The 106149-nt window shown below is 46.8% G+C and overlaps 2 protein-coding genes across 2 annotated transcripts; both read right to left on the bottom strand.

Annotated features, from left to right (window-relative positions):
* Positions 1–29891: 29891 nt before the first annotated feature.
* On the bottom strand, positions 29892–105116 carry LOC142259057 (uncharacterized). Its single transcript, XM_075331584.1, is given in 6 exon segments — positions 29892–29915; positions 32958–33937; positions 92350–94146; positions 97629–97716; positions 104803–104900; positions 104984–105116. Coding segments are annotated over 6 exon segments (3120 nt in total).
* LOC142259044 (gastrula zinc finger protein XlCGF66.1-like) lies at positions 60383–68064 on the bottom strand. Its single transcript, XM_075331574.1, has 4 exons — positions 67987–68064; positions 67678–67857; positions 67473–67596; positions 60383–60447 (listed from the first exon to the last, which is right to left on the bottom strand). The coding sequence occupies exons 1-4, from the start codon at positions 68062–68064 to the stop codon at positions 60383–60385; spliced, it is 447 nt and encodes a 148-aa protein (XP_075187689.1).
* Positions 105117–106149: the final 1033 nt, after the last annotated feature.

Genomic DNA, 106149 nt, shown 5'->3' with positions numbered 1-106149 from the left:
ATAATACCCTGCACCTACCTCCACCTGCAGAGCCGCACACTAGATATATAATACCCTGCACCTACCTCCACCTGCAGAGCCGCACACCAGATATATAATACCCTGCACCTACCTCCTCCTGCAGAGCCGCACACTAGATATATAATACCCTGCACCTACCTCCACCTGCAGAGCCGCACACTAGATATATAATACCCTGCACCTACCTCCACCTGCAGAGCCGCACACTAGATATATAATACCCTGCACCTACCTCCACCTGCAGAGCCGCACACTAGATATATAATACCCTGCACCTACCTCCACCTGCAGAGCCGCACACTAGATATATAATACCCTGCACCTACCTCCACCTGCAGAGCCGCACACTAGATATATAATACCCTGCACCTACCTCCACCTGCAGAGCCGCACACTAGATATATAATACCCTGCACCTACCTCCACCTGCAGAGCAGCACACTAGATATATAATACCCTGCACCTACCTCCTCCTGCAGAGCCGCACACTAGATATATAATACCCTGCACCTACCTCCACCTGCAGAGCCGCACACTAGATATATAATACCCTGCACCTACCTCCACCTGCAGAGCCGCACACTAGATATATAATACCCTGCACCTACCTCCACCTGCAGAGCCGCACACTAGATATATAATACCCTGCACCTACCTCCACCTGCAGAGCCGCACACTAGATATATAATACCCTGCACCTACCTCCACCTGCAGAGCCGCACACTAGATATATAATACCCTGCACCTACCTCCACCTGCAGAGCCGCACACTAGATATATAATACCCTGCACCCAGGGCTGTATTTTGCCTTCGTGCTGCCCTAGGCACTTTAAGTGGTCGCGCCCCTTAGTGACAACGTAAAACTGAGTTTTCGCACACGACATCTGTTTAAGGCAGATCTACTCTGTAGCACACTTTAAAAAGTATCAATAAGAAACGAACCCCCCCCCCAATGGGAATCACCACAGGCACATCAAAACATAGCATGAGTATAAAATATTCCCACCACACCATCCCCACTTATATACTGTGACTGTGACACTGCCCCTAATAAACACCACACTGCCCTCCCTTATAAACTACTGTATATGCACCACACCTTCCTCGATTATGAAATATGATCTGTACATTGTGAGGAGGGAGCAGCATGATGTGAGGACAATGTCCCATGCATGCTGCCCCCTCCTCACAATGTCCCATGCATGCTGCCCCCTCCTCACAATGTCCCATGCATGCTGCCCCCTCCTCACAATGTCCCATGCATGCTGCCCCCTCCTCACAATGTCCCATGCATGCTGCTCCCTCGTCACAATGTCCCATGCATGCTGCTCCCTCCTCACAATGTCCCATGCTTGCTGCCCCCTCCCCACAATGTCCCATGCATGCTGCCCCCTCCTCACAATGTCCCATGAATGCTGCCCCCTCCTCACAATGTCCCTTGCATGCTGCCCCCTCCTCACAATGTCCCATGCATGCTGCCCCCTCCTCACAATGTCCCATGCATGCTGCTCCCTCCTCACAATGTCCCTTGCATGCTGCCCCCTCCTCACAATGTCCCTTGCATGCTGCCCCCTCCTCACAATGTCTTATGCATGCTGCCCCCTCCTCACAATGTCCCATGCATGCTGCCCCCTCCTCACAATGTCCCATGCATGCTGCCCCCTCCTCACAATGTCCCATGCATGCTGCTCTCTCCTCACAATGTCCCATGCATGCTGCCCCCTCTTCACAATGTCCCATGCATGCTGCTCCCTCCTCACAATGTCCCATGCATGCTGCCCCTCCTCACAATGTCCCATGCATGCTGCTCCCTCCTCACAATGTCCCATGAATGCTGCTCCCTCCTCACAATGTCTCATGCATGCTGCCCCCTCCTCACAATGTCTCATGTATGCTGCTCCCGCCTCACAATGTCCCATGCATGCTGCTCCCTCCTCACAATGTCCCATGCATGCTGCTCCCTCCTCACAATGTCCCATGAATGCTGCTCCCTCCTCACAATGTCTCATGCTTGATGCTCCCTCCTCACAATGTCCCATGCATGCTGCTCCTTCCTCACAATGTCCCATGCATGCTGCTCCCTCCTCACAATGTCTCATGCATGCTGCCCCCTCCTCAGTGTCCCATGCATGCTGCCCCCTTCTCACAATGTCTCATGCATGCTGCCCCCTCCTTAGTGTCCCATGCATGCTGCCCCCTTCTCACAATGTCCCATGCATGCTGTCCCTCTCCATGAGCTCCTAATGCTGCCTTCCTCTTTTCCATAATGAGACCTTCATGTTGCCCCACTCATGCTAAGACCACCACACTAACGCTTATGCTGAGACCCCCCCCACACACACTACCCCACTCTTGATATTGACTCCCCTACATTGCTCCACTCCATACTGATCCCACACATGCTGCCCCTTCTTCACAATGAGCTCCCAATGCTGCCCCCTCTTATTCTGAGTCCTTACACTCCCCCCACCCAATCGATTTTGTCATTGCACTATCCCTCATCCCTTGTCCTCTGTCTCTAGCATTAGCCCCTCTCTCCCACTCCCCCAGCATCAGCCTCTCTCCCCCAGCATCAGCCTCTATCTTCCCTCAGCATCAGCCTCTCTTCCCCAGTCTCAGCCTTTGCCTCCCCCCCAGCCTCAGCCTGCCCCAGTCTCCGCCTCAGCCTCCCTCCAGTCTCAGCCTCAGCCTCCCTCAAGTCTCTGCCTCTGCCTCCCTCCAGCCTCCCCCCAGTCTCTGCCTCCCTCCAGCCTCCCCCCAGTCTCAGCCTCAGCCTCCCTTCAGTCTCAGCCTCAGCCTCCCTCCAGCCTCCCCCCAGTCTCAGCCTCAGTCTCCCTCCAGCCTCCCCCCAGTCTCAGCCTCCCTCCAGTCTCAGCCTCTGCCTCCCTCCAGCCTCCCCCCAGTCTCTGCCTCTGCCTCCCTCCAGCCTGCCCCCAGTCTCTGACTCTGCCTCCCTCCAGCCTCCCCCCAGTCTCTGCCTCTGCCTCCCTCCAGCCTCCCCCCCAGTCTCTGCCTCTGCCTCCCTCCAGCCTCCCCCCAGTCTCTGCCTCTGCCTCCCTCCAGCTTCCCCCCAGTCTCAGCCTCTGCCTCTCTCCAGCCTCCCCCCAGTCTCAGCCTCTGCCTCCCTCCAGCCTCCCCCCAGTCTCTGCCTCTGCCTCCCTCCAGCCTCCCCACAGTCTCAGCCTCTGCCTCTCTCCAGTCTCAGCCTCTGCCTCCCTCCAGCCTCCCCCCAGTCTCAGCCTCTGCCTCTCTCCAGTCTCAGCCTCTGCCTCCCTCCAGCCTCCCCACAGTCTCAGCCTCTGCCTCTCTCCAGTCTCAGCCTCTGCCTCCCTCCAGCCTCCCCCCAGTCTCAGCCTCTGCCTCCCTCCAGTCTCAGCCTCTGCCTCCCTCCAGTCTCTGCCTCTGCCTCCCTCCAGCCTCCCCCCAGTCTCTGCCTCTGCCTCCCTCCAGCCTCCCCCCAGTCTCAGCCTCTGCCTCCCTCCAGCCTCCCCCCAGTCTCTGCCTCTGCCTCCCTCCAGTCTCTTCCTCTGCCTCCCTCCAGCCTCCCCCCAGTCTCTGCCTCTGCCTCCCTCCAGCCTCCCCCAGTCTCTGCCTCTGCCTCCCTCCAGCCTCCCCCCAGTCTCAGCCTCTGCCTCTCTCCAGCCTCCCCCCAGTCTCAGCCTCTGCCTCCCTCCAGCCTCCCCCCAGTCTCTGCCTCTGCCTCCCTCCAGCCTCCCCCCAGTCTCTGCCTCTGCCTCCCTCCAGCCTCCCCCAGTCTCAGCCTCTGCCTCCCTCCAGCCTCCCCACAGTCTCAGCCTCTGCCTCCCTCCAGTCTCAGCCTCTGCCTCCCTCCAAACTCCCCCCAGTCTCAGCCTCTGCCTCCCTCCAGCCTCCCCCCAGTCTCTGCCTCTGCCTCCCTCCAGCCTCCCCCCAGTCTCTGCCTCTGCCTCTCTCCAGCCTCCCCCCAGTCTCAGCCTCTGCCTCCCTCCAGCCTCCCCCCAGTCTCTGCCTCTGCCTCCCTCCAGCCTCCCCCCAGTCTCTGCCTCTGCCTCCCTCCAGCCTCCCCCCAGTCTCTGCCTCTGCCTCCCTCCAGCCTCCCCCCAGTCTCTGCCTCTGCCTCCCTCCAGCCTCCCCCAGTCTCAGCCTCTGCCTCTCTCCAGCCTCCCCCCAGTCTCAGCCTCTGCCTCCCTTCAGCCTCTTCCCAGTCTCTGCCTCCCTCCAGCCTCCCCCCAGTCTCTGCCTCTGCCTCCCTCCAGCCTCCCCCAGTCTCAGCCTCTGCCTCCCTCCAGCCTCCCCACAGTCTCAGCCTCTGCCTCCCTCCAGTCTCAGCCTCTGCCTCCCAACAACCTCCCCCCAGTCTCAGCCTCTGCCTCTCTCCAGTCTCAGCATCTGCCTCCCTCCAGCCTCCCCCCAGTCTCAGCCTCTGCCTCTCTCCAGTCTCAGCCTCTGCCTCCCTCCAGTCTCAGCCTCTGCCTCCCTCCAGTCTCTGCCTCCCTCCAGCCTCCCCCCAGTCTCTGCCTCCCTCCAGCCTCCCCCCAGTCTCAGCCTCAGCCTCCCTCCAGTCTCAGCCTCCCTCCAGCCTCCCCCCAGTCTCAGCCTCAGTCTCCCTCCAGCCTCCCCCCAGTCTCAGCCTCCCTCCAGTCTCAGCCTCTGCCTCCCTCCAGCCTCCCCCCAGTCTCTGCCTCTGCCTCCCTCCAGCCTGCCCCCAGTCTCTGACTCTGCCTCCCCCCAGTCTCTGCCTCTGCCTCCCTCCAGCCTTCCCCCAGTCTCAGCCTCTGCCTCTCTCCAGCCTCCCCCAGTCTCAGCCTCTGCCTCCCTCCAGCCTCCCCCCAGTCTCTGCCTCTGCCTCCCTCCAGCCCCCCCCCCAGTCTCTGCCTCTGCCTCCCTCCAGCCTCCCCCAGTCTCAGCCTCTGCCTCCCTCCAGTCTCAGCCTCTGCCTCCCTCCAGCCTCCCCCCAGTCTCAGCCTCTGCCTCTCTCCAGTCTCAGCCTCTGCCTCCCTCCAGCCTCCCCCCAGTCTCAGCCACTGCCTCCCTCCAGTCTCAGCCTCTGCCTCCCTCCAGCCTCCCCCCAGTCTCAGCCTCTGCCTCCCTCCAGTATCTGCCTTTGCCGCATCCCCCCCCCGCATGCGCAGATCTCTGGTCTGCATTAGAGACACTCCCACGCTCCTTATGAATCCACTTACCTGCTCCAGTGCCCGCCGCCATCTTCCTGGCTCACGTGAGTATCCTCTTCTGACACCGGCTTCCATCACGGCGTCCTCCGCGGCGTCCTGCTGTGAGCTCTGCATGTGACGTCCACACAGCAGTGGACGCAGCACAGAGGAAGGAGCTGATTGGCGCGCGCCTGTGACCCCGGAAGTGCAGGCGCCGGCAGTTCCGGGGTCAATCAGCTCCCTGTGCTCGGCGGCCACAAAAAAAAAAAAATGTAAAAAAAAAAAAAAAAAAAAAAAAAAAAAAAAAAAAAATTTTATTTTTTTTTTTTTTTTTTTTTTGCTGCCAGAAGGTGCCGCCCCTCACAATCTGCCGCCCTAGGCACCGGACCACGGGTGCCTAATGGTAAATACGGCCCTGCCTGCACCTACCTCCACCTGCAGAGCCGCACACAGATATATAATACCCTGCACCTACCTCCACCTGCAGAGCCGCACACTAGATATATAATACCCTGCACCTACCTCCACCTGCAGAGCCGCACACTAGATATATAATACCCTGCACCTACCTCCACCTGCAGAGCCGCACACTAGATATATAATACCCTGCACCTACCTCCACCTGCAGAGCCGCACACTAGATATATAATAACCTGCACCTACCTCCACCTGCAGAGCCGCACACTAGATATATAATACCCTGCACCTACCTCCACCTGCAGAGCCGCACACTAGATATATAATACCCTGAACCTACCTCCACCTGCAGAGCCGCACACTAGATATATAATACCCTGCACCTACCTCCTCCTGCAGAGCCGCACACTAGATATATAATACCCTGCACCTACCTCCACCTGCAGAGCCGCACACTAGATATATAATACCCTGCACCTACCTCCACCTGCAGAGCCGCACACTAGATATATAATACCCTGCACCTACCTCCACCTGCAGAGCCGCACACTAGATATATAATACCCTGCACCTACCTCCTCCTGCAGAGCCGCACACTAGATATATAATACCCTGCACCTACCTCCTCCTGCAGAGCCGCACACTAGATATATAATACCCTGCACCTACCTCCACCTGCAGAGCCGCACACTAGATATATAATACCCTGCACACACCTCCACCTGCAGAGCCGCACACTAGATATATAATACCCTGCACCTACCTCCACCTGCAGAGCCGCACACTAGATATATAATACCCTGCACCTACCTCCACCTGCAGAGCCGCACACTAGATATATAATACCCTGCACCTACCTCCTCCTGCAGAGCCGCACACTAGATATATAATACCCTGCACCTACCTCCACCTGCAGAGCCGCACACTAGATATATAATACCCTGCACACACCTCCACCTGCAGAGCCGCACACTAGATATATAATACCCTGCACCTACCTCCACCTGCAGAGCCGCACACTAGATATATAATAACCTGCACCTGCCTCCACCTGCAGAGCCGCACACTAGATATATAATACCCTGCACCTGCCTCCACCTGCAGAGCCGCACACTAGATATATAATACCCTGCACCTACCTCCACCTGCAGAGCCGCACACTAGATATATAATACCCTGCACCTACCTCCACCTGCAGAGCCGCACACTAGATATATAATACCCTGCACCTACCTCCACCTGCAGAGCCGCACACTAGATATATAATACCCTGCACCTACCTCCACCTGCAGAGCCGCACACTAGATATATAATAACCTGCACCTACCTCCACCTGCAGAGCCGCACACTAGATATATAATACCCTGCACCTACCTCCACCTGCAGAGCCGCACACTAGATATATAATACCCTGCACCTACCTCCACCTGCAGAGCCGCACACTAGATATATAATACCCTGCACCTACCTCCACCTGCAGAGCCGCACACTAGATATATAATAACCTGCACCTACCTCCACCTGCAGAGCCGCACACTAGATATATAATAACCTGCACCTACCTCCACCTGCAGAGCCGCACACTAGATATATAATACCCTGCACCTACCTCCACCTGCAGAGCCGCACACTAGATATATAATACCCTGCACCTACCTCCACCTGCAGAGCCGCACACTAGATATATAATACCCTGCACCTACCTCCACCTGCAGAGCCGCACACTAGATATATAATACCCTGCACCTACCTCCACCTGCAGAGCCGCACACTAGATATATAATACCCTGCACCTACCTCCACCTGCAGAGCCGCACACTAGATATATAATACCCTGCACCTACCTCCACCTGCAGAGCCGCACACTAGATATATAATACCCTGCACCTACCTCCACCTGCAGAGCCGCACACTAGATATATAATAACCTGCACCTACCTCCACCTGCAGAGCCGCACTCTAGATATATAATACCCTGCACCTACCTCCACCTGCAGAGCCGCACACTAGATATATAATACCCTGCACCTACCTCCACCTGCAGAGCCGCACACTAGATATATAATACCCTGCACCTACCTCCACCTGCAGAGCCGCACACTAGATATATAATACCCTGCACCTACCTCCACCTGCAGAGCCGCACACTAGATATATAATACCCTGCACCTACCTCCACCTGCAGAGCCGCACACAGATATATAATACCCTGCACCTACTTCCACCTGCAGAGCCGCACACTAGATATATAATACCCTGCACCTACCTCCACCTGCAGAGCCGCACACTAGATATATAATACCCTGCACCTACCTCCTCCTGCAGAGCCGCACACTAGATATATAATACCCTGCACCTACCTCCTCCTGCAGAGCCGCACACTAGATATATAATACCCTGCACCTACCTCCTCCTGCAGAGCCGCACACTAGATATATAATACCCTGCACCTACCTCCACCTGCAGAGCCGCACACTAGATATATAATAACCTGCACCTACCTCCACCTGCAGAGCCGCACACTAAATATATAATACCCTGCACCTACCTCCACCTGCAGAGCCGCACACTAGATATATAATACCCTGCACCTACCTCCACCTGCAGAGCCGCACACTAGATATATAATACCCTGCACCTACCTCCACCTGCAGAGCCGCACACTAGATATATAATACCCTGCACCTACCTCCACCTGCAGAGCCGCACACTAGATATATAATACCCTGCACCTACCTCCACCTGCAGAGCCGCACACTAGATATATAATACCCTGCACCTACCTCCACCTGCAGAGCCGCACACTAGATATATAATACCCTGCACCTACCTCCACCTGCAGAGCCGCACACTAGATATATAATACCCTGCACCTGCAGAGCCGCACACTAGATATATAATACCCTGCACCTACCTCCACCTGCAGAGCCGCACACTAGATATATAATACCCTGCACCTACCTCCACCTGCAGAGCCGCACACTAGATATATAATACCCTGCACCTACCTCCACCTGCAGAGCCGCACACTAGATATATAATACCCTGCACCTACCTCCACCTGCAGAGCCGCACACTAGATATATAATACCCTGCACCTACCTCCTCCTGCAGAGCCCCACACTAGATATATAATACCCTGCACCTACCTCCACCTGCAGAGCCGCACACTAGATATATAATACCCTGCACCTACCTCCACCTGCAGAGCCGCACACTAGATATATAATACCCTGCACCTACCTCCACCTGCAGAGCCGCACACTAGATATATAATACCCTGCACCTACCTCCACCTGCAGAGCCGCACACTAGATATATAATACCCTGCACCTACCTCCACCTGCAGAGCCGCACACTAGATATATAATACCCTGCACCTACCTCCACCTGCAGAGCCGCACACTAGATATATAATACCCTGCACCTACCTCCACCTGCAGAGCCGCACACTAGATATATAATACCCTGCACCTACCTCCACCTGCAGAGCCGCACACTAGATATATAATACCCTGCACCTACCTCCTCCTGCAGAGCCGCACACTAGATATATAATAACCTGCACCTACCTCCACCTGCAGAGCCGCACACTAGATATATAATACCCTGCACCTACCTCCTCCTGCAGAGCCGCACACTAGATATATAATACCATGCACCTACCTCCACCTGCAGAGCCGCACACTAGATATATAATACCCTGCACCTACCTCCACCTGCAGAGCCGCACACTAGATATATAATAACCTGCACCTACCTCCACCTGCAGAGCCGCACACTAGATATATAATACCCTGCACCTACCTCCACCTGCAGAGCCGCACACTAGATATATGGCTGCTCTGTGCTTACAGGACCTGTGATGATGTCACATGGAGGGGAGGAGTCAGGGGTCACATGGTCAGCTCCTCAGTGTATGCAGGGCTCTGCTGTGCTGGGTGTCATGGTGCTGGATGAGGGGAAGTTTATGTCAGGGGCTTATAAAGTGCGGCACAGAAATCCACAAACAGACACGTAGCAGAGGTCTGAGAAGATCGGGGACAAGTAGCTGAGATACTGGAGACCACAGACAGTCACTCCTTTGTGATGTTTCGCCGCCTTTACTGTAGTGACTTCAGTTGTTGCTTGTTTGTATTTCTTTCTACCTTAAGTTTTGTATTAAGCATGTGCAATGCAGCTCAAGGGGGTTCACATCTGGTGAGTGACTCGGCCATTGCAGAATATTCTCTTTATGGTACTCTTATGTAACACCCCTTTAGGCCTAAGCCACACGGCGAGAAAAGCGGTGCGAGTGGAGTGCGATAAAACATCGCATTCCACTTGGACCAATTTTAGCCTGTGTGTCAGCGCACATGAGCGATTATTTTCTCAGCCCTAATCGGTCCGAGAAAACAATCGCAGCATGCTGCGATTGTAATGCGAGGCTCTATTCTCTCGCACCCATTCAGGTGTACCACAAGTGCAGAGCAAGATTCGCAATAGCCGGCTACAGAGGAGGAGAGGGGGAGAGAAATCCCTCCCTCCCCTCTGCAGCTCCTGCCCGCTCCTCCTAAGCGCTTGGCAGACCCCGCAGCTGAGGTCTGCTCACACGGTCGGACCTAAGTCGCAGGACACACGCATGACACTCGGCTTTGCTGTGCTGCCAGCGCGAGCCGAGTGTCATGAGAGAGGATCGCAGTAGATCCCCGTGTGGCCCCAGCCTTAATCTGCTGCTGCGACAGGGTGCTCGGTAGTTCTCATTTTGATATGACGCAGTGCCTCCACCCGAATCTTGCTAGGAGCTCTAGGGAAATGCAGAAAGGTCTTTGTCTTCTGCTAGGGGTCGACTCGGGAAACCCCTACCCACGCTCCGTACACACTAACAATAACTGATGTTAGAAATCTTAACAGGTTTATTTGCAGGACGATGAAAACTGGCAATTGCAGGGGAAAAGCAAATAAAAGTGAACAACAGGTAATGTTATACAGTATTCTACAAAAACTAAGGAAGGGCTCTTTGCAATAGACCTGAAGGTTAGGGGTAATGCTTCCTCTTTAACCTACACCACACACTCTGCTGACTAATTACTAGAGATGAGCGAACCGGTCGCGGTTCGGCTCGAGCTAGGTTCGCCGAACGGAGGTCCCGTTCGAGTTCGGTTCGTCGAACGTTCGACGAACCGAACTCGAACCAATAGGCTATAATGGGAGGCAATCACAAACACAAAAATGCATTATAAATGTACACATACAGTTAATAAACATTGCCATAACACTTACCGGTCCCCGCGATCCCTCCTGCACTCTGTCTCCTGCCGCTATTGCATCCGATGATCGCTGAATCCTCCCGGTGACCAGCACTGCCAGCAGTGATGCAGGACCTATCGTGACGTCAAAATAGCCATGTGACCAGTCACGTGGCTATTATCTCATTGGCTACAGACTGGTCACATGACTATGACGCGTCATGTAGGACCTGCGAGTGCATCTCTCCGGTTCACGGTGCACATTTGTGTATCGCCGTGTACCAGCGACATGCTGTAGCACACGGTCGACTCCCCGTTCCGTTAGGGACCGGCTGACACAGCCGGTCATTAACGGAGATCACCATTGCCATAGCAACGCAGTTAGCGGTGACATCACCGCTAACCGCGGCTCCGGGCATCACATGATCGGAGCCCTGTTGCTATGGTAACGCGTCTGTCACCGCCAGCAGCCACCAGCACTGATCTCTCACTCCGTGAAGGCTGCAAGCTGCTTTCCGTGCAGCCATCACGGAGTGATTTCTGCACGGGAAGCAGCGTCTTCCCCCATTCAGCAGTGATGGAGCAGAGCTGCATTTGTTGAACGAGAAAGACAGAATACCATGGATCGTGGAGGGCTGACAGGGGGTAATAAAGATGGAGTCTCTAATGTGTCTGTGTATTTATTTCTATTAAAGTATTTTTTCTCTGTGTGGTGTCTTTCTTTTAACCCTTTATTGGAGATTCTTAATGGCTGGGTCAAACGTGCCTGACATTAAGAATCTCTGGCTTAATACTAGCTAGTAAAACAAAGCCAGTATTAACTCTTGATTACCCAACAAGCCACCCGGCTTCAGGGCTGTTGGAAGAGTTGGATACAGCGCCAGATGATGGCGCTTCTATGAAAGCGCCATTTTCTGGGGCGGCTGCGGACTGCAATTCGCAGCAGAGGCGCCCAGAAACCTCGGGCTAACCTGTGCTGCGGATTCCAATCCCCAGCTGCCTAGTTGTACCCGGCTGGACACAAAAATGGAGCGAAGCTCACGTCGTTTTTTTTGGTGGGCAAAAAACTTCTGCATACAGTCCTGGATGGAGTATGCTGAGCCTTGTAGTTCTGCAGCTGCTGTCTGCTCTTCTCCATACAGACAGACAGCAGCTGCAGAACTACAAGGCTCAGCATACTCCATCCAGGACTGTATGCAGAAGTTTTTTGCCCCCTGAAAAAATGATGTGGGCTTCGCCATATTTTTGTATGCTAGCCAGGTACAGCAGGCAGGTACGGCTGCCCCCAACCCCCAGTTGCCTATTTGTACCCGGCTGGGAACCAAAAATAAAGGGAAGCCCTTTTTTTATTATTTCATGAATTTCATGAAATATTTAGAAAACAAATGACGTAGGCTTCGCCCCATTTTTGTGTCCAGCCAGGTACAACTAGGCAGCTGGGGATTGGAATCCGCAGCACAGGTTGGCCTGAGCTTTCTGGGCCCCACTGCTGCGAATTGCAGTCTGCAGCCGCCTCAGAAAATGGCACTTTCATAGAAGCGCCATCTTCTGGCGCTGTATCCAACTCTTCCAGCACCTGCCTGCTATACCTGGCTAGCATACAAAAATATGGCGAAGCTCATGTCCTTTTTTTGTAGTTTTTTGGCAAAAAAAATAAAAAATGCTTCCCTGGATTTTCCATTGCCAGTGAAGGTAACACCAAGCAGTGGGGGTTAGCAGCCAGTAGCTGCTTGGATTACCCTTAGCTAGCAATACAAAAAATGCAGCCGGAGCCCATATATATTTTAATTATTTATTTAAATAACTAAAAACAAAATGGGCTTCCCTGTATTTTGATTGCTGGACATCACAGTGCTGTAAAAATAAATCTTTAAAAAAAATGACGTAGCGCTCCGCGGTATTTTTGATTCTCAGCGCAGATAAAGCAGACAGCTATGGGTTGCCACCCCCATCTGCCTGCCGTTACCTTGGTTGGCAATCAAAATACAGGGAAGCCCATTAATTTTTTCTATTTAAAAAATAGTTAAAAAAAAAATGACGTTGGGTCCCCCCATTTTTGATAGCCAGCTAGGGTAAAGCAGACGGCTGTAGCCTGAAAACCACAGCTGGCAGCTTTACCGTGGTTGGGGATCCAATGTGGAGGTCCCCCCAGGCTCTTTTTTTATAATTATTTTATAAATATTAATAATTACACAAAAAAAGTAGGGTCCCCCCCAAATTGGATCACCAGCCAAGGTAAAGCGGACAGCTGTGGTCTGGTATTCTCAGGGTGGGAAGGTCCATAGTTATTGGGCCTTCACAGCCTAAAAATAGCAGGCCGCAGCCACCCCAGACGTGGTGCATCCACTAGATGCGCCAATCCTGGCGCTTCACCCCAGCTCATCCCGTGCCCTGGTGCAGTGGCAAACGGGGTAATAAATCGGGTTGATACTAGCTGTAAGGTCACCTGACATCAAGCCCAGCAATTTGTGATATCATGGCGTTTATTAGATACCCAACATCATAAACTGTCAGTACTAACAAAAAAAAAATCGACAAAAGAAATTTATTTGAAAAACCAGTCCCCAAAACATTCCCTCTTTCACCAATTTATTGTAAGAAAAAAAATAAAAGGGGTCCCACGATGACTCTGGACCGTCTAGAATATGAGGGGGAGACACTCAGGGAACGTATCCCCCATTTTCTAGGAGTGCTGTCACGCTCCCCGGCTCCGCTGCCACGCTCCCCGGCTCCCCTGCCACACTCCCCGGCTCCCCTGCCACGCTCCCCGGCTCCTTTGCCAGGCGTCCCCTGCTCCACGGCCTCCATGCTCCCTCACCTGCGTCCTCCAGGCAACCCGGTCCCCGGTCCCGGCGCCCATCTGCAATGCTGAGCGCTCCTGCCTCCTGTGCACCGCTCCCTGCTCTGGCTTCTGGCACCCGGGTCTCGCGCATGCGCATTAGGGTGCGCGCGCGGTCATTGACCCTCTCTTAAAGGGCTAGCGTCCTCCAACAGGATATTGAAGATTCAGGTGCAGGGTATATAGGGGGTTCCTTTCCAAGTGGGCGGGGCCTGTTCTTCGTGTTTGCTAAGCTAGGAGTCAGGTCTCCCTGTGCCATTATCTCGTACTTACCTATCTCTCTTGTAGAGCCGCTCCTGTCTCGCCAACCGGTCCTGACGGTTCCAGAACCCCGAACGGACTGTCCGCCATCTTCTCAGTTCCTACCGTCTCCGATCCCTGGATCCGTGTGGTGACCGACCTCCCCGTTCCGCTGGTTTCGGACCCTGCCTGACATCATCTCGGCCTCCGAACCTGCGCTCCGTCACCCGGACTACCTTCAGAGACTCCGTGGTCCCAGGGACTTCTACACCCACTCCTCTGAACGGACTGTCCTGCTACCCGTAGTGCTTCGGCTACCGGGCACCTTGCCCTCGGTGGGGTGCTCAGTCCAGTGGATCCACCTCCTGGGCCTACCCGTCATCCTGGTCCTAACAAGTGCAGACCCTTCATGTGAGGAGTGTGGGTGCAATGAATCTGCACTCACTCTTCCCGGGTCCACAGCAGCAGAGTCCATGTCGTAATAGTTGCTACCAAAGCTGCAATGCCCTGCTCATGAGGTAAGGGCATGCCTAATCAGGAGAACTATTTTACATTTCCAAATATTGGTATTTGCTGATATTATTGCTATTCCACCTACTATATATTGGGGATAGGATCTTGGAATACCCCTTTAAGTCCAGTTATCCAGCTGAATGAATACTTAACAACAGAGCTCGCTATTTAGATGTGTTTTCTTGTGGCGTATAACGGACTCTCATGTTTGGTAGTCATTCAGCAGGGCAACTATAAAAGCAAATCCCTCCATTTGGAAATGTAGTATAGCTCTCCTGATCAATTATGTTCCTTACCTCATGAGCAGGGCATTGCAGTAATAATAATAATAATTTATTCATTTATATAGCGTTATTAATTCCATAGCACTGTATGTCTTTGGAGTGTGGGAGGAAACCGGAGTACCCGGAGGAAACCCACGCAAACACGGGGAGAACATACAAACTTCTTGCAGATGGTGTCCTTGGTGAGAATTGAACCCAGGACCTCAGTGCTGCAAGACTGCAGTGCTAACCACTGAGCCACCGTGCCGCCCATTTAGCTTACAGATGCATAACTACCACTCACTGTGTCTGAACACAGGAAGCTGAGCTGACAGCCGCTCTGTGCATGCGGAAGCGTCTATTGTGAAGGAGAGGGCCGCGGGGGATCAACACTGCACAGGTACCGTGGGACACCGGGGAACACCGGTGGGGTTATAGGGGGTGACCTGGCAGGGCCTGGGGAGGAGTTTTCTGTCGCATGTGTCATGGCACATGCGACAGAAATCAGAGGAGTAGGGTGAATGCGGCCGGCGCGCTGCTGTGCGCGCGGCCATCTTGGATTTCTGGGAGGGCATCAGGGGGGGCACTTTGGCGACACCGGGGGACCGGTGGGGTCCGGGGAGGAGATTTATCATGTTTGTTCATGCCAGATGGGAGATAAATAATTTTTTACCGGCGCTGTCATTTACTGTAACGTGATCATCGGTGTACGGTGTATACCTGTGATCACGTGAGCGGGGACCGGAAAAAACGTCCTGAATCATGATCTCCAGGGTCTCAGCTAGCCCTGAAACCCCGGAGATTCTCTGATGCTGGGGGGCGCTATTCACTTATTTCTGCCTGCTGTTTATAAACGGTGGATCAGAATAAGGCTACATTAACACGACCGATCCATTTTTGCAGTCTGCAAAAAACAGTCCGTTTTTTTTCACGGGTGCATCCGTGTGGCATCCGTTTCCGTTCCGTAGACCGTCCGTATGTCATCTGTTTGTCATCCGTGTGCCTTCCGTTTTTTTTGTGTACTGCAAAAAAAACTGAAGGAGGGTAAATGCATAAATTTACCCAGGATCCATAGCTTCATCCTACATGAGGCGGTCACATGTTCACTCCAGTGCCATTTTCTACTGCTTTTCACAGCGTAGAGCGCTCTGGTGATTTTCTTGTGCTTGTGCACTTCAGATCAGTCTTTTCTGTCATTATAATGGCAGAAAGACACATAATGTCCCACTCTCCTGCATTTTGTAATTTTGCACCCTTTGGTGCCTTTCATGTGGCACTAAGGGGTGCTTAGCTTTGTATTTAGCCAAAAAAATGAAAAAAAAAAAAAATGACGTAGGGTTCCCCCTAGTTTTGTAGCCAGCTAGGGTAAAGCAGACGGCTGCAGCCTGCAGACCACAGCTGGCAACCTCACCTTGGCTGGTAATCCAAAACTGAGGGCACCCCACGCTGTTATTTTAAATTAAATAAATAATAAAAAAAAATAACACGTAGGGGTCCCCCCAAAATTGGATCACCAGCCAAGGTAAAGCAGACAGCTGGGGTCTGATATTCTCAGACTAGGGAGGTCCATGGTTATTGGACTTTCCCAGCCTAAAAATAGCAGGCCGCAGCCGCCCCAGAAGTGGCGCATCCATTAGATGCGCCAATCCTGGTGCTTCGCCCCAGCTCATCCCGCGCCCTGGTGCGGTGGCAAACGGGGTAATATATGGGGTTAATACCAGATGTGTAATGTCACCTGGCATCAAGCTCTGGGGTTGGTGAGGTCAGGCGTCTATCAGATACCCGACATCACCAACCCAGTCAGTAATAAAAAAAAATAGACGACAAACACATTTTTATTTGAAAAACACTCCCCAAAACATTCGCTCTTTAACCAATTTATTAGAAAGAAAAACAAATCCAGGTCTGGTGTAATCCAAGGGGTTGCCATGACGATCCACACTGTCCCAGTCAATGAAGAGCAGAATGTTCCCCATTGGCTGGGAGAGCAATGCAGTGACCTGAGCTAACATCAATGGGTCAGCCCAGGTCACTGGAGGGCATGACAAGTGCTGCTGTCAGCGAGGTACATTACCTGCGCTGATCTCCAGCACACTGACAGCACCTGTCACTGAGTTCAATGACCGCCGCCTTCACAGTCAAGTATCGCGAGAGGCCCGTGACGTCACCGCTAGTCAGTCTCAGGTCGGAAGCGAGAGGTGATGTGACAAGCGGCGGCCATGGAGGACAGTGACAGCGCTGAGGTCAGGATGGCGGGACTTCATCACCGCAGGTAAGCCGAGCGGGACCATGTGTGCAGAGTGTGTGTGCAGAGTGTGTGTGTGTGTGTGTACGTGTGTACATGCCGCGGGCAGGAGGGGGCGGAGCGAGCTGAGCGGGGAAGTGTGGGCTTCCTGCACGTAACTAGGATAAACATCGGGTTACTAACCAAAGCGCTTTGGTTGGATACCCGATGTTTATCTTGGTTACCAGCTTGTGGCAGGCTACCAGCGATGGCTCCTGCACACTGTAGCTATAAAAAGCCCTGCTAAAACTATCGAATTTTAGCAAAAAAGCTCGAGTTCTAGTTCGATCTAGAACAGCCCCAAAATCACTCGAACCGCGAACTGGAGAACCGCGAACCGCGCTCAACTCTACTAATTACTATCTACCAACTAACACCTGCAGCCTCACAAATGACACAGTCCCAAATTGGAGCCCCAGTTGCAGCGGTTGTTGGCGCGCTTGCTGTACGTTGGTGCACTTAAAGTAATGAAGGCAGTATTTCCCCAGGGCTGGTCCTATGCAAACTCCCAGTTAGTGCAATCAAAAGTCCTCATTAGCAAGGCCTTGTAATTTGCTCCAGCACAGTTCTCAAACACAACAGTGCATCTTTAACCATGATGGAGACAGAATTGGAGGAGTTGGAAAAAATCTATTAAAAATAACTGCTCAGTTGAGCGGATTACCAGGATGGAAACGGAGATTGAGCAAGGCCTTTCTTTCTAAGTTAGAAAAGGAAATTAGTAGCCTAAAATTAAAGAAATATAATAGGGACCTGTCAGATTACACCAATACGACGGTCTACAGGTGGCATTCTAGATCACGTCTGGGCTATCGAGCCAAGACTTTGTCTTATGGCCAATCAGCTTCTATGTCTTTATTGGTTTCTCTTGGCGGTTCGTCCTCCGGGATGTCAACTGGAGTATGTGAGTCTGAACAAAGCGTGGGGGCCCGTGTTAAGTCTATCCGGAATAAGCAAACATCAGCTAAATCGAATGACAAACACAGCAAAAACAAACTACAGGTGATTAACCTTTCCACGCACCCTCTCTGATGCCCAGTTGGACATGCTGTCCAGGGGCCTAACATTTTCACAAACTAATCATTTCGACTTTTTTTCAGCATTAAAGGTGTACATTTATTCGCACGCAAGATAGTTTTGAAAAAACTTCATCATAAACGAGACAATAGTGGTTTGGATAGCCCGGCCGAGAGGGAGGCGTTACAGACCCTTGAGGATCTTCTGCTTGAACAGTCCAGTGTCTCTACAGGTGTGTTCCCAAAATCGCTACTGCCCAGATCTACTAGATTTCCCCCCTTGTCCCTTTGTCCTGCCGTTGAGGTCTTCACTAGATTAATGGTGGATAAGTTTAAACAAATCACGGTTAAGAGACAAGGTGATAACCTAACTCATAAACAAAGATCTGCTCTTTCTGAACTGAGCAATTATAATGACATTGTTATTAAACCAGCTGACAGGGGGGCAATATAGTGATCTGGGCAGTGGAGAATTACGAGAAAGAAGCTTTACAGCAGTTTCGTGATAAGGACACCAACATGAGGCTGCCATCTAACCCCTTGTAAAATATATACGTTATTCCCAAATAACAATCTTTAATAAGATATAAAAATCACACCAGTAGTGTATAATACAAGAAATTTGTCAGGTCACATATATACATAGTACAATATCATTTGAAGGATAGGCATAGATATTCAACAGGGATAAGGTTCACATATAAGGGATGAAGTCGGAGCTCAGGACTTAACTTTGAAACCATATTTCGGTTTATTCAGGCAGCGCCACATAGTAAGGGAATGTAGGAGGTTTGCTGTCCATGAAAGTCCAGGTAAGTATATGCTGATGCTCTCCAAGTGTCCCCTTATTTTTTAATAATAGCAGGAGTGAGCCATCAAATTCATGGTAGAATTACAACAGTCTCCACCTCGACGCGTTTCCCCACATAATAAACATGTGGTTCATCAGGAGGCCAAAGAGGTATGATAGTAGATATGCAGATCCATGGCGCCAGTCAAACAGGATCCATAGCCAGACAGACAATGCTGGAAAGATAATGCTGCCATAGTCCAGAGAGGCGTCATGCCATCTAACCCCTTGCAGCATTTTTATATTGACCTTCTGGGAATCCTGGAGGCGGCGTGTGAGAGCGGCATTATTGATAAAAAATGATGGAGGGGCTCTCCACTAAATATCCAAAGGTGCCTACATTCTACCTATTACCTAAGATCCATAAAGATGCCCTTAATCCCCCGGGGCATCCTATTATGTCCAGCATAGACAGCTTGTGTGATCCAATTTTTAAAATTATTGATTCTCATCTAAAATCTCTAGTAGAAACCTTGCTCTCTTATGTCCGTGACACGACGGACATCCTCAGGAGGATTGACGGCATCTTTATGGATCAGGATATGTTGATTGTAACAGCTGATGTGAAGAGCCTTTACACATGCATATCACATTCTGATGGTCTGAAGGCAGTCCGCCTTTTTCTTGATATGGGCGGTTGTGATGGCAAATTGAACCTCTTCATCCTTGAGCTGCTCCACTTTGCACTTACGCACAATTTTTTTATTTTTAAAGATCTATTTTATCTGCAGCAGCATGGCACTGCCATGGGGGCGGCCTGTGCCCCTTCATATGCCAACCTCTTCCTTGGCATGTGGGAGAGGTTCGTTTTTGGCGATGGGGGCATCAGTGCCAGCTCCCATGTGCAGTGCTGGCTCAGATATATTGATGATGTATTATTTTTTTGGCAGGGCACGGTGGAGCAGCTTGATGCATTTATGGGTCAATTGAATGCTAATAATCTTAATATAAAACTGACATATAAAAATAGCAGCAGGTGCATTGACTTTTTGGACATCAACATCGAGGTGGATCCTTTGTCATTCTTACAAACTAGTATGTATCGGAAATCCACCTCAGTCAATGCCCTGCTGCATGCATCCTCAGCCCATACCTTTGCCACCATACGCGCCATCCCGACTGGCCAATTCTTAAGGATTAGGCGGATCTGCTCCTCTGACCAGTCATTTGAAAAACAGGCCGCAGAACTCAAACGCCGTTTCCAGGATCGTGGATACAGCAATCGCTGCATTAAGAAGGGGTATTTACGTGCCAAAAGAACTCCACGCACACAATTCCTTCAATATAATTGTAAACAACAACAACCCTCCTATTTGCTTTATAGGAACCTTTAACAACCAATGGCAGATGATGCGGGGCATGCTTGATAGACACTGGCCTGTTCTACGCACAGATCCAATTTTGGCAGACATACTCCCTTCAGGTTCCCTTATGACAGCTCGCCGTGCTAAGAATCTCCATGACATCCTGGTAAGGAGTCATTATATTCCTCCGCTTTCCAATCCGGCCCGACACAGGGATGTTTTCCCTGTGGGCGGTGTGTCGCATGTCCTAATATCCTCCGCGACACAACTTTCTCATCATCGGACGACACACGGACAATAAATATACAACATCATATCACATGTGCTACCACGCACGTGATTTACTATGCTACCTGTCCATATTCTCTGGTATATGTTGGTCTCACATCACGCGAATTGCGGGTGCGTACCAGAGAGCATGTACGGGATATCCGTGCTGCCTCCGATGTGATCGATGTCACTCTCCTGAAGACACTTCCTCGACATTTCAGGAGATTTCATGGATGTGATCAATCCGGCCTTAAGGTACGGGGTATCGATGTTGTTCATGGAGGCTCCAGGGGTGGTGACCTCAAGAAACGTTTAGCCCAAGTCGAGGCTCGTTGGATCACCATCCTTGGGACTTTAACACCTGGAGGCCTGAACGAAAACATCAGTTTTGTGTCTTTTTATAGGGTTTATCTAAGCTTTTCCAAGCATAATGTTCTTCTTATATCACTTGGTCGTTTTTAACATACCATAATTGTTTTAATTTTGTTTTTATTACTCTACCGCTTATCAATTAATTCGTCTGTGGCGAATGTATTTCCCAGTGGTCTTCTTTTATGTATACTTATTCCTCTCTTGTTTATTTCTTTTTATTAGAACCGTCTTTGATGCAATACTAAATTCGTTTTCTGATCTTTGGACGTATCATATAAGATCCTGTTTTCCTATCACCCTACAGGTTTGTGCCGGCATCACTGATATCTTCTGAATGGACGTTCCTGCTATTCTACGATCTTAATACCACACATTGATATACTCCTGACATATGTGTGTATTTGTTGTCATATTATTATTGTGTTTGGTACAACAAACGATTATCTTGGAAGCATATATATATATATTGATCTATTTTTCTATTGGCCTTTTACTATATTTATATTTGAAGTATTTATACTCTATGACCAATGGTATACTTTTAACGTGACATATGATCTAATGATCAGCATGTTCTTTCTAAGCCTTCTTTCTATCCTTAATATATATCTCATTCCCCCTACTTTACAAGTTTAGTCTGCTGAAGCAGCATTAATGTTTACTATGTTTGGTATTTTTGTACCTCTATGTTTATACAAATGTTCTTAGTCTGCTGGCAGTTCGTCGCAGGGGCTATTGTTTTGCCCCGCTCGTAATGTGCACCTGGGGCGGTGCATTTGTGTCTTACAATGTGTTTTGCTGATAATAGGATGTATTAATTTACATCACTTACTACACACCCCTTTTCATGCCCGTCTCAATCGGAGATAGGCCCGTAAGTTGCTGTGTTGATGCGTCTCCGGCGCTATAGTCACCTGCTCTGTGATTGCTTGGGGGCGGGATTTCTGGAACTACGTCAACTATGTGTGGTTTCACGCCCTGACATGCTTGATGTTGGGTTGGCTCACTTGGTTGCCGGGGTTACGCGTCCTCGGCACGTGTGCCTTCCTGACTCAGCCTGAGGGCTGGATACTCCAGCAGTGTGGGACACTTCCAGACCATTGCCGCTAAATTATTCCCGTTTTATATAACTGTCCCCTTACCTTAGCGGTGCACTGTGCTACTAGTATTATTATGCCTTGCTGTGATTGCGGTTAGCAAGGTGTGTGCTTTTTTTATAATCTGTGTCCTATAAGTGATCACTAAGTGACTTATGATCTTATGTACCTGCCCCGGTGAGGACGTGAATCGGATGTGATAGATTTATGTTTTGTTATGATATGTTGGCAGAAGAACATGCTGATCTATTCTAACTAATATATGTCTCTATAAACTTGTCCTCAATCTGGGATTGGCTGGGTGGTCACTGTGGAGACGTACCTCTTACGTTTTACGTGTCTGCTTTGTGACTGGCTGGAGGCGTGACTCCTGGAAGTATATCCACCATGTGTTGTGTTACGCCCTGTTATGTCTAATGCTGGGTTGGCTCGCGTGATTGCCGGGGTTACGCGTCTTCGGCACCACGTGTTCTTTCCTGACTTGGCTGGAGGGTGGGACATCTGGTAATGTGAGATACTCCCCGGTTCACCTTACACTAGATGTTTCACATCTCTTGAACATTTGTTTTTCATTATCAGTAGCGTACCATGCTACCAGTGCTGCCACGTCAGATTGCGATTACTATTAACAATCTTTGTGATCTTCTTATAATCCGCCTTTTTCAGTGATCATCATGTGACCAGTCTTAGGTTTCCGCCCAGTATCTAGGTGATGCCCTATCACCTGCTTGATGGGCGTTATTGTTCTCTCCATCACATATCCCTCGGCTGAGGGATTGTTACACCTGACGGCAATGATAATTAACAGAGGCTATTTATACCTACTGGGTTTATACTGCCATTAGGGTCTTCCTCCTTGAGAAAGCAACAATACCTGTGTGAAACACGCGTCGGTGGTGATCCTAACTCTTCTGGGTATGTGTACATAGGTGTTACTATGCCTCAGGGTCCCCTGTTTTATTACCTGAACCACAGTTTTTCTAGGTAATTATTTTAACCTGTATTTGTATACATACTTACCACGATTCCTGGATGGCTATGTGCACACGCACTTTACTATTTTAATGTCATGATCTCATCCAGGTTTACCCTGTTATCACGTGGTATACTTCAGGTTAATCTAGGTTAACATCTACACTAGTACTCTGTACTTGGGCCCCTGATTTGTTCCATGCATCCTTGTATTTAATTGGTGTCTATTGATACTGGGGCTAAACTCTCCTTGCATGATTATTATCCTCCCATGATTCTGATTCTCGAACTCGAGGGTCAGAATCCTCTAACCAAATCTTATGCATGAGTGAATGGGTTATGTTTTATACATACCTGGTGACATTGTGGTTTCCCCTGTTACTGTCACCTCATTGTAGGACCTTCTATTCCCAACCTCATAGTTGTTAGTAATTCTATTAAATCATGCAATGGAGTCTGGTCCATGTCATTAAGTGTCTTGCTTACATTATATTTAGTCCCGTCATTTAGACTTTCCCACCTCTTCCACGGTTACTTCAGACAGACAGGAAACTTTTACATTAACCAATTGAATATAAACCTTGTACACCCCTTGTGATGTTTTGATTTTCTGTAATAATTTTAAGTGTGATTTTGTGCTGTCTTGCGTGTTATCTCCATTAATAAAATTCTTGTATTTGCATATATACTCGTATTTCTCTTTTGTTCACACTTCTCAAACTGTAGAACTACAAGTCACAGCAATGTCCTACTCACTTCTGTCTGCAGCAGGTTTGTTTTCTCAGACCATTCCACACTGGAGCTTCTGGATTCAATGGCTTGCAGAGAGTAGTGGGTACAGCAGGCAAAACAAAATCCTTCTTCGGCATGGTAAACCTGGAGGACAGCAGCTCCTACTAATAGTGCAACCTGTAGCTTCAGAACTCAGTCTCTCATCACACAGAGTGGCAGCTTCACCCCTGCAAGATGGCTCAACTTCCTTCCACTCCCTCCCCCCCCCCCCCCCCCCGTCCTGTTTCCTCCTCCCCCAGATTTGCATGGCACCTTGGGAGTTGTAGTATTCTGCAGTTCAACCAAAGAAGCAACATCTGTAGAGGTGAATGTGGGTGGAATTCTATAGATCGCTCCCAAAGCAGGTGCCACACTTAGATACTGAAATGTCTACTTTCTTGAGAATGTTTTTTCACTTGGGTGGATGTTGTGTAGGACTTTTCCTTCACTAAGGAAAGGATTCTGTGATCACCCATCACTATTGTCTTCCTTGGACATCCAGACCTGATTGAGTTCCCATGCTCTCGAGTGCGTTCATTTGTTATACAAAATTTTTGATTTGGCCACCCCTAACATTACTACTAGCTCTCATTTTTTATCCTAATGATGTTCTCCTCCTTTAACCGCATGTTGTGGGTTTACAACAACAGCTTCCAAATGCAAATGTCACATCTGGAATCAGCTCCAGACCTTTTATCTGCTTAATTTATAATGGATTCATGAGGGAATATCATACGCAGCCCATTAAAGAGCTTTTAAGATAATTGTCCAGTTACTTTTGGTCTCTTTTTAAAGAGACCGCTACATGTTTATGGGCTGTAATTCCTAAGCCCTGGCTCCAATTAGTATGTTAATACCCTCAAATTAAAGCTGAGAATCAGCACTTAAAAACGCATATCGATTACATAACTGTATATTGAAAATGTTTTGGTAAACAGGTAAAATGACAAAGGAGCTGTGCTGTCACGCCCCCGTCCCACCCAAACTTTGCCAATTTTAAAGTGAAAATGCCAAAAGCCGCCAAAATTTGGCACCACTTTGAATTGATCCAAATTTTTGAGACTTTTCAGAGTTTTTGTGACAATTTTTTGGCATAAAAGCTTTGATAAATTGGGATCAGAGCATCTTAACAACTTCCACATATCTAGGCTGCAGTGTGATTCAATTCTCCCCTCATTATTTTAGTGTGAAATGTCTACAGCTCTGCTCAACTCCAGAGGTTCTGAGGCAAAATCATCACATCTAGACAATAGAGAAAGACAGGCATGAAGAATATATATTTACAAGCATTTATTGACAAAACAAGCTTTGAAATGCAATTATATACAATGTGATATACTTAAGAGTTCCTATCTCCAATCTGGGGCTGCGCTTTTTAGTAAATAAAGCAGTGGGCAACCTGAGATTAGTGAATTATCTAAATATAATCCAGTATCAAAACCTTTCACAAATGTTCCTAAAGGCTCTCAAAATACCCAACTTACTTGCAAAGTGGAACCTGAATTTCCATTTTGTGGGATCTCAGTGTGCAGAGCGGGATCCCACAAATCTCTGCAGCTGCTCTAAGCACGATACATTGCTCTCTCACCTAATCCAGCGCGGTCATATACTTGTTTAAAGGAAAGGTGTCGCAGTTTTTTATTTTTGTATTAATAATAGTGATTATGAAAACAAGTATTTTTAATACAAAATTAAAATCACTGCTTATTTAGTTTTTATTTAATTCTAATTTTACTAAAGGCACTGGGCGCTGCCATCTTGGATTTGGTGTTTGTAAGGACAGATACTCACCTCCTTTATGGCAGCCCTCTGTGCATAGACTCGGATAGTCAGGCTCCGACCCCATTTAGTAACATTAGAGAAGGCATCTGCTGTGAAATGCACGCGCCCCCTGGGCTATCCAGATCACAGCAGAGGGAGTAGATCAGCACCATCATTGTGGCGCACACAGCGTATGATGTTTGCTCCACTTTACCCCTGTCAACCACCGGGATGTATGAGTACGGGGCGCCGGGCCGCTCCCCTCCCCCCGCTGTTACAGATTCCAATGACACCCCCTCCCCCCGCTCTACCCAGCCCCGCTCTCCTCCCCCTCCGCCGCTGCCGGCAAGCATGCAGCAGAGCTGTGTGTGTTTGTGTGCGTGTAGAGCATGTGAGTACCTACGCCCCTCCCCCCACCACCGCAGATGCTACTGTCTCCAATGTTCCAATGATACCCCCCACTCTCCTTGCTCCTCCCCCGCAGCTGCTGCTACCGTCTTCATTGACACCCCTCGCTACCCCCCCATGCCTTGTATCTAATCCTCTCTTGTGTGATACTGCCTGCTGTGCATCTAATCCTCTCCTGTGTGATACTGTCTGCTGAGCTGTGTATCTAATCCTATCCTGTGTGGTACCGTCTGCTGAGCTGTGTATCTAATCCTATCCTGTGTGATACAGTCTGGTAAGCTGGGTATCTAATCCTATTCTGTGGGATACTGTCTGCTGAGCCGTGTATCTAATCCTCTCCTATGTGATACTGTCTGCTGAGCTGTGTATCTAATCATATCCTGTGTGATACTGTCTGCTGAGCTGTGTATCTAATCCTCTCCCGTGTGATACTGTCTGGTGAGCCGTGTATCTAACCCTGTCCTGTGTGGTACCATCTGCTGAGCTATGTATCTAATCTTGTCCTGTGTGATACTGTCTGGTAAGCTGGGTATCTAATCCTGTCCTGTGTGATACTATCTGCTGAGCCGTGTATCTAATCCTATCCTGTGTGGACCAGTCTGCTGAGCTGTGTATCTAATCCTATTCTGTGTGATACTGTTTGCTGAGCCGTGTATCTAATCTTGTCCTGTGTGGTACCGTCTGCTGAGCTGTGTATCTAATCATATCCTGTGTGATACTGCCTGCTGAGCAGTGTATCTAATCCTCTCCTGTGTAATACTGTCTCCTGAGCTGTGTATCTAATCCTATCCTGTGTGATACATGTTCGGTGAGACGTGTATCTAATCCTGTCCTGTGTGGAACTGTCTGCTGTGCTGTGTATCTAATCTTATCCTGTGTGATACTGTCTCCTGAGCTGTGTATCTAATCCTTTCCTGTGTGATACTGTCTCCTGAGCTGAGTATCTAACCCTATCCTGTGTGATACTGCCTCCTGAGCTGAGTATGTAATCCGCTCCTGTGTGATACTGTCTGCTGAGCTGTGTATCTAATCTTATCCTGTGTGATACTGTCTGCTGAGGTGTGTATCTAATCCTATCCTGTGTGATACGTGTTCGGTGAGACGTGTATCTAATCCTGTCCTGTGTGGAACTGTCTGCTGAGCTGTGTATTTAATCCTATCCTGTGTGATACTGTCTGCTGAGCTGTGTATCTAATCCTCTCCTGTGTGATACTGCCTCCTGAGCTGAGTATCTAATCCACTCCTGTGTGATACTGTCTGCTGAGCTGTGTATCTAATCCTCTCCAGTGTGATACTGTCTGGTGAGCTGTGAATCTAACCCTGTCCTGTGTGGTACCATCTGCTGAGCTATGTATCTAATCCTGTCCTGTGTGATACTGTCTGGTGAGCTGGGTATCTAATCCTATCCTGTGTGATACTGTCTGCTGAGCCGTGTATCTAATCCTATCCTGTGTGGACCAGTCTGCTGAGCTGTGTATCTAATCCTCTCCTATGTGATACTGTCTGCTGAGCCGTGTATCTAATCTTGTCCTGTGTGGTACAGTCTGCTGAGCTGTGTATCTAATCATATCCTGTGTGTTACTGCCTGCTGAGCCGTGTATCTAATCCTCTCCTGTGTAATACTGTCTCCTGAGCTGTGCATCTAATCCTATCCTGTGTAATACGTGTTCGGTGAGCCGTGTATCTAATCCTGTCCTGTGTGGTACCGTCTGCTGAGCTGTGTATTTAATCCTATCCTGTGTGATACTGTCTGCTGAGCTGTGTATCTAATCCTTTCCTGTGTGATACTGCCTCCTGAGCTGAGTAGCTAATCCTATCCTATGTAATACTGTATGCTGAGCTGTGTATCTAATCCTCTCCTGTGTGATACGTGTTTGGTACGTCGTGTATCTGATCCTCGCCTGTGTAATACTGTCTGCTGAGCTGTGTATCTAATCCTATCCTGTGTGATACAGTCTGCTGAGCTGTGTATCTAACCCTATCCTGTGTGATACTATCTGCTGAGCTGTGTATCTAATCCTATCCTGTGTGATACTGTCTGCTGAGTGTGTATCTAATCCTATCCTGTGTGGTACTGTCTGTTAAGCTCTGTATCTAATCCAATCCTGTGTGATACTGCCTCCTGAGCTGAGTATGTAATCCGCTCCTGTGTGATACTGTCTGCTGAGCTGTGTATCTAATCTTATCCTGTGTGATACGTGTTCGGTGAGACGTGTATCTAATCCTGTCCTGTGTGGAACTGTTTGCTGAGCTGTGTATTTAATCCTATCCTGTGTGATACTGTCTGCTGAGCTGTGTATCTAATCCTCTCCTGTGTGATACTGCCTCCTGAGCTGAGTATCTAATCCGCTCCTGTGTGATACTGTCTGCTGAGCTGTGTATCTAATCCTCTCTAGTGTGATACTGTCTGGTGAGCTGTGAATCTAACCCTGCCCTGTGTGGTACCATCTGCTGAGCTATGTATCTAATCCTGTCCTGTGTGATACTGTCTGCTGAGCTGTGTATCTAATCCTATCCTGTGTGATACAGTCTGCTGAGCTGTGTATCTAACCCTATCCTGTGTGATACTGTCTGCTGAGCTGTGTATCTAATCCTATCCTGTGTGATACTGTCTGCTAAACTGTGAATCTAATCCTCTCCTGTGTGATACTGCCTCCTGAGCTGAGTATCTAATCCTCTCCCGTATAATACTGTCTGCTGAGTTGTGTATCTAATCCTATCCTGTGTGATACGTGTTCGGTGAGACGTGTATCTAATCCTGTCCTGTGTGGAACTGTCTGCTGTGCTGTGTATCTAATCTTATCCTGTGTGATACTGTCTGCTGAGGTGTGTATCTAATCCTCTCCTGTGTGATACTGCCTCCTGAGCTGAGTATCTAATCCTCTCCTGTGTAATACTGTCTGCTGTGCTGTGTATCTAATCCTGTCCTGCGTGGAACTGTCTGCTGAGCTGTGTATCTAATCCTATCCTGTGTGATACGTGTTCGGTGAGCCGTGTATCTAATCCTGTCCTGTGTGGAACTGTCTGATGAGCTGTGTATTTAATCCTCCCTTGTGTAATAATGTCTGCTGAGGTGTGTATCTAATCCTCTCCTGTGTGATACAGCCTCCTGAGCTGAGTATCTAATCCTATCCTGTGTGATACTGCCTCCTGAGCTGAGTATCTAATCCATTCCTGTGTTATACTGTCTGCTGAGCTGTGTATCTAATCCTCTCCTGTGTAATCCTATCCTGTGTGATACGTGTTCAGTGAGACGTGTATCTAATCCTGTCCTGTTTGGAACTGTCTGCTGAGCTGTGTATCTAATCCTCTCCTGTGTGATACTGCCTCCTGAGCTGAGTATCTAATCCGCTCCTGTGTGATACTGTCTGCTGAGCTGTGTATCTAATCCTCTCCTGTGTAATACTGTCTGATGAGCTGTGTATCTAATCCTATCCTGTGTGATACTCCTGCTGTCCTTGGTGACACTTTAGACATTTCTGGTCACCAACAAAATGGCTCCGCACTGTGATCTAAACTTCATTCTGTGTTATCCTTTGGAAACCCTCAGATTGGGAGGGGAGGTGACATCACACACAGGAGAGCAGACTCCGCCCACTTTACTGCAGCTGTAATCCAGGCTATTTCTACAGTTTCAGATTTCAGCAGCTGCTTCCTCTAGTGTTTAAGAGTGGAAAATATCAAACTTTTTATTTTTTTATTTTGCTCAATTAAAAACAAATAATATTTGAGCAAAACATTAATACTTAAAAATGTAAAGTTATTATTATTTTTTTTTTTTTTGGACGACACCTTCCCGTTAAGATTTTACTGAACTGCTTAAGAAGGATGCCGCAGAGCTGGGGTCGTAGAGCTCACTCTTACACGATCAGTTATCGCTGAGGGTTGTGGGATCTCACAACCTGGAAGTTTCTTTGGGAGGACATTAGGGACACTTCCAAAAGTTTTGGTACTGGATTATATTTAGAAAATTCACTAATCTGCGGCTCTCCACTGCTTTAGTAAATAATAAAGGCAGCCACAGATTTGTGATAAGCACTATTTAAGGGGAAATTCATCTATCTTACTGCGCAAGAACTATTGTGTAAAAGTCACACATTTTGTGCATCACACACCTTAACTGTTCAAACATTTAGTGAGTTTTGACATTTTTTCTCTGAAATGTAAAAGAAGTTTAGTGAAAGAGGGTGGTGCCTGAAACGGTCAGACAGATTCACAATGATTTGTGCACTTTTAGGTTATACGATTTTGATTGTATTGTAATTTTTTACTCTTACTATTTGTTAACCAATTACCATATTTTTCGGACTTTAAGATACACCCTCCCCCCCAAATAAATTGTGTAGAAAAGGGTGGGGGTCTTAGGGAAAGGGGGGGTGCGTCATAGTCCTGATGTGACGGTGACTGGAGGGGCGGCGGTGGAGGAGTGGGTCACAGGAGGCAGAAACCAGGGCTAACAGTGTACCCGCTAATAACAAAAGTGAATATTCACTGCTCCCCTCACTAATAATCCAGTCTACCTCAACGCACTGAAGCCAGCATCGAGAGATGAGCGGGATTATGAGCATGGGGAGTAGTGAATATTCATTCATTAATAGCAGGCACACATGATCACCCGGTCACCAGCTAACTGCTGCAGCTCGGTGATCACGTGTTTTTTTATTAGAGAATGAATATTCACTGCTCCACACGCCCATAATCCTAGGTGTGGGGACCAGTGAATATTCCGGCAGCCGACGTCCGCGTGTACCTGTAGGTGCATGGCAGTGACGTCATGCGATGTGCCGCTTATACACTGAAGTCACTTGCCAGCATCAAAGACAACACCGCACACTGGGGGAGCAGAGGGATGGTGAGTATAATCAGTTGTTTTTTTATGTCTGCAGTGTGATGAGAAACATATATGGGACGCCCTGGACAACCAGGGGTCACAGGTTAGTAGACACCACACACACACCCCCCCCCACACTAGGAAGTTAACATCTGTCAATCAAGACCTGATTGACTCCCTCAGAGTTAGACAGGCACACCGGGTGGGCGGAGTCAGGCGGAAAGACACGCCCACCGAGAAGTCTGCTGGCCTGAGGCAGGGAAGCAGCTCAGTCCAGTCATGGACAGTAGTTTGAGTAGTGCAGTGTGAAGTTCAGAGTTGGACAGTAAGGGGTAGAGTACAGTTGTGGACAGTGAGGAGTACAGTTGGCACAGTTGAGTGGAGAGCAGAGTGTGACACACAGCGCTGCAAGGGGCCTGGGTCGGAGCCTAGGACCCTCACACAGTCAGGCAGGCAGACGGCAGGGGCCGCCTGCAGGAGACCGGGAACACGACTGGTGGAACCGTAGGGACCGGAACCGAATTGGAGCCCGCCGGACCCGAACACGGGAGCCAGCAGTCTACCGGAGCACCAGGAAGAGTACTCAGACCCTGACTAGGCCGTAGGCCACCATATGGTCCTTTCCCAACCAAAGACCCGATTGAAGGCAACAGCCCAACCCGACTGGATAGCAGCCACCGCCAGAGGCCATAAATCCAAGGGCCAGCGCCTGCGGGCAAAGGAGCTCCCACGACATATTCGCCGGGGAGAGGACTACCCATGCTTAGGCACCGTGGTCCACTTACGTTAGGTGCAGGAGAAAGGGGACCCTGTCACACCGTCCAGTGCTGCAGCCGGCTGTGGGCCGCCCGTTCTACATCTTGTTTGGTTTACCAGAGACCCTAAGTGACTAAATCATGAGTACCGCAACACCGCATCACACCACAGCACTGTGCCCCGCACCATATCTCCACGCAACCGGGCCCCGGGACACACCGCCCCTACCCACGGAGGGGTTAACACCAAAGCTGCGCCCCGACACCGCTCCCGGAAGCTCGCCACCTTCACCGCAGCAGTGGTGCCCAGCATCACCACAACCCGTGAGTAGCGTCACGAAAACCACCCCAACACCAACATACCAAGATGGGAGCCATATATACCAGGATGGGGATCATGTATACTATTATGGGACAAAGATGGGGAACATATATGCCCGGATGAGGGACATATACACCAGGAAGAGAGAAACATTACTGGAAGGGGACAAAATGGGGGACATCAGTACAGAATCGGGGGGGGGATATTACCCCTATAAGGCTGCTTTCACATATCCGGTTTTTCCTGTGCGGCACAATCCGGCGCTTTGCAGAAAAAACGCAACCGTTTTTTTTTTGCCGCCGGTTGCGTTTTTTCCGCATAGACTTACATTAGCGTCGTATTGTGCCGCATGGCCTTGCGTTCCGTCCAGTTTTTGACGGATGCGGCATATTTAGCCGATGCGGTGGCTGGATGGAACGTTGCCTGGCACGTTTTTTTGTCCAGCAAAAAAAACCGCATCGCGCCGCATCCGGCCGATGCGTCGCGATTTCCAATGCATGCCTATGGACGCCAGATAAAGCGTCCTGCGGCAAAAATCGCATCCGTTTTTTTTGCACTGCGCATGCTCAGTAGCCAGCCGCAACCGGCAAAAATCGGACGGGCCGCATGTAAAAACTTATGCAAAGGATGCGTTTTTTTCGCTGCATCCATTGCATAGGTTTTAGAGCCGGATTGGCCGGCTCTGCTAAAACCGGATGTGTGAAAGCAGCCTTACCATGTCAGCAGCAGGTTCCCCCTCACAACAGTGCGTCATGACTACATATTTTGTTTCAATTTTTTTTTCTTCCTCCTCTAAAACATAGGTGCGTCTTATGGTCATAATAATACAGCAAGTTTAAAAAGAAAATGGTGTTTTCCCTGACCAATTCTTACTTGAGCAATTGATTTTAGGATAAAACCCTTTGACTCACGGTATAACATGAATCCTTCTCCCATGTGACTCATCTGACAACCGGACCTGATTAATGATAAAAACATTTACCAAATTCTGAATGCAAGAATGTCTCCTTTACTGTGTGGGTTTTCTCATGGTCAACAAGAATTGTTTTACCAATTAAACATTTCAAATGTTCACAACATGAAAAAGGTTCCTTCCCTGTGCAGCTTCTTCAGATGTTTAACGAGCTCTGATTTCGTAAAATAACATTTTCCACACTCTGAACATAAAAATGGCTTCTCCTCTGTATGATATCTTTGATGACTAACAAGATTTGATTTCCGAGTAAAACAATTCCCACATTCTGAACATGAAAATGGCTTTTCCCCTGTATGATATCTTTGATGACTAACAAGATCTGATTTCTGTATAAAACATTTCTCACACTCTGAACATGAAAATGGCTTATCCCCTGTGTGAGATCTTTGATGCCTAACAAGAACTGTTTTCTGAATAAAACATTTCCCACATTCCAAGCATGAAAATGGCCTCTCCCCTGTGTGAGATCTTTGATGCAAAACAAGATTTGATTTCCGAATAAAACATTTCCCACATTCCAAGCATGAAAATGGCTTCTCCCCTGTATGAGATCTTTGATGGCTAACAAGAGCTGTTTCCTGAATAAAACATTTCCCACATTCCAAGCATGAAAATGGCCTCTCCCCTGTGTGAGATCTTTGATGCGAAACAAGTTGTGATTTCCGAATAAAACATTTCCCACATTCCAAGCATGAAAATGGCTTCTCCCCTGTGTGAGATCTTTGATGCCTAACAAGTAGTGATTTCCGAATAAAACATTTCCCACATTCCAAGCATGAAAATGGCTTCTCCCCTGTATGAGATCTTTGATGCGAAACAAGAGCAGTTTTTTGAATAAAACATTTCCCACATTCCAAGCATGAAAATGGCTTCTCCCCTGTATGAGATCTTTGATGCCTAACAAGAGCTATTTTCTGAATAAAACATTTCCCACATTCCAAGCATGAAAATGGCTTGTCCCCTGTATGAGATCTTTGATGCAAAACAAGAGCAGTTTTCTGAATAAAACATTTCCCACATTCCAAGCATGAAAACGGCTTGTCCCCTGTATGAGATCTTTGATGCAAAACAAGAGCAGTTTTCTGAATAAAACATTTCCCACATTCCAAGCATGAAAATGGCTTCTCCCCTGTATGAGATCTTTGATGCCTAACAAGACCTGTGTTCTGAATAAAACATTTCCCACACTCTGAACATGAAAATGGCTTCTCTCCTGTGTGAATTTTCTGATGTCTAACAAAGCTTGATTTCTGAATAAAACATTTCCCACACTCTGAACATGAAAATGGCTTCTCTCCTGTGGAAGCCGTTTCATGTTCCACATCCCTTCTGTAACTTTTATTTTGCTTACAATTCTGTTGGACTTGCTCGTCATATGTATCACGTGTGATATTTTCATCATGTGTTATAAATTCTGAAGATATTAGATTTCCATCTGAACTCCCAATACAGTCATCTGCTAAAAATAAAAAACACAATGTTATTATTTTTTTAATATTATCTTGAAAGTATATTTATTTTTTTAAACCATAAACATCAGAAATTAAATTGGGAAAAAATGTATTCTGAATCTGTTGTCCAATTTCGACATCTAAAGGCCGCTTTACACACAACGATATTGCTAGCGATCTCGTTAGCGATGTGACACGCCCAGATCGCTGCTACGATTTGCCGAGATCGCTCATAGGTCGTTTTGTAGCGGTCACACGTACCCATCTCACAAACGACGCAACATCGTTCAGCAATATATTGTTTGACCAAGGAGGTCGTGTGGACACTGTCACACAGCATTCCTCCCAACGATTCCGGCAACGACAGAAGCGTATAATTGTCCATAGCATACACCCTGGCGTGTGATTGGCAGGAGTATGATGGAAACACAGATTAAAACAGACAGGAAACACAGATTAAGACAGACGAGACAAATAGCAAACTCACAGAAATAAATAGGCAGCAACAAAAAGACAACAAGGGTTAACACCACAACAGTTCACAGTAATAATGCACAACAACCACCCATAAGTCTGGATCACAACACCTCACCAGACCAGTATAGGTAACCTATAGCTGGAATTAATGGAATAGCCCAGCCAGCTTATACAGGAGAGGAGAGAATGATACTGGCTTCCCGTAGCATTTGGTCAAATACACTAACTAGCAACCCAGCAGAGGTTAACTCTTGCTAGCCTGCCTAAATCTGTGGTTTGATGCCTGACACCGCCTTGACAGTTGAATAACCTGCAAAATCTGTGACATTGATCCACAACAAAAAAATTTTTAAAGGGACAGTATCGCGTTTTTTTATTTTTGTATTAAAAATAGTGATTCTGAAATCAAGTATTTCTAATACAAAACGAAAATCGTAGCTTATTTACTTTTTCTGTTATTCTAATTTTACTGTATGCACTGGGGGCCATGTTGGATTTGCTGTGTGTGTAACGACAGTTACACACTCCTTTATGGCAGCCCCTGTGCATAGAGAATAGTGGTCGCTATCCGACCCTATGTTTAACGTTACAGTGGGCGTATGCTGTGACCTGGACGCGCCCCCTGGGCTGTCCAGATCACAGCAGAGGGAGGAGTTCAGCGCCATCATCGTGGAGCTCACAGCGTATGCTGTTTGCTCCACTTCACCCCTGTCAACCGCCGGGATGTGTGAGTACAGGCCGCCTCCCCTCCCCTGCCCCCGTTACCGATGACACCGCCTCCCTCCGCTCTCCCCAGCCCCCGCTACTGCTACCGCTAGTGCCGCCCCTCGCCGTTCCCGTCTCCGCTGACACCCCATCCCTTCGCTCTCCTCAGCCCCGGCTAGTGCCGCCCCTCCCCCTCGCTGTTACCGTCTCCGCTGACACCCCATCCCTCCGCTCTCCCCAGCCACCGCTCTGCTCGCCGCTGCTGTGTATGTGTGTGCCCGTGCCCCACTGCATGCGAGTACCGCCGCTGATGCTGTCTGCACGGCTGTGTATTATCCTCTCCTGTTTGATACTATCTGCTGAGCCGTGTATCTAATCCTCTCTTGGGTGATACACAGCTCAGCAGACAGCATCACCCAGGACAGGATTAGATACACGGCCGTGTACACAGCATCACCCAGGACAGGATTAGATGCACAGCTCAGCAGACAGCATCACCCAGGACAGGATTAGATACACAGCTCAGCAGACAGTATCACCCAGGACAGGATTAGATACACAGCTCATCAGACAGTATCTAATCCTGTCCTGGGTGATGCTGTCTGATGAGCTGTGTATCTAATCCTAGCCTGTGTGATACTGTCTGCTGAGCCATGTATCTAATCCTAGCCTGTGTGATACTGTCTTCTGAGTTGTGTATCTAATCCTATCCTGGGTGATACTGTCTGCTGAGCTGTGTATCTAATCCTAGCCTGGGTGATACCGTCTGCTGAGCTGTGTATCTAATCCTAGCCTGGGTTATACTGTCTGCTGAGCTGTGTATCTAATCCTAGCCTGGGTTATACTGTCTGCTGAGCTGTGTATCTAATCCTAGCCTGGGTGATACCGTCTGCTGAGCTGTGTATCTAATCCTAGCCTGGGTGATACCGTCTGCTGAGCTGTGTATCTAATCCTAGCCTGTGTGATACCGTCTGCTGAGCTGTGTATCTAATCCTATCCTGGGTGATACTGTCTGCTGAGCTGTGTATCTAATCCTAGCCTGGGTGATACTGTCTGTTGAGCTGTGTATCTAATCCTAGCCTGGGTGATACTGTCTGCTGAGCTGTGTATCTAATCCTAGCCTGGGTGATACTGTCTGCTGAGTTGTGTGTCTAATCCTCTCCTATGTGATACTGTCTGCAGAGCCGTGTATCTAATCCTGTCCTGTGTGATACTCCTGCTGTCCTTGGTGACACTTTAGACATTTCTGGTCACCAACAAAATGGCTCTGCACTGTGTCCCTACATGTCATTCTCTGTTATCCTTTGTAAACACTCAGATTGGGAGGGGGAGGCGTGCCACCACACACAGGAGAGCAGACTCCGCCCACTTTACTACAAGCTGTAACATGAGCTTTTTCCTACAGTGGGATTTCTGTAGGATTTCAGAAGCTGCTCCCCCTAGTGTTTAACAGTGGAAACAGTGGAAAATATTAAACTTTTTAATTTTTTTTTACATTTTGCTCAATTAAAAAAAGAAAATAATATTTAAACAAAACATTAAAATAATATTACTTTACATTTTTTCAGGTATTTAATTTTTTTTTTTCTGACGATACATTCCCTTTAAAGAGATTTTTTTTCCAAGACGAAAATAAAATAAAGACAAATGGTGAAAATTTAACGGGGCTGTCCAGGACTGTAACATTGATGGCCTATTCTTAGGCTTTGTAACGAAAGCATGTAGCAGGGTCTTGCTGTCTGTGCAGATAGACATTTGGGCTCCAATTCATCAAGACCGGCTATGTACACTGAAAATGACATTAGGGACTGGAGTACGATTTCTGGCATAGGGAGCGCCGCAAATTTTACGAATTAGAGAACCGGTGGCATCACACCCTTGTTCTGGCCAAGCTCTGCCCCTTTTGACATTTGACACACACACACACACACACACACACACACACACACACCAGCCTGTCTCCTCTTCTGCTTGAAACTCCTGCAATTGAGACATTTGGTCACATGACGTGATGTCAATAAGGTCCTTAAACAGTCCTATAATTGGCATATAAACACTAAGGCCACTAGGAAAATGGGAGCCCTCTGAAATTGCCCAGTTTACTCTCCCTTTCCCCTAATGCCAGTCCTGCATGCCAGCCTGTGTCCTGTTCAGTTCATTTAGACTCCTGCAATTAAAAGACCTTTGGTTACATCATGCCACATGACTTTGAAGTCATTGTGACGCCCTGACAAAATCAGGTTGTCACAGAGGACTGCATCCATCTTCCAGGTGCAGGACTCCCTCCTCCTTGGCCTTCCAACACAAAACCCCACACACAGGTATCCAACACCAGCCATCAAACCCTAGTCACCCCCCCAAGACAATGGGGAGACACCAGTGGGTGGGGCCAGGCAGATGGTGACGCCCACCTAGGGGTTCTGAGGTGTCAGGGGAGGGAAACACACAGAACAGTGCTTGACAGTTGAAGTGAGAGGATTGTGAAGTGGTGCTCAGGGGTTGGAGCCCCGGACTACTTAACCTGACTAGGTTAGGTGGCAGACGGCAGAGTTGGGCCACAGGCGATGGAGATCCGGTCGAGGGAGACCTTAAGTGGACCGGGGCAGGGTTGTAGCCCGCCGGTGCCGACAGCGGGAATCCGGTCCGGAGGCTGTGCACAGTCGGAGTCCCTGGACCCTGGAGCGAGGACAGCTTCAAGCACCTTTCTAATTAACAAGCAGGGGACAAGATTCCAAGTCTTGTCCCACCGACAGCCCAGATAGAGCGAGACGGAAGCCCAACAAGGGGGATAGGGCGTCTGCAAGTTCCTATTAAGATCCCATGGGTCAGTTCTCGCGGGCCACAGCTCCCACAGAAAAGACACCGGGAGTGGACTTCCCCGTTTCATGCGGACTAGTCAACACACAAGACACAAACCAAAAGTGCAGGAGGAAGGGCCCCTGTTCTGTCAACCGGTGTGCAGGACCCAAGCACACCCCTCCGGAGGCTACCGGTTATCGTCAGTTGGTTTACTATCTGGACTCTATGTGACTTTATTCAAACAGTGAGTACACTGGTATCATCCGGTCCAACCCCGCAGACTGTGCCCCATTACTCCATCCCACCAACACCTGGGCCCCGGGACAACACCTCCCCTACCCGTGGAGGGGATAATATCCTGCTGCCCCGCTCCATCAGCACCGAGCACCCCCATACCAAGGCAGCGGCGGTGTCACCAACAATCACTGCAACCCACGGGTGGCGTCACTGACAAACCTCCCCTGTATAATAACTACCCCCTTTTGATTTGCGGGTGACGGACGGCTGCGACCGGGTCCGGCTGCCACTAGAGCCACATCAACCGCCCGGATCCAAGCGTCTCGAGCGCCCCCCTCCTGCTGAAGGTCAATTCCCCGCCCGCAACATCATCAAAGGTCCTTAAGCAATCAACCTTAGATTACAACTGATGGGGTCCCTAAGAGACTGGGGGTTCTAAGAAATAGCACAGTTTGACTCCTCTTGACGCTGGCCCTGACTGTAACTAGGTCATATTTTCAGGGAAACAGGGTATTCATGAACCATCTGCAGGTCTTTGAGTTGCCTTCATAACAACATAGAGAAGACACTAGAAACAAACAGCAGAAGAAGCAGAAGCAAAGAAAATACAGCTGAAAAAACCCAGAGCAGAAAGTCTATAAATGTAAACACAAAATTAGTGCAAAAAGTACATGAGTAGATATCTCTTACTGGATAGAGCTGGAGGAGACACATCCTGAGGAACATCGAGATCTTCTTGTTTACAGTCCTGTGGGAGAAGAGGATGGGGACATCTCTCTGGTGTTGTCCTCTTACTGGATAGAACTGGAGGAGACACATACAGGGACTGAATTCATTCCTTACATACAGATAATTATAGGCCGTGTGTATTTAGTCCTGTCTATTACCTGGTGATGTGAGGGGCTGGGGAGCCTCCATCATGACGTCCTTGTACAGATCTTTGTGTCCTTCTAAATACTCCCACTCCTCCATGGAGAAATAGACGGTGACGTCCTGACACCTTATAGGAACCTGACACATACAATGATACCGTCACCCCCGATCCCTTCATAGCGTTACTGTATAATGTCCCAGCATTCCCAGCAGTGTCACCTCTCCAGTCAGCAGCTCCATCATCTTGTAGGTGAGTTCTAGGATCTTCTGGGCATTGATGTCCTCATGTATCGGGGGGTGAGGTGGAGGCCCCGTGATTGGGCTCAGGGGTCTTCCCCATCCCTCAGACACAGGGGCCTGACAGCGCTCACTAGAGGTCTTCTTCACTACTGTGTAATCCTGGTTATGGAGAGACACAGTAATAAATCTCACTACAGACATTTCCAGAGTCCTCACCTCTCCAGTTCTGTCCATCTGTTATTCCCATAGATAAGAATGATGTAATGTGACGTCATCAGAATCTCTCACCTCTCCAGTAAGCCGGAAGAGGATCTCTAGGGTGAGGTGTAATATCCTCTCCGCCATCTTGTCCCTGTCCATATCCATCCTTCACGGGGCAATCAGGAGAATTCTCTTCTATAGAAGATCTCCACTGAGAGGATCCGATATTGTAGGGACCTGAATGGGGAGAAGATGACGATGTGACATCAGAAAGAATCCTGTATAGTAACATAATTACTGGAGACTTTATATCCGATCACTGGCCGCTGAAATAACGCTAACATGTATGACATGAAGGAGAAGACAAGTCCTGGTCTGGTCCTGAGCACTAATTATAGAGAAGCAGCCAAGAGGCCTATGGTCAGAGGAAAAGCAGGAGAGATCCAGAGCTCAGGGGGAGAATCTGTCCACAGGACAACTATAAGTCATAAACTTTACAAATTTGGTCTTTTATAGAATAATGGATATTTTTAAAAGCAAAAGAATAAGAATTGAAAATTTCTTCACAGACGCCTTCATCCAATTTACCTGAGATAGAGCTGTTTTATAAAGTAGCAGGGGCAAAAATGTGACCTGTAGATGTGTTTACCAGCTTTGCACATCCCCCAAGAGACTGGCAGCAGTACTTGCAGTGAAAGGTTTGTCCTGCAAAGTATTCCCTCAGGGGGCTGAATACTAATGCACATCACAATGTTCAGAGTTATATTTCTTAAAATGTTTAAAAATCGGTGTATAATTTCCTTTATACTTAACAAATATTTGCTACTTTGTGTTGTTATCACATAAAACCCCAATAAAATCCACTTGTTTGTGGCTGTAATGTAAAAAAAACATGGAAAAGTTCACCGGGTGTGAATAGTTTTTCAAGGAAAGGTATGTTTACCTTCAACCTAAAAAATGATGACATTTTGCCAGAAATATTTTGGTGCAAACTTGCCGCCATTTAGGAAGACAAGACTTTTTAGACTAAAAAGTCACAAGCAAAGGTCATAGGAAAAAAATACAAAGCGTTTCTATTGTGCGCAAAATTCATGATCCACTTGCAACATTCTGAAGAATTTGGAAAAAAACCAAAACATAAAATGATACGAGAAGACAAAAAAAGCAGCATAGAAAAAAAACAAACAAAAAAAAAACGAAACAATTGATGAGTTGGATGTAAGTTTTGTGGTGCGGAGCCCGTTATACCGGCAGACGGGATGTGACCGGAGGCAGAAATATTCAGGGAAGGGAAAGATTTTACACTTTGTAGATAAATCCTCTCTTCCCGGGATGTAACGGCCTCTAATGCCGGGATCACACGGCCGGATAAAGAATCATCACAGCTTCATCCAGAAAACTAGGACAAGTCTTTTCTAAAGGGGGCTTTACACGCTGCGACATCGCTAATGCGGAGTCGTTGGGGTCACGGAATTCGTGGCGCACATCCGGCCGCATTAGCGATGCCGTTGCATGTGACACCGATAAGCGATTTTGCATCGTTGCAAAAACGTGCAAAATCGCTAATCGGCGACATGGGGGTCCATTCTTAAAAATCGTTACTGCAGCAGTAACGAAGTTGTTCCTGCGGCAGCACACATCGCTGCGTGTGACACCGCAGGAACGAGAAAGCTCCCCTTACCTGCCTCCCGGCTGCTATGCGGAAGGAAGGAGGTGGGTGGGATGTTACGTCCCGCTCATCTCCGCCCCTCCGCTGCTATTGGGCAGCGGTTCAGTGACGCTTCAGTGATGTCGCTGTGACGCCGCACGGACCGCCCCCTTAGAAAGGAGGCGGTTCGCCGGTCACAGCGACGTCGCCGGACAGGTAAGTATGTGTGACGGCTCTGGGCGATGTTGTGCGGCACGGGCAGCGATTTGCTCGTGTCGCGCAACAGATGGGGGCGGGTACCCACACTAGCGATATCGGGACCGATATCACAGTGTGTAAAGTAGCCTTTATTTGTCATCCATATACAATCCGGTATTTACAGCTGCTACTAATAATTTACAAGACCATTTACAGCTTCCTCCATTACAGAACTGCAATGTATCCGTAACACAATGTCTTCTGTATGGTGGAGCTGGTGGGAATCTGATGGTTTGTGCAGACACAGACCTGAATGGACGAGTCTCATCCGATTTACGGAAGGCACTAGAGGATGCTGGGATTATTCTCACACGCAGATTCAGTCAGTGAGAAAGAAAATCCCCATCTGCACTGCCACATCCAATAACAATGGTCTGAGGGCGAGACGTTGTGTTATTTTATGGACAACACTGAAAATACAGTAGTGTGAACGAGAACTAAAAGGAACCAAAGCTCTTATCTCTCCTAATCCTGCCATCTCCACCGCTCTCATCAAGGTCGGATTGCGGTGTCTGGGGCCCAACAGGGGAATTGACTCTAGGGGCTCACCCTACAGCTAAATATAAACACCCATTAGTGTTATCCCTGTTATAGTGGAGCACGGACTGTATACATGTGATGCCCTGGCAAAACCAGGAGTCACAGATTAGGCCCCCGCATAACACCATCCCTCACAGGGTTACAACAAAGTCAATTAAACTCCTAGTCACCCCCCCTTAGGGCCAGACAGACACACCAGTGGGCGGGACCAGGCGGTTAGGGAACGCCCACCTAGGGGTCTAGACAGCTCGGGGCGGGAAAAACAGTTAGTTTTAAGCCGGGACACAGAAGGTGTCAGTCAGTGAGGAGTCAAGTGAGCAGTTTAAGTTGACAGGTGCCAGGGTTGGAGCCCTGGTACATTGGCTAGGTGGCAGACGGTCTCCGTCCGCAGGAGACGTGAAGACGGCAGCCGGAGATACGAGGTGGACCGGAGAAGGGTTGGAGCCCGCCGGTGTAGACACCAGAGAGACCCGACCCCGAAACCGTGCACAGAGGGGGTACTCGTACCCTGAAGCCAGGACCGGAACTGATGGCATAAATAATTAACCGATTGAGGGCAGGATTACAGGTACTGTCCCAGCCAAAGTCCCAAAATCAGACCACCACCCACAAAAAGGGAAAGGGCCACCGGAAGGGCCATAGAATCCCACGGGTCAGCATCAGCGGGCACGGCTCCTCAGGTACACAGCCAACCGGGAGCGAACTCCCGTGTTCCAGACAGGGAAGTCCAAATCTACGGAAACACAGTGCAGAGGCGAAAGACGGCGACCACCAGCCCGGGTGGGGGACCAGAGTATAACCGGCCGCGGCAGCCGGCCACCGGCACCCTTGGTTTACTAAAATACTCATGTGTTTCAGTGACTGTGAGTAACAAACTGTCCCCTGATACGTTCGGGCGCGCAGCCCCCTGTCATCGCCATACCCTGCACAGAGAAACTGGGCCCCGGGGCAACCATCCCTACCCACGGAGGGGTTAACATCCAGCTGCCACTACATCTCCCCCAGGTGCCCCACAACAGCAGCAGTGGTGTCCCACTTCACCACACACCGTGGGTGGCGTCACGAACCGAGTACGGCCAAGCCTGTACAACTACGTCCCTCTTTTATTTGGCGTGTCCGCGTGACCCCTGGGTCCGGAGGATCCCTCGAGCCACGTAGCGGGTCCGGATCTGAGCAGCCAGGCTGCTACAGGCGTGGAGGCGGCACATACACAGGCGGATCCTGCACATCTATATTGTGCACCATAACTGGGATGTACAATTACAGTAGTTTGCAGTCATGGGGTCTTTGGTCAAAATAAGTTATCACTGATCTACAGGTTCGGTTGGTGATAACTTATTGATCGGTGGAACCAGACCAGTAGAAACCGCACCGATCGGAAGATTGGGGAACTTTTTGCAGCAGCAGGTGGGGTGTGTGACCGCAGCTCCATTCATCCTCTGTGGAGCAGCCAGATAATAACAAGCCCAGCGCTCGCAGCCACTGAGGGAATGAACGGATCAGGGGTCGAGTCGGACACGAGCTCCAGTGTAATGGGGGATAAAAGTTGCACGATCGGAGCAGGTCCCAGCAATCAGACCCCACTGATGAATAAGTTATCACTTATCCTTAGGCCACGTTCAGTGTTTGGTCAGTATCTTACATCAGTATTTGTAGCCAAAAACAGCAGTGGGTAATAAATACAGAAGTGGTGCCCGTATTTCTATTACACTTTTCCTCTGATTTTACCGCTCCTGGTTTTGGCTTAAAAAACTGGGGTAAAAAACGCACTGAATACTCAGTGTGTGCACGTAGCCTTAGTAAAGGTGATTACTTGCTTTCACTGGAGTACCTCTACATATGTGCTGCAGTGTAATAGTCACAGGACAGGGAGGGGGTTAAATGTTTAAGTATTTAATTTCTATTGGAAATAATCTCCCCCTTATAGAGAGAAAAAGTGACCTCCATACACAACACAACCAATAATTCCACATACAAGGGAGAAATTCCGCCACACTGTGACCAGACCGTATATTACCACCAAACAGTGACCAAATACAGCCACATACAAGGGAGAAATACCACCACACTGTGACCAGACCGCAAAGTGACTGACTAATACCACATACAAGGGAGAAATACCGCGACACTATGACCAGATAACATACTACCAACACATAGTGATCAAAAGCAACCACATACCAGAGAGTACCGTATTTTTCGGACTATAAGACGCACCTGACCATAAGACGCACCCTGGTTTTAGAGGAGGAAAATAAGAAAATAAAATTTTAACCAAAAAATATGGTCATGACACACTGTTATGGGGCGAGGATCTGCTGCTGACACTGTTATGGGGGTAATGTCCCCAAATTCTCTACTAAGGTACCCCATTCTGATAAGGATCCTCCTGCCTTGTATATGATCCTGCTCATATACCCCCCATCCTGCTAATAATATACCCCCCATCCATCCTGCTCATGATATACCCTCATCCATCCTGCTCATGATATGCCCCCATCCATCCTGCTCATGAAATGCCCCCATCCATCCTGCTCATGATATGCCCCCATCCATCCTGCTCATGATATGCCCCCATCCATCCTGCTCATGATATACCCCCATCCATCCTGCTCATGATATGCCCCCATCCATCCTGCTCATGATATGCCCCCATCCATCCTGCTCATGAAATGCCCCCATCCATCCTGCTCAAGATATGCCCCCATCCATCCTGCTCATGAAATGCCCCCATCCATCCTGCTCATGAAATGCCCCCATCCATCCTGCTCAAGATATGCCCCCATCCATCCTGCTCATGATATGCCCCCATCCATCTTGCTCATGATATACCCCCATCCATCCTGCTCATGAAATGCCCCCATCCATCCTGCTCAAGATATGCCCCCATCCATACTGCTCATGATATACCCCCATCCATCCTGCTCATGAAATGCCCCCATCCATCCTGCTCATGAAATGCCCCCATCCATCCTGCTCATGAAATGCCCCCATCCATCCTGCTCATGAAATGCCCCCATCCATCCTGCTCATGAAATGCCCCCATCCATCCTGCTCATGATATGCCCCCATCCATCCTGCTCATGATATGCCCCCATCCATCCTGCTCATGATATACCCCCATCCATCCTGCTCATGATATGCCCCCATCCATCCTGCTCATGAAATGCCCCCATCCATCCTGCTCATGAAATACCCCCATCCATCCTGCTCATGAAATGCCCCCATCCATCCTGCTCAAGATATGCCCCCATCCATCCTGCTCATGAAATGCCCCCATCCATCATGCTCATGAAATGCCCCCATCCATCCTGCTCATGATATACCCCCATCCATCCTGCTCATGATATGCCCCCATCCATTCTGCTCATGAAATGCCCCCATCCATCCTGCTCATGATATGCCCCCATCCATCCTGCTCATGAAATGCCCCCATCCATCCTGCTCATGAAATGCCCCCATCCATCATGCTCATGAAATGCCCCCATCTATCCTGCTCATGATATACCCCCATCCATCCTGCTCATGATATGCCCCCATCCATTCTGCTCATGAAATGCCCCCATCCATCCTGCTCATGATATGCCCCCATCCATCCTGCTCATGAAATGCCCCCATCCATCCTGCTCATGAAATGCCCCCATCCATCCTGCTCATGAAATGCCCCCATCCATCCTGCTCATGATATGCCCCCATCCATCATGCTCATGAAATGCCCCCATCCATCCTGCTCAAGATATGCCCCCATCCATCCTGCTCATGAAATGCCCCCATCCATCCTGCTCATGAAATGCCCCCATCCATCCTGCTTATGATATGCCCCCATCCATCCTGCTCATGAAATGCCCCCATCCATCCTGCTCATGAAATGCCCCCATCCATCCTGCTCATGAAATGCCCCCATCCATCCTGCTCATGATATACCCCCATCCATCCTGCTCATGAAATGCCCCCATCCATCCTGCTCATGAAATGCCCCCATCCATCCTGCTCATGAAATGCCCCCATCCATCCTGCTCATGATATGCCCCCATCCATCCTGCTCATGATATGCCCCCATCCATCCTGCTCATGATATACCCCCATCCATCCTGCTCATGAAATGCCCCCATCCATCCTGCTCATGAAATGCCCCCATCCATCCTGCTCATGATATGCCCCCATCCATCCTGCTCATGAAATGCCCCCATCCATCCTGCTCATGAAATGCCCCCATCCATCCTGCTCATGAAATGCCCCCATCCCGGTGGAAGTTTGTGGATGATACTCCAAGACGATCCACTACATACAGTCGATATCCTTCCTCATCCAGCTCAGACGGTGATCGTTATTCCAACCGCCAGACTCGTTTTTTAGGTCAAAGACAAGAACAGCGAGGAAGACGCGCCGCAGTAAGAGGAAACCTAGGAACCACGACACCTTATCAGATCCAGACACGATCGCAGGTACAACAAACCTAGTTTATAATATATCCACTTATAATTTGTCTGCGATTGAGTCACAGGTTCTCCAAAAAGGTTTATCCTTTTGCCCCACACCTACTTTCAATTCTTTTCAGCTTGATCAGGAATTGAGAAGGTTCTTTAGAACAATTAGATTAAAGGCACATTTTGGTGTGGATAATACAACATTGTCTCAATCCACGACTGTACCACATGAGGGTATGTTTCAATTGAGACAGTTGAACCTGAGGAATCCTAGTTCCTTTAATCCTCCTAGAAGTCACCATCCAATTGAAACATATATTTCATTGGTAACAAAGGATATCGACACAACCATTAGATCAATTGAGGAAGGCAAACTTAAGATCAAACACAACATCTCGGCAGAGGAAAGCAGGGCTATTCAGGATCTTAAAAAGAATTCACGTATCATTATTAAACCGGCGGATAAAGGAGGGGCCATTGTGGTGATGGATAGGACATATTACATTCAAGAAATACTGCGCCAATTGGCAGATAAGGACACGTATCAACCTATCCCCAGGGATCCCACACCCCATATAGAATCTCTCATCAGACGCTTAGTCGATGGATATTTACACAATGGAACAATTGATGAGAAATTATCAGAATAGCTCATCAAAAAACATCCCATTACGCCAGTTATATACATTCTTCCTAAGATTCACAAGAACCTACAGCAGCCACCAGGCCGTCCAATTGTGGCCTCGACAGACTCTGTCCTTTCCCCCCTAGCTATTACTGTCGAAAAAATTCTAACTCCTATGCTTTCCAATATCAAATCCTTTTTGAAAGATACTTCAGACTTTCTGTCTCATCTCAATCACTTAGAGCGTATTCCATCAGGCAGCCTTCTTGTCACATTTGACGTAAATAGTCTATATACTAGCATTAAACATCAGGACGGTCTTTCAGCGGTAGACTGGTTCCTGGGAGAATTTGGTTCTCTATCAATGAATCAGAAACTTTTCTGCAGGGAACTTCTTCAATTGGTCCTGGAAAATAACTTTTTCCTATTCCAGGATCAATTTTTCCTACAGACAAAAGGCACAGCTATGGGATCGAACCTAGCACCTCCCTACGCAAATATTTACATGGCGCACTTCGAAGAAACGTCCATCTACAGTCATCCCTTATGGACCAATCACGCCATAGTTTGGTACAGATACATAGACGATATTTTTACGATCTGGAATGGTAGTATGAGCTCATTGAACCAATTCTTTCATGAAATCAATTCTTGTAGAGCGGGCCTTAACTTTACGGTTCATTCGGATTTGTGTCGGATTAATTTCCTTGATACCCTGGTTATCCTCATGGACGATGGATCCATAAAAACAGACCTTTACGTAAAACCTACAGATAGGAATAATCTTCTCCACTTTTCTAGCTGTCATCCGAAACACACGAAATACGGTTTACCCATTTCTCAGCATAAAAGGGTAGAAAGAATAGTCTCCGATCCGGATACACTTAATATCAGATCCAATGAGATGACTAGAAAATTTCTAAACAGGGGCTATCCTGAGGATGTTGCCAGATCCAATAACAGTCGTCGGGTAAATATTACACAGGGTTCGGTCAGGATACCATGTGTCAACACATATCATCCGTTCTCACCTTTGGTCAGAAGTATCATTTTTAGACATTGGCCACTCTTACATAAGGCGTATCCCATGATAAAGGAGTTCTCCGAACCACCTCTCTTTTTTAATAAGAGATCACGGAATCTTAAAGATAATTTGGTTAGAGCTGATGTAGGCTCACAAAAAGGAGTTCTTCGCCAGACATTTCTGGGCACGCCAAAGAAGGGTAATTTTCCCTGTTTTCATTGCATTCAATGCAACAATTTGACCAAAGGTGACACATTTACCCATCCATTGTCAGGACGGGTGTTCCCTATTAGAGGTTTTTTTACGTGTGAATCATCTTTCGTCGTGTATCTAATAAAATGTCCCTGTGGTCTCGGATATGTTGGGGAAACTACCCAACATATCCGAGACAGAATCAGTAAACACAAATCTACGATAAGATGTAAACAGACCCTTCTCCCGGTACCCCATCATTTTATCACATTAGGACACACTGTTGCCCAACTGAAATATCAGATAATAGAGCATGTGCCCCCTATGCGCAGGGGAGGTGACAGGATACGCATCCTCAAAGAAAAAGAGGCGTATTGGATTCATACATTAAAAACTCTAGAGCCTAGTGGTCTTAACAGGGAGTATGAGGTCGCTATTTAGATTTCTGGTCGGATCTGATTTTGTTTTTGTAGCATTTTTTGATCATATACTGTAAGCTTGTGTTTCCTTTGAAACATACTGATTGAGCATCTTTTTATGACCTGCATCATCCTTAATCTCCTTTTCTCACACATATGCCACAATTTGGTTTATTGCATTGATTCATTATAGGTCACTTTGATGCTCATAGTCTATATTATATATATTTTATGTATATCCATTATGTCCTCCTGTGTGTTTAATTGCATGATTTTCAGCATACCTGCTTATTTTCCCTGTAGGCACCTTTGTGAATATCTACATGCAATTTTTTCTATATTAATCCCCTTTTTATCCTAACCTTTTTACTTAAAAGTCTTTTTCTCTTTTCCAGGCTCCACTTGTCACCTGAATAATAATCTGTATCAGGCACCATGACTGGCAATGTCACCGTACACACTCCTTGCCAGCATCACCACAGGACACTATTGACTGCTAACCTATCGTCATCACTGAGTCACTGGCAATCACTTCTTCGCTTCTGGTCCGTCTGCCGTGTACCGCGCATGCGCTGCACAATGGTGTGCATTACGCATGCGCGGCGTGCGTCTCACCGAGCAGTGCGTTCCATAATCCGGAAACAGGAAATGTGCACTCTTCACTCCTCCACCTTTCTCTATGCATCCGGTCGGTCTGCCTTTGTTTTTTGTCAGAAAACAAACAATTTCGTTCAATAAAGACAGAACATAAAAAAATTTTTTTAGTCACAGAACACTAGGAGGTACGGGGACCAGGAGGGAACCCAGAAGCTCCCAAGGCACCAATTAAATATCTACCTTGCAGTACTGTATATTGGAGAAGAGGACAAAAAAAGGTCCAGGAAGGATTAAATTGGCTCTTTATCTATCTGAATAGAAGAAACTACCCAACATATCCGAGACAGAATCAGTAAACACAAATCTACGATAAGATGTAAACAGACCCTTCTCCCGGTACCCCATCATTTTATCACATTAGGACACACTGTTGCCCAACTGAAATATCAGATAATAGAGCATGTGCCCCCTATGCGCAGGGGAGGTGACAGGATACGCATCCTCAAAGAAAAAGAGGCGTATTGGATTCATACATTAAAAACTCTAGAGCCTAGTGGTCTTAACAGGGAGTATGAGGTCGCTATTTAGATTTCTGGTCGGATCTGATTTTGTTTTTGTAGCATTTTTTGATCATATACTGTAAGCTTGTGTTTCCTTTGAAACATACTGATTGAGCATCTTTTTATGACCTGCATCATCCTTAATCTCCTTTTCTCACACATATGCCACAATTTGGTTTATTGCATTGATTCATTATAGGTCACTTTGATGCTCATAGTCTATATTATATATATTTTATGTATATCCATTATGTCCTCCTGTGTGTTTAATTGCATGATTTTCAGCATACCTGCTTATTTTCCCTGTAGGCACCTTTGTGAATATCTACATGCAATTTTTTCTATATTAATCCCCTTTTTATCCTAACCTTTTTACTTAAAAGTCTTTTTCTCTTTTCCAGGCTCCACTTGTCACCTGAATAATAATCTGTATCAGGCACCATGACTGGCAATGTCACCGTACACACTCCTTGCCAGCATCACCACAGGACACTATTGACTGCTAACCTATCGTCATCACTGAGTCACTGGCAATCACTTCTTCGCTTCTGGTCCGTCTGCCGTGTACCGCGCATGCGCTGCACAATGGTGTGCATTACGCATGCGCGGCGTGCGTCTCACCGAGCAGTGCGTTCCATAATCCGGAAACAGGAAATGTGCACTCTTCACTCCTCCACCTTTCTCTATGCATCCGGTCGGTCTGCCGCGCACCGCGCATGCGCCTGACGATGGCGCTCTCTGCGCATGCGCGGTTTGCGTCTCATCGCCCGGATCGCTGCGTTCCACTCCCAGGAAATGGGAAGTGGACGCTCCCCTCCGCCACGGCATAAATAAGTCCGGCACATGTAGGCCTGCACTCCCCACCCATAGATGAGACACCCTGAATCACCACTGAAGGTATGTAAAGGATTTAGTCTGCTGTTTATTACTCCAGGACTCATGACTCTTGTATATTGGCTGTTTGGTCACATGGACCCCTATCGGTCCTGAGAACTGGTATCAGCTTTGTCTGATTGTATAATCAGTTGTTTGGTCTTGGGCTTGGTAAATGCCAGTGCGATATTTCTTTGTTTGAATCACTTAATTGTGTTACTCCTAGGTGGAACATGTAGTGGCACCCTTGCATTGCTCTAATCATATTTTCTGCAGCCAGAGCACCTTGCATCTCATTTTGTTCTAATCAAAGTAAGTCAATGTGCCATCCGACTAATGTTGCACCTGTTTGTTTGTTATCCCTGTAACATGTATTATCTAATCTATTCCGACAGACTCTTGAAGAGCCTGGGGAGTGGCTCAGTATGCATATTTAGCGCCTTCACTTATTTCCCCTTGTTGGATATCTCATCCCACATCCTGATATAAGGTATTGAATAGTGGATGTTAGTATTGGTATCCCTGATTTCCGAAAATTTTGGCCCTGGTAAAGCTGGTGTTATACTTACTCCCTGAGCTATGCGTTTATTTTTTCCTAGGTGGAATAGGTAAATTGCAATTTTGTACTATTCAGTAGAGTCTCTACAGGCATAGCGTCCTCACTTCACCTTGATCCAATCGAAGTAAGTTAATATGTCACTTCACTGTAGCTGCACTTTTTTGAAGTGTTCTTTGTAACATGTGTGGCGCCCTAGGACCTGGTCGCCACAGCAGCATTGCCCTCCCAAAGGGTTAATGCTGAGCCTGGAGGTAATTGGGAGATCCATTGGCCAGCAGGTTTAACACCCAACACAGTTCTCCCTCCGGCCAGCAGGGGGAGCTCTGAACCTGGAATTCCAGGGAGCCTTCCTCTACCTGACCAGAGGGAGGAAGTGCAGCCAGTCTGTAGGGAGTAGTGGAAGTGAACAGACGCAGAGTGAGCTGTCCTGTGAATCTGGGGCCTAGAGCTGGAGCAGCTTGGCCCAGAGAAGCAGGAATAGCTGAGAGGCAGCAGAGAGACTCAGACATCGGAGTCTGTGGTTGCCAGGGTATAAAATCCGCCCCTGGTAGCCGAGTCCGAAGGGCAGGAGAGCTGCAAGCCCCTGGCCCAGAAACATCCAAGGTACAGCTGCAGCATCAGGGCCCGGTGTGGACTCCAGCGGAGAAGCACCAGAGAGAGGGTCTGCGCAGCCACCTACAGAAAGAAGGGACGTGCCATCGGTCCCAGCAGCAAAGAGGGCCATTGCTGGATTCAGAGAAGCAGGGTCCTATCATCACAAAGCAAAGTACAGGAGTAGGCCTCATACTCAGCTGGCCAGAAAGATCATCCCAAGTACTTCCAGGCCGACCGGATCCCCATCACCACCTGTAACGGTCTCCCAGGACTGGACTGTTCCCAGAGTAAAAGAGGAGAAGGTAAAGAGACTGTTGTTTGTGCCTGGTTCTTTCCTCGCCTGTCGGCCCTGCACCGTGTTAGCCACACAACACCATAGACTTTCACGGGCACCAACTGTATCCCGGGGCATCGCTCCACCTGTGGGGAGCAGTAACATCATAGCTGCCATAACATCACCCCGGAGTTCTCCCATAGCAGCGGCGGCTTAATAGCCGCATACCACAGGTGGCGTCACGAACATTAACTTCAACTCATCAGCCACATATTCAACTGACACCCACCAGGGCCACGGAGCCGGGCCCAGCCACCACTGACTACCACCGGACTAGTCCGGCCCGGCACCGGGTGTCCCCTAGCCCTGGGGTGGGCGAGTCAACTTTTGGCGTCACGAACAGGATTTCGTGCCCGGTTCCACCGGGTACTGTGCGCCTGAATAATTGCGCTTTAAAGACTGTATTACTGCGTGTTTCACTGTTTGAAAACTGCCGCCGCCATTATCCTCACTGAGCGCAGGAAGAAGGGGGGCGTGCCTGACAAAGAGCGCGAAGGGAGCGCGCCATCAGAGCAGAGCGCTGTTAACCCCGCGCGACCCGGAAGGAAATTTGAAAAGTGAACGGAGCCTGGTAAGGTTCACTAAGGGGGAGGAAGATGTCCGACGCAGAGGGAGGGCAGGTGGCTGCCATAGCCCGAGACGCCGCAGCGCCCGCCGAAGCGATCCCTGTCGCCGTCGCCCCATCCCCCGCTGTAGCGCCGGTAATGCCGATCACCATGCCGTACATACCGGGCGCAGAATGGCTGCCGCAGTATTCCGGGGAGTCCCATACCTTGAGCGACTTCAGAGAAAGCCTGCACAGCTTATTCCGGGTGTATCCACTGACTGAGAGCCAGAAGGTGGGCATATTAATGGGACAGCTAGCCGGCGCAGCCCAGCGTGAAGTGAAGTCCTGGCCTGATACAGATAAAGGGACAGTAACCCAGATACTGGCCAAGCTAAAGAGTACTTTTGACACCCGCACCGCAGCAGAGATAAAGATGAGATTCTTTGGGTGCAAGCAGCGGCCCACAGACAGCATAAGGGACTATGCCTTAAACCTGCAGGAGGCCCTGAAAGCGGTTAAACAAGTGGACCCAGAGAGTGTACGTGAAGAACACAAACTCCTAACTGAGCAGTTCATAGAGGGGCTCCTGTCAGATGCCCACAGGACCCAGCTGCGTATCATGGTCCTGCAGAACCCTGCTCTGGACTTTGCAAAGTTTAAGGACCAGGCCATCCGGGTACTGAGAGAATCTACACCGAATGACCCAGTGCCCCTCCGGCCTCTTGCTATCACGTACCCCGGGGTGGTGCCTGCAACACGAGCCACTGCAGGGGCTGAGGCGCAGTCCCTGGATAAGGATCCCACTGCAGAGCTCAGACAGCAGTTCCAGGAGCTGACCAAGACTGTAGCTGCCCTTGCCAAGATCGTGCAGTCCCTACAAGTGACCCCATCGCCTGCAAAAATCGAGTTGGCCTCCAGCCCAGATGACGTCCCATGGATGCGACAGAGGAGGGTTCCGCCGACCCGAGGCAGAGACACAGACCGGTATGATTCAACGGGACAACCGATCTGCCGCCGCTGCAGCCAGGCGGGCCACATTGCACGATACTGTCCTTTAAATGGGCCGAGCCTGGGGCCAGGAGCCGACCCCCAGGTGTAAGGAAGCCCGGCTCAACCCCCAGCCGCAGCAAGTATGTGGGAGGACGACCGGTCCTTCCTATTGTGCTGGATGGGATCCCTTTGAATGCCCTCCTGGATACTGGGTCCCAGGTAACGACCATCCCCTATAAACTGTACAAAAGATATTGGGCTGATTCAGACATTGACCATGGCCCAGATGATGATTTAACAATTGTGGCCAGTAATGGTCAGCCCTTACCTCAAATTGGGTATAAAGAAGTAACCATTAAAGTGGGGCGGGTGGAATTGCCATGTCAGGGGATGATAATTGTAGATATTGATCGCAAAGAATCTGACCCGCTGGTAACCATTGGTACAAATGTGATAGAAAATTGTATTGCCGAAGTGATAATTTTGTTGCAGCAGGCGTCTGAAACTGCCAGCTCCGGGCAGCAGCGTGCCCTACAGAGGGAGATCAGAGCCCTGATGAGGAGGCAGCAGGTGGAGCTGGCCGGAGGAGAAATTGGCAGTGTGAGGGTAAGTGACCCCCTACCCATTGCAATACCCCCAAGAAGTGAAATGTTGATATGGTGTCGGGCAGCAATAGGCCTCAAGGGTCAGGATTACCATGCCTTGGTAGAACCGGTGTATTCAGACAGTAGGCCTGGAGTCCTGATAGCCAGAGGGGTAGCAGACGTCCGCAAGGGGAGAGTGCCCATCCGTGTCCTGAATTGTGGGGAGGAGGAAGCCAAATTGCCCCGGTACGCCACTGTAGCAAAACTGTACACTGTCAGCAACAACACCATCAAAGCAGTGGAACCCTTGATCCCGTCCGACCAGGCGGAAGACAAGGGCTCCAAGGGGCAGCTGGAAGACTGGTGCCAAAACTTACATGTGGGCACCGACTCCACCCCCTCACACCAAAAGAATGGGGTTTACCGGGTGGTACAGGAGTACGAGCGGGTCTTCAGCAAACACCCCCTAGATTTTGGGCAGGTGAAAGGGGTTAAACATCAAATCCCCACGGGTGATCATCCTCCCGTTAAAGAGAGATACCGCCCTGTACCCCCCGCACAGTATCAGCGTGCCAAAGAAATGTTACGGGAAATGAAGGAGGCTGGGGTTATCAGAGATAGTTGTAGCCCCTGGGCAGCTCCACTAGTGCTCGTAAAGAAAAAGGATGGTACAATGAGAATGTGTGTAGATTACAGGCAAATTAACCGCATTACACATAAAGATGCTTATCCCCTACCCAGAATAGAGGAGTCACTAACAGCCTTAAAGTCAGCTAACTATTTCTCCACCTTGGATCTCACCAGTGGGTATTGGCAGGTTCCCGTGGCAGAGGCGGACAAGGAGAAGACTGCATTCACGACGCCGATGGGCCTCTGCGAGTTCAACTGCATGCCATTCGGGCTCTGCAACGCCCCAGGGACATTCCAACGGTTGATGGAGTGCTGCTTGGGCCACCACAACTTCGAAACCGTGCTGTTGTACCTGGATGACGTCATAGTCTACTCCAAGACTTATGAAGACCACCTGAAGCACTTAGCAGAAGTGTTCGAGTCTTTGTCAAAATATGGCCTGAAGATCAAGCCGTCCAAATGTCACCTCTTGAAGCCAAAGGTACAGTACCTGGGTCATGTGGTCAGCGCAGAAGGTGTGGCACCTGATCCGGAGAAAGTCACCGTAATCAAGGACTGGCCAAGACCCACCACGGTAAAGGAGGTGCGGCAGTTCCTTGGGCTGGTGGGCTACTACCGAAGGTTCATTGATGGTTTCACCAAGATAGCAGCGCCCCTTCAAGATCTCCTGGTGGGCCAGCCAAAGCAGGCTAAGAAGCAGAGCCCTCCATTTGAATGGAACAGCCAACTAGAAACCTCCTTTGTCCAGCTGAAAGGGGCTCTCACGGGAGAAGAAATTCTGGCCTACCCTGACTACAGCCAGCCGTTTGTACTGTATACAGACGCCAGCAACGTGGGCCTGGGAGCCGTTTTGTCCCAGGTGCAGGGAGGCAGGGAGAAGGTGATAGTGTACGCCAGTAGGAAGCTTCGGCCCACAGAAAGGAATCCAGAAAATTACAGTTCCTTCAAGCTGGAGTTCCTCGCTATTGTTTGGGCAGTGACTGAACGCTTCAAACACTATCTGGCGTCGGCCAAGTTCACCATCTTCACGGACAACAATCCGTTGACACACCTGGCAACAGCCAAGTTAGGGGCGTTGGAACAGCGATGGATGGCCCGGCTGTCTAACTTTGACTTTACCATCAAGTACCGGGCTGGCAAGAAGAATAACAATGCTGATGCGCTGTCCAGAATGCCTCACTTATCCGAATCTGGAGAAGACCTGGATGAACTCGAAGAGATAGAGTTACCGGCTTTCCATCATCAGGGCGTTTCCCAGTGTGAGCATGCTGTGGGAGTGAAGCGCTCGAGCCAACACGAGGTCCCGGTTAACCCATTACTCCACCATAATTGGGAAGAGACACAGAACGGTGACCCGGCGATGCGATTGGTCAAAGAAAAGCTAGCACAAGCTGAGACTCATCTTGGTCCAGATGCTCCAGAAGAAGCCCAGCAGTTGTGGAAAGAGAGGGGACGACTGTTCACCTACCAAGGCAAGCTCTGCAAGAGACACGTCAACTGGCGAACAAATGAACTTGTCTGGCAGATCGTGGTTCCGCAGAGGGATGCTCCAATGGTCCTAGCAGCTTATCATGATAACGCAGGCCACTTTGGGTGGAAGAAGTTGGAGGCCCTACTCCGTGATCGGTTCTATTGGGTGCACATGAGAAAGGTGATCGAGAAGTGGTGCCGAGACTGTGGCCCGTGTAACCTGAGGCGGAAGGATGATGCCAGCCAAAGGTCTCCCTTACAGCCAATTGTTACGAAGCAGCCCCTGGAGTTGGTGGCCCTGGACCACGTGAAGTTAACACCAAGCCGGTCAGGCTATGTGTACGCCCTCACAATTGTGGACCATTACTCTCGTTTCCTGGTAGTAGTGCCTGTGAAGGACCAGACAGCCAGAACAGCAGCTAAAGCGTTCCAGGCATCCTTTTGCCGGCCTCACGGTTATCCGGAAAGGGTACTGACCGATCAAGGCCCTGCGTTCGAGGCGGAGGTGTTCCAAGAGTTTTGTAACATGTACGGTTGTAAGAAAATCAGAACAACACCGTACCACCCCCAAACCAATGGACTGTGCGAGAAAATGAACCATGTGGTTATTGATATGCTGAAGACTCTACCTCTGGAAGAAAGGAACCAATGGCCAGAGAAGCTGCCAGATCTGGTCGACCTGTACAACCATATCCCAGTAAATTCGACCAACTGCAGCCCCGCTTACCTGATGCGAGCCAGACCTGGCAGGTTGCCTGTAGACTTTGAGATGGGGACTGTGTCGCCTGAGGCGGTTCAAGAAATAGAGGATTGGGATACAGAACGGCAGCAGCAGTACCGTAAGGTCCAGGAATGCGTAGAGAGGAGCCTGTCTCAAGCCAGAACAAGACAAGAGCAGCAGTACAATCAAACGGCCCCAGCAACTCCCTTAGCACCTGGAGAACAAGTCCTCAAGAAGAAGCGGAGGACGCATAAATTGGATGATCAGTGGGAGAACGAGCCCTACACCATTATCCCCTCCAACTTTGACAACAGTAAGGTGTGCCTCATAAGCAAGGACGAAGGCAAGACTTGTCAAGCAATATCCAGAGACCGCCTGAAGACGTGCCCTGAGCGGTGCAAAGTTCAAAGGGAAGTGGAGGAAGTTCGAGAAGAAGGGGAAGAGATGATACAAACGATCCTCGGCAAATTCCCCAAGACTTGGACCCGCATAAATGGTGCCGTAGTGGTACCGGTCCTGACGTTCCCACAGTTGGTCGAGCCAGAAACAGAACAGGTTCCGGATCCACCCAAAGAACCGTCCGCCCCGACACGCGGTGACACGCCAGCAGTGGAACAGGAGGATCAACCCCCTGTCAGTGGTGAACCTGTCATACCCTTGGCGACTCCTAGACCACATAGGCAATCATCATGCATACCTATTGGGGTTAGGCCTACCGGTAGTGCTGAGATAGGAGACACACTAAGTAGTCAGGGACAAACACCAGAGCTACGCAGGTCTCAACGCAGCACTCGGGGACAACCCCCTCTAAGGTATAGGGAATCAACTATATAAAGAAAGAGTATTTATTAGAATGTAAATAGTTATGTGAAAAGTCTGTAATGTCGTGTACAAAATGTTTTTTTTTGTGATTGCGAAAATGGACAATTGGGCCACTGGACTATGGGTGGCCAACACCTAAATTGTTTATAGTTAGCACCAGTGTGCTCAACACCCCTGAAGAAAAACCCGTCCGGCGTGCATAGAGTGGGGTCATCAATGCTCTGACGCACGCCCAGAGCCTACGTTGGGGGTTTGATCGCGGCGGGTCCCCCATGGAGCAGTGTAATGGACACCCGGCAGGGAGCCACACTGGACTCTTATAGTACTGTCTGAAGTTGTAACGTTAAAAATAATGTGCCTCCCATATTGGGATGAAATGTATGACATGTTATGTTTTGTTTCCACAGTCCGGGAGTACTGAATTTAACTAAGGGGGAGTGTGGCGCCCTAGGACCTGGTCGCCACAGCAGCATTGCCCTCCCAAAGGGTTAATGCTGAGCCTGGAGGTAATTGGGAGATCCATTGGCCAGCAGGTTTAACACCCAACACAGTTCTCCCTCCGGCCAGCAGGGGGAGCTCTGAACCTGGAATTCCAGGGAGCCTTCCTCTACCTGACCAGAGGGAGGAAGTGCAGCCAGTCTGTAGGGAGTAGTGGAAGTGAACAGACGCAGAGTGAGCTGTCCTGTGAATCTGGGGCCTAGAGCTGGAGCAGCTTGGCCCAGAGAAGCAGGAATAGCTGAGAGGCAGCAGAGAGACTCAGACATCGGAGTCTGTGGTTGCCAGGGTATAAAATCCGCCCCTGGTAGCCGAGTCCGAAGGGCAGGAGAGCTGCAAGCCCCTGGCCCAGAAACATCCAAGGTACAGCTGCAGCATCAGGGCCCGGTGTGGACTCCAGCGGAGAAGCACCAGAGAGAGGGTCTGCGCAGCCACCTACAGAAAGAAGGGACGTGCCATCGGTCCCAGCAGCAAAGAGGGCCATTGCTGGATTCAGAGAAGCAGGGTCCTATCATCACAAAGCAAAGTACAGGAGTAGGCCTCATACTCAGCTGGCCAGAAAGATCATCCCAAGTACTTCCAGGCCGACCGGATCCCCATCACCACCTGTAACGGTCTCCCAGGACTGGACTGTTCCCAGAGTAAAAGAGGAGAAGGTAAAGAGACTGTTGTTTGTGCCTGGTTCTTTCCTCGCCTGTCGGCCCTGCACCGTGTTAGCCACACAACACCATAGACTTTCACGGGCACCAACTGTATCCCGGGGCATCGCTCCACCTGTGGGGAGCAGTAACATCATAGCTGCCATAACATCACCCCGGAGTTCTCCCATAGCAGCGGCGGCTTAATAGCCGCATACCACAGGTGGCGTCACGAACATTAACTTCAACTCATCAGCCACATATTCAACTGACACCCACCAGGGCCACGGAGCCGGGCCCAGCCACCACTGACTACCACCGGACTAGTCCGGCCCGGCACCGGGTGTCCCCTAGCCCTGGGGTGGGCGAGTCACATGGATCATCTATTTATCCCATAGACCTCTACATGAGCCTGGATAGTGTTTCAGCAAGCACTTATAACGCTCTCATATACTTTCCTTTTGCCAAAATCTACATCCTCTAAGCTTCAAAGCTTGATATAAGGTAATGGAAAGATTATATGCGAGAGCTTTGAATTATTATATCCACATTTAGTGATATTAATGATGTGATTATGAGAATAGCTTTCTTCTATTCAGATAGATAAAGAGCCAATTTAATCCTTCCTGGACCTTTTTTTGTCCTCTTCTCCAATATACAGTACTGCAAGGTAGATATTTAATTGGTGCCTTGGGAGCTTCTGGGTTCCCTCCTGGTCCCCGTACCTCCTAGTGTTCTGTGACTAAAAAAATTTTTTTATGTTCTGTCTTTATTGAACGAAATTGTTTGTTTTCTGACATTATTTTGTGTCTCTCAGGTATACCACCTCATATGCTGTTGGTACTTTGATGCAACTTCCGTTGCCTAGCAAATAATCTCAATTAATGACTGTATTTTAGGTGGGTGATATAATGATATTGTTCTTTGTCATTCTATGGAGTATGTCTCTTCTGATTTGTTTTTCAATTTTTCTATTTTTTCTTCTTTTGAAAATGTATTGATGTATTGAGATTTATAACACTAGGTCATTTAATTCTCTTAATATGATATTTAACTTGTGGTTTCTGATCATGACAAACTTGAATATCTTGTCTAAGATACACGGATTTCGTGTTAAATATTTTTTCACTGAATGGATTATGTATGGAAGTGTAATCATGTGAACACAATGCTATTGTACAACGTGTAAACTAATATTTTTCTTTTCTGTTATGATTTATTTACCAGAATGTCCTTGATAAAAACCTGAGTTAAGGTTGAAACGTCGGACTTTTCTAACACAAGTCAAATAAAAAATTTTTATATCACAAAAATCAAGATTTTCTTCTTATTCTTGGAGTGTGCCGGGGTTTTTGCATTTACTCGACTATTTTTTTTCTCCGTGCACCCACCTGATAAAGTGAGCCAGGTTTATCTTACCTGTACCCATCCTGGTAAATGGCCTGTATCCTGTGGCACAGGAAAAAAAAAAATAAACGTTTATACTTAGGCCTTGTGCCCACAGGGCGTTTTTACAGCGTTTTTTCTAGCGTTTTTCATTGCTTTTTTTAATCAATAAAAGCAAGGAAAAAGCATCCCAGCAAAGTCTATGAGAATCAGGACTTGCTGTGCCCACGTTGCTTCTTTTTCAGTTGCTTTTTTTCTTGCTGAAAAAAGAAGCAACATGTCAATTGTTTTAGCGTTTTTTCCTGCTTTTTTCCCCAATTGACTTCAATGGAGTCAGGGAAAAAAGCAAGAAAAAACGCATGTGTAATGCCCACGTTGCTTTATATTTTATGCGTTTGGGCGTTTTTAGGGAGAAAAGAAAGCTATGGCTATGTAGATTCCTTCATAGAAGAAAGCCACATAGCCAGCGTCCAGCAGCTGTTATCTTATCTCCCATTGTTTAGCGCGACACCTCTGCAGGGACCCCCGCTGACGTCACAAGGTAAAGAGTTCATCACAGCGGGGGATCTCTAGGAAATCCCACAGTAATCCCCCTGTATGAATTGTATTCACCTTGTGACATCCCGGAACTTATACAGCGAGGTGTCGAGGTAAACAATGCATGGACCGCCGCTGATGTCACAATGTAAAGAGTTCATCCCAGCGGGGATCTCCAAGAATGTGGGCGGCATTGCTCGGTAATCCCCCTGCATGAATTGTATTCACATTGTGACATCCCGAACTTCTCTGCAGTGACGTGTGGCATTAAACAATGCAGGGACCCCCGCTGACGTCACAAGGTGAATAGTTAATCCCAGCGGGGGATCTCCCTTGTAACCAAGATAAACATCGGGTAACCAAGGTGGTTACCCGATATTTACCTTAGTTACCAGCCTCTGCAGCTCTCACGCTGCCTGTGCTGCCGGCTCCGGCTCTCTGCACATGTAGCTGCATTACACATCGGGTTAATTAACCCGATGTGTACAGCAGCTAGGAGAGCAAGGAGCCAGCGCTCAGTGTGCGCGGCTCCTGCTCCCTGCACACACAGCTAAGCGGTGTGCGCTGGTAACTAATGTAAACATCGGGTAACCATACCCGATGTTTACCTTAGTTACCAGTCTCCGCAGCTTCCAGACGGCGGCTCCGTGCAAGCGCAGCGTCGCTTGCACGTCGCTGCTGGCTGGAGGCTGTTCACTGGTCGCTGGTGAGATCTGCCTGTTTGACAGCTCACCAGCGACCATGTAGCGATGCAGCAGCGATCCTGACCAGGTCAGATCGCTGGTCGGATCGCTGCTGCATCGCTAAGTGTGAAGGTACCCTTACTCACCTCTCTGCAGTCTCCTGGGTCACGTCCGATGGGCTCCAGGACCTCCCGGTAAGCAGCTGATTGTTTACGTCCAGCGGTGAACAGCTTGCCAGCTTTTTAACAAGCATATGATGAATCAGCTGATCTTCCCTGGACGTAAACGATCGGATGATGCTATCAGGTGATAGCATCAGCTGGTTACCAGCGGGTCCTGGAGCCCATGGGACTTTTAGACAATCAGCTGATGTGTAATCTGTTTCAGGTCCTTGAACCTGTGTCAGGTTCAAAGACCTGAATCCAATATCATCTGATCAGAAGGCAAACCGATCAGATGATGTGTCATCATCTGATCAGTTTGCCTTTCAATCAGATGATATTGGATTCGGATTGGACATCAAGGGACCCTCGACCCAGGACTACAGCGGAGGGGGGTTCTTTAGTTCAATAAAGATGGAGTCACTAATTGTGTTGTGTTTTATTTCTAATAAAAAATATTTTTCTCTGTGTTGTGTTTTTTTTATCTTTACTAGAAATTCATGGTGGCTATGTCTAATATTGGCGTGACACCATGAATTTCAGGCTTAGGGCCAGCTGATAATACAAAGCTGTCCCTAACCCCATTATTACCCAGTGAGCCACCCGATACCAGGGCCGCTGGAAGAGTTGGATACAGCACCAGAAGATGGCGCTTCCTCTGAATGCGCCATTTTCTGGGGCAGCTGCGGACTGCAATTCACAGTGGGGGGGCCCAGAAAGCTTGGGCCACCCTGTACTGCGGATTCCAGTCCCCAGCTACCTAGTTGTACCTGGCTGGACACATAAATTGGGCGAAGCCCATGTCGTTTTTTTTTTTAAATTATTTTATGAAATTCATGAAATAATTAAAAAAAGGGCTTCCCTATATTTTTGGTTCCCAGCTGGGTACAAATAGGCAGCTGGGGGTTGGAGGCCACCCGTACCTGCCTGCTGTACCTGGCTGGTATACAAAAATATGGCGAAGCCCATGTCGATTTTTTTTTAATTCATTAAAAAAAAAACAAAAAAACAAACACAACCCAAAAGGGTTAGGAGTAAAAAAAAATGCTTAGGCTCTCGCTGTATTTTCTATTGCTAGGGTAACTTAAACAGCTACTGGCTGCTAACCCCTCCTGCTTGGTGTTACCTTCACTGGCAATGAAAAATCCAGTTAAGCCCTTTTTTCTTGAGTTTTTTTGCCACAAAATTAAAAAAAAAATTCCATGGGCTTAGCCCAATTTTTGTGTCCAGCCAGGTACAACCAGACAGCTGGGGACTGGAAACCGCAACGCTGAGTGGCCCAAGCTTTCTGGGCCACCCGCTGTGTATTGCAGTCCGCAGCTGCCCCAGAAAATGGTGCTTTCATAGAAGCGCCATCTTTTGGCGCTGTATCCAACTCTTCCAGTGGACATGGTGCCAGGTGGCATGCTGGGTAATAAGGGGTTAATACCAGCTTTGTTTTACCAGCTGGTATTAAGCCCGAGATTCTTAATGTGAAGCCAAGTTTGACCCGGATATTAAGAATCTCCAATAAAGGGTTAAAAAAAGACACCACACAAAAAATACTTTATTAAAAATAAATACACAGACACACTTAGGGACTCCATTTTTTTACTCCCTCTCACCCCTCCTCAATCCTGGTCTTCTGTCACCGATCTAGCTCTGCTATATCAGAAAGCACGGGGGAGGAAGAACGCTTCAAATCCCCGTGCTGTCTAATCACTCAATGAGTTAGCAGAGACTGCAGGTTGGTAAGCGGTGACATCACCGCTACCACTGTTGCCATAGTAACCTAATGAGCAGGTTGCTATAGCAACGGTGATCTCCGAGCACCTGATTCCTGGCACCGCTATTCACCTGCATGAGTCGGTAAATAGCGGTGCTGGTAAACGATCTAATAGATCATCATTTTCCTGTCACTTTTATTTCAAAATGGAGATTGAAAAAAATGGGCTGAACAAGGAAATGACATCAGAACACCTTTTTTTCACATCCAACTTTAATGAGCTGAAACAAGCATTCAATAGTAACAAAAAAAGCATGAAAAGAAGCAGGAAAAAAAGCAGGAAAAAAAGCATGAAAGCATGAAAAAAAGCAGGAAAAAAAGCATGAAAAGAAGCATGAAAAGAAGCATGAAAAAAAGCAAGAAAAAAAGCATGAAAAGAAGCAAGAAAATAAGCATGAAAGCATGAAAAGAAGCATGAAAAAAAGCATGAAAGCATGAAAAGAAGCACAGAAAAAAGCAGCTTTTTTTGTGCTGAAAAAAAAGCACCGTGGGCACAAGGCCTTACCCTTCCTCACTCCCTGAAGCACCGATCTCTGTCTCAGCTGCAGCGCCGCTGTGTGGAGCCGTCACCGGTGTCTGCAGCATCGCGTCTTCCTGTCTGTGCCGGCGGTAAGCTGATCGATTCTGGTGCATACTAGCGGCGCGCACAGCGATGACGTCATCGCGGTGCGCGCCGCTAGTGTCCAGATCAGCTGACCGCCGGCACAGACAGGAAGACGCGATGCTGCAGGGGGGCGGCTCCACACACGGTGACAGGTGAGTACACTGATTCACTGCACCCCGCGCTGATAATGATGCACGGGGGGCAGTGAATACAGCCGCACATGATCACTCCAGGCTGTAGTTGCCAGGGGTGATCACGGCCGGCTGCTAATTATGCACGCACCCCCCCCGCCTATCACCCCGCCCACCTGTCAGCGCCGGTTTCGCTGAGAGATGATGGGCGGGAGGATGGGCGTGCATATGTAATGAGCGGGCCCACGTGGTCACGGCAGGCTGTTACAGCCTTCTCGTGCCGCCGATGACCCGCTGCACCGCGGCACCCTCATTCCCCGCAGCCTTATAGTCAGACCATAAGACGCACCCCCCACTTTCCCCCAACATTTGGGGGGAAAAAAGTGTGTCTTATGGTCCGAAAAATACGGTAATACTACTACACCATAATTAGACTACATAGTAACCGAATATTACCACATACAATGGAGAAATACTGCAACACTTTAACCACACCACATATTGACCAAATAATACCGCACATGAGACAAATATCAGTACAACATGACCACAGAACATATTACTACCACACAAGGACATATAATACTACAATAATGATCAGGAATAAAAACTACAACACTAATAACACTAATATTATCATCAGTGCCATAAGGCACAGGAATTCTGTATATAGTGTAAAGGTAATACAGTGCTCACCAGTGACATTATACACAGGAGCTCTGTAAATAGTGTTAAGTATAGTGTGTGTGTGTGTGTGTGTGTGTGTGTGTGTATTCATGTAATACAATGACTTACCAGTGACGTCACTAGCTGACTTTATTCATCTTCACATTTTCTCTTCATCCGGCGCTGACCGCCATCACTTCTTCCTGCCATGACGCGACTCTGCAGAAAATAACAGTCACCTATAGCTGATCACTCCCAGAGCACATTCCTCACTATTTCCCTAATTTCTACACTACATCAGACTCTTGTTCCCCCATGGAAGACAATATCCTCAAAATTAACCTATATTTCACCAGTAATAATGTCCCCTTATTTGCCCCTACAGTAATTATGCCCCACGTGCCACCATAAACAAATAATGTACGTCCCTCATCCTGGCCCCTTTTATTTAATGTCTGGGGAAACAAGTGGAATCAGAAGGGGATGTTAATTGCTTCCTGCACAAGATATCCCCCCACACTGCTCCTCTCCAAAATAGCCCCACAAAGAGCCCCTTTCCAAAATGTCCCCCAAAAATTTGCCCTTTCTATAATATCTCCCCCATACTAAATCCCTGTATAAATCCCCCCCTCTTCATTATACTACGCTGCCTTCCTCAATCCTTGATGCCTCATAATGTCCCCCATTGCTCTATAATGTCCCAATTTCTTTCATAATGTCCCCCACTGACCTATAATGCCTCAATTTGCTTCATAATGTCCTCCATTACCCTATAGTGTCCCCCACTGCCCTATAATGTCCCAAACTGCCTTATAATGTCCCACACTGCCCTATGATGTCCCACACTGCCTTATAATGTCCCCCACTGCCCTATAATGTCCCCCACTGCCCTATAATGTCCCCCACTGCCCTATAATGTCCCCCACTGCCCTATAATGTCCCCCACTGCCCTATAATGTCCCCCACTGCCCTATAATGTCCCCCACTGCCCTATAATGTCCCACACTGCCCTATAATGTCCCACACTGCCCTATAATGTCCCACACAGCCCTATAATGTCCCACACTGCCCTATAATGTCCCACACTGCCCTATAATGTCCCACACTGCCCTATAATGTCCCACACTGCCCTATAATGTCCCACACTGCCCTATAATGTCCCACACAGCCCTATAATGTCCCACACTGCCTTATAATGTCCACCACTGCCCTATTATGTCCCCCACTGCCCTATTATGTCCCACACTGCCCTATAATGTCCCACACTGCCCTATAATGTCCCACACTGCCCTATTATGTCCCCCACTGCCCTATAATGTCCCACACTGCCCTATAATGTCCCCCACTGCGCTATTATGTCCCCCACTGCCCTATTATGTCCCCCACTGCCCTATTATGTCCCCCACTGCCCTATTATGTCCCCCACTGCCCTATTATATCCCCCACTGCCCTATTATGTCCCCCACTGACCCATAATATGATCCATAAAGTCCGCCACCGCTTCTTTATGCCCCTTGTAAAATAACACCGCCCCTCCCCCACCCGGAGCCCCTCATGTAAAATTATTGTACATCTTTGGCTCCTCTGGAGCGCTTACCTGTGCCTGCGCGTCCTCCTCTTCATCCCTGCAGCTACGGCCCCGATGAGGATGATGTCAGTGCAGGACTGAGGCGTGCTCCTCTGCCTCAGTCCTGTCACATCCTCCTCCTTTGGTGATGACGTCCCGTTGCGGTGCGGGCTGTGCCTGAAAGACGCGCATACATTTGAATACCGGCGCGGTCTCCTCATCGGTGCAGGCCTGTGGACTCCCGCAGTCCACCGCTAGGACCTTTGGTGAGTCACATGACACATGTGATGTCACTAAAAGTCCTTCAACTGCAGAAACTTTAGTGATCGTACAGAACTTGTACGATCACTGAAGTTAATGATTGAAAGGCTGGGGGCCCCTTAGAGCGTGGGGGCCCTGGATGAGCTGCTGAGTCTGCCCACCAATAAACGCCGGCTCTGAGACACAGGCGGCCCTGTACAGCGATTCCCCACTACCCTGGTGGGCCAGACCAACCCTGGCTCTCATTACACAAGTATAAACCATATAATACTGGCGGATAAAACAAGACTGAGCACAAGACCTTCACAGCCGTCTACACATCATAGGGGGATTTCATGGCTCCTTCTCTCCATCTACCTGATGATCCTGAGGAACATCGGGGTCTTCTTGGTTACAGTCCTGTGGAAGAAGAGGACGGGGACATCTCTCTGGTGTTGGGCTCTTACTGGATAGACCTGGAGGAGACACATACAGGGACTGAATTCATTCCTTACATACAGATAATTATAGGCCGTGTGTATTTAGTCCTGTCTATTACCTGGTGATGTGAGGGGCTGGGGATCCTCCATCATGACGTCCTTGTACAGATCTTTGTGTCCTTCTAAATACTCCCACTCCTCCATGGAGAAATAGACGGTGACGTCCTGACACCTTATAGGAACCTGACACATACAATGATACCGTCACCCCCGATCCCTTCATAGCGTTACTGTATAATGTCCCAGCATTCCCAGCAGTGTCACCTCTCCAGTCAGCAGCTCAATCATCTTGTAGGTGAGTTCTAGGATCTTCTGGTCATTGATGTCCTCATGTATCGGGGGGTGAGGTGGAGGCCCCGTGATTGGGCTCAGGGGTCTTCCCCATCCCTCAGACACAGGGGCCTGACAGCGCTCACTAGATGTCTTCTTCACTACTGTGTAATCCTGGTTATGGAGAGACACAGAAATAAATCTCACTCCAGACATTTCCAGAGTCCTCACCTCTCCAGTTCTGTCCATCTGTTATTCCCATAGATAAGAATGATGTAATGTGACGTCATCAGAATCTCTCACCTCTCCAGTAAGCCGGAAGAGGATCTCTAGGGTGAGGTGTAATATCCTCTCCGCCATCTTGTCCCTGTCCATATCCATCCTTCACGGGGCAATCAGGAGAATTCTCTTCTATAGAAGATCTCCACTGAGAGGAACCGATATTGTAGGGACCTGAATGGGGAGAAGATGACGATGTAACATCATAGAGAATCCGCTGTAATAATACAATTACTGGCGATAATAAGGGGAAACATATAATGAGAACATTCTGGGGGAACATTATACTGTAGGGGGCAGAAAGGGGCCGAGGACCGGGGACAGAAATGAGCCAAGGACTGAAGGCAGAAAGGGGCCGAGGACTGAGGGCGGAAAGGGGCCGAGGACTGAGGGTGGGAAGGGGCCGAGGACTGAGGGCAGACGGGTTTCCTCACTTCCAGCCTCTCATAGTTGGGGCGTCTGTATCTATCAGAGGAAAAAGAATAAAAACCTCACGATTCATAGAAATCAGCGAGAGAAAAACTCCAAGAAAGTCTCAGAGCTGAAGGGGTTAATGCCGCCTGCCCCAGTAATGGGGAATCTCCACACACCTCCTCCTGCAGAGCTGCACACTGGATATATGGCTGCTCTGTGCTTACAGGACCTGTGATGATGTCACATGGAGGGGAGGAGTCAGGGGTCACATGATCAGCTCCTCAGTATACTCCTATATTGGCGTGCACACACTGGATGAGGCGCGGTGTCAGTGGACGGTTATAGTAAACCACTGTTGCGTATGTATGTGACCCCTGTTGCGTATGTTTGTGACCCCTTCAAATTCATTTCAATCTTTGCTAAATTGAATTATTTATTGATAAGTTCAGGTGAGGAGACGATTTGTTGAGCGACTTTAGAAGAAAAACATTTGGACCTGATCGGTCTTGATCACAATTCGCTGAAAATGTGTGTATGACATATATGGAGCAGAGCCGCATGTGTACGATGTGTATTGAACAGTGCTATGTGTAGTAGTGGAGCTGTGTATGTAGCGGAACCGGGGGTGCACAATGTATATGTAGCGGAGACATGTGTACACAGTGTATGTAGCGGATACCCTCTTTTACCACTTTATTAATCCCCAAAACACCTGTGCAAGTCCAACATAATCCACACGAGGTTACACAACGATTCAAGCTCTGCTACATGTAGTCACAGCACGTGATCATGGCACATGACCACCCGCTGTGAGGTTCAGGCAGAAACTGAGCAGCGATCAGTGGTGACGTCACTCAGGTTAGCCGTGGCCACAGCTGGAGGTTCCCACTGTCCCCCACTTGTGACAGCAGGTAACTTGACCTCAGGTGACTTCAGACTTCACCGCTCATCACGCAACTCACTCAGTCTCTGCCTAAACATCACAGTGTACGTAGGAAATACTGTGGATAGAAGCGCAGGACAGGGTCTTACCTTGGCTTATCTGTTACCTTACCTGGTAATTTCATTAACCTATAAGGGTTGTGCCAGTCACAACTCCTAAATGCACATAAAGGATGGTGGCAGCGAAAGCGAATTCAGACGTAACGGGGGAAAGATCGGGTGTATGCCGCGCTATCACCAGAAAATCAGATGTTGATTATTTCATCTTCTTATGCTGTTATTCAGGTCGACATGTTTCAGAGAACTCAGTCTTTTTCATCAGGACATCAAGGAAAAATCAACAGTCTACTACAGAGGAAAGAACCTAGATATATATATATATATATATATATATATATACACATACAGATACGTCAGAGGATCGGCCGCTGTATGTCAAATACTGGCGGGACAATTGTTAAAAATAGGATTTGACGTATATTATGCTTAGCCAGTATATAATGATTGAAGAGAAATATAGGTGCAAACCATATGTGGGTTTATTCAATAAAGGTTAAAAAATCATTACAGGAAAATCATGCTTGGCTTTAGTTAGAATTGAGTTAAGAGAGAAAAAGATAGAGAAAGAGTCCATTATCTTACATAGCTGTGATGTTATGCAGGCAGTCTTCCATCTGGTTGAGAATGGTCCGCATTCCAAACTCTATGAAATGTGGTCAAGCTAAAATACATTTCACCACACCCTCCTTTCCTCACTTGTGTCTTTACATGGCTTTAAACATGTCTTCAAAAACCTAATATAACTCATTCTCAGTTTTAGCCCATGCATTAAGTCATTGTCACGTGGTCCTAAATCTGCACACGTAGTGTCCTGCGCAGAACAGGTTTTCCAAAACCAGCTAGTTGACCTTTGACCTAAAGAATGTATAGAAGGCTTTGAGGCTAGTTGACCTTTGACCTAAAGTAATGCTTAGAAGGGCTTCAATGCTAATTCCAGTCCATCGCTAAGAAACCACATAGAAAAATAGCACTGAGTTGTCAGCCAGGTTTGATTTAATCATGTCAGATGCTAGCTAGAAGTTCTCCAACCTCACAAACACACTTCATACAAGCTAAGGCCTGTGATTACTATACATACATTATAAGAATGTATGTAGAGATATTATGGAATAAATAACTATCATAATAACTCATTATTTTACAACAATCGACTTATCAAATAACGGCAACAAGATTTAAAACATAATGTATTAAAAGACAACTTAAAAGTCCTGGACGTGTAACAAATATTGAAACAATATAGAAATTACAAAACAAAAAGCAAAAAGGAAAAAGAGAAAAAGAATAATACAAAAATATTTCTTGGAAATATAACAGAATGCAGAGAGTCTAGAACTGTGGGATTTACTGGGGATTGTAGTAATACACTGGCTGGAGGCGCTATCCACAGCCCTATATAGGGGATCATGGTAAACAATGCGAAGATAAGAAAGGTTATGGTATTTATTGTGTTAAAAAATGGGAGAGGTTGTCTTGAAAAACTAAATTGATGATGATATTACAGAAATAGAAAAAAAAAAAGAAAAATAATTAAAAACTTTGAATCTCACAATCGTGTATTATTTATCAAAGGGGAAAAGGCGAAAACTGAACAAAAATAAAAAATTGCGTGTGTATAGTGACGGGTTGTGCAAAAATTGATATGCAGTGCGAATGTTCAGAGACCACGAGCAGGAAAGCCCTTATGGGTAAGAAGTGTCGAGAGGTTTCAAATAGTAGTGCAGACATAATATACAGTGTGTGTGCAGAGACTGCGTGCGGCAATCGTACATATGAGGTTAATGTACTAGAAGGAGTTCATATAAGCAACAAAAGCAATATGGGTGAACATTTAAAAAATTTCTTTTTGTATAAGGGCCCGAAACAGATCCAGTTAGAAGCCTGCGGGTTTTCATGTTGTGAAATACAGATGATGCCGCTCAGGAAGCAATGAAGAAAAATCCATGGAGGAATGTAATTAATGAACATTTCTTCAGTTTTAAAAACAAAAAGGGATATTGAAATAATGAATTTTAATTGAATTAAATAATATTAGTTATTGGTGGGGAGTGTTGATGTGCACCATATATTTGTATTCCTTAGTATAGTGATTCTAGCTGTGAAGGTTCAGAAAGCGAGTGCCAGAGCAAAGCAAAGCAGGAGTGCGCATGCGTGAGTGGTAACAGGAGTTCAGGTCCGTGGGAAAGAACCACACCGTGCATGCGTGGGGGTTAAAATAGTCCAGACTGTGGTAATTACCTCACTGCGTCTGTGCAGATTACGGAAAGTTCACAAGCTTCAAACGAGAAGCCCTCCCGCATGACTAGTACGAAGGACAGTGCCGGAATAACCACACACAGGACCCCATAATCACGCACCCCATCCCTCAATTAGAAACATGAACCATTAACATCAATCATATACAATTTATAGTTATATAAATGTATAAATATAAACATTATTAAAATGAAACATATTTAAAAGTCGGGACCTGAATTAAGATAATATAAAATTAATATAATATAAATAAATAATATAAAACCAAGAAATCTATTAAATTGAATAAAAATATATTGATAAAATAATATTAATAACACGGATCTGTCACCTCATTTAAACCAAAGTGTTTAATTTGTATATCCAGAATGTTTCTTTAGTACTTAAAACCTCCACTCTATTAGGGATATTAGGAGGGTTCTGTTCGACAGGGTCACCCTTGTTGAGGAGAGCCATAAGATGAAATACTTAATTAACCTCTTGACAAGGGATTGTAGGAAATATGTCGATTTGCCTTACATAATTCAGGTTTCAGATCATATACATGACACAGATATAAAGGTGGCTGTCATTGCCTGTTTCTCCACACCTTGCCTGGAATGCAAGGAATGTCCAGGTGTAAGAAGATACCATATAAGAGAAGACCAACCCAAAGATCAGATGACATTACAGACCAAACCATCCAGCATGGATCCACCAGATGACGTCCCTCCCATCACCATCACCATGGATCCATCCAATGATGTCATAGACCCGCCTACAATGACGCCTACCAATCAGCTCATGGACTAACACATTGTTCGACCCACTGACCAATGAACACATCCGGACATGCCCCTTTGCAAGGTTATATCAGAGCAAGCTCAGTTGTAATAAAGCAGAGCATGGGCTGACTTCTGTTGAGGAAAGATGAATATCCGACTGTGTCTGATCTCATTTTTCAAGCATGCACTCGATCCACACCAATTAGACCAGGCAGTAGGCAACTAGTGATCTCTGGTTAAGAGTTCACCTTAACATTATTGGTGCCCAATGTGGAGCCAATAGACGGAGACACCTGAAATCCTGATGAACCGGCAACTGGAATGGCATGACGTGCTGGACACCCCAGGAAATTGATCACTTCCGAACGAGAGTACGGTAGGTCTGCTGATTTTTCATAATCTGTAGTCTTCCCGTGGTCTCGGTGGGGTGTGTGGCACTGATTGCCTGACTGTGTCCGGTTTGTTGGGGTATCTGTTGACGGGCAGACGGGTCTCACGGCTATTGGCCATATTAATCTCGGAAGAACCGTCACATATTCAGTTGCCTGCTGCCTGTTGTGTATTTGTGAAGAGGGGAAATTAAGAGAGCATGTGGGTTTGTGAGTTCTGTTAGTTGTCGCCTGTGATATGGTTTGTGGTTCTAGTGGAGACTTAAGTAGTTAATACGGTTTGGTACAAGACCTAGAGATATAGCGCAGGTTTTAATTGGTCAGGTTAGGCACGTGTTTTTCACGGGCTCTCAAATTTGTTGATATGGTAAAGGATTTTGTCTGTGGTATAGTATACGGTTGTCGCCTGTGGTACAGTTTATGGCTCTGTAAGGAAATACGTGGGACTGCTGGTACGTGGTAATCTTGGGGCCTAGCGCAGTTTAGCGTGAAATGGCTGGTACGGATACCATTGGGGCATAGCGTTTAAGTTGCGCATTGTGGCTGGTACGTGGTAGTCTTGGGGCCTAACGCTGGACGTGAAATGGCTGGTACGGATACCATTGGGGCTTAGCGCAAGCTTGGGTGATATAATTGGTATGAGGTGTCTTGGGGTCTAGAAAAAGCGCAGGACGTGAATCGGCTGGTACGGGCACCTTGTAGCCAGGGGTGACACCATTTGTGTCTTTATGAATTACGGACCATGTAGAAACTGGGCAGGGACACCGTGACGAGGCGCCTGCTGCAGACTTAACAAAACTTTACTTAGTGTTCAAGTTGTGTGTCAGTTGTGAGTCATCTACTCCTGTGTTTGTTTGTTGGTTTTGTTGGTGTTGTTTATCTTGAGAGAAAGATGGAGAAATTGATGAAGTTGTGTGTAGTTGTGGTCGGGAAAAATCCGGATGAGTGGACTGTGTTGAGATGTGGGGGACTCTAGGCTGCAATCCTGTGATAAACCATGTGCTAGTCATGGAGGCAGACATTTTAGGTAAGAATTTAAAATGGTGGACGAAGCACATGGCTACAGCATGATTGAGACAAAGAAAACAAAGTGAGTCAGGGGTTTGTGTGAAGAAGACCATGTGCTCTGTAAATGTTTGAGCAATGGATTGGATGGAGTACTATATACTTAGACCGAAAAATAAGTGTTTTTATCTATAATTAGACTTAGATCTAGGACATATGTGTGTGTGTATAAATATATATATATGTATAAGTATAGACTATAGAAAATGGGGAGACAGAGTTTGAGCAGATGTGAGGTCAGTTTTCCCTTTTCTCTGCCACATGTTCCTACAGATTTTAAAATGGTGGATGAAGCACATGGCTGAATGGAGTAGTACATACTTAGACAGAAAAATTAGTGTTTTTAACTGTAGTTGGACCAGGACTGTGGATATGTAAATCTGTGTGTATATGTATAGAGTATGGAATATAGGCAGGAAGGATAATTGGTTAAACTTGTAAGTTTAGCAGAAGTAAAATCAGTTTCTCCCTTCCCCCTCTCATGTGGTTCAACCGCCCTTACACAAAGAAGCCATGTGTTATTCTGGCAGTGGCCATTTTGTTAGTAAATCTGTATGGAGCCCTCCAGTGAAGTTGACAAAACTGCTCTCACTGAATAACCTATGAAGTGTTAGTAAATGTTTATAGTACTAAAAGATGGAATATTGAATGATTGGGTAGTTGTGGAAGACACTTAATATAGATCCAGTGTGCAGGTTGGATTGAGTCAGGACAGTCACAAGGAGCAATATCTTATTAATTAGTAAGCAATAAAATAAAAAAAAAACAAAAAAAAAAAACAAAACCTTTAAATAACGTACCTTTGCAGTAGAGGTCATGATAAAGAAGAAAATAATAAATATTTCCGTTATGGATCTGATAGATTTATCCTGAGAGTTGCATGTTTTAAAAAATAAAAATAAACAAATAAATCAACAGAAGAAGGGAAATTTGACTAGTCTCCTGCAGCTGAAGAAGCCTCTTTCCATCTGGTTTTGGGGGGAGGAGCAATCTTAAAAACTTGTGGAACAGGGTTTTTTGTCTCCCCTTGGAACCTATTGTGGGCCTGCTGTGAAAGGAGAGAGCATCCCAAACATGGTCATGTTTCTTTTAAAAAAAAAAAAAAAAAGAGGGCTTTCTGCATTTAATTCATTGTAAAGTGTATCAGAAAACATTATTGAAACTAGTTTTTTATTTTACTAATTTTATCCCAAAGAAATAAAAGTTAACTGTGGACATGTTTAGATTCATTGATAGCTTTTCAAGCATAGAAGTCTGTTAGATGATTTTTCTATGGCAAATCAACATTTTGTTTTCCCACATGGCCAGTTTATTTGTTCTAGATTCTTTTATCCCTTCAAGTTATAGGACAGTATCAAAGAGATGCTGATAATGTCCTCAATGATTCAAAAATGAACGCCCCTACATCCAATATCCAAAGGTGTGCTACGTTATTATAGTTAATAATAATATAATAATAATTTATTAATATATTTATTAATAATTACAATAATTTGTTTTAAGGAATGTGGATGATTTATGGCATTCTGTGTTTTATATTTAATGTATTGAATAATCTGCTTTCTTTTTATAGAAAGAATGATTGCAGTGCAGATTTCTGTGGTTCAAGCAAAGGTTATAAAAGCCATTGAAAGGGTTTTCCATTATTAAGTTACAGATAAAAACAATATTTCTGCTGTTCCTGATTAGGTACAATCTACACAATGTGACTTGTATGCCTAAATGTAGAGCTCCGGGCCACACACTTTTTGAATCTAATTATGTTTTGGATAATAGATTCAAAAAGGGGGGGAAGATGATGTGGAAAGTCACACGTATTATTTAAGGTTTTAATTTGTTCATCGATTGGGTTTTTCTATTAAGTTGTCTTTATATTTTTATCTGTAAGGAGGATTCAGCAGACAGACATATATCTCATGATTGCTCTGATGTAACAAGAATTGTCAGGTTTTGAACATGTCTCAGATGAGCCCATTGCTAATGCAGATTTTGAGTTTTTCCGTAGATGGATCCAGATACCAAGATGCTGGTTGATTCTGCACTGGATATGCTGAGGTTACGCAACATGAGGTATTAAAAATCAAACCACTCCTCTCTCATCGGAATAGGAGAATGAGATGAAGATTTGCGATCACTGTGGTTTGTAGAGCGGAAAGGGGTAAGATAGTCAAAATGTGGATATAGGCAGCAGCCGGAGGAGATGCTTGCACAGGTGCACAACAAAGAAGCAGTGAATGGGCCTAGAGTTGAGAGTCCAATGCAGACCAGTACCTCGGTGGCTCCTGTCACGTCGTCCATGACATTGGTCACTCCTTGTGTTCTTAAATCCTTACAGGAACAAGCGATTCAGCAAGGAACGGAGTGTGAGACTCAGGGAGCCAGTGACTGAGGAAGGTCTGTGGATAAAGGGCGGTAAGCTTTCTCTGTCGTGAGCGTTCTACTCAATAATGGCCCAGGTAACCCATGTGACAAAGGTGTTGGGATGGACAAGATATGGGCGGCACCACTGCTTCAGTACTCAGGTGGCCAGACTCATCCAGTCTTGTAAGACGTGTGCCTATTAAGGTAGAAAAACTGTAAAGACCTCGTAGAAACACCCCCCTCATCTGCTCTACTGCTCCGGTGATTGCAGATTAGTCATATACATCTACCATGAGTAGGTTTATATGAGTTTTGTGCGTGTTGAGTGAATTTCTTTTCAGGCCTGCTCTGAAACATATCCAGTGTGGAAAACGTTACTGCTGAAAAACTCATGGTGCTGGTGGTATGTAAAGATGGAGTTCCTAAAAAGCGGTAAAAGAACATATTCTATAGCAGAGGTCACTATAGAAATCAGTACCTGATGAACCCATCTGCCATTGTGAAGGGAGAAACGCGTTGGGCTTCTTTCAAGCTAAATGTCTGACAAATATGCGTTTATTTTATTAGCCTGAGTGAGAATTGTACAGTGGAGAGTCTGTGATTGGACGAAATCTCCTCATGACTTTACCTGGCCTTATTATTATATTTATACAGTGGGTACATGTTATACATGTGAGATATTTAATTTATTTTAGGGTTTGGTCCTTCAATTTTGCTGTATCATATTGATTTAAGCTACCAAACAGCTATGTAAAATACAGAGTGTGAATATTTAATCTTTGGGAATGAATTGGATATATATAATTGCATATTGACGCCTCTTTATCCCCTGTATCTCACGGTTTCTATATTCCCTCACTGACATTAGCAGCACGTATTAGCTTAGCAGTGTAGGGATAGGGAGGGTGAGCCGTTGGTGAGTGGGGGCGCCAATTCGCCTTATAGGGTGCCGACCTCCGCTGCGAGGTAAGGAGAGTTTAGGGCTATTGGCCCAATCCCTGCCCCCTCCTTTATTGGAATATTTAATTGTGTCTATAGTCACATGGGTGTATGTTGTTTAAAATTTTAATGATTATAACATAAAAATGTAACGATCCCCAAGATAATGGTGGACGCTGGCAAATCATGTAACAAATTTTCCTTTTTCTTAATAATTAGATCTTTATATAAGATATTTTTGGTTTAGCACCTACAATGTGATTATATTTCTTAGATACTTTAGATACAGTGTGATATCTTGACCAGTGATGTACGAGCTTTATACAACTGCCTATATAGTGTGTTAAACATGTGTATCCTCCAATTCCAGATCCTAAATCAGTGTCAGGAGCACGTGGTCTCCAGCCAGGAGACTGGGTGATCCTAAAAAGACAAGTCAGAATGAGCCATGAGTCAGAATCAGGTGGACCAATCCAGCTTATCACAACCACAGCAACTTCCATGAAGCTTGAGGGAAAACCCATCTGGAGACAGCAGCCGCTGTAAAGAGTCCATCGTACCAGCAGAATGGGGGTCACAACACACATAGTGCTGGACTATCTCACATAGAACCTTATGGAGAATTTCTAGATTGGGGATGATACATGGGAAATAACCATAACCAAGGGAACAATGGGTACAGGAACATTATACAAATAAGGGCTCATGGTGGAAAAAACATTATCTGACCTGAACCAGCTCATTAGTTTAAGGATGTAAGTGACTTTTTAAGGGTAACATACACTTGCAGGTAACTGGTATTGTCTTATTTGTTGGTATTTGAAGCCGTAAAAGTGCTACTCTGTGTTACTGAAGGTAATCGGATCCATGCATAAGGGAAATCTTGTTAAAGGCCTCCTGGTGGTAGATTAGCGACCCAAGACAAGAAGAGATCCATTAGTGTTGTGATACAATTAGGTGTATTAAGGTAGAAAAGTCTCGAAGACGCGGACAGCACTTGGATATTGACTGAGAATCAGTCTTTCAGAAACAGTAATGCTAAAAGCTGCAGCATAACAGTAAGAAGCTTATTCTTACAATTGCCTTACTCTTTCTAATCGATTAATCTCAAATTCTGAGTAAGCGCTTCGGCATTAAATAGTCTGTTCTAGTTACCTATACCTCTGTGAACTGTGTGTGCGGGATGTGATCAACTCTCTGATCAGCAGTCTGTACCAGCGGGGGCAAAGGCTTAGCATTGCTTGTATAGTGGATAGCAAAACGAAAAAAAGGTTGCAGTTAAAGCATTAGAGCTGATGTGTTAGAGGACCACGGTAGGGTCAGAAGGTTAATAAAGTATTTAGGGGGGACTGTTGAGGAGAGCTATAAGATGAAATACTTAATTAACCTCTTGACAAGGCATTGTGGGAAATATGTCGATTTGCCTTACATAATTCAGGTTTCAGATCATATACATGACACAGATATAAAGGTGGCTGTCATTGCCTGTTTCTCCACACCTTGCCTGGAATGCAAGGAATGTCCAGGTGTAAGAAGATACCATATAAGAGAAGACCAACCCAAAGATCAGAAGACATCACAGACCAAACCATCAGCATGGATCCACTAAATGACGTCCCTCCCATCATTATGGTTTCATCTACTGGAGTCAGACCCGCCCATCAACAGCAACACGGATCTTCCCATTGGCTAGCTCATAGACTGTCCCACTAAATGGGCATATCTGAACTTGTGTACGCCCCTAGCCTATATCAAGAGGACGCATGCTCTTCTCTGTCTGTTTTGGTGCCATCTTTACTGTAACCAAGAAGAGACTTCATATCCGACTGTGTCTAGTGTGAATTCTTTTATGCATGCACTTGGTATATACCAATTCGGCCAGCCAGTAGGCAACTAGTGATCTCTGGTTAAGAGTTCATCTTAACATTATCCTATGCAGACTGCACTATTATACTGATAAAGAAGCCATACTGTGAAATGCATGGACCCACGGGACTGTCACATATGAAGGGTTTGAAGTTAAGCTTTTTCCTGATGTTTCTTCTAGAAACCTCTAAATGAGATGCCAACTTATGCCCTTACTGCAAAAAATCAAGGAAAAAGGTGCGTCATACAGATGGGGATACCAATTTCACCTTATAATGGGGTCCAATACCTGCTGAAACTCCCGGAGGAGGTGGAGGGTCTTTTCCAGTTCCTTGAAACCCCTGCAGTAGCAATTCCTAACTGGCTACATCTGGACAGATCCAATGGATTACCCCAAAGACAAAGAGGAAATAGGCGCAGATTTGCAAGACCCCAGAGGAGCTTCAAGGATTCCAGGCCAATGGGAGAATTCTCCCGGGAGGAGCCAGACTGATGACGCGAGATCGGAGGTGGTTCCTTATTCAGAGGTGGGAGGTGCGGGTCGAGGAGGAAGATCTGGCAGTCCCTGTAGGATTATTGGACTTGAGAAGGACACTATTATGATGGGTCACTGATGTGGGTTATATCTGTGTCTTTCTCCTCACTGACGGGGGGGGTCTGTTTCCCCTCTTCCCCCCCCCTTTTTTTTCCCTCTCTCTCTCTTCTCCTCTTCTTCCTTTCTGGGGAGTCACAGGATCATTTAATACTGTGTTACTGTGTTGATAGTTTGACATACAAGTTTAAGAATTGTGCCTCTCACCGTTCGGTCTAAGATCGGGGGGTGAGATGTGAGTTTTTAGCCTAGTAGGATAATGTCATTAATGCCTATAGCTTGCTCAGCTGTCACCCTTGGTTTTCCGCGCACCCCAAGGGTGGTTCTCCTGATTGAAGGTCACCAGGTCTCCAAATTTCGTGAGACTGTAAAGTTTTATAGTGTATTATTTACTGGTCGTTCTTTTAGGCCAGCTGGTTTGTTTACTTTCCCTTCTTGTCGAATACTTTCTGTATCAAGAACTCGTTGATGCAATTGGGTCGTCCAAAACAGGAAAGGCACCTGGGCCAGATGGTTTCCCCCTTGTATATTATAAAAAACTTAAAGAAATATTATCCCCGCACCTACTGTCAGCATTCAACTCCAAGACGTCAGGAACCCCGAACTCTAATGCAGACTCGTTGAGAGCGCACATTATGGTCATACCTAAATCAGGGAAAGATCCAACACAATGTGCGAGCTACCGCCCAATCTCCTTGTTAAATGTGGACACAAAGCTATTTGCTAAAATTCTAGCAAATAGGCTGGCACCTCTACTTTCACGAATAATTCATCCAGACCAGACGGGCTTTATGGTGGGTCGTGAGGCACGGGATAATACAGTTAAGGCCATTAATTTAATACATAAAGCCAAAACTGGGGGCATACCATCCATGCTGCTGTCAACAGACGCCGAGAAGGCATTCGATAGAGTGGGATGGACTTTCATGGAAGCCACGCTCGGGTGTCTGGGGTTGGGACACGAAATGATGGGTCGGATTATGTCTCTGTACTCGGTACCCTCGGCTAGGGTCTGAGTGAATGGGATCCTGTCGGACCCATTTAAAATATCTAATGGCACCCGTCAAGGGTGCCCGCTATCACCCTTAATCTTCATCCTGACGCTTGAGCCCTTCCTCAGACACGTACGAGCCAACCCAGATATTGCAGGTATAGGAGTGCTTCAAGACACGCATAAAGTAGCGGCATATGCTGATGACCTCCTGTTTTTTGTGTCAGCCCCCAAAATCTCTCTTCCCAACTTAATGAAGGAATTTCAGAGATATTCCAGTTTATCTAATTTTAAGATAAATTTTTCAAAATCGGAGGCTTTGAACATCAACCTCCCATCCAAAGAAGTAGAAGACCTGAAAACCACGTTTAGCTTCCGATGGGCAACCCAGCCCCTAAGCTATTTGGGGATACGGCTGACCGGGGACCTGAGTCTCCTTTACGCTCAGAATTTCCCATCGTTGTTAGCCTCTATTAGGAAAGATTGCGACAGATGGGGGAAATCACTGTTCTCCTGGTTTGGTAGATGCCAGATATACAAAATGAATGTCCTACCCAGAATCCTGTATTTGTTACAGGCGCTCCCAGTTAAAATACCTTCGGGATTTTTCAAATCCCTAGAATCAATTCAGTCCTCGTTCATCTGGGCAGGTAAATCGGCACGTATAAAAAGAGCCATCTTGCACAGGACCAAAGGTGGGGGGGGGATTGGGCTGCCAGACTTGAGAAGATATCATTTGGCGGGACATCTTACTAGAAAGATTTATTGGTGCCGGAACAGGTCTCAGAAGAAGTGGATACAAATTGAGCAGTCCTTCTCCCCAATACCCCTTAATAAATTGCCGTAGGTGCTCTCGGAGGTCCCTGCAGGATTGAAAACACATCCAACCATCGGCCCAACCGTGACATATTGCAACATCGGGAGAGTACAGTCAGAAATGATTCCCAGGAACTCCAGCCTAATGCATATCTTGAGCCATCCTGCCTTTGAACCTGGTAGGGTGGATCCGATCTTCCGGATGTGGATTAGAGGCGGGGTGGATCGAGTGGAGGAGTTTGGAGACTGGGGATCCTGGCTTTCGGCAGCTAGTTTGGCAGTTAGACAAGATCCTACCCTGCTTGGCCAGTGGAGATGCCTACAATTGGCGCACTTTTTCAGTAGTCTTCCCAGCAGGTCCTACTTTCAGTGACCTAAGACACAGTTTGAACAATTATGTATGGGATCAGGCATAATACGTCACTCACTGTTGGCGGTATATTCGCTTTTATTTCACCTTCAGATCAACAACTACCCCCCTTCGCTACACAGTGGGAAAGGGATTTGGGAATTCAGTTGACACCAGCACATTGGGAAAGGATCTTCAGATTGGCCCACACGTCTTCCATTAGTTCCAGGTTCCAGGAGGCTAGCTACAAACTTTTATCTAGATGGTACAGAGTTCCCTCCAAGCTACATATCATGTTTCAGTCAATAGACCCTATATGTTGGAGGTGTGGTAAGGCAGAGGGCAACATTCTACATGTGTTCTGGGGGTGTGAAATGATCCAGCCCTTCTGGAAGGGAGTGTCTGACACTATCTGACGGGTTACTGACAAGGATGAGGAATTGGGGCCGGCGGAGGCCCTGTTGCATCACTGCGGGATTCCCGAAAAAAGATATAAGAATTCCCTGAGGAAATTCCTCATTACGGCAGCGAGAGTATGCATACCAGAAAAATGGAGGAGTACGTCATCTCCCACATTAGTTCAATGGATCAACAAGGTCACTGACCTCATGCTCATGGAGGATTTAACCTCATCATTGCACGATTCATATGAGAAATTCTGGGCTACGTGGCGGGAATGGCTGGATTTCCAGCATTCCGAGGACTATGATGTTCTAGTGGGGGGCGCAATGGGCGCTGAGGGAACCGCAGAAGGCAACACATAGCCGCACCCTCTACCTCCCTCCCCACCCCATACCTTCCCCCCCACCCCCTTCACCTCCCCCACTCCCCCCCAACCCACCCTTTTTCCCTGGTATTCATTCCTCTCTATTCTTTCTAACTAGCTTGCTCCTTCTTCCTCTGCTCTCTTTCCCTTCCTCTTACTAAGCACTCTTGCTGATTACTTATGGTTATTTGTTTAATATTTACTTATTTATGAAACAGTTCAGTGGAACCCAAAGTCTTGGACGCCTAAGTGAGGGTATTTGCGGGAATACTGCCTGATAATATATGAATATGTAAATTTTGCTTTATACCCAATCCGAGGCATATGGAATGTATTTGCAAAAAGGCCGATATGGTCCTAACAAATGTACTTAGTTATGATGCTGGTTCCCTTTAAAAAATTTTAAAAATTTGGAAAATAAAGAATTTAAAAAAAAAAAAATAAAAGAGGAGACTTTGTGCAGCAGGCCTTCATGATAAAATCGCTGCTAGGAATCCACTGCTAAGGACAGGCAACAAGCAGAAGAGACTTGTTTGGGCTAAAGAACACAAGGAATGGACATTAGACCAGTGGAAATCTGTGCTTTGGTCTGATGAGTCCAAATTTGAGATCTTTGGATCCAACCACCGTGTCTTTGTAGAAAAGGTGAACGGATGGACTCTACATGCCTGATTCCCACCTTGCAGCATGGAGGAGGAGGTGTGATGGTGTGGGGTTGCTTTGCTGCTGACACTGTTGGGGATTTATTCAAAATTGAAAGCATACTGAACCAGCATAGCTGCCACAGCATCTTGCAGCGGCGTGCTATTCCATCCGGTTTGCGTTTAGCTGGACCATAATTTAGTTTTCAACAGGACAATGACCCCAAACACACCTCCAGGCTGTGCAAGGGCTATTTGACTAAGAAGGAGAGTGATGGGGTGCTACGCCAGATGACCTGGTCTCCACAGCCACCAGACCTGAACCCAATCGAGATAGTTTGGGGTAAGCTGGACCGCAGAATGAAGGCAAAAGGGCCAACAAGTGCTAAGCATCTCTGGGAACTCCTTCAAGACTGTTGGAAAACCATTTCCGGTGACTACCTCTTGAAGCCCATCAAGAGAATACCAAGAGTGTGCAAAGTAGTAATGAAAGCAAAAGGTGGCTACTTTGAAGAACATAGAATATAAGACAGATTTTCTGTTGTTTCACACTTTTTTAAGTATTTCATTCCACATGTTTTAATTCACAGTTTTGATGCCTTCAATGTGAATCTACAATTTTTAAAGTCATGAAAATAAAAAAAACTCTTTGAATGAGGAGGTGTGTCCAAACTTTTGGTCTGTACTGTATATATAATTAAATATTGTCAATGCAAACACAGACCACCTCCCCGAGAAGGGGATGCCACCTTGCTTCCCCGCTCTATCAGCCCTGGGCGCCCCATCACCAGGAAGCGGCGGTGCCACCATCCCTCACTGCAACCCACAGGTGGCGTCACAGACACAACAACTCCCCTGTAAATACCCCCTTCCGGGTCCGGTCACCACTCGAGCTGTAGCAGAAACCCAGATCCGAACAGGCCCCCGAGAGAGAGAAGCGGCAGCGGCCCCCGCCCTCAACACTTGTCTGATCTATAAGTCATTGTATAAAGAGCTATAGAGGCAGTGCTATTCTTCTGTATAACATATGTGATGTTGCTGTAGCCCTAATATTTCTGTACATGACGTCTCTGTATAGATAATCATGGATTATTTTAGACACTCAATCACAGCAGATGTTCCCACAAAGAAGGAATGGATCGTAGATGGAAATAGTAATGTGTAATCTGAACATGTTTATTATTGTAGTATAGAGAAGTTACAGACATTGTTCAGACATGGAGATTGTGCGCTGAAAGTAACTGTAATGAATGGCAGATCGCTGAGATTGGGAGTTAGGAAGAAGAGGGAGGAGGAATGTTGGGTATTTTTGGGGGGACGGTGCAATACTCTTGTCAATATAATGAATATATAAATATCTAACAATGGGAAAAGTTAGCTGCACATGGAATATTGCTTTTTATTTGATTTTTAGAAAACAGACGTCTATTATTAACTGTATATATTATAATTCTAATATAACGTCTAACTTGCTTTCCTTTCTTCTTTACTTACTTGCCTTTACTGTCACGGTCTCTTTTTTGTTTTCTTGTTCAATTTTTTCAAATTTATATTTTCTCCACCTGTAAATTATTTTTACAATATATATTTTATTTCAATTTTTCACATAACAACAATCAATACAAATCACAATCGGCGTAACACTACGATAATATTAACAACCACCACTAAGCAAAATAAAGAAAAAGAAGAAAAAAAAAAAGGAGGATGGGGAAGAACACCAATCCGGTCTATTCTATATGTAGGAATCAATAACAAAAACATATATAGAGATCAAAGCCCCATAGGATAAATAGCACATGAAGGAAATACCCCAATTTTTCTGAATTTGTTTTCTCCTCTCTATATTATGGACAAGGGCAAATTCATAATGAGTATTAATTTTCCTGACAAGCTCCTCAACCGAGGGAACTGAAGAGAGTTTCCACTTTATAGCCTGACATCGTCTGGCCGAGGTAAGTATATCAGCAATAACAGGTTTCACATTTTCAGGGAAGTTATCGAGTCCTATATTCAGGATTGCCAGTGCATCATCCATAATTACACGAACACCAGTTACAGATGAAATTAGATCAAACACCTGCTCCCAAAATATCATAGCTTTAGGACAGGACCACCATTCATTCCCCAACGTGCCTTTCTGAAGACAACCTTTCCAACAGAAAGGGGAATAATCCGGCATCATGTGAGCCAATTTGCCTGGAAACAGATACCACCTTGTATAAATGTATTTCATTTGTTCTAGGTGAGTTATACAAGCTGATATCCTATAAGTCCATTCCGAGGCAGCCCACCATTGTTGAGGGAAGAATGTAAAAGATAACTTTTGTTCCCATTTTATCATGTAAGACAACTTCACATCTTCCAACGAGGAGTTTAGAAAACTATATAAAATTGAGACCCCTTTAATATTATATTTCCCTTTTTGATAAAGTCTATGTAGAGAGAGAGGAGGTGAATTGTACTCAAAGTCAGATCTAGCACTAAGGAGATGTCTCACTTGGAGCTATTAATAAAGACAGTTTCTATGTAATCGAAATTTCTCAACCATCTACAAAAAGGACTTTAACTAAGAATCTCTATAAATAGCCACCGATTTAGAAATGCCACACTCTTCCCAATCAGTGTTAAAAAATATACTCTTAAATATATTTTTCTTCAAATACGTAAAGGCGCATGAAAGAAAGGACTTCAAAAATGTAAAAAATAAATGTATTTTATCTATTTAAAAATGGTTGCCAGGGTTCAGTTACAGAAAGGAAAAATAATGTACTTCATTAGCTTACGGAAAAAGAGTTCATTTAGTCCATACTGATCAATAGAAAATCTTCACCCATCTCTCCTTGGATTCTGAATGGCAAAGCAGGGGTGATCTCCTAGGCTGGACAGCATGTGTTCATCTTGCTGCCTCGGAGCCTTCTGGCAGCTGACTACGTGCAGGAGCGACCAGTAGCCCCCTCCATCGTGTGTTATATGACAACTGTCCAGTCCATATAGGGTGTTTTAGTTGAACATAGTTCCATATGACATAATCTTCTAGAAGCTTCCAGAAGATTTATATATATCCTTCCATGTCAGTACTCAAGTATATTCAATATGGATATTTTAATATTTATTCCTTATAAAAACTTTATTAATAAACTATGCCCTCCAACATAAACAGAACTGTGAACTTATATGTCCTACTATAAAATATTTGATAACTAGATGTATTAATTTTAATGTTTTTACAATCCCCCCTTGAAGCGGGTGAAGTAACCCCGAAAATTAATTAATACATCATTAAAATAACAAATCTTCTTTCCTTATTTGGCGATAATGGATTAATATCAATAATAATGATGAATAATAATTAATCTGCATTATTCATGTTGTAAGTTCAATAATATAATAATGTGGATTCCTGTTATGATAGGCCGTGACTGATCAATCATATAAAAATATATAACTATACTTCGCTAGACCTAAAAAGAAATGCAAAAAACAAATCCGGTCACCATATGATGTCCTCTGAGTTGATGTCTTCTTATCTCCGATGTAATCTGGCATAAACACAGTCTCTTAGAAATAAATCCTTTGATAAAAATGAATGGTTACCAATTTAAACAGTCCCGTATTGTGTTTATCATTGTTAGATCAAGTCCATAAACTTTATTCTTTATTACAAAGTCCATAGCCAATGTTGATAAACCACAGTTCATGAGTGTAGAAGAATAGCAGAAGTCTTTGATGTCTGTGCAGTGTAATTTACATTAGTCACCTTTATCCTCCATGCTGCCTGTTGTCAAATCCTGGAACAGATGTTAAGACGTTCTTGGTCAGCACGACAGGGGTTAACTTTAACACGTCATTGCTCTCCTTAGTAACTGTAGTGAGGTCTTAATGCACAGACCATGTGTCATTGTCCATCCTTGAACCATAGGATCACTGTGTTTCTGAGGTGCAAACGCGGTAAGTGTATTGTATGTTTCACAGTCTCATTTGAGACGTTACCTTTTGGACCTTTTTGCAGAATCCCTTTTAACTTTAGGAAAATTATAAAGTCTTTTTTATCTTCTGTAATCTTGATTGAAGACTTCATTCCCTAATCTAAATACCAAATATGGCAATAACTATCACTAATAAATGTCACAGTGTATCATAACTCTAATACTATAATACCATGTCATTATTATTATCGTAGAAGTATTAATATAATTGATACTTAGAATGATGTAATAATACTGCATAATGGTATAGACAATAGTATTCTCATGTAATGACCTTTTTTGTCATTGGTGCATTACCCTTCCAAACTCATAGGTGGCAATGTGTTGAATGTAACCAAAACATAATATAAAATATGAAATAATATAATGTGTACCTATAACATGTATCATATTATAAATATGAAAGGCAACAATGTAGCTTATTTAGTTAGATCATTTGTAAAATTATAAACCAAAGCAAATAACCTTTTAGGAAAGACTGGATGATTCCATCAAAACACAATAATACCCATTATAAATTATTATTGATTAAAAATATAATATAAATATTATTTGTAAATATAGGAAGGTAAACCTAGATGTACCTTGATCTTCCATCTTTATTACTCTAATTTAATTTATTTGATTTGTCTATTATTTATTAAATAACCTACTATAAGAAAATGTGTAACTATAAGTAATATTTCATCCTTATTGGGTTAACATACTAATATAAAAAATAATGTATTACTAGGAAGTAGACAATTGTGTATATTGATGAAGGAAGTATTCTTTTCTTCCAAAAAGTGGAACTTTTCCCTTTTAATATGATTCATATTTAATAAAGTAATATTCTTATATTAGATATTACTTAACTAAATATTGAAGTGTTTTCTCAATTGAGATATTTAAAATTTGAAGGAAAAATAAAAATTGTAGAATTAAAATTTTGATTAAAAATGTGTATATTAAATAATAATTAATATAAAAAAAAGGAATAAAAGGAAAAATGAAAATCGGAATAAAAATAAAAATTGAAATAAAAATAAGGCCTTCTATGTATATAACACCTATGTCTTTAATAATACATAACCTTAATGTTACCAGTATTTTATAGGATTTCCATACCTATCATATCAGTAACCTATAAAAATAATTAAGTCATGTAACCTTGCAAATAATACTCTTCTCTTAGTATATAAATGCATTATGATATACTTCAAATATATTTTTTTATTCCCAATTCTTCCTTTGTACTTGAAATATTAATTATTAAAGTATCCTGTGAACACATATATTTATCAAATATAAATGTGTGATTGAGACCAAACCTTCCCCTTTCAATATCATGAAATATGATATTATAAAAATCAATATGTCAAGATTAAATTAAATTAAAATTTACTCTTAATAAAAAAAATCCTAACATCTCTATACTAGAGAAATATGTCTAAGAATAAGATATATTCGGTATAAATTCCTCCATTTATACTTATGTACTATAACTTATTTATTCTAATAGTATACATACATATATTATAACCTCAAAGTTAAAACAAAAATTCCCTTTTTTTTTTCTGGATCCAAGTACTTGACATCGGCAGCTGCTCAGACAATCAATCATTCATAGACACATTTATGCACACAAGACTGCCATGGTTCTTTAACATATATCCACATAGAAACTGACAGACACATATCCCTTTTTTTTCCAATTATTCTGTGCGCATTTCAAAAATTATGTTACTAATTTGAAGTACTTCTTGAAAAATACAAATTCCAATGTATTACCTACTGTACATTTGACCATAGAACAAACATTTATTATTATTAGCTTTAGTAATTCAAAAGTCACATGCTCTGGTTACGTGCAAAGAACACCATTCCAAAACAGCAAGCAGTTTTACTAAACTCCAAAGCTCAGATTACATTTCTAATAACTCTAAAGAAGATATATATATATTCATAAAAGAAACGTTAAAGTAATAGTTCTCTGGCAATTGGTACCTGAGAAAATAATAATTATTATTAATCATGCTTTCGCGATTAACCTTACACAATAAGATATATGTTACCTGATTGAGGACAAGAACAAATGTATAAATAAAAAGTTAATACTTCATCAATCTGCTTTACTGATAAATTCTGAGGGAAATAAAAGAATAAAATTATCATATTTATGATAAAAATGAAACACTTAGAATCTGTTACTTTCTCTTATTATTTCATTTTAAATATCATTATCCATATACAGAGATCAAATTATTAATTTATAACATTAAACTAACATTTTACTAAATGAAAATATGACCTTGATTTACTATCACTACTTTTAATATATATATATATATGCATAGATTCACTGTATATGAATAATCATATTTATCAAGCAATAAAATTAATTTACCCAGAAATCCACTTTGTTTAGCTGAAGACCAAACCTAAATTTTTCTTCAAAGATTCGTTGTAACTCAAGTTTTGTTCTTAAATGAGAAACAATGTCTCCCAGCTGTCGCTGGCTATCAAATTCTAACCCAGGGAAAGAATCTGCACAAGACACCTGTTTCTGTCTTTCAAAGCTTTTACTCATCATTTGTCTGGGACCATCAATCCCAGTGACCAATCTCTTCACTGGAGACAAGGGAAACAAAGGTTTTTCCTGTGGAAAAAGATTTTTAGATGATAATAATGGGGATGGATTGTATGGTTTATAACACGTATGCATTTTCCTGCGAATTTCATATATCCTATCACAGAAATATCTGGATCTGGGAGACACTGTTGGTTTTTCACAGAAACTCTCCCTTTTTCGTGTTGGTTTTTCAGAATTAATTAATTTCTGTTTTGATTGACTTTGGTGATTTCTAACAAAATCGATAAATGTCGTACATTCGAATAAGGACTTTTTATTTAATGCCACCGCACAAGCTGCATTATCAAGGAAATTAAACTTCTTGATGAATAAATGTATCATTCCATCCAATCTGACATTTGGAATGACCGCTCTATACAAACGTTCAAAAACGGACATAAATGAGAACGTACTCTCATTCTGTTCAATTTGTAATTCCTTTAACATCTCATAATTTGGATCAGATTCATTCCTTGCACAGAAGATGAGATTTTTCAGCCTTATGATATCGTTATCATTTGAACAATCAAATGTCTCATTGTCAGAAGACTTTTTTAATGCCAATTGTCTAAAGAAATGCTGAGGTATCCACATACGGAATAACTGATTCGTCTCACTATTGGTTAAATTTAACTTCTCAACGGAACTTTCAAATTATCTCTGAATTTCTGCAAACATGTATTTTAGGATTATATGCGGGAATTAATTTGCATATGTCCAATAGACTCTTTCTAAGTTTAATTCCTAACTTAGTCTGTTCTATTTTTTTAAACTGATAGTCGCCATTTTCTCTCTGACAACTTTCTGCACGTGTCCCACTCAGGCTCCTCCCCCTTCTGGCTTCACTACGTCATTTCCTGATTCTTTCTCAGTATGCTGAAAGTCACCTTGATTAGGTAGCACATGTCTGCCGCCATTATCAAGATTCTGATTTGAATTACAGTCTAAATCTGACTTTTCATTTCCAACATTACAGTCAGAATTCACAATATCACTGACTGACATTCCAGGTTCTAAGCAGTCTTTGGATTTCTCTATCACTGACTCTCCTGACAATTCTGGTTGTCTATTTCCACCATTTTTACATTTTTCTACGATTAACTTGTGAAAATCATAGACTAAATGACAGACATTTCTGATTTTCTGTTTCTCTCTATTAAAAGACCTTGCACATTCTATACGTGAATTCTCAAGTTCACACTCCCCATAAAAGCGTAACCAAATTAGAAATATCTGAATAAGTGAACTGAATTTTACTTTGCTTAACATATGAAGAGATAAAATCCATTTTCTTACCTGAACTGATCAGATGATCTGATGGATGATCCTCTAAGACTTGATTCACCTTGCTCAGCACGTCCAATACTTCTTATGGACTGACTTTATCTTTCTTGCTCAAAAAATACGTCAAAAGTTAACTTCTGTGGCTTTATAAAGTCTTTAAAGTTCATTAAAAAAACTTTCATGCAACTTGACTTATACGTATTTCCTAGGTTCTGCGTGATTTTTATAAATTGTCGATTCCCTCTCACTTTGCAGGAGGCATAAGTCTCTGATGTCTCAATCCCCCCTTATGCAAAGTGAAGGAAGAAGCACAAAAATGAAAAAAAAAACACGAATGACTGAGCTCGCCAAATGTTAAAAAATATACTCTTAAATATATTTTTCTTCAAATACGTAAAGGCGCATGAAAGAAAGGACTTAAAAAATGTAAAAAATAAATGTATTTTATCTATTTAAAAATGGTTGCCAGGGTTCAGTTACAGAAAGGAAAAATAATGTACTTCCTTAGCTTACGGAAAAAGAGTTCATTTAGTCCATACTGATCAATAGAAAATCTTCACCCATCTCTCCTTGGATTCTGAATGGCAAAGCAGGGGTGATCTCCTAGGCTGGACAGCATGTGTTCATCTTGCTGCCTCGGAGCCTTCTGGCAGCTGACTACGTGCAGGAGCGACCAGTAGCCCCCTCCATCGTGTGTTATATGACAACTGTCCAGTCCATATAGGGTGTTTTAGTTGAACATAGTTCCATATGACATAATCTTCTAGAAGCTTCCAGAAGATTTATATATATCCTTCCATGTCAGTACTCAAGTATATTCAATATGGATATTTTAATATTTATTCCTTATAAAAACTTTATTAATAAACTATGCCCTCCAACATAAACAGAACTGTGAACTTATATGCCCTACTATAAAATATTTGATAACTAGATGTATTAATTTTAATGTTTTTACAATCTGCAAGGCTTAAATAAGGGGTAAGGGTTTCTAAGGATCTAATAGAAATATCAAATAAAATAAAAGAGAGATCCCCTTCACCCCACCTCCTCAACCAATACAAAAGAGAGAAGATGGTAGGGAGGTCAAAAATTGCATTAGATGGTTAAAATGTCTACTTCCAAAAGGCTTCTAGTATCCCATGTGAATATTTTATTAGTGGTCAACAAATTATAATTTTTAAGTATAACATTTCTCACCTTCTAGGTCAGATAATTATTTTTACCATTGTAAGATTTGTGATGTTTAAAAATAATCCATTTGTGTGTCTAATATTTTCCTCATTCTGAACATGTCAAGGGTTTTTCCCCTGTGTGAATTCTTTGGTGTTTTGCAAGATTTGATTTTCGGTTAAAACATCTCTCACATTCTGAACATGAAAAAGGTTTCTCCCCTGTGTGAATTATCTGATGTCTAACAAGACATGATTGATCTGTAAAACATTTCCCACATTCTGAACATGAAAAAGGCTTCTCCCCTATGTGAGTTCTCTGATGTGTAACATGATGTGATTTTCGGTTAAAACATCTCCCACATTCTGAACATGAAAAAGGTTTCTCCCCTGTGTGAGTTCTCTGATGTTTAACAAGACATGATTGATCTGCAAAACATTTCCCACATTCTGAACATGAAAAAGGCGTCTCCCCTGTGTGAATTGTCTGGTGTGTAACAAGATTTTTTTTTTGGTTAAAACATCTCCCACATTCTGAACATGAAAAAGGCTTCTCCCCTGTGTGAGTTATCTGATGTGTAACAAGATGTGATTTTCGGTTAAAACATCTCTCACATTCTGAACATGAAAAAGGTTTCTCCCCTGTGTGAGTTCTCTGATGTTTAACAAGATATGATTGAGCTGCAAAACATTTCCCACATTCTGAACATAAAAAAGGCTTCTCCTCTGTGTGAGTTCTCTGGTGTGTAACAAGAGTTTTTTTTTTGTTAAAACATCTCCCACATTCTGAACATGAAAAAGGTTTCTCCTCTTTGTGAGTTCTCCGATGTGTAACAAGACTTGATTTTTGGTTAAAGCATTTTCCACATTCTGAACATGAATATGGCTTCTCCCCCGTGTGAGTTCTCTGATGTGTAACATGATGTGATTTTCGGTTAAAACATCTCCCACATTCTGAACATGAAAAAGGTTTCTCCCCTGTGTGAGTTCTCTGATGTTTAACAAGACATGATTGATCTGCAAAACATTTCCCACATTCTGAACATGAAAAAGGCTTCTCCCCTGTGTGAATTGTCTGGTGTGTAACAAGATTTTTTTTTTGGTTAAAACATCTCCCACATTCTGAACATGAAAAAGGCTTCTCCCCTGTGTGAGTTATCTGATGTCTAACAACACATGATTGATCGGCAAAACATTTCCCACATTCTGAACATGAAAAAGGCTTCTCCCCTGTGTGAATTGTCTGGTGTGTAACAAGATGTGATTTTCGGTTAAAACATCTCCCACATTCTGAACATGAAAAAGGCTTCTCCTCTTTGTGAGTTCTCCGATGTGTAACAAGACTTGATTTTTGGTTAAAGCATTTTCCACATTCTGAACATGAATATGGCTTCTCCCCCGTGTGAGTTCTCTGATGTAAAACAAGATATGATTTTTTGTTAAAGCATTTCTCACATTCTGAACATGTGAAAGGCCTCTCCCCCATGTGAGTTCTCTGATGTTCAACAAGATGTGATTTTTTGTTAAAGCATTTCTCACATTCTGAACATGAAATTGGCATCTCCCCTGTGTGACCTTTCTCATAATTAACAGATTCTGAAGACAATCTTTTCTGCCCTGGGTGAATTTGTTTATTAATTTTTTGATATTCTGAAGTTGAAAATGGCTTCTTTGCTGCAAGAGCACTTCGATTTTTAATGCTGCTTTTGTGACATTTATTTTTCTTAATAGTCTGTGATGAATCAGAAGGTAGGACTTGTTTAAAAGAATCAGATGATAGATCTTTGCTTTGAAGAGATGATGGTATATCTGTAACAGAGGCATTCACTTCAGTTAAATTTTGTGTGATATCAAGGTTATCTGATTTAAAAATCGAAGATGTCAGTTGTGCCTGAAATCTCCTGGTACAGTCATCTGCCAAGAATAAAAAATATTTTCAATAATATATATAAACTAGCTGTAGTACCCGGGGTTGCCCAGGAAGGTTTCTCTATGTCTACGTGTGTCTTTCTCTATGTCTGTGTGTGTCTCTGTATGTCTGTTTCTGTGTGTGTGTGTCTGAGTGTGTCTCTCTGTCTCTGGGCGTGTGTCTCTATCAGTCTCTGGGTGTGTCTGTGGGTGTGTCTCGGTGTCTGTGGGTGTGTCTTGGTGTCTGTGGGTGTGTCTTGGTGTCTGTGGGTGTGTCTCGGTGTCTGTGGGTGTCTCGTTCTGTCTATGTATCTCTGTGTGTCTCTGTATCTCTGTGTCTCTCTTTCTGTCTGTCTCTGTGTGTGTCTTTGTGTCTCTGTCTGTTTTTGTCTCTGTGTGTCTCTGTCTCTCTGTGTGTGTCTGTATCAGTCTCTGTGTCTATGTATCAGTCTCTATGTGTCTGTGTCTCAGTTTCTGTGTGTCTCTGTCTGTCTCTGTGTTTGTGTGTCTCTGTGTGTGTGTCTGTGTGCGTGTCTCTGCCAATATCATATTACCTCACACATAAGCTGCTTATACTAATCATTATCTCACACAAACTGTCTTATACTAAGAATGTCCTTCGTTGCCTATAGCAACCAATCACAGCTCCTATTATTGACCTGCAGCTCTGAGCTCCATTGACTTTAATGTAAGCAGGGTTTGTTTGGCCAATAACTGTAAAGCGTGGTGTTAAATTTTCCTCTCAAAACATAGTCTATGACGTTCCCTGAATCAAATTAGGTGGCTGTGCAAAATTTTGTGATTGTAAATGCAACGGTGCGGATTCCTTTAGCGGACATACACACAAACATACACTAGGCTTTATATATTAAAGATATAATTTATAAAATAGCTTGTAACGCTGTAACCAGCATCTCCGCACTGTCCAGCACCCTTTCCTTGGTGCAGGTCTCCCTGAAGTGAGTTTAGTTCATGCTCATACATTCTTAAAGGGCCAGCGTGCAGCTAACCCGTAAGTTCCTCACAACCTATGGCTGAGAGGCAATAGGTATTTAAGTAATCCTCCCCCTATGGGAGATGCCTGGGCAACGTGGTCAATCTATAGAGACGCGTTGCTAGTTGTCAGTTACCATGCCACTTGCTGAGTCTTATGCTGTGTATGTTAACACGTGTTTGTTTTCTAGTATCCACTGTACATGCTGTATCAATCTGTACCAGCTGCGCCTGCCATATCCGCTACACCTGCTTACACGAGCCGTCCTGTCTGCACCCAACCACATCAGTGACTCTCAGTCTCCAATCACCGATCCCTGCGGTCAGCTATCACAGTACAAAGACTCCCTCGCATATCATCTGGCAGCTACCTCCCAGCACAAGCCTATCCTCAACATCAGAGGCTGAACATGGGAACACATAGTGAACATGGTAAATAAAAAACAAAGTGTAATTGCACTTTTTTGGAATTTCACTGCACTTGGGAATTTTTTTTCCATTTTTCAGTACATTATATGATAATATGAATAGTACAATTTAAAAGTACAACTCATCCCACAAAACATATAATCCCTGATATGCCTATGTTGACTGAAAAATAAAAAAGTTATGCTTCTTGGAAGAAAAGGAGGGAAAAAGGAAAAATATGTGAAGATGGGGTGAAGAGGTTAAATTTTGGAAATGATGTGGGTGGGCTGCCCGGCCTCCATGTACCCACTGTGGGATAATCCTAACTCCCTACATATGTTACAGTTACCCTGTGCCCAACTTTGGATAAAAACGCCCCTATCAGCACATTCATCAGAAGGGAGAGAAGGAAGATCCATCAATAAGATGCTGAGATTCTAGGAAGATGGATTCATTGCTCTCAGTGGGAGAAACAATAAGAATCTTGTACTTATGATACTTATTAATGGAGAACAAAAATAAAATAAATGATGTTACAAAGCAAGCTTTCCAGACTACTGAGGTCTCTTCATCAACTACAAGATTATTATTTTGTTTCTCCCACTGAGAGCAATCAATCTTTATTCACCTGGTGAACACGGCACCAAACTAAGAATCTAGGACGTCACCAGCATCATTACCCTCCGCTTTCTCTTAGGGGTCCACCATACAGATTAGATTTTTCTTGCCATGATTTTCTAATGTGACGCACTGGACTAGCCAGGTAGTCACAGGTAGATCCCCGCATTACATCTGTCCCCCAATAAGGTAACACCAGCCAAACCATAAACCCTAGTCACCTCCCGCAGAGCTTTATGGACAAAACAGGGAGGCAGAGCCAGGCGGTTGACCACGCCCACCGAGGGCCTGAGGCAGGAAAATAGAGTGAGTTAAAGTTGAGTTCAGTTGTGAGTGGAGTGAGGAGTGAAGAAGTCTGACAGGTGCCGGGGTTGGAGCCCGGGCACCTTTGGCTAGGAGGCAGATGGTGACCTAGCCTGCAGGAGCCGGGAAGACGGCTCGGTGGAACCGTGGTGGGCCGGGACAGGGTAGTGGCCCGCCGGTATCGACCCGGGGAACCGACTCGGAAACCGGAGCACAAAGGGGGTTACTCAGACCCTGAAACGAGGTCCAGAAGCCACTGGACTGAGTTAATCAACTGATTGCGGTCTGCACCTTAGGTCCTTTCCCACACAAGTCCCGACTGAAGACAACAGCCCACCGAGGGGGATAGAAAGCCACCGCACAGGCAGAGAGATCCCACGGGCCAGGGTCTGTGGGCAAACGGGCTCCTCCGACATATACAAAGCCGGGGAGCGGACTCCCGTTGCTGAAGCATACACTACATGGTGCAGGAGAAAGGCAAAGACCACCAAACCGGGTGGGGGACCAGACGCAGCCGGCTGCGGGCACCGACCACCATCAACTTTGTTCATCAGAGACTTGTGTGTGTCAATAACAGTGACTACAACAGTGCCATCCGGCCGCGCACCGCCCTGCACCGCCCAGCTACTCTCCCCCAACGGGTCCCGGGGCCATCATCCCTGCCCACGGAGGGGTTAACATCTTGCTGCATAACCATCTCCCCGGGGTGCCCCGTAACTGCAGTGGTGGTGACCACCTTCACCACAACCCGTGGGTGGCGTCACGAACTTAAACACGGCTCCGGCCGTGCACCTACCTACCTCCCCCCTAAGTAGCGCCAGCACACTTTCAGAGCGAAGTGACCCCCGGGTCCGGAGGCGCTTGAGCCACCCACCAACGAGCCCGGATCCGAGCGGCTCGGCTGCAGCCGAGCGCGGGGCGGTACACTAATTTCAGGGTATAGGGTGGATCCTACCTGTAAGATCTGGCTGATACAAGTCTCACTCCAACAGAAGGTCGTCCAATGCTCAAAATAATGGGGGCAGTTTTGGGTGGAGGAACATGTGGTGGTCTAGCAGCAGAATGGTGACCATTTGATATGGCCGGACTACAACCCTGATAAAGCAGCCACAGCTGGTGACTGAGAAGAATCTGTGACTTCTCTGCATTTAGTGGTCACTACTCAGCTGGGCGGTTATCTGTAGGAATCTCCTCTTTACTCCGCTCATCACCCCTCACATATGTCTCTGTAGTATTAATATGGGGAAGATCTTCACCCTGAAACAAATATTGTAAAAGTCACAGACAGATGGAGAAGTCCCATCTATGATCAGCTCTAATCCTGCCATCTCCACCGCTCTCATTACACAAGTATCTATATATATAATTGCCTTATTCTGTCTGTCCAGTGCGCCGAACTGGCAACAATCAGCGTCGACGATCCAGTTCCCTGTATTCATTTGTATTGGCGTCTTTAAGATGCCGATACAAATGAATCCCCGTACCTCCGTGCAAGCCACACTTCCAGGTTCAGTGGAGCCAGTTTTCTCTCTGACCCGGCGTCCGGCGGCGTGATGACACTGCAGAGGTCACGGGAGCATGGTAAGATTACCTCACCATATTGCCGCCTGTCAGTGTGCAGAGTGCCGCGGAGGAAGACGGAGAAGAGGCTGCCGGCACTTGGAGCAAGTAAGCGCTCTGTGAGCCGAAGATGTGACTATGCAGGGCAGGAGGAGGCCACATGGACGCTGCAGGCCAGGAGGAGGCCACATGGACCCTGCAGGCCAGGAGGAGGCCACATGGACCCTGCAGGCCAGGAGGAGGCCACATGGACCCTGCTGGCCAGGAGGAGGCCACATGGACCCTGCAGGCCAGGAGGAGGCCACATGGACCCTGCAGGCCAGGAGGAAGCCACATGGACCCTGCAGGCCAGGAGGAGGCCACATGGACCCTGCAGGCCAGGAGGAGGCCACATGGACCCTGCAGGCCAGGAGGAGGCCACATGGACCCTGCAGGCCAGAAGGAGGCCACATGGACCCTGCAGGCCAGGAAGAGGCCACATGGACCTTGCAGGCCAGGAAGAGGCCACATGAACCCTGCAGGACAGGAAGAGGCCACATGGACCCTGCAGGACAGGAAGAGGCCACATGGACCCTGCAGGCCAGGAGGAGGCCACATGGACCCTGCAGGCTAGGAGGAGGCCACATGGACGCTGCAGGGGAGAGGAGGCCACATGGACGCTGCAGGGGAGAGGAGGCCACATGGACGCTGCAGAGGAGAGGAGGCCACATGGACGCTGCAGGGGAGAGGAGGCCACATGGACGCTGCAGGGAAGAGGAGGCCACATGGACGCTGCAGGGGAGAGGAGGCCACATGGACGCTGCAGGGAAGAGGAGGCCACATGGACGCTGCAGGGGAGAGGAGGCCACAAGGACGCTGCAGGGGAGAGGAGGCCACATGGAGCCCCCCCCGAATACATTGGCCGCTCGGCTCAGCCCCCCTCACGCATTGGCCGCTCGGCTCAGCCCCCCGCATACATTGGGCACCTATACACCTCCCCCCAGGACTACTCCACCTATTATAATCCTCTCTCCCAGAACTCCTCCTCATATTATACTCCTCTCCCCCCAGGTCTGCTCCTCCTATTATACTCCTCTCCCCCCAGGTCTACTCCTCCTATTATACTCCTCTCCCCCCAGGACTACTCCTCATATTATACTCCTCTCTCCCCAGGACTACTCCTCCTATTATATTCCTCTCCCCCCAGGACTACTCCTCCTATTATACTCCTCTCTCCCCTGGACTACTCCACCTATTATACTCCTCTCCCCTCACCTCCAGGACTACTCCTCCTATTATACTCCTCTCACCCAGGACTACTCCTCCTATTATACTCCTCTCCCCTCACCTCCAGGACTCCTCCTCCTATTATACTCCTGTCACCCAGGACTACTCCTCCTATTATACTCCTCTCCCCCCAGGACTGCTCCTCCTATTATACTCCTCTATCCCCAGGACTACTCCTCCTATTATACTCCTCACCTCCAGGACTCCTCCTCCTGTATTATACTCCTCTCCCCTCACCTCCAGGACTACTCCTCCTGTATTATACTCCTCCCCCCAGGACTACTCCTATTATACTCCTCCTATTATACTCCGCCTATTATACTCCGCTCTGAGGGGTGCGCAGCATGGGGGATGGAGCACGATGGGGGGGTGCGCAATGTGTCGCCCTGGGAAAGCCAGGGGACACGGGTAATAGCACCACCACACCCCACATTCCAGGTAGGAACACCACAGCCAAAACACAAATCCTTGTTGCCTTCCTCCAGAGGTTGATGATGCACACCAGGAGGTGGGCCAGGCGGTTGGCTCCGCCCACCAAGGAGTTCACAACTCTGGAGGCAGGAAGTAACCAGGCAGATAGCTCAGGGACGAGCTTGAGTAAAGAACAGAACTGTCAGGGAGGAGGAAGTGGAAGGAGTGAAGTGTGGCCCAGGCAGGGCAAGTGTGAGGAGCAGGAGAGAGAAAGTAAACAGAAAAGTGGAAAGTGACAGAAAAGCCTGTAGGTCCGTGACTGTGTGTCCGGACGGGACCAGCAAGGTTGGCAACGACGGTGAAGGTCTCAAGTGGGACTGTCTGGAGGTTACTGAAAGGACCCCGTTGGCTGTGTGCCCGGTGGTCTGGAGCGGATACAAAGGACAGTCAGCACCAGGACAGGGGCTTTCGGACCCCAGCAGGGCTAGGAGTCGTCAGATCTGCTAAATCCGTTAGTGAAGGGGACGTAGATTCTCCCAGCAATAAAGTCCCGATTGACGGCAACAGCCCGACCGATACCGAGGAGACGCCGCCACCGCCAGGGCACCAGTTTCCTCAGGGCCAGCGCCTGCGGGCAAAGTGTAGGGCTCCTCCGGCTCAGATTGCAGTCGGGGAGCGGGTAACCGGAGGGAATCCACCGATACCATCAAACCACACAGGTGCAAGGAAGAGAGAAGTCACCGTCACCTACCGGGAGTGCAGGTGCAGCCGTCTGTGGGACCGTCCTACCAGCCGTTGGTTTACCGTACAAACTGTGTCCGTGTCAGGCTGAGTGAGTACCCTAGTGCCGCAAGGCACAGCGCTGCCCCCGCGTCCCTGCGCCCTCCAGGCCCTACACTTCCCATCTCGCCACCGGGCCCCGGGATCACCAACCCCTACCCACGGAGGGGCAACATAACACCTGGCTGCTCCCATCACCATCCCCGGGACCCCCACACCGAGCAGCGGTGGTGCAATCACCACAACCGTGGGTGGCGTCACGAACTATAACCCCAACAAACAATCCCCTTTCACTCACGGGCGAGGAGTGTCGCTCGAGACACCCCGGGATCCGGCCTGCAGCTCGAGCCACCAGGAGCCACTGCCGGACCCGAGCAGAAGGGGTGAGCGCGGTGTGCTGACACCCTCCTCCCCGCCCGCGACAACTTGGCGTCACGAACAGGATCTTACCGCTCTGCCGTCAGGTAGAGGTGCGCCTTGTTACCGCCGGAGGTATCCGGCAGAAAAATTTCAGAAGCCGCCATCTTTGGCGCGAAAAGTTCCCGCTCGAGCATCTTCTCGAGCAGTAGAGGCGCGAAGGCCAGAACCCCGCCCCGAGAGAGGAGGGGCCGGAAAGAGCTAAGGGGGACGAGATGGCGGCCGGCCGCATGTAGCAGCGGCTATAAAAGCAGGGACGCCAGGACTCTGCAAACATCCCGTTCCTGGAAGCTAACGAACCAGCCGTCATGTGGATGCCGTCCCGCGACACCGTGCCCCCCCGCGCCTGGAACTGCGGCGTGGGTGGAGATCCGGACCGCGCAGCTCTACCAACGGCTGCAGGTGAAAATGCAGCTCCTCATGGAGGAGTGGGAGGCCGACATGGCGGACGTTGTAGCCACCGTGCGGAGACGCGAGGAGGAAGCGGAGAAAGGGAGGGTGAGTGACCCACGTCCCGACGCCCTTGAGGGGCCGGTCATCGCGGCTGTGGGGCCCGGTCCAAGCCCTCTCTCTTCGCTGCCTCCTTCGCCACCCGTCCCGGAGGCCGTGACCCCGCCACTAGGCCTGCTACCACCGCAACCGGTAGCAGTACCCAGCGTCCCCGCCCAAGCGGGTCAACCTGTAGCCGGAGCTCGCAGCCGGTCAGCGATGTTGCCGTGGAAGGCTCCGAAGACCGAACCGGAGGCATCCCCTGAGAGACTTCCCGAGCCGGAGCCGAAGACCCGTTCCGAGCTGAAGGCCCGGCAGCGGAAGGCCCCTGTGCCCATCCCCCACACCTCGGCTGAGGTGGCGCCGGGTTGTTGCTGCAAGGCAGCGCCCAAGGCCATGACACCGCGGGACACGCTGCCCACCTTCCTGACAGTGGGTAACGTGCTGGATGTCCCGCGGGGCTCAACCCGTGCGCCGGAGCCATACTGGGACAGGGAGCCAACCAAGCTGGGCCTGGAGATCGCCGAAAGGGAAAAGAGGAAGGCCGAGCTGGTGGCCAGAGCGATCCGTGAGAAGGAGAATCTCCGGCAAGCGACGTTCCGTGACCGGGGACCGCTGCACGAGGGGCAGGTGAGGCGATTTGATGTCCGCCGGGGCTACGGGTTCATCTACGAGCCAGGCCTGGAGGCCGAGGTGTTTGTAGCCCGGCGGGATGTGCATGCTCACCTGCCCGAAGAACATCCCGGCCGTAACCTGATGCCGGGAGATATTGTGCACTATACCCGGCACTTTGGGGAGCGAGGGTGGTTTGCGCTGGACGTTAACCTCAGGAGGGGCCCGGAGGCCCGAGCGAGCGCAGACCTCTACCCCTTGCCAGCAGCCCCAGCGCTTGAAAGACCGGAGTAGGGCAATGGAGGCCCGCAGCACCGTCCCCGTTGGGACCACCAGTGAGTTAAAGGTTGTTGTGTGTCTGTTTGAAAGTTTCGAAATGATGAAAATGAAAATGACCGAATACTTTACCTGATTGTCTGCAGTGATTTGCAACCGGCAGGAGCCGGCACCGTTGTCCCCGTGGGGACCGTTTAAGTTTATTGCATGGGAACTAGCCATGGACAAGCCCGTGAACTCTGCAGGGCAACCACAAACGTTAGTGGCATGTAAATATGTTGGGTACCGTTACCGTTTCCGCAATGCCGCCTCCGGAGAGGCAGGTTGGAGGGAGGGCCCTGAGCAGAGCAGGCCAGGGCCCAGCTGCCAAAGGAACCGGTGGCTACCCTCTGGAGGGGAAGGACAGATCCCGCTCGGGTGACTTGTGCTGGACTGTGGGTCAAGGGGTGCTGCCTGGGTTTTAGGGGCAGCATCAGGGCCAGGTTGCTTGGGTGGGAGAGAGCGGAAACCGTGACCGTACACCGTTGAAACGTTAAAGTATAATGTGCCTCCCGTCTTGGGAAGAGTTGATTAAAAATGTCATTTATGTTTATGTTTAACCCTGTTATCCCCTTTCTACAGAAAAATAAAACCGGTGTAGGACGGCAGCCCGCGGACGGTCTGCATTTTGCTAAGGGGGAATGTGTCGCCCTGGGAAAGCCAGGGGACACGGGTAATAGCACCACCACACCCCACATTCCAGGTAGGAACACCACAGCCAAAACACAAATCCTTGTTGCCTTCCTCCAGAGGTTGATGATGCACACCAGGAGGTGGGCCAGGCGGTTGGCTCCGCCCACCAAGGAGCTCACAACTCTGGAGGCAGGAAGTAACCAGGCAGATAGCTCAGGGACGAGCTTGAGTAAAGAACAGAACTGTCAGGGAGGAGGAAGTGGAAGGAGTGAAGTGTGGCCCAGACAGGGCAAGTGTGAGGAGCAGGAGAGAGAAAGTAAACAGAAAAGTGGAAAGTGACAGAAAAGCCTGTAGGTCCGTGACTGTGTGTCCGGACGGGACCAGCAAGGTTGGCAACGACGGTGAAGGTCTCAAGTGGGACTGTCTGGAGGTTACTGAAAGGACCCCGTTGGCTGTGTGCCCGGTGGTCTGGAGCGGATACAAAGGACAGTCAGCACCAGGACAGGGGCTTTCGGACCCCAGCAGGGCTAGGAGTCGTCAGATCTGCTAAATCCGTTAGTGAAGGGGACGTAGATTCTCCCAGCAATAAAGTCCCGATTGACGGCAACAGCCCGACCGATACCGAGGAGACGCCGCCACCGCCAGGGCACCAGTTTCCTCAGGGCCAGCGCCTGCGGGCAAAGTGTAGGGCTCCTCCGGCTCAGATTGCAGTCGGGGAGCGGGTAACCGGAGGGAATCCACCGATACCATCAAACCACACAGGTGCAAGGAAGAGAGAAGTCACCGTCACCTACCGGGAGTGCAGGTGCAGCCGTCTGTGGGACCGTCCTACCAGCCGTTGGTTTACCGTACAAACTGTGTCCGTGTCAGGCTGAGTGAGTACCCTAGTGCCGCAAGGCACAGCGCTGCCCCCGCGTCCCTGCGCCCTCCAGGCCCTACACTTCCCATCTCGCCACCGGGCCCCGGGATCACCAACCCCTACCCACGGAGGGGCAACATAACACCTGGCTGCTCCCATCACCATCCCCGGGACCCCCACACCGAGCAGCGGTGGTGCAATCACCACAACCGTGGGTGGCGTCACGAACTATAACCCCAACAAACAATCCCCTTTCACTCACGGGCGAGGAGTGTCGCTCGAGACACCCCGGGATCCGGCCTGCAGCTCGAGCCACCAGGAGCCACTGCCGGACCCGAGCAGAAGGGGTGAGCGCGGTGTGCTGACACCCTCCTCCCCGCCCGCGACAGCAGCATGAGGGATGGAGCGCGATGGGGGTGCACACCTACCCCAAAACACACACACACCGCAATACACGCACCGCACAACACACCACACCCACACACACAGACAATGCCGCACATACACAACATCCAACACATAAAACACCACGCACACATAAACACCGCGACACACAAAGACAAATATACACACACACTGCGCAACACATACACAATGCACAAAACATACCTCACCCCAAAATACACATGCACCCCACAAACACCCACACACAAACCGCGCAACACACACAGCACCACTTTCACAATGCTGCAGACACACAGCGCTCCACAAACAACGCAACACACAAACACCGCTCTCACACACCCCCACACCCAGGCAACACCCAGAACATTTACAGCGCCCTACACAAACACTTGGCAACTACACACAACATCTATATATATATATAACAAAAATCATATATTAACTACACAATAAATTCTAGAATACCCGATGCGTTAGAATCGGGCCACCATCTAGTAACACATATAATACTGGAGGATAAAACAAGACTGAGCACAAGACCTTCACAGCCGTCTACACATCATAGGGAGATTTCATGGCACCTTCTCTCCATCTACCTGATGATCCTGAGGAACATCGGGGTCTTCTTGTTTACAGTCCTGTGGGAGAAGAGGACGGGGACATCTCTCTGGTGTTGTCCTCTTACTGGATAGAACTGGAGGAGACACATACAGGGACTGAATTCATTCCTTACATACAGATAATTATAGGCCGTGTGTATTTAGTCCTGTCTATTACCTGGTGATGTGAGGGGCTGGGGAACCTCCATCATGACGTCCTTGTACAGATCTTTGTGTCCTTCTATATACTCCCACTCCTCCATGGAGAAATAGACGGTGACGTCCTGACACCTTATAGGAACCTGACACATACAATGATACCGTCACCCCCGATCCCTTCATAGCATTACTGTATAATGTCCCAGCATTCCCAGCAGTGTCACCTCTCCAGTCAGCAGCTCAATTATCTTGTAGGTGAGTTCTAGGATCTTCTGGTCATTGATGTCCTCATGTATCAGGGGGTGAGGTGGGGGCCCCGTGATTGGGCTCAGGGGTCTTCCCCATCCCTCAGACACAGGGGCCTGGCAGCGCTCACTAGAGGTCTTCTTCACTACTGTGTAATCCTGGTTATGGAGAGACACAGTAATAAATCTCACTCCAGACATTTCCAGAGTCCTCACCTCTCCAGTTCTGTCCATCTGTTATTCCCATAGATAAGAATGATGTAATGTGACATCATCAGAATCTCTCACCTCTCCAGTAAGCCGGAAGAGGATCTCTAGGGTGAGGTGTAATATCCTCTCCGCCATCTTGTCCCTGTACATATCCATCCTTCACGGGGCAATCAGGAGAATTCTCTTCTATAGAAGATCTCCACTGAGAGGATCCGATATTGTAGGGACCTGAATGGGGAGAAGATGACGATGTAACATCATGAAGAATCCGCTGTAATAATACAATTACTGGAGATAATAAGGGGAAACATAATGAGAACATTCTGGGGGAACATTATATTTTGTGGGGGCAGAAAGGGCCGAGGACTGAGGGCAGAAAGGGGCCGAGGACTGAGGGCAGAACGGGGCCGAGGACTGAGGGCAGAAAGGGGCCGAGGACTGAGGGCAGACGGGTTTTCTCACTTCCGGCCTCTCATAGTTGGGGCGTTTGTATCTATCAGAGGAAAAGGAACAAAAACCTCACGATTCATAGAAATCAGCGAGAGAAAAACACCAAGAAAGTCTCAGAGCTGAAGGGGTTAATGCCGCCTGCCCCAGTAATAGGGAATCTCCACACACCTCCACCTGCAGAGCCGCACACTAGATATACAGTCAGGGCCAGAAATATTTGGACAGTGACACAAGTTTTGTTATTTTAGCTGTTTACAAAAACATGTTCAGAAATACAATT

This window comes from Anomaloglossus baeobatrachus (genome assembly GCF_048569485.1).
Source record: "Anomaloglossus baeobatrachus isolate aAnoBae1 chromosome 5 unlocalized genomic scaffold, aAnoBae1.hap1 SUPER_5_unloc_23, whole genome shotgun sequence".
Taxonomy (NCBI): Eukaryota; Metazoa; Chordata; class Amphibia; order Anura; family Aromobatidae; genus Anomaloglossus; species Anomaloglossus baeobatrachus.
The sequence above is the reverse complement of the archived record's forward strand: the minus strand, read 5'-3'. Positions and strand labels throughout refer to the sequence as shown.

Coding starts and splice junctions, on each gene's coding strand:
- LOC142259044 (XM_075331574.1), bottom strand. CDS start 68,064: ATGGATATGGACAGGGACAAGATGGCGGAGAGGATATTACACCTCACC. Junction 67,858..67,986: donor TCTTCCGGCTTACTGGAGAG/GTGAGAGATTCT, acceptor CTCCATAACCAG/GATTACACAGTAGTGAAGAA. Junction 60,448..67,472: donor CCAGCCCCTCACATCACCAG/GTAATAGACAGG, acceptor GACTTGTGTTAG/AAAAGTCCGACGTTTCAACC.